Source organism: Mixophyes fleayi, chromosome 1 (genome assembly GCF_038048845.1).
Source record: "Mixophyes fleayi isolate aMixFle1 chromosome 1, aMixFle1.hap1, whole genome shotgun sequence".
Classification (NCBI taxonomy): Eukaryota; Metazoa; Chordata; class Amphibia; order Anura; family Limnodynastidae; genus Mixophyes; species Mixophyes fleayi.
Genome location: NC_134402.1, coordinates 62,617,402 through 62,761,580, shown reverse-complemented (window position 1 = coordinate 62,761,580; position 144,179 = coordinate 62,617,402). Strand labels below are relative to the sequence as shown.

Below are 144,179 nucleotides of genomic sequence, written 5' to 3'. Positions count from 1 at the left end.
TAATGACTGTAGCTGTGCCTCAGTTACCATACCATAATGATTGACAATTCTAGCTGCTCTCTTGTCAGCTGTGCTTCTTACAGGCTAACCGAGTGGCAGGAATACATTAGTAGTTCATAGTAGAGTATTCTTCTCCCACCCATATACTGTGGATTGGATTCAAAATGGTAGCATCACCAGCAATCGCCATGAGCATCCCAGAAAGTGTCAATTTCAGCATTCAGTTAGCTCACATTTGTATTTTAAAGGAATTAGCCATTTTTGAATAGCATTGTTGAATAACCCCATAACATGTCCCTCATGAGGGAGGTCCCTTTAGCAATTTCCTCTATTACCCAAAGCAGAGAGCTGGATTGTAGCTAATTTTCTTTGCAGCTCACACCAAAGTGTTATAGCCGGTCCCTGACTGGCTCAGTTCCCTGGTCTGTCAGCCTATGGCAGGATGCCTAGGCTGACTGACAAAGTGCACAGCCAGTTTGGAAAAGGGGGCTGATCTGCTCCTCCACTCTGATAGTTTAGCTTGCTCAGCTCCTGTTCAACTCTTCCCTCCCCACTGTGTGGACCAACTTCCCATCCATCCTTCAGCACACATGGGACTTGTGCAGGCTCTCTACATGTGCAGAGACCACTCAGGAGACTGCCTCCCACAGCAATTGTCTGCAGAGCAACCTAGTAGGTAAGTGTGCTAATGGGGTATTAATTTAATGTGGGAGGGGGTTATTACTATAATGTTGTGGAGCTATTCATGTAATGTTGGGGGTAATTAAGTAATGTGGGAGTTGGGCTAATAATGTTATGAGGGGGTATTAATTTAATGGAGTAATGAGCAGGGGTGGAACAGAGCATGGCCAGGCTACATATCAAAATTTGGGGGAGAGCCCAGGGATTTCTTTCCACTCCTCAGGAGGCCCCTACTCTGCTTCTCTGAGTATGCGCATGTGAGCATGTAATAACTTCAGCTTCATTGGTTGGTATCAAATGCATTTTATGATTCATTACTTCAGTCCATATTGTTGCAGTTAAAATATCAATTGGGAAACATAGAAATACAACACTATCACAGTTAAAATGTTGCCAGGTCCAACATTGTATTTTCCAAATCAGGAAAGTAAATATAGTATTTTAGAATTTTTGCCTCTCTAACTTGTTATTTACATAGCATTTAGTTTTGACAACTGACATCTCAAGCCAATGTCAACCAATGCTGTTTATAAAAGACATGTCAAATATTTATTTTGGACACTTTAAAATTCATAATGTAAATACAGTATCTTCCCAGTTCTCTTAATACATGTTTATCACGCTTTAATATAAAAATTATTTGATATTCATACACATATACCGTTTGACCATGAATATACCGGATTTCATAGATTCTAAGACACCATGGATTGTAAGACGCACATTACTTTCAGTACCATCAACAGAAAAAAAAGCTTTGATTATATGGAATTGCGATCATTTCTCCAATAATGAACATTTACCTCACTAATTTCAAAATGTCGACTTGCAGCTCTATTTCCATGTTCTCCTGCATACACAATAACTTTTCGCTTCAATGTGGCTTCGTAGTGCAATCTTTTTGACAACATTTTGATTACAGTAAGGGATCAAAATGAAAGAAATACAGCTCCACTACAATGAAATAACGGTGGCTCCACACTTGCAGAGAACGCCATTGTATTCAGGGGGCAGGGTAAAGCGTCAACGGTCAAACTTCCACCTGCTATTCTAAGACCCACCCGCGATTCTAAGACCCACCCGCGATTCTAAGACCCACCCGCGATTCTAAGATGCACCCCGGTTTTAGAGATGTTTATATGGGAAAAAAGGTGTGTCTTAGAATCGAAGCAATACGGTATTAACCTTGCAGTTTAAAAGAATACCTTATACATTTTTTTTAGTATACACTTAATATATTTAAAATATTTGTTATCATTTGGTAGCACAGCTTTCCATTGATAGCGCTCTTCACAGGTGTCGCTGGCTTTACAAATCACTATTATACTATTGTTCCTTCTGTTATATTCCAGCAGAGCACTGAATAATCTTAGATCAGCCAGACTTGTGTTACTTGGATAATGTCAAGTATAACAAACACCTTTCAGGATATCTTTTCTCTGATGTCATATCATATCAGAGGATTTTCTATACTGATAAGAACCGCAAATTGTTTCAAATCTAAATATAGTTTTACCATTACTATTCAATGTTAATACAAACTGCTGTATAAAGGGTTAATTCTACCAGATTATAGAAATATTTAATGTAGGACACCAACATCACTAGATTGTCAGCTCTTCGTACAGGGTCCTCCCTACTCTTAGTTTTCACTTACTTTCATCTACCTTATACGTTCCTGTTTATATGCTCTGTTGTCCCCACTGTCTGGAGCCATGTGGAGCACTGTAACGCCTTACAATCAGCAACAATAATAATCTCTCAGCCAAATGCTCCATCTTGTGGTAACAGAATCTGCTTGTAAAGTTTCTTGACCCTGTCATCATTTCCCCTTCACAATGTCACTTGTTCAGTAGGGCCTAGTCACATGGGAACATTGTTGCAGCTGTCTCAGTCAAATAAAGTTATTCAGCTGTTCAATGTCAGGAACTTTCTCAATGGTAACAGACCCCATACATCTGGTGCAAAGTGCTCTGTTCCTAATCTTCCCACTTCATTTGTTACTCCAGAAATCAATGTTCAATTAATTAATTGAAGAGAGAAACTTTAATGAATCAATTAATTAATTAAGCACATGTAACAGCAATAGAGATGGTTGAGAAACTCTGTATAACATAATTGGTGAGCTTCCCCATATTAAACTACTGTATACTGTACCATAATGGGCAAATAAAAGTCACAAATCTTTGTTTTTATGTAAGCAATTATGGATTAATATCAATGCTTAAAATGCTAATTCCAAATTTATATAGAGAAAAATGTAAAAGTAACCCCACTCCTTGCTCCCCTTAACCTGAATTGTGGGGGTTCTGTCCAAGACTCATCCATGTTTATATCTGCCCTTACAATGCAGGGTCCAACATTCTCAGCTTCAGGCCATTGATGTTCCATAGCTATTGGTGCTGGGACCTTGAACTGTATTGGCCTGAAACTGGCTCTGTCATTCATAGCTCAGCTCTTTTTTCCTCCATATGGGTATTTATTTTACCCTTTAGGTTTCTAAGCTGGAAAAAAGTAAACCCACTCTGAATCTAGGTGAGCAATAAAGGGGTTAAAGTGGTATGTGTCTTGAAATGTTTATATAAATAAAGGATTTTATCATGTTGAGGCTGTCTTAAAGTGTATTTCTTACAGGTACACTACAGGTCCCAGTGGGCCCTCAATGCCAGGATATGCTGGGACTTGTAGTTCTACAATCAATAGCATACCAAAGCAACTTAGGGCTGCAGGGCTTGTTGGGACCTGTATTGCAATAGCACAAAAATTACATTCTTATCAGTGAACTCTTTATTTCCACACACCCACAAACTTCTGGTGTGTGGGGATTTCAATACAATTCTATCTCAATCAATAGATACTTCTGTCAACTAACCCCCCATCTGCATACCCCACTGTCTCTTCCTCAGGCTCCAAATCCCTCATTAAGCATGTTGATCTACTGTATGATGTGTCTGTGAATCTAAATAGGCTTTTTTCGTGCACATGCGTAGTAGGGAAATTTCATATTTTACTCTAATGAAATGGACTTGTGTCCAACCGTATGTAAGGTCCTAGGTAATTACATTTTGCAAAAGATGGAGATGCCGGGGATTGAACCTGGGGCCTCATACATGCAAAGCATGCGCTCTACCACTGAGCTACATCCCCTTACATATGAGTTCTATAAATGCTACATACTGGACTCAGGTTAGCTGTTAAAAACTCTACTTTACTATAGTACAGGATATTACTTAGTTAATGTTAACACTCCTTGTTTTAGGTATTGATTATAGTTTGAGATAGGTCAGGGAGAGACTACTGGCTTCCTGTTAGAGTTCCTCTCTTGAAATAAACCTTAGTGGTGGCAGAATTTTGGAATTAATAGTGAGTATGTGATAGAAAATGTTAGTGATTGCTAGACAGACCAGATGGGTTTGCTGTGATTAACTCTTTGTCACACACATGGCACGCAGGCTCAGGTGAGTGCTGTTTATGACAAATTGATCACCAAAGCCTACCAGTCTGCTGCCTAACCCCTCCCTACCACCCCCCTACTTCTTCCCATCTACGTGTCACCCCCCCATTCTTTCACTCCAACTCCTATCTTTAGAGTGTAAGGTTCCACGAGCAAGGCCCTCTTTCCTCTTCTCTACTGGCTCCCCCCACCCCGTCACCTTTGGCTATCATTTAGATCCTTATAATGGACCGGGAAGAGTGCCTTGTAATATGACTTGGTTTATGTAGCCCTTCTTGTATTACTGCTAGTTTTTGTTACCTGCGTTCTTCTGTTCAAGTTTTGCTCTGTACATTTTTGTTTTATGTGAACCATGTTTTCCATGTTTGCACTACTGCCATCAAAAGAAAAAAAATGTGATCTAGGTAATGTACATTATTTTAATATAGTATTCTTATTAAAAATCAAGTATTATATTTATTTTTATTTGTTACTATTAAAAAATAAACTTTCAAACCTGCTAAATGCTAGAAACCCCTGAACCCCCCCCCCCCCCCCTCATATATTGATGAACTGAGGGCTCCAACACTGTACTCTCATGTAACTAGGGCCATGTGAGAGGGGAAGCCGCAAAGCAGAAGGAATATTTTAGGTTGGTGTCATTGTAATTTAGGGCTAGGGACGTCATTTTAACTTTCTAGCCTCAGGTGCTTTAATTTCTAGTTACGGCTCTGACTTACCTGTCACCTTTCAGTCCTTGCTCAGTCCTGGCATTTCTGGGGCTTTCTGTGTCCTTTATCCAGGGAACCAGTGTAGAGGCGATTCCAGTTGTCCCTACACAAAAGAGGACAGTTCCACAATCAGCACTAAACACTGCACCATTTATATTAACTTACAAATACTTTTGAGTGACTGCACTGCCATCTAGAGGTCACCTGCTGCATTCTGTCAGACGATCTGTACTGTACTTTTCCCAGACACTCCAGGCTTTAAAGTCCCTACTATCTATGAGAAGCACGTAGCTTTTTGCACTTGCAGCACACAAACTATAACAGCGCCAACTTCTGTTTGGTAGTTGGATCCAAACACCAAGACTATAATGGTGTTATCCATTTACTACCCTGCGGTACTGGATATACATTTCTTGAATTTCTATTATTTTTGACCCAACCTTCACCCCTATGGTCATACTAACTACCCATAATAACACCAAATGGTCCGTATTCCCAAGAACCAATACCTACAATGTAAATGTATTAACTTAACTTCCTCTATACGAATGTAGAACTTCCATATCAACCCACACTAAATTTGCAAAAAGTTTTGTGTAAAAATAAAAGGGACAACCCAGCAGAGATAAAATGTAATTTTACGAGGCAAGACAAAAAAGGAACCTCCAATCTTGCACCAACCTATCCTCACCATGCACATTTATTCTGGATCTAAAGACATCATTTAATGATCAATTAAAAAAACTGTGTGTGGAGGGGGGGAGGGGAACTAAAAAAAAAAGACTTTGCTAACCTTTATAAATAACACTGTTGGAGCAGACATCTTCCCAGCAATGTAGCTTTCAAGTAAAAAAGGCAGAGATCTAGACTATTTGAACAGGTAATTACAATTCCACAAAGAAAGCGAGGTTCTAGAAAACAGAGAACGTAGTAGTGATCTATGGATTAGAAATATCCCTGAATCTATCAATGCTACTGAACCCTACTTGGTGCGTTTCTTTATGGCACTGGTTCCATCTCTATAAACACAACATATTGCACTAGAAAGAGCACACAGGGCTCTCAGCCCGGACCCAAGGATCCGGATCCCCCCAGAGTTGTCATTTTGACATTTCTGTCCTTTAAAATCATAGAAAAGAATATTTCTACAAGTCGTTTTCCTTGATCTACTTTGTTCAAAGGTTCCATGCTTCAAGTCTCCCAAGTAGCGGCTTCCTGGGTGTCCTAAGTCCTCAGCTACTTTACCCCTTTCACTTGTTCCCCAAATTTTTCCTTGCCTACGCTCCCATCCCCCACTGTCTCTTTCTCAGGCTCCAAATCCCTCATTAAACATGTTGATCTACTGTATGATGTGTCTTTGAGTCTAAATAGGCTTTTTTTCAGGCACATGTGTAGTAGGGAATTTGCATATTTTACTCTAATGAAATGGACTTGTGTCCATCCGTATCTGAAGAAATTCCATTTTGCAAAAGATGGAGATGCCGGGGATTGAACCCAGGGCCTCATACATGCAAAGCATGCGCTCTACCACTGAGCTACATCCCCTTGTTTAACTTATTCATTATTATATACTGGACTCAGCTTGGCTGTTAAAACCTCTATTTTACTATAATACAGGGTATTACTTGGTTAATGTTAACACTCCTTGTTTTAGGTATTGATTATAGTTTGAGATAGGTCAGGGAGAGGCTGCTGGCTTCCTGTTAGAGTTCCTCTCTTTAAATAAACCTTAGTGGTGGCAGAAATTTGGAACTAATAGTGAGTATGTGATATAAAATGTTAGTGATTGGTAGACAGACCAGATGGGTTTGCTGTGATTAACCCTTTGTCACACACATGGCACGCAGCCTTAGGTGAGTGCTGTTTATGACAAATTGATCACCAAAGTCTACCAGTCTGTTGCCTCACACACCCTCCTTCTTCCCCTCTATGTGTCACCCCCCCTATTCTTTCACTCCAATCCTATCTTTAGATTGTAAGCTTCCACGAGCAAGGCCCTCTTTCCTCTTCTCTACTTGCTTCCCCCCTCCCCCGTCACCTTTGGCTACCGTTGAGATCCTTGTAACTGACCGAGAAGTGTCCCTTGTAATATGACTTGGTTTATGTAGCCCTTCTTGCATTACTACTAGTATTTCTTACCTGCGTTCTTCAGTTCAAGTTTTGCTCTGTACATTTTTGTGGATTTTTGTTTTATGTGAACTATTCCTTGTGTGTGCTACTGCCATCGAAAGAAAGACATTTTGATCTAGGTAATGTACATTATTTTAATATATTATTCTTATTAAAAATCAAGTATTATCCCGTGGCGAAGGATCCTTGGGTTTTTCTCTTTGTTATGCTCCCCCAGACCTTGACAAATTTTCTAGAAAACTAACAGCTCACATCCTCACAGCCGCCAAATGCCTTATAGCCCTTAATTGGAAACGCAGCTCTCCTCCATCTCTATCTACTCTCAAAAAGCAAATATGGCATGTGGCAGCCATGGAAGAGATTACTTATTATTTACACGATAGAGGTTGCACTTTCAATTAAGTGTGGGCTCCTTGGCAGTTCGCAGAGCGTTCTTTCCCCTCTGGTCCTTAACGACTTTGTCTTGACCCATGTGCGGCGATCAGGACTCTGCTCCTGTTATGTCATCTTCTGATCCTCTAACATTTACCTTTTACCTTCTTCTCGACCACACCCCTGCTTTAGTCTTTGTGGTCTCCCCCCCCTTTCCCTTCTAATTCTCCTTCACCCCTCCTCCCCATTCTACCTTTTGCATTATTTGTTCCTATACGTAAACATAAGCAAATAAAAAAATAATGATGTAAATATGGTCAATTTATGTTTCCAGTTCTCTAAGGGCGCCTTCGCTGGATACTTCTACCATATTAATATCCTATTGTGTATACATTGTAATTATTTTACCTCATATTGTACATGTTTTTTATTGATTGACCATCCAAAATAAAGAATTAAAAAAAACAAACATGTATTATGCTTATTTTTATTTCTTACTATTAAAAAATACACTTTCAAACCTGCTACATGCTACAACCCCCCCCCCCCCCCCCCCCCCCCTCCCCATATATTGATGAACTGAGGGCTCCAACACTGTACTCCCATGTAACTAGGGCCATGCGAGAGGGGAAGGCGCAGAGCAGAAGGATTATTTTAGGTTGGTGTTATTGTAATTTAGGGCTAGGGGCATCATTTTAACTTTCTTGCCTGATGTGCTAGAATTTCTAGTTACGGCTCTGACTTACCTGTCACCTTTCAGTCCTTGCTCAGTCCTGGCATTTCTGAGGCTTTCTGTGTCCTTTATCCAGGGAACCAGTGTAGAGGCGATTCCAGTTGTCCCTACACAAAAGAGGACAGTTCCACAATGAACACTAAACACTGCACCATTTATATTAACTTACAAATACTTTTGGGTGACTGCACTGCCATCTAGAGGTCACCTGCTGGATTCTGTCAGACGATCTGTACTGTACTTTTCCCAGACACTCCAGGTTTTAAAGTCCCTACTACCGATGAGAAGCACGTAGCATTTTGCACTTGCAGCACACAAACTATAACAGCGCCAACTTCTGTTTGGTATTTGGATCCAAACACCAAGACTATAATGGTGTTATCCATTTACTACCCTACGGTACTGGATATACATTTCTTGACTTTCTACTATTTTTGACCCGACCTTCACCCATATGGTCATACTATCTGCCCATAACAACTCCAAATGGTCCGTATTCCCAAGAAGTAATACCTACGATCTAAATGTATTAACTTAACTTCCTCTATACGAATATACAACTTCCATATCAACCCACACTAAACTTGCAAAAAGTTTTATCTAAAAGTAAAAGGGGCAACCCAGCAGAGATAAAATATAATTTTACAAGACAAGACAAAAAATAAACCCCAATCTTGCACCAACCTCTCCTCATCATGTACACTTATTCTGGATCTCAAGACATCAATTACTATTGAATTTCAAAAAACTATTTGTGTGTGGGGGGGCGACTGAAAAAACTCCTTTGCTGACCTTTATAAATAACACTGTTGGAGCAGACATCTTCCCAGCAATGAGGCTTTCAAGACACAAAAGGCAGATATCTATACTATTTGAACAGGTAATTACAATTCCACAAAGAAAACAGAGAACGTAGTAGTAATCTTTGGATTAGAAATATCCCTGAATCTATCAATTCTAATGAACCCTACTTAGTGCTTTATGGCACTGGTTCCATCTCTATAAACACAACATATTGCAGTAGAAAGAGCACACAGGGCTCTCAGCCACAGACATAAGGATCCGGATCCCCCCAGAGTTGTCATTTTGACATTTCTGTCCTTTAAAATCAAAGAACAAATTATTTCTACAAGTCATTTTCTTTTATCTACTATGTTGAAAGGCTCCAGGCTTCAAGTCTTCCAATTTAGCGGTTTCCTGGGTGCCCTCAACCCTCAGCTACTTTACCCCTTTCACTTGTTCCCCAAACTTTTCCTTGAATACGCCAATTTTCTAAGGATGAGCGGACTCGGATTCCTGGAATCCGAGCCCCCCCGAACAGTGCGGATCCGAGTCAGATCCGAGCACTGTCCGGGTATTCCCGCCGATTCCGAAACTTAAAACGAGCCTCTGAGTCATAATCCCGCTGTCGGATCTCGCGATACTCGGAACCTTTAAATTCCCGCTTGCCGCCGCCATCTTCACTCGGGCATTGATCAGGGAAGAGGGAGGGTGTGTTAGGTGGTCCTCTGTCCTGCTATTTCTCGTGCTGTGCTGTGCTCTGTCCTGCTGAGTCCAGTGGTGCTTTTGCCAGTGCTCTGTCCTGCTGAGTCCAGTGGTGCATCAGTCCAGTGCTCTGTCCTTGCTGAGTCCAGTGGTGCGTTTTGTCCTATGGTTTGTTCTGCTAAGTGCATATTTATTTCAAAAGTATTAAAAATTCTTCCATAAAAAGAAAAAAAAAAGACAAATTCTACAAAAATCCTCTTAAAATAATATAAAAAAAAAAAAATCAAAAAAGTCCTTGCTGAGTCCAGTGGTGCATCAGTCCAGTGCTCTGTCCTTGCTGAGTCCAGTGGTGCATCAGTCCAGTGCTCTGTCCTTGCTGAGTCCAGTGGTGCATCAGTCCAGTGCTCTGTCCTTGCTGAGTCCAGTGGTGCATCAGTCCAGTGCTCTGTCCTTGCTGAGTCCAGCGGTGCTTTTGTCCTGTGCTTTGTTGTGCTAAGTCCATACAAATTTTAAAATTAATAAAATCTCTTAAAAATTAGTAAAGAAATTAATTTTAAAAATTATAAAAAATTTATAAAAAAAAAAATATTTAAGCAGTGTAAGAGAATAGGTACTGCAATCTATATTACATTTACTACGTTCATTCTTTAAGCAGTTCCAGAGAATAGGTACTGCAATCTATATTACATTTACTACGTTCATTCTTTAAGCAGTTCCAGAGAATAGGTACTGCAATCTATATTACATTTACTACGTTCATTCTTTAAGCAGTTCCAGAGAATAGGTACTGCAATCTATATTACATTTCATACGTTCAATTTTTAAGCAGTGCCAACAGCTCCACCTTCATATTCTTCCACACCTGTGGCTGCGAGGAAAAAACTCAGTTTTCCTAAAAGACCCGCTAGCGGGGATGCAGACAACATCTGGTCCGGACTGAAGGACCTGCCAACCATTGCAGACATGTCTACTGTCGCTGCATTGGATGCTGTCACAATAGAAAAAATGGTGGAGGATTATTTTGCTGACACCATCCAAATAGACATGTCAGACAGTCCATATTGTTACTGGCAGGAAAAAAAAGGCAGTTTGGAAGCCCCTGTACAAACTGGCTCTATTTTACCTGAGTTGTCCCCCCTCCAGTGTGTAATCGGAAAGAGTTTTTAGTGCAGCGGGGAACCTGGTCAGTGAGCGGCGAAGGAGGTTGCTTCCGCAAAACGTTGAAAAAATGATGTTCATAAAAATGAATTATCAATTCCTCAATCAAGTACAGCACTGGCCTCCAGATACTACAGAGGGACCTGTGGTTGTGGAGTCCAGCGGGGACGAATTGATAATGTGTGAGGATGAGGAAGTACACACTGAAGGGGGAGAGGAATCAGAGGATGAGGATGACATCTTGCCTCAGTAGAGCCTGTTTAGTTTGTACAGGGAGAAATGAATAGCTTTTTTGGTGTGGTGGCCCAAACAAACCAATCATTTCAGCCACAGTTGTTTGGTAGGCCCTGTCGCTGAAATAATTGGTTTGTTAAAGTGCGCATGTCCTATTTCAACAACATAAGGGTGGGTGGGAGGGCCCAAGGACAATTCCATCTTGCAACTCTTTTTTTGGCATTATGTGACCGTTCAACAGTCGTTTGCCATGAGCACAAAGTAAAACAAAATTAAAACAAATTAAACAAATTAAACCAAAAGTATAATATAACTTATAAACACTACACTTGAAAGCTTGAGCCTTTAAATGAAAAAGTCACTCTTCATTGCACGAAGATTTGCAACAGGGACAGTTTTTTTGTTCACAAAGTCAACAAATAACACTTCGACCCTGTCTGTCTTTTACATCCTTGATGGGATCTCAATGATGAATGCTCTGTACCATGGTTGGAGGAGGTATTGTGGCCCCGGTACCAAATTGGGTACCGGGCCCACTCCACTACGCAGTCCAGAAAGCTACCTCGGTGCAACGTTTTGGACTAAAAACAATATTGTGAGGTGTTCAGAATAGACTGGAAATTAGTGGAAATGATTGTTATTGAATGTTATTGAGGTTAATAATAGCGTAGGAGTGGAAAAAAAAACAAAAAACCTGGATTTTAGTGCTTTTTATGCTTTTTTAAATATAAATCAGAACCCAAAACCCGAAATCAGAACCTACTGAAAAAAAAACTTTGCTGACCTTTATAAATAACACTGTTGGAGCAGACATCTTCCCAGCAATGAGGCTTTCAAGAAACAAAAGGCAGAGATCTAGACTATTTGAACAGGTAATTACAATTCCACAAAGAAAACAGAGAACGTAGTAGTAATCTTTGGATTAGAAATATCCTTGAATCTATCAATGCTAATGAACCCTACTTGGTGCTTTATGGCACTGGTTCCATCTCTATAAACACAACATATTGCACTAGAAAGAGCACACAGGGTCCTCAGCCCCAGACCTAAGGATCCGGATCCCCCCAGAGTTGTCATTTTGACATTTCTGTCCTTTAAAATCAAAGAACAAATTATTTCAACAAGTCATTTTCCTTTATCTACTATGTTGAAAGGTTCCAGGCTTCAAGTCTTCCAAGTAGCGGCTTCCTGGGTGCCCTCAACCCTCAGCTACTTTACCCCTTTCACTTGTTCCCAAAACGTTTCCTTGCCTACGCTTATTTTCCCTGCTTTCCACACTATTTTAATCAACTGACAAATTTGCTGGTTAGCCCTCCATATCCTCCTTCTTCCAGTATCCCAAATACACACCTCTCACTCACGTTCTTTACCTCCTTATATTCAACTTTATCGTTGTCCTCCAAAAGATTACCTACCTAGAAGACCAGTGTTCTACTCCAACCACAGGTCCAAGCGCAATACTTATCCGTAGCTCCGTTTCACTCAGCGTTTCAGACTCTGTGAGGGACTCCGACGGGCAATTCCTCATGTTCAAGTGTAAGGCAGGCTCCCAATACTTCATTTTGCCAACCTCTATGCACCCAACCTTTCTTCACTCCTTCCAGGACTTACATAAATTCCAGTCGGGCAAACTTCTGGTGTGTGGGGATTTCAATACAATTCTATCTCAATCAATAGATACTTCTGTCAACTAACCCCCCATCTGCATACCCCACTGTCTCTTCCTCAGGCTCCAAATCCCTTATTAAGCATGTTGATCTACTGTATGATGTGTCTTTGAATCTAAATAGGCTTTTTTCGGGCGCATGCGTAGTAGGGAAATTTCATATTTTACTGTAATGAAATGGACTTGTGTCCAACCATATATATGAGGTCCTAGGTAAATTACATTTTGCAAAAGATGGAGATGCCGGGGATTGAACCCGGGGCCTCATACATGCAAAGCATGCGCTCTACCACTGAGCTACATCCCCTCATTTAATTTTTACTTAAATTATTAATTACTGGATTAAGCTTTTCTGTTAAAACCTCTATTTTACTATAATACAGGGAATTACTTGGTTAATGTTAACTCTCCTTGTTTTAGATATTGATTACAGTTTGAGATAGGTCAGGGAGAGACTGTTCGCTTTCTGTTAGAGTTCCTCTCTTGAAATAAACCATAGTGGTGGCAGAATTTTGGAAGTTAGAGTGAGTATGTGATATAAAATATTAGTGATTGCAAGACAGACCAGATGGGATTGCTGTGATTAACCCTTTGTCCCACACATGGCACGCAGGCTCAGGTAAGTGCTGTTTATGACAAATTGATCACCAACGCCTACCAGTCTGATGCCTAACCCCTCCCTACCACCCCCCTCCTTCTTCCCATCTACGTGACACCCCCCTCCCCATTCTTTCACTCCAACTCCTCTCTTTAGAGTGTAAGGTTCCTCGGGCAAGGCCCTCTTTCCTCTTCTCTACCTGCTACCCCCCCCCCCCTTCACCTTTGGCTACCATTGAGATCCTTGTAATTGACCGAGAAGTGTCCCTTGTAATATGACTTGGTTTATGTAGCCCTCCTTGTATTACTACTGGTATTTTTTACCTGCGTTCTTCAGTTCAAATTTTCCTAAGTACATTTTTTGTGCACTTTTGTTTTATGTGAACTATGTTTTCCTTGTGTGTACTACTGCCACCGAAAGAAAGACAGTTTGATCTAGGTAATGTACATTATTTTAATATATTATTCTAATTAAAAATTAAGTATTATATTTATTTTTATTTGTTACTATTAAAAAATACACTTTTAAACCTGCTACAGGCTACAACCCCCTCCCATATATTGATGAACTGAGGGCTCGAACACTGTACTCTCTTGTAACTAGGGCCATGCGAGAGGGGCGGCCGCAGAGCAGAAGGAATATTTTAGATTGGTGTTATTGTAATTTAGGGCTAGGGGCGCCATTTTAACTTTTTTGCCTCAGGTGCTAAAATTTCTAGTTACGGCTCTGACTTACCTGTCACCTTTCAGTCCTTGCTCAGTCTGGCATTTCTGGGGCTTTCTGTGTGCTTTATCCAGGGAACCAGTGTAGAGGCGATTCCAGTTGTCCCTACACAAAAGAGGACAGTTCCACAATCAGCACTAAACACTGCACCATTTATATTAACTTACAAATACTTTTGGGTGACTGCACTGCCATCTAGAGGTCACCTGCTGCATTCTGTCAGACGATCTGTACTGTACTTTTCCCAGACACTCCAGGCTTTAAAGTCCCTACTATCTATGAGAAGCACGTAGCTTTTTGCACTTGCAGCACACAAACTATAACAGCGTCAACTTTTGTTTTGTAATTGAATCCAAGCACCAAGACCAAAATGGTGTTATCCATTTACTACCCTGCGGTACAGGATATATATTTCTTGAATTTCTATTATTTTTGACCCAACCTTTCACCCTTATGGTCATACTAACTACCCATAATAATAACAACACCAAGTGGTCCGTATTCCCAAGAAGCAATACCTACAATGTAAATGTATTAACTTAACTTCCTCTGTACGAATATAGAACTTCCATATCAAAACACACTAAATTTGCAAAAAGTTTTGTGTAAAAATAAAAGGGACAACCCAGCAGAGATAAAATGTAATTTTACAAGGCAAGACAAAAAGGGAACCCCCAATCTTGCACCAACCTTTCCTCACCATGCACACTTATTCTGGATCTCAAGACATCATTTACTAATCAATTCAAAAAAACTGTGTGTGTGTGTGTGTGTGGGAGGGGGGATGGGGGGGGGGGGGACGACTAAAAAAAAAGACTTTGCTAACCTTTATAAATAACACTGTTGGAGCAGACATCTTCCCAACAATGTAACTTTCAAGAAAAAACAGGCCAAGATTTAGACTATTTGAACAGGTAATTACAATTCAACAAAGAAAACGAGGTTTGAGAAAACAGAGAACATGGTAGTAATCTTTGGATTAGAAATATCCCTGAATCTATCAATGCTAATGAACCCTACTTGGTGCGTTTATTTATGGTACTGGTTCCATCTCTATAAACACAACATATTGCAGTAGAAAGAGCACACAGGGCTCTCAGCCCCAGACCTAAGGATCTGGATCCCCCCAGAGTTGTCATTTTGACATTTCTGTCCTTTAAAATCAAAGAACAAATTATTTCTACAAGTCATTTTCCTTTATCTACTATGTTGAAAGGCTCCAGGCTTCAAGTCTTCCAAGTAGCGGCTTCCTGGGTGTCCTCAGTCCTCAGCTACTTTACCCCTTTCACTTGTTCCCCAAACTTTTCCTTGCCTATGCTTATTTTCTCTGCCTTACACACTATTTTAATCGACTGACAAATTTGCTGGTTAGCCCTCCATATCCTCCTTCTTCCAGTACCCTAAATACACACCTCTCACTCACGTTCTTTACCTCCTTATATTCAACTATATCGTTGTCCTCCAAAAGATTCCCTATGCTGTTCTACTCCAACCACAGGTCCAAGCAGAATACTTATCCGTAGCTCCGTTCCACTCATTGTCTGATGGGCAATTCCTCATGTTTAAGTGTAAGGCAGGCTCTCAATACTTCACTTTTGTCAACATCTACACGTCCCTTCCTCATACTCTAAATCCCTCATTAAGCATGTTGATCTACTGTATGATGTGTCTCTGAATCTCTACAGCAGGTATGGCTAACTTGTGGCAATCCAAGTGTTGTGTTCCAGCATACCCTTCCAGCAATAAGCAGCTATATATTGTCAAAGCATGCTGGGGCTTGTAGTTTCACAACACCTGGAGTGCCACAGGTAAGCCAAGCCTGCATTTTTTGGGCACATGCATAGTAGGGAAATTGCATATTTTACTCTAATTAAATGGACTTGTTTCAACCGTATATAAGGTCTTTTTGCAAAAGATGGAGATGCCGGGGATTGAACCCGGGGCCTCATACATGCAAAGCATGCGCTCTACCACTGAGCTACATCCCCTTACATGTCTTTGCTAAATGCTACATACTGGACTCATGTCATATTAAAACCTCTACTTTACTATAGTACAGGGTATTACTTGGTTTATTAGTACATAGTATTACATTAGTACATAGTATTAGTATTACTAGTATTAGCAAAGCAAAATCCTCATAGTTCAGAGGAATCCTGTCTGATTTGTAATTGTATCAAAGAATTAAAAGCCTTGACACGCTTCTGTGCCACTTCATACTTTCTTTAGAAATTAATTACACTTTCTTGCATCCGATATTTAAGAATTGAATAGTCAATCCTTGGTAGCCAGGGCAAGATTAAGGGTCACATGGGCCAGGGGCTGAAAATGATAAAGGGCCTATTGTGAGAAGTGCCATCCCACTGGAGGTGTGGCCAGTGGTGTGCGGGTGTGGCCCGCTGTGTGTGGGCATGGCCACCACCAAGGAGGGCATATCTTGCATTTTCCTCCAACCACCTACATCTCCCTCACATCTTCCCTTATATACAGAGTGCACCACTAACTGGATCACACAGCATGTATGTAAAGTGAGGAGTGGAAATACGTCCCAGCTGTCCCTCATGCCGGGACAAGCTCCTGGCTGATCAGGATAGTCCCTTAAAATCAGGACTATCCTGATGGAATCTGGACAGTTGAGAGATAAAGGTATGTCATTTTATTGTCCATTGAAGATAAAGATACAAACAATGTTTATTTTTATTTATAAAGTACTTTAACAGAAACATTGAACAAAGTACAGGGTGCTGAAAGATGTAAAAAAAATAAAGCTTGAATCTACGTATAAATATATATAAATACACTGTCTATTATATGTATCTATATTGATCCTAATATATAAACATTCACTGTCTGCTTTATTAGTTATATCTGAACACTTGCTAGTTAATGCAAATATCTAATCAGCTAATCATGTGGCAGAAACTCAATGCATAAAAGCATGCAGACATCAGCGGCAGCTGGGCTGGAGGGCAGGGGGGCACCTGCTCCCCAGGCTGGTCTCATAGTGGACTAACTTGGGCTGGGTCACTGGGCCATCTGCATTTTTTTCCTTTAAAATGTTCCCAATAGGATGCTGAGTCGAGTCTTGCCCACCCCCCAGGCTAAAATTTGCCAGCACTTTCCTGGCAGACATGGTCACAAATTCCAATTGTAGTTCAGACACCACCAGAATGGAGAAGAAATGTGCTTGAAGTGACTTTTACTGTGGAATGATTGTTGGTTCCACACGAGTTGTTTCAGTACCTCAGGAACTGCTGATTTCTTGGAATTTTTACACACAACATTCTCTTAAGTTTACATGGAACTCAATTAACCATGGCTGGTATGCAGAAGAGCATCTCTGAATGCACAGCACATCCAACCTTGAAGTGGATGTGCTACAGCAGCAGAAGACCACACAGCACCCTTGTGACTGCCACACAATACACAGCACCCTTGTGACTGCCACACAATACACAGCACCCTTGTGACCACCACACACTACATAGCACCCTTGTGACCACCACACACTACATAGCACCCTTGTCACCACCACACAATACAGAGAGCAACCTTGTGACTACCATACAACACATAGCACCCTTGTCACCGCCACACAATACAGAGGGCAACCTTGTGACCATCATACAACACATTGCATCCTTACAGATAGCAAAATACAATTTTTATTGATACAAACTGTACAGTTAATGTGTGAGAATGTGATTATCAGCTTTTGGTCATTTTCATACCTTCTAACACCTCAAATGGCCAAAATGGAATGTATAAGATTTGTTATATATGACTATTCTTTCTTCAAGTGTTCATACATCTGAGCAGACTTAATACAAAATTCAATAGTCAAACACAGTGAACTGTCAGTGGCACCAGGGTATAATCTTCATCGAAAAAGTTGGTAATTTTGTTGTAAGAAATGGAACGGATCCTTATGCTTTAATACACATGGGCCATTCACACATGCATATTATTTTTTCACATATCCCTTGTTGGGTCTGTTGTCACATATTTGTTGTTGGGCCAGTTGTCACATGTCCCCTGTTGTCACCTATCCCGTTTAAAATGAATTGTTTTTACCTGTTGTAATGAGCGCCGCTGACCTCCATCTGGGACTGGGTGAAAGTTGGTACAGCATGAGTCACACACAGCAACTTTAGGCGCAGCCCCCACCCCAATCAGCAACAGGCAGCCTTGCGATTGGCTGCGTTACTCTCTAAAGACGGGACCACCCCGCACCGCTCATCACACTGAACCCCACCCCTCCCTGCGCCAGGTGCCCTTACAAAAAAATGTTTTTGGTTTTTTTCTCCTGGCTAGCCTGGACTTATTTCTGTGGAGAGGCCTTGGGCTGCAGCCCCATCAGACCCATTGTTAATCCGGCCCTGTCGGTAGCGATTAATTATCCACACACTGTGGATTCAGAAACCTAAATTCTTTACCTGTATTCTACCAATACATAATTAGCAGACAGTGATTCTCTGATAGACCAACATTATAGCATTTAGCTTGTAAAAGGGATCTGATACATTGCAATATTAATGGTGTATAAGTTGCCACATTAGTTTGGTGTTCTAGGCAACAGTCAATGGTATTTGTTTCATGCAAATGACCTCATATAACATGCCTTCAATAAAGGTAATAAGTGAAAATATGAATAATAAGTACAAAAGTAAATATAAATTAATTAAAATCAGAAGAGAATAAAAAATCATAAGAATAAGAGTAAATAATAATGTAAAAATCATTAAAGGATATAATAAAATATGCAATTTGTTTAACATATATACTTTACATTTGTCTGGGTAAGTTATATCAATATAACAAAATAAAATGAAAATAAAAATAACAATATAAATTAAAATGATAAAGAGGGCAAATTTTCTCTAATAGCTGTGTCTTAGTGAAATTCAAATCCCAGAGTGGTTACTCAACATAGCGAAGTACTGATTCACACATAAATTACAAATCTTTTTTTCCACATATATTATGATTCAGTGAAAATATAACTTCAAGGATTCATTAAGGCCTTCTGTATCTAATGTTCTCAATTGTTGAATGCAAAAAGGTTTCCCTTAACAAAATCTACTAAATCTATCTCTTCTCATTGCTGCAGATGCAATATGTTCTATACCTACTAGGGATGTGCACCGGCGACTTTTGAGGTCTCGTGTTTTGTGTTTTGGATCCGGATTTTCGCGATGTTTTGGGTTCGGATTTGTTTCGCAAAACACCTGCCGAAAGGTTTTGGTTCGGATTTAAGGTTTTGGATTCGGATTTTTTTTGAAAAAAAATTAAAAAGTGTAAAAATCAAGTTTTTGGGCTTATTTTCACTCCTACGCTATTATTAACCTCAATAACATTCAATAACAATAATTTCTACTAATTTAAAGGTTATTCTGAACACCTAACACCTCACAATATTTTTTTTTTTTTAGCACAAAATGTTGCAACGAGGTATCTTTCTGGACTGTGTAGAGGAGTGTTCCCCACAATATAATTAAAAACTAGGGATGAGCGCGCTCGGATTTCTGAAATCCGAGCCCACCCGAACGTTGCGGATCCGAGTCGGATCCGAGACAGATCCGGGTATTGGCGCCAAATTCAAAAGTGAAACTGAGGCTCTGACTCATAATCCCGTTGTCGGATCTCGCGATACTCGGATCCTATAAATTCCCCGCTAGTCGCCGCCATCTTCACTCGGGCATTGATCAGGGTAGAGGGAGGGTGTGTTAGGTGGTCCTCTGTGCTGTTTAGTTCTGTGCTGTTTAGTTCTGTGCTGTTTAGTTCTGTGCTGTTTAGTTCTGTGCTGTTTAGTTCTGTGCTGTTTAGTTCTGTGCTGTTTAGTTCTGTGCTGTTTAGTTCTGTGCTGTGCTGTGCTGTGCTGTGCTGTGCTGTGTTCTGCAGTATCAGTCCAGTGGTGCTGTGTGCTGTGCTCTGTCCTTCTGAGGTCAGTGGTGCTGCTGGGTCCTGTGCTGTGTCCTGTTCAGTCCAGTGGTGCTGTGTCCTGTGCTCTGTGCTTCTAAGGGCATAGTTATTTCCCCAATATTCCCCTGTGTTTCAAAAAATAAAAAAATTTTTTTTTTATAAAATACCAAAAACTACTTTAATATTTTTTAATTACCACAAAATTTTCACAACCAATCCTGCAGTATAAGCCCATTGGTACTGCAATATTACCAAGTTCACACATTCAGCAGTAAAAGTCCAGTGGTACTGCAATATTACAAAGTTTACACATTCTGCAGTATCAGTCCAGTGGTGCTGTGTCCTGTGCTCTGTCCTGCTGAGTTCCGTAGTGCTGCTGGGTCCTGTGCCGTGTCCTGTTCAGTCCAGTGGTGCTGTGTCCTGTGCTCTGTGCTTCTAAGGGCATAGTTATTTCCCCATTATTCCCAAGTTTGTAAAAAATAAAAAAAAAGTAAAAAAAAATAAAAAATTTAAAAAAAAAAAAAAAATATAATAATTATAACCAAATTTGCAAAACCAATCCAGCATTATAAGTCCATTGGTACTGCAATATTACCAAGTTCACACATTCAGCAGTAAAAGTCCAGTGGTACTGCAATATTACAAAGTTTACACATTCTGCAGTATCAGTCCAGTGGTGCTGTGTCCTGTGCTCTGTCCTGCTGAGTTCCGTAGTGCTGCTGGGTCCTGTGCCGTGTCCTGTTCAGTCCAGTGGTGCTGTGTCCTGTGCTCTGTGCTTCTAAGGGCATAGTTATTTCCCCATTATTCCCAAGTTTGTAAAAAATAAAAAAAAAGTAAAAAAAAATAAAAAATTAAAAAAAAAATAAAAAATAAAATAATTATAACCAAATTTGCAAAACCAATCCAGCATTATAAGTCCATTGGTACTGCAATATTACCAAGTTCACACATTCAGCAGTAAAAGTCCAGTGGTACTGCAATATTACAAAGTTTACACATTCAGCAGTATCAGTCCAGTGGTGCTGTGTCCTGTGCTCTGTCCTGCTGAGTTCCGTAGTGCTGCTGGGTCCTGTGCCGTGTCCTGTTCAGTCCAGTGGTGCTGTGTCCTGTGCTCTGTGCTTCTAAGGGCATAGTTATTTCCCCATTATTCCCAAGTTTGTAAAAAATAAAAAAAAAGTAAAAAAAAATAAAAAATTAAAAAAATAAAATAAAATATAATAATTATAACCAAATTTGCAAAACCAATCCAGCATTATAAGTCCATTGGTACTGCAATATTACCAAGTTCACACATTCAGCAGTAAAAGTCCAGTGGTACTGCAATATTACAAAGTTTACACATTCTGCAGTATCAGTCCAGTGGTGCTGTGTCCTGTGCTCTGTCCTGCTGAGTTCCGTAGTGCTGCTGGGTCCTGTGCCGTGTCCTGTTCAGTCCAGTGGTGCTGTGTCCTGTGCTCTGTGCTTCTAAGGGCATAGTTATTTCCCCATTATTCCCAAGTTTGTAAAAAATAAAAAAAAAGTAAAAAAAAATAAAAAATTAAAAAAAAAAAAAAATATATAATAATTATAACCAAATTTGCAAAACCAATCCAGCATTATAAGTCCATTGGTACTGCAATATTACCAAGTTCACACATTCTGCAGTATCTTGTGCTACATATAATGGAGAGCAAAAATTTGGAGGATAAAGTAGGGAAAGATCAAGACCCACTTCCTCCTAATGCTGAAGCTGCTGCCACTAGTCATGACATAGACGATGAAATGCCATCAACGTCGTCTGGCAAGCACGATGCCCAATCTCCTAGTACAGGGCATGTAAAATCCAAAAAGCCCAAGTTCTCAAAAAACAGCAAAAAAAGAAACTTAAAATCATCTGAGGAGAAACGTAAAGTTGGCAATATGCCAATTACGACAAGTAGTGGCAAGGAACGGCTTAGGCCCTGTCCCGTGTTCATGACTAGTGGTCCAACTTCACCCAAGGATCAAAGCCCTCCTCCCCCCCCCTACAAAAAATTTAAGAGAGTTATGCTGTCAGCAACAACAACAAAACAGCAAAGAACTCTGCCTTCTAAACAGATGACATCACAAATCCCCAAGGCGAGTCCAAGGGTGTTGTTGGTTGTGAACCCTGACCTTCCCATCACTGTACGGGAAGAGGTGACTCCATCCAGCATTTGCAGCACGCCCTCTGCATATGCTGGAAGGATCACCCACAGTCCAGTTACAGATTTGGCTAATGAAGGTGTGAATGTTGTGCACTGGGAGGAGGATATTGATGTAGCTGGCGCTGAGGAGGATGTTGATGATTATGATGCAGACAGATACCAAATTGCATTTCTCAATTTCTATTTATATTCTAGATTATATAACGGCTGAAAAGTTTTCTGTTTTACTCCTAGTGGAGAGGGGATCTGATGCAGACAGATACCAAACTGCCTTTGTCCATTTCTTTGTATATTTGAATTGCTAGTTCTACAGTCTATGCAGGCTGCTTTATTTATATTCAACTACAAGTGTAGGGCGGGGGGGGGGGGGGCATAGATAGCCACCAAAGTAACGTGGTCCATTTAATTTCACTTTCTAGCTCCACAGTCTGTGCAGCCTGCTTTTTTTTATCTTCAAAGTATTTATATTTACAAGCCTTGCAATCTAAATTAACTAGAGGTAGTGACGTGGTAGAACTCCAAAAGGCAGTTTGGAAGCCCCTGTACAAACTGGCTCTATTTTTTAACTGAGTTGTCCCCCCTCCAGTGTGTACTCGGAAAGAGTTTTTAGTGCAGCGGGGAACCTGGTCAGTGAGCGGCGAAGGAGGTTGCTTCCTCACAACGTTGAAAAAATGATGTTTATAAAAATGAATAATCAATTCCTCAATGAAGTACAGCACTGCCCTCCAGACAGTACAGAGGGACTGTGGTTGTGGAGTCCAGCGGGGACGAATTGATAATGTGTGAGGAGGAGGAAGTACACACTGTAGGGGGAGAGGAATCAGAGGTTGAGGATAAGGACGACATCTTTCCTCAGTAGAGCCTGTTTAGTTTGTACAGGGAGAGATGAATTGTTTTATTGGTGTGGGGGCCCAAACAAACCAATCATTTCAGCCACAGTTGTTTGGTAGGCCCTGTCGCTGAAATGATTGGTTTGTTAAAGTGTGCATGTCCTATTTCAACAACATAAGGGTGGGTGGGAGGGCCCAAGGACAATTCCATCTTGCACCTTTTTTTTTGGCATTATGTGACCATTCAACAGTCGTTTGCCATGTTCAAAAAGTAAAAGAAAATGCCAACAAATTCAATAAATTAAATCAAAAGTTAAATGCCCTGTCATTATTTAAAACAAGAGGTTTTGACGTGCTAGAATTAGTGTAGTGTTAAGATGTTATAAACACTACACTTGGAAATTGGAGGAGGTAATGTGGCCCCGGTATCAAATTGGGTACCGGGGCCACCCCACTATGCAGTCCAGATACTTGTTTGGTGGAATTCCGACACGTGGAGGGTTTTTAAATTATATTGTGGCCTCGGTACCAAATTGTGTACCGGGGCCACCACACTACGCAGTCAAGATACTTGTTTGGTGGAATTCAGACCAGTTGAGGGTTTTATTATTATATTGTGTGGACCACTCTATCTATACCACACTACAACTCTATACCACTCTATTTCCTACTTTAATTCTATTTAATTCTATTTCCTACTTTAATTCTATTACTAATTAATTACCATAAAGAGGAACAAAAAAAACCAATTTTACCAAAAGTATAATATGACTTAGACTTACAAACACTACACTTGAAAGATCGTGCCTTTAAATGAAAAAGTCAGTCTTCATTGCACGACTATGTGCAAGTGCAACAGGGACATTTTTTTGGGTTTACAAAGTCAAACAATAACACTACGACCCTGTCTGTCTGGGGTCTGTCAATGACGAATTGTCTGGAGCATGTTTTGAGGAGGTATTGTGGCCCCGGTATCAAATTGGGTACCGGGGCCACCCCACTATGCAGTCCAGATACTTGTTTGGTGGAATTCCGACACGTGGAGGGTTTTTAAATTATATTGTGGCCTCGGTACCAAATTGTGTACCGGGGCCACCACACTACGCAGTCAAGATACTTGTTTGGTGGAATTCAGACCAGTTGAGGGTTTTATTATTATATTGTGTGGACCACTCTATCTATACCACACTACAACTCTATACCACACTATTTCCTACTTTAATTCTATTTAATTCTATTTCCTACTTTAATTCTATTACTAATTAATTAACATAAAGAGGAACAAAAAAAACCAATTTTACCAAAAGTATAATATGACTTAGACTTACAAACACTACACTTGAAAGATCGTGCCTTTAAATGAAAAAGTAAGTCTTCATTGCACGACTATGTGCAACAGGGACAGTTTTTTTCTTTACAAAGTCAACTAATAACACTTGGACCCTGTCTGTCTTTAACATACTTAATGGGATCTCAATGACGAATTGTCTGTAGCATGTTTGGAGGAGGTATTGTGGCCCCGGTATCAAGTTGGGTACCGGGGCCACCCCACTACGCAGTCCAGATACTTGTTTGGTGGAATTCTGACACGTGGAGGGTGTATTTATTTTATTGTGGCCCCGGTATCAAGTTGGGTACCGGGGCCACCCCACTACGCAGTCCAGATACTTGTTTGGTGGAATTCTGACACGTGGAGGGTGTATTTATTTTATTGTGGCCCCGGTATCAAGTTGGGTACCGGGGCCACCCCACTACGCAGTCCAGATACTTGTTTGGTGGAATTCTGACACGTGGAGGGTGTATTTATTTTATTGTGGCCCCGGTATCAAGTTGGGTACCGGGGCCACCCCACTACGCAGTCCAGATACTTGTTTGGTGGAATTCTGACACGTGGAGGGTGTATTTATTTTATTGTGGCCCCGGTACCAAATTGTGTACCGGGGCCACCACACTACGCAGTCAAGATAGATAGATGCGTATCATAGATAAAGTACATTCAGTGGTGTGGGGCAAATTGAAAAATATTCAAAATGCACTGACATTATCAAAAACAAGAGGTTGTCACACGCTAAAACTCCAACATGTATATGATGGAGAGGATGGAGGAGCAGCCGTATGTGTAGTGTAATGCAGACCTGTTGAAGGTTTTTTATATATTTTATTGTGGTGCCCAGTGCCCACTCCTCTACGCAGTCCAGGTACATTTATTGGTGCGATTCATAAAAGTTCAGGGTTTTTAATATATTGTGGTGACCCACTCCTCTACGCAGTCCAGGTACATTTATTGGTGCGAATCAAACAAGTTGATGGTTTTCTTATTATATATATTGTGGTGACCCACTCCTCTACGCAGTCCAGGTACATTTATTGGTGCGATTCATAAAAGTTCAGGGTTTTTAATATATTGTGGTGACCCACTCCTCTACGCAGTCCAGGTACATTTATTGGTGCGATTCATAAAAGTTCAGGGTTTTTAAGATATTGTGGTGACCCACTCCTCTACGCAGTCCAGGTACATTTATTGGTGCGATTCATAAAAGTTCAGGGTTTTTAATATATTGTGGTGACCCACTCCTCTACGCAGTCCAGGTACATTTATTGGTGCGATTCATAAAAGTTCAGGGTTTTTAAGATATTGTGGTGACCCACTCCTCTACGCAGTCCAGGTACATTTATTGGTGCGATTCATAAAAGTTCAGGGTTTTTAAGATATTGTGGTGACCCACTCCTCTACGCAGTCCAGGTACAATTATTGGTGCGAATCATAAAAGTTCAGGGTTTTTAATATATATTGTGGTGACCCACTCCTCTACGCAGTCCAGAAAGATACCTTGTTGCAACGTTTTGGACTAATAACTATATTGTGAGGTGTTCAGAATACACTGTAAATTAGTGGAAATGCTTGTTATTGAATGTTATTGAGGTTAATAATAGCCTAGGAGTGAAAATAAGCCCAAAAACTTGATTTTTAAACTTTTTATGTTTTTTTCAAAAAAAATCCGAATCCAATACCTTAAATCCGAACCGAGACCTTTCGTCAAGTGTTTTGCGAGACAAATCCGAACCTCAAAAATAACGAAAATCCGGATCCAAAACACAAAACACGAGACCTCAAAAGTCGCCGGTGCACATCCCTATTAAAAACCCATCAACTGGTCTGAATTACACCCAAAAATAGTATCTGGACTGCGTAGAGTAGTGGGCACTGGGCACCACAATAAAATATATAGAAAACCTTCAACAGGTCTGCATTACACCCAAAAATAGTATCTGGACTGCGTAGAGTAGTGGGCACTGGGCACCACAATAAAAAATATATAGAAAACCTTCAACAGGTCTGAATTACACCCAAAAATAGTATCTGGACTGCGTAGAGGGACTGGCCACTGGCCACCACAATATAATATATAGAAAACCTTCAACAGGTCTGCATTACACCCAAAAATAGTATCTGGACTGCATAGAGTAGTGGGCACTGGCCACCACAATAAAAAATATAGAGAAAACCTTCAACAGGTCTGCATTACACCTAAAAATAGTATCTGGACTGAGTAGAGTAGTGGGCACTGGGCACCACAATAAAAAATATATAGAAAACCTTCAACAGGTCTGAATTACACCCAAAAATAGTATCTGGACTGTGTAGAGGACTGGCCACTGGCCACCACAATATAATATATGGAAAACCTTCAACAGGTCTGCATTACACCCAAAAATAGTATCTGGACTGCATAGAGTAGTGGGCACTGGCCACCACAATAAAAAATATAGAGAAAACCTTCAACAGGTCTGCATTACACCTAAAAATAGTATCTGGACTGCGTAGAGTAGTGGGCACTGGCCACCACAATAAAAAATATAAAGAAAACCTTCTACCGGTCTGTTTTACAACCAAAAATAGTATCTGGACTGCGTAGAGTAGTGGGCACTGGGCACCACAATAAAAAATATATAGAAAACCTTCAACAGGTCTGAATTACACCCAAAAATAGTATCTGGACTGCGTAGAGGACTGGCCACTGGCCACCACAATATAATATATAGAAAACCTTCAACAGGTCTGCATTACATCCAAAAATAGTATCTGGACTGCATAGAGTAGTGGGCACTGGCCACCACAATAAAAAATATAGAGAAAACCTTCAACAGGTCTGAATTACACCCAAAAATAGTATCTGGACTGCGTAGAGTAGTGGGCACTGGGCACCACAATAAAAAATATAGAGAAAACCTTCAACAGGTCTGAATTACACCCAAAAATAGTATCTGGACTGCGTAGAGTAGTGGGCACTGGGCACCACAATAAAAAATATAGAGAAAACCTTCAACAGGTCTGAATTACACCCAAAAATAGTATCTGGACTGCGTAGAGTAGTGGGCACTGGCCACCACAATAAAAAATATAAAGAAAACCTTCTACAGGTCTGCTTTACACCCAAAAATAGTATCTGGACTGCGTAGAGTAGTGGGCACTGGGCACCACAATAAAAAATGTATAGAAAACCTTCAACAGGTCTGAATTACACCCAAAAATAGTATCTGGACTGCGTAGAGGACTGGCCACTGGCCACCACAATATAATATATAGAAAACCTTCAACAGGTCTGCATTACAACCAAAAATAGTATCTGGACTGCATAGAGTAGTGGGCACTGGCCACCACAATAAAAAATATAGAGAAAACCTTCAACAGGTCTGAATTACACCCAAAAATAGTATCTGGACTGCGTAGAGTAGTGGGCACTGGGCACCACAATAAAAAATATAGAGAAAACCTTCAACAGGTCTGAATTACACCCAAAAATAGTATCTGGACTGCGTAGAGTAGTGGGCACTGGCCACCACAATAAAAAATATAAAGAAAACCTTCTACAGGTCTGCTTTACACCCAAAAATAGTATCTGGACTGCGTAGAGTAGTGGGCACTGGGCACCACAATAAAAAATATATAGAAAACCTTCAACAGGTCTGAATTACACCCAAATATAGTATCTGGACTGCGTAGAGGACTGGCCACTGGCCACCACAATATAATATATAGAAAACCTTCAACAGGTCTGCATTACACCCAAAAATAGTATCTGGACTGCATAGAGTAGTGGGCACTGGCCACCACAATAAAAAATATAGAGGAAACCTTCAACAGGTCTGCATTACACCTAAAAATAGTATCTGGACTGCGTAGAGTAGTGGGCACTGGCCACCACAATAAAAAATATAAAGAAATCCTTCTACAGGTCTGCTTTACACCCAAAAATAGTATCTGGACTGCGTAGAGTAGTGGGCACTGGGCACCATAATAAAAAATATATAGAAAACCTTCAACAGGTCTGAATTACACCCAAAAATAGTATCTGGACTGCGTAGAGGACTGGCCACTGGCCACCACAATATAATATATAGAAAACCTTCAACAGGTCTGCATTACATCCAAAAATAGTATCTGGACTGCATAGAGTAGTGGGCACTGGCCACCACAATAAAAAATATAGAGAAAACCTTCAACAGGTCTGAATTACACCCAAAAATAGTATCTGGACTGCGTAGAGTAGTAGGCACTGGGCACCACAATAAAAAATATAGAGAAAACCTTCAACAGGTCTGAATTACACCCAAAAATAGTATCTGGACTGCGTAGAGTAGTGGGCACTGGGCACCACAATAAAAAATATAGAGAAAACCTTCAACAGGTCTGAATTACACCCAAAAATAGTATCTGGACTGCGTAGAGTAGTGGGCACTGGCCACCACAATAAAAAATATAGAGAAAACCTTCAACAGGTCTGAATTACACCCAAAAATAGTATCTGGACTGCGTAGAGTAGTGGGCACTGGGCACCACAATAAAAAATATAGAGAAAACCTTCAACAGGTCTGCATTACACCCAAAAATAGTATCTGGACTGCGTAGAGTAGTGGGCACTGGGCACCACAATAAAAAATATATAGAAAACCTTCAACAGGTCTGAATTACACCCAAAAATAGTATCTGGACTGCGTAAAGGACTGGCCACTGGCCACCACAATATAATATATAGAAAACCTTCAACAGGTCTGAATTACACCCAAAAATAGTATCTGGACTGCATAGAGTAGTGGGCACTGGCCACCACAATAAAAAATATAGAGAAAACCTTCAACAGGTCTGCATTACACCTAAAAATAGTATCTGGACTGCGTAGAGTAGTGGGCACTGGGCACCACAATAAAAAATATATAGAAAACCTTCAACAGGTCTGAATTACACCCAAAAATAGTATCTGGACTGCGTAGAGGACTGGCCACTGGCCACCACAATATAATATATAGAAAACCTTCAACAGGTCTGCATTACACCCAAAAATAGTATCTGGACTGCATAGAGTAGTGGGCACTGGCCACCACAATAAAAAATATAGAGAAAACCTTCAACAGGTCTGCATTACACCTAAAAATAGTATCTGGACTGCGTAGAGTAGTGGGCACTGGCCACCACAATAAAAAATATAAAGAAAACCTTCTACAGGTCTGCTTTACACCCAAAAATAGTATCTGGACTGCGTAGAGTAGTGGGCACTGGGCACCACAATAAAAAATATATAGAAAACCTTCAACAGGTCTGAATTACACCCAAAAATAGTATCTGGATTGCGTAGAGGACTGGCCACTGGCCACCACAATAAAAAATATAAAGAAAACCTTCTACAGGTCTGCTTTACACCCAAAAATAGTATCTGGACTGCGTAGAGTAGTGGGCACTGGGCACCACAATAAAAAATATATAGAAAACCTTCAACAGGTCTGAATTACACCCAAAAATAGTATCTGGACTGCGTAGAGGACTGGCCACTGGCCACCACAATATAATATATAGAAAACCTTCAACAGGTCTGCATTACATCCAAAAATAGTATCTGGACTGCATAGAGTAGTGGGCACTGGCCACCACAATAAAAAATATAGAGAAAACCTTCAACAGGTCTGAATTACACCCAAAAATAGTATCTGGACTGCGTAGAGTAGTGGGCACTGGGCACCACAATAAAAAATATAGAGAAAACCTTCAACAGGTCTGAATTACACCCAAAAATAGTATCTGGACTGCGTAGAGTAGTGGGCACTGGGCACCACAATAAAAAATATAGAGAAAACCTTCAACAGGTCTGAATTACACCCAAAAATAGTATCTGGACTGCGTAGAGTAGTGGGCACTGGCCACCACAATAAAAAATATAAAGAAAACCTTCTACAGGTCTGCTTTACACCCAAAAATAGTATCTGGACTGCGTAGAGTAGTGGGCACTGGCCACCACAATAAAAAATATAGAGAAAACCTTCAACAGGTCTGAATTACACCCAAAAATAGTATCTGGACTGCGTAGAGTAGTAGGCACTGGGCACCACAATAAAAAATATAGAGAAAACCTTCAACAGGTCTGAATTACACCCAAAAATAGTATCTGGACTGCGTAGAGTAGTGGGCACTGGGCACCACAATAAAAAATATAGAGAAAACCTTCAACAGGTCTGAATTACACCCAAAAATAGTATCTGGACTGCGTAGAGTAGTGGGCACTGGCCACCACAATAAAAAATATAGAGAAAACCTTCAACAGGTCTGAATTACACCCAAAAATAGTATCTGGACTGCGTAGAGTAGTGGGCACTGGGCACCACAATAAAAAATATAGAGAAAACCTTCAACAGGTCTGCATTACACCCAAAAATAGTATCTGGACTGCGTAGAGTAGTGGGCACTGGGCACCACAATAAAAAATATATAGAAAACCTTCAACAGGTCTGAATTACACCCAAAAATAGTATCTGGACTGCGTAAAGGACTGGCCACTGGCCACCACAATATAATATATAGAAAACCTTCAACAGGTCTGCATTACACCCAAAAATAGTATCTGGACTGCGTAGAGTAGTGGGCACTGGCCACCACAATAAAAAATATAGAGAAAACCTTCAACAGGTCTGCATTACACCTAAAAATAGTATCTGGACTGCGTAGAGTAGTGGGCACTGGGCACCACAATAAAAAATATATAGAAAACCTTCAACAGGTCTGAATTACACCCAAAAATAGTATCTGGACTGCGTAGAGGACTGGCCACTGGCCACCACAATATAATATATAGAAAACCTTCAACAGGTCTGCATTACATCCAAAAATAGTATCTGGACTGCATAGAGTAGTGGGCACTGGCCACCACAATAAAAAATATAGAGAAAACCTTCAACAGGTCTGCATTACACCTAAAAATAGTATCTGGACTGCGTAGAGTAGTGGGCACTGGCCACCACAATAAAAAATATAAAGAAAACCTTCTACAGGTCTGCTTTACACCCAAAAATAGTATCTGGACTGCGTAGAGTAGTGGGCACTGGGCACCACAATAAAAAATATATAGAAAACCTTCAACAGGTCTGAATTACACCCAAAAATAGTATCTGGATTGCGTAGAGGACTGGCCATTGGCCACTACAATATAATATATAGAAAACCTTCAACAGGTCTGCATTACATCCAAAAATAGTATCTGGACTGCATAGAGTAGTGGGCACTGGCCACCACAATAAAAAATATAGAGAAAACCTTCAACAGGTCTGCATTACACCTAAAAATAGTATCTGGACTGCGTAGAGTAGTGGGCACTGGGCACCACAATAAAAAATATAGAGAAAACCTTCAACAGGTCTGAATTACACCCAAAAATAGTATCTGGACTGCGTAGATTAGTGGGCACTGGGCACCACAATAAAAAATATAGAGAAAACCTTCAACGGGTCTGAATTACACCCAAAAATAGTATCTGGACTGCGTAGAGTAGTGGGCACTGGCCACCACAATAAAAAATATAGAGAAAACCTTCAACAGGTCTGAATTACACCCAAAAATAGTATCTGGACTGCGTTGAGTAGTGGGCACTGGGCACCACAATAAAAAATATAGAGAAAACCTTCAACAGGTCTGCATTACACCCAAAAATAGTATCTGGACTGCGTAGAGTAGTGGGCACTGGGCACCACAATAAAAAATATAGAGAAAACCTTCAACAGGTCTGCATTACACCCAAAAATAGTATCTGGACTGCGTAGAGTAGTGGGCACTGGGCACCACAATAAAAAATATAGAGAAAACCTTCAACAGGTCTGAATTACACCCAAAAATAGTATCTGGACTGCGTAGAGTAGTGGGCACTGGGCACCACAATAAAAAATATAGAGAAAACCTTCAACAGGTCTGCATTACACTGCACATACGGCTGCTCCTCCATCCTCTCCATCATATAAATGTTGGAGTTTCAGCGTGTCAAAACCTCTTGTTTTTGACAATGACAGTGCATTTTGAATATTTTTCGATTTGCCCCACAACACTGAATGTACTTTATCTATGATACACATCTATCTTTCTTGACTGCGTAGTGTGGTGGCCCCGGTACACAATTTGGTACCGAGGCCACAATATCATTAAAAAACCCTCCACGGGTCAGAATTCCACCAAAAAAGGGTATGGACTGCGCAGTGTTGTGTGCCTGGAACACAATTTTTTACAGCGCCAACAATATAATTTAAAAATTGGGCATCAACTGTCACCGTTGTTTAATATCTGATACACCTAAATATGGACTGCACAGTGGAGTGGCCCCGGTAGTAAATTTGGTGCCGGGCCACAATACCTCCTCCAACTTCCAAGTGTAGTGTTTATAAAGACAGACAGCGTCGAAGTGTTATTTGTTGACTTTCTTAACCCTAAAATTGTCCCTGTTGCAAATATTCGTGCAATGGAGAGTTACTTTTTCATTGAAAGACTCAAGCTTTCAAGTGTAGTGTTTATAAAATATAAACAACAATACAGTAGTTCTAGAGCACGACAATACCTCTTGTTTTAAATTATGACAGGGCATTTTACTTTTGGTTTAATTTCTTGAATTTGTTGCAATTTGGTTTTACTTTTTGAACATGGCAAACGACTGTTGATTGGTCATATAATGCAAAAAAAAAAGTTCCAAGATGGAATTGTCCTTGGGCCCTCCCACCCACATGTTGTTGAAATAGGACATGCACACTTTAACAAACCAATCATTTCAGCGACAGGGCCTACCAAACAACTTTGGCTGAAATGATTGGTTTGTTTGGGCCCCCACACCAAAAAAGCTATTCATCTCTCCCTGTACAGACTAAACAGGCTCTACTGAGGCAAGATGTCGTCCTCATCCTCAACCGCTGATTCCTCTCCCCCTACAGTGTGTACTTCCTCCTCATCACACATTATCAATTCGTCCCCGCTGGACTCCACAACCACAGGTCCCTCTGTACTATCTGGAGGGCAGTGCTGTACTTCATTGAGGAATTGATTATTCATTTTTATAAACATCATTTTTTCAAAGTTCTGAGGAAGCAACCTCCTTCGCCGCTCACTGACCAGGTTCCTCGCTGCACTAAAAACTCTTTCCGAGTACACACTGGAGGGGGTAAAATAGAGCCAGTTTGTACAGGGGCTTCCAAACTGCCTTTTTTTCCTGCCAGTAACAATATGGACTGTCTGACATGTCTACTTGGATGGTGTCAGCAAAGTAATCCTCCACCATTTTTTCAATTGTGACAGCATCCAATGCAGCGAGAGTAGACATGTCTGCAATGGTTGGCATGTCCTTCAGTCCGGACCAGATGTTATCAGCATCCCCGCCAGCGCCTCTTTTAGGAAAACTGAGCTTTTTCCTCGCAGCCATAGATGTGGAAGAAAATGAAGGTGGAGCTGTTGGCATGTCACGGTCCTCTTCAGAGGACAATCTCCTAACCAGCAGGTCTTTGCACCGCAGTAGACTTGTGTCCGCCGGAAACAGAGACACAACATACGCTTTAAACCGAGGATCGTGCACTGTGGCCAGAATGTATTCCTCTGACTTTAAAAGAGTGACCACCCTCGGATCCTGGCAAAGCGTACGAAGGGCTACATCCACAAGAGCTACATGCTTGGTGTAATCGCAATGGCTTACCAGCTCCTCCCTCACTTTCTCCAGCTGCTTCTGCAACAGCCTGATCAGAGGAATCACCTGACTCAAGCTGGCAGTGTCGGAACTGACTTCTCGTGTGGCAAGTTCAAATGGCTGCAGAACCTTGCACAACACGGAAATCAGTCTCCACTGCGCTTGACTCAGGCGCATCCCCACTCCTTTGCCTATGTCGTAGGTGGCTGTGTAGGCCTGAATGGCCTTTTGCTGCTCCTCCATCCTCTGCAGCATATAGAGGGTGAAGTTCCAGCGCGTCACAACCTCTTGTTTGAGGTGATGGCAGGGTAGGTTCATGGTTTTTTGATGTGCCTCTGGTCTGCGGTAGGCACTGGCTGAATGCCGAAAGTGTCCAGCAATTTTGTGCACAACCGCAAGCATCTCCTGCACACCCCTGTCACTCTTGAGGTAATGCTGCACCACCAAATTAATGGTGTGGGCAAAACATGGGACGTGCTGGAAATTGCCCATATTTAATGCCTGCACAATGTTACTGGCATTGTCTGACACCACAAATCCCCATGAGAGTCTAAGTGGGGTAAGCCACTGGGAGATAATTTCCCTCAGTTTCTCTAATATGTTGTCAGCATTGTGCCTCTTATTAAAGCCTGTAATACACAATGTTGCCTGCCTTTGCACGAGCAGCCATTTTGAAGATGCTGCTACTGATGCAGCTGTTGCTGTTGCTGCGGAAGGGGATGCATCTACCCAGTGGGCTGTCACAGTCATATAGTCCTTCGTTTGCACAGAACCACTTGTCCACATGTCCGTGGTTAAGTGGACAGTGGGTACAACCGCATTTTTTAGAGCACTGAGGACACTTGATCGTACTTCTCTGTACATTTTTGGTATCGCCTGCCTAGTGAAGTGGAATCTCGACGGGATTTGGTACCGGGGACTCAATACCTCCATCAACCCTCTAAATCCCACTCCACTGATGGCGGACACCGGGCGCACGTCTAACACCAACATTGCAGTTACAGCCGCAGTTATACGCTTTGCAATAGGGTGACTACTATCGTATTTTGGGGTCATGGCAAACGACTGTTGGACGGTCAATTGTTTTGTGAAAGACTTAGCGGTCTTACGACTTCCCCTCTGGGAAGATGACCGACTAACAGCAGCAACAGCAGCAGTGGCAGTAGTAGGCGTACCGCTGCAGGATTCCTCGGATGAATCCCGTATTGAGGAGGACTCAGTCTGGCTGCTGACTTGGGCTGCAGGACTGAATCTGATGGAGATCGTGGAGGAAGTTGACGAGGAGGGTGTTGCTGGTGTGTATCCAACTGGACCACGGGATTTAGGTGTCCCTGTACCGATGAGGGTCCTAGCCCCAGTTCCTGAACTAACCACTGAACTATGAAGGTTATTCAGGTGACGTATAAGGGAGGATGTTCCTAGGTGGGCAAGATCCTTACCCCTGCTTATTTGAGCTTTACATAAGCTACATATGGCCATACATTGGTTGTCCGGATTTGGATAAAAATAACTCCAGACCGAGGAGGTGCATTTTTTGGTCTTCTGACCAGGCATGACGATGGGCTTTTTCATCCCATGGACATCAGCTGTTTCCCCCCCTGGTGCCTCATTTACAATAACCACATCACCATCCTCATCATCAAGTTCCTCCACAGCGCCAGCTACATCATCAATAGGCTCCTCCCGAGCCACCTCTTCCCGTACAGTGATGGGAAGGTCAGGCTTGACAACCACCAACACCCTTGGACTCGCCTTGGGGATTTGTGATAATTTCTCTTTAGAAGGCAGAGTTGTTTGCTGTTTTGTTGCTGACAGCATAACTCTCTTCAATTTTTTGTAGGGGGGGGGAGGAGGAGGAGGGCTAAGATCCGTCGGTGAAGCTGAACCACTAGTCATGAACACGGGCCAGGGCCTAAGCCGTTCCTTGCCACTCCGTGTCGTAAATGGCATATTGGCAACTTTACGTTTTCCGCAGATGATTTTAAGTTTCTCTTTTTGCTACTTTTTCTTAACTTGGGCTTTTTGGATTTTACATGCCCTGTACTACGAGATTGGGCATCGGGCTTGGAAGACGACGTTGATGGCATTTCATGTCATGACTAGTGGCAGCAGCTTCAGCATTAGGAGGAAGTGGGTCTTGATCTTTCCCTACTTTATCCTCCAAATTTTTGGTCTCCATTATATAAAGCACAAGATACTGCAGAATGTGTGAACTTGGTAATATTGCAGTACCAATGGACTTATACTGCTGGATTGGTTTTGCAAATTTGGTTATAATTATTATTTTTTTTAATTTTTAATTTTTATTTTTTTTAAAACTTTTTTTTTATTTTTTAAAAACTTGGGAATTATGGGGAAATAACTATGGCCTTAGAAGCACAGAGCACAGGACACAGCACCACTGGACGGAACAGGACACAGCACAGGACCCAGCAGCACTACTGAACTCAGCAGGACAGAGCACAGGACACAGCACCACTGGACTGATACTGCAGAATGTGTGGACTTTGTAATATTGCAGTACCACTGCACTTTTACTGCTGAATGTGTGAACTTGGTAATATTGCAGTACCAATGGGCTTATACTGCAGGATTGGTTGTGCAAATTTTGTTGTAATTAAATAAAAATTAAATTAGTTTTTTATATTTTTTTAAATAACTTTTTTTTTTTTTTTTTTTTAAACACTTGGGAATATTTGGGAAATAACTATGCCCTTAGAAGCACAGAGCACAGGACACAGCACCACTGGACTGCACAGGACACAGCACAGGACCCAGCAGCACCACTGAACTCAGAAGGACAGAGCACAGGACACAGCACCACTGGACTGAGCACAGCACAGCACAGAACTGAACAGCACGAAACGCATAAGTCATAATTCGTAATTGACAACCTGGAAATGGAAAGACAGGTGATGATCTCTTAGAGCTCTGTCGGGGCCTTCATTTGAACCTCTCCAGTAAATCCCATATAAACCTCTTACCTGCAGGATTGCTTTTCATAGTAACCATAACATTTCCCAGAAAAGTTAACGAAATACAGATTCTGAAGTCTTCGGAACCATACCTTAGTTTTCCAGGATGAGTTCGTTCATTTTCATGGCAACTAATATACCTAATTATTTTTAGGTTGTTGTAGGCAATAGATATTAGGCAGTTGTGAACTAAATAGTAGATTTATTGAAGTAGTTCAATATGTATGGACAATCAATGCAGATGTCACGAAAGCAGGACAGGAACTAAGCAGTTAATATGATATAATCGGGCGCAATTCTAACAATGCTGTAGGATACAGGTTAGTAGTGTGTACCATGGAAAGCCACTGACACAAATAATAATGACCCAGTATAGATGAAGTCACTGCCACGGATGGTGAATGGCGTAGTATGGCATGAAACAATTTGCACAGATGAAGAATGCACAACAACTGGTATGCAAGTAAAATGATTGAAATTCAGTCTGTTGTGTAAGAGCTGAGTCCAACCAGCAGAGTTCAGCATTCACAGTACTATACAAGATAGTGGTCACTCCCGAGACAGGTCCGAAGCCTCTCAGTGTTAAGCAGGTGAGTCCAGACACCACTAGTTGCACACAATATAGGGGAGGTGACTGCCTCCTTGTCATTCCTGTCTAATGCTTCATGTTGCCATCTTTCCAAACATTGATTGATCATTAAATGATTGACATCCAGGTTCCATTCCAATCTCTCTTTCTACACAATGTGTTACAGACTTATTATGCTACTGCTTCACATGGGAGACACAGGAAACAAAAAAACATATTTCATTATAACCATAAGTTTTTGCTCTGAGTCATAGCACTGCATGTTTGAATCATTACCGCTGGGACTTTAGATTAGGGTGAAATCAGATGAGGTGTGGTCTTTATACTTAGAGGGATATATAGAAAGCATTTGGTTAATTTATTATTATAGAATCATTTCTTCTTTGATCAATTAATAGTCCCATCTTCATCTCTTAATTGTACATGGACTGTCACTGGCCTTGCAAAGCACTTAATACGTAAATGACCTGGTTTTACAGGGCATAGGGATGCTGGTGATTTAGTTGGGGGGCCGTCTGCATGTGCTCTGCCACTGAACTAATAATGGACCATGCATGTAAACCCTGAAAAGGTGGTCTGCAGTTATGTATACATGTGGTGGATAAATAGGCGTGCTATTTATTTATTTTCAATTTTATATATACTTTTTATGATGATTATGTCTCTTTTGGTCAGCTTCTGCTCTACAGGTTTTAATGGCTCTAAAGCCATTTTTGATTTAAAATGCATTTTGCACAGTTTCATCTTAATCTATCGGTTTGCTTCACATTCTGATATCTGTCAGAATGTAAATCAGCTAAAAGGTAAGTAACTAGTTTTTGTAAAACATGGAGATGCCGGGGATTGAACCCGGGGCCTCATACATGCGAAGCATGCGCTCTACCACTGAGCTACATCCCCTCTCACATTACAGTCCTATATGTAACTCCAGTGCCATTATAAATAAAACTATGCTGGTGACAAAAGACACCTTGATTCCCACAGCTGATCAGAATGACAGTTGAGACCTACTGTATATACTCGAGTATAAGTCGACCCGAATATAAGCCGAGGTACCTAATTTTACCACAAAAAAATGGTAAAACTTATTGACTCGAGTATAAGCCTAGGGTGGGATATGCAGCAGCTACTGGTAATTTTTTTAGATTTATTCATTATTATGTTTTTAATTTACATCTCTATATGCATTTTTATATCATGTGTGTTGTTTGCTTGTCGTCTAAGTAATGGATTGTTAACCAATTTATGACTTTCCAAAATGTATTTAGCGCACCTATACACTGTGGTGAAAAGGCTTTAACATGTTTAAATGGTTGAAAGATGTTACAATTACCTTGGTGGTGTAAGGGGGTTCAGGGTGCATTGAGTGGCGTTAGGCCATCGCTCCAGTATGTGGTGTGCCACGGAAATCCTCTATCCTTATGGTTCAGTCTGGATTCCGTGGGACTTGGGGGTGTTGCCTGCCTTCCATGCTCCAGAGTTCCACGAAAAAGGAAGGCAGCGATGGGAACAGCTACAGTAAATCTCAAGCAGGCACTGCGCTGCGCCCTAGAGTCTCTAGGGAGCAAAGCTCCACAGCCGAGTTTCTGGATACAGCCTTTTCCTTCCCCCGCAGTGGAACGCATGTGCGTTCCACCAACAGGAAGTTCGGCATTTGGAACGCGAGTTTGCGTTCCAAATGCCGAACTTCCTGTCGGTGGAACGCACATGCGTTCCACTGCGGAACTTAAGAACTGAGGGACGGGACACCAGGTAAGTTCACCCGTGTATAAGCCGAGGGGGCCTTTTTCAGCATACAAAAATGTGCTGAAAAACTCGGCTTATACACGGGTATATACGGTAATTCAAATTTTGAATATCACTGAACCTTTTTCAACAGCAGTTAGTTTATCCTATGTCTTCGCCAGAGGATCTGTAGAGTGTTGCTGTATTGTCATCATTCCATACATTCATTGATCATCATTCTCTTTTGTTCGCTCTCACCTATACTATTGCTTGTTCCTTTAGTGGCAACTAGCATGTGAGACACAGGGAAAAAAAATGTATTTGATGCTGTCATCTTTGTTGGAGCATGGCAGCAGACACAACATAATCTCTTTTGTTTGAACCCTTACTGCTCAAACTTTAGGTTGAAGGGGAGGTCTTTATAATGAGGGGCTATATGGATCTGGCACCATTTTTAGTAACTCATACCCTTATCGCTCTGTTGCCAACTTTGTTGCACCGCTTTGCACCTCCATATTACTTTTATGTCTGGAGGAGGAACTGGTGGCTGTGATGGAGGATGCCCCTTGCATCCACATCAGCTACTTGTCTCCCTTCATGTCTCCCCTATTTCACACACACACTGTGCCCTCCATTATGCTCCTGTTTGTTCCCCTTTACCATGCTTCTGGTCTCCCACTGTGCCCTCCAATATGCTCCTGTTGGCCCCCTTCATTACCCTTCTGGTCTCCCCCTGTATCAGACACTGTGCCCTCCATTATGCTCCTGTTTGTCCCCCTTTACCATGCTTCTGGTTTCCCAATGTGCCTTCCATTATGCTCCTGTTGGCCCCCTTCATTACGCTTCTGGTCTCCCACTGTATCCCCCTTGTATCAGACACTGTGCCCTCCATTATGCTCCTGCTTGTCCCCCTTCATCATGCTTCTGGTCTCCTACAGTATCAGACACTGTGCCCTTTATTATTCTCCTATTTGTCCCCCTTTACTCACCTTTCTATCACCTTCTTCTCTTTTTTCTTCTTTTCTGTTTTCTTTCCTCCACGCTTGCTTCTCCGTCGCGTTGTGGCTCCTCCATGCTGCGCTCCTCACTGAAAATGTCGGGCGTGATGTCATCCCATTCAGTGCGAGCGCAGCCTGGAGGAGGAGAACAGGGAGGGAGCCGGATCGCCACCACATGACCGCAAAAAGGTAAGTTTTGTCTTTATTACTTCAGAGCCCTGCCTGAGGGGCCCCCGGTCGGTTGCCCAGCGTGGGAAAGACAGCCCAGGGTCTAAGGAGCATGTTCATGAGAAGCAAGGTCTTCACATATAACAGACCATTTTTTCTCCCCCCTCCTATTCCCTTTTTACTCTTCTCTATCCTCTTTCACTCCCCCTCCATTTTCCTGATTAACCTAATTGCTGAATATTCAATGTGATTTTCTCTTTATACTGTAAAAATTTGGTAAAAATTCCTAATAAAATATGTTTAGAAAAAAACCAAAACAAAACAACAGCCCTCTTTTCTTTTAAAGCTTGATATTGATTTTCCCAGGACTTCTGCTTGAGTCCAAGGTGTTCACTAATAGTTTAATTTACGTGCCAAACAGCAGAGCAATGATCATAATAAATAGTCTAAGGTCAGTTAGAAGACAACAAGGTACAAAATTAAAATCCGAACAAGAGGTTAGGTTCAAAGCAAGGGTTATTTGCAGTCAGTCAGTTATAGACTCATAATAAAAAAAGGGTTGCCAAAACCGTAAACTAAAGGTTAGGGTGAGCTTCAAAAACACAACAGTGCTTGAAAATCTAAATATATACATGTAAAATCTATAAACCTATAAATTATAGATAAAATGCTTACACGGTCTAGTGGGACCTGGGAGGGTCTGGTGGAATTAACATGCCATTCCTGCTACCGACCAAACATCAAAAAGTGACAGTGCTCCAAAGAGTTTCTACTGAACCCAGTAGGAGCTTGGAGTCTGGGAGGATCTATCAATATTAGATGTGGACCAGAGAGCGGCAGTGCCATAAGGACCTCTAAGCAACTGTGGGAGGGTTCTAATCAACCTGGAAGCAGCGTGGCCTCTTGGAAGCTCCAACGAGTCAAATACCTCGGTGGAGCTCTTTTAGATATGGCTGCTGAGCTGCATCTGTGGGATCTGGCTCCAAATCCCCTGGAGCTGAATTTGGCTTTGAGGTAGCACTAATCTGTGGAGACAAAGCCTTGGAAGTAAGTTTAAAGTTAAAGCTCACACTAATCTCTTGGCTGGCCTGCATTGAGCCCAGCTTTCAATACAGCAACACTCTTCATGAGAAGGTGCTCTGCCAGCTATCTAGCAGTGTTGATACACCATAAGTAGCCATGAAGGATTCATCATCACCATTTATTTATATAGCACCACTAGCAGGCGCAGGCTGGCAGAATTCAGCCCGGTGGCGCACAGGCGGCCGCATCACATGACACACGATGTGGCCGTGTCATCGATGACGCGCCCGCATTGCGTGTCATGTGATGCGGCCGCCTGTGCGCTGATGCTGCCGGTAAAAACAGGCGATATTGCATCCGGGGGGCAGCTGGCCAGCCTCCCGCCCCGGCCCTAACAGCGGTAAGACTGAGCCCCCCGACCCAGCCCGCCCCTGACTCCACAACGCTGTACAGAGAACTCACTCACATCAGTCTCTTCCCCATTGGGACTTACAGTCTAAATTCCCTAACACACACACTAGGGTGAATTTGTTAGCAGCCAATTAACCTATCAGTATGTTTTTGGAGTGTGGGAGAAAACAGAAGCACCCAGAGGAGACTCACACAAAGATGGGGAGAACATACAAACTCTTCACAGATAAGGCCATGGTTGGGAAATGAACTCATTACCCCAGTGCTGTAAGACAGAAGTGCTAACCACTAAGCCACCATGCTGCCCTAGTGAAAGTGAACAGCAAATTAGTGCTACAGCAGACTCATATTGCCCGAGAAGCATTAGCAGTTCCAGCTTGATGGCGGAAAGGTTGAGTATTCTGTGACCACTAAGTGCTACAAACCAGCAAAACTCAGATATTAAACAAAGAACAATATGAGTGTCTGTGATCAGATAAATACTAATAACACTATGACCATCTGTGAAAAGGTAAGTATAGGGGGGCCCTTTACAATACTGGAGAGTGGACGTCTGTGCAATATTGGTATTTCTATGTAATCTCTGTAATAAGCTGTGAACTTTATGTGATAAAGGCGGATTTCTGTGCATTCATTGTGGTATCTCTGCAACAATGTGGGAGGATTTCTGTGGAACCCTGGAAGGATCTCTTTGCAATAATAGAGGAAGGGGGTCTGAGTTCAATGCAATATATTATATGATTACATTATATGAGGCTTGAATATATACTGGGCAATGTAGAGTGTGTAGGCAGCTTTGTCTGTTCCTGGCTCAAATTTGGCTTCAGTGACATTAACCTTTACTTTATTGGGTGTAATTGATTGCTATAAACCCATGTGATAGCAAAACAAGACTGAACATGTCTGGGGAGGAGGCTGAAGGGTACAGCCTTTGCTGTCTAGAGAGCCTGCCTTACCTCGAAACTAATGGCAACAAAGTATTTTAATTTTATTTTAATGCCACCCGCATTGCTTATTGTTTTATTATAAAAGATAAATGTTTAAGATGAGGATGGTACAGTGACAGCATGGGATATCCACTGCCCCTGATTACAGTCTATCTGGCCACCTTCAAATACTACTTAAATCTTCTACACCAGTTACAGGCTAATAACAATGGGATAATTTCCAGTTTCAAGCATTCCACTCCACTGATGCACTGAATTCATACGTAAGTGTGTCTACATGTTCACCAAGCCCACTTAAAGGTTCATCTTGGATCTTGGATCAATTTCTCATGATTAAGCCTGAAGGGCGAAACATACGTCAGGTTTACATGTCGTGTTGACGTCACAGTCTCGGAAGCATAGTTGCCGGTAGCGGCGCGTAGCTGCGTCCTACATATTATGACAGAAGAGATATAATGTAACTTGTACAAGAGGCAGTGTGACCATAAAGAGGTACAGTGTAATGTTGAAGGGATTGTGTGAGCATGAAGGGGCAGTGTAATGGTGAAGGGGCAGTGTGAGCATGAAGGGGCACAGTGTGATCATGAAGGGGCTCAGTGTGATAGTGAATGTGATAGTGAAGGGGCACAGTGTAATGGTGAAGGGGCACAATGTGAGCATGAAAGGACACAGTGTGATCATGAAGGGGCATAGTGTAATGGTGAAGGGGCAGTGTGAGCATGAAAGGTCACAGTCTGAGCATAAAGGGGCACAGTGTAATGGTGAAAGGGCAGTGTGATCATGAAGGGGCACAGTGTGATCGTGAAGGGGCACAGTGTGATAGTGAAGGAGCACAGTGTAATATTAAATGGGCACAGTGTGAGCATGAAAGGGCACAGTGTGATCTTGAAGGGGCACAGTGTGATAGTGAATGTGATAGTGAAGGGGCACAGTGTAAAGGTGAAGGGGCACAATGTAATGTGAAGGGGCACAGTGTAAGCATGAAAGGGCACAGTGTGAGCATGAAAGGGCACAGTATGATCATGAAGGGGCACAGTGTGAGCATGAAAGGGCACAGTATGATCATGAAGGGGCACAGTATGATCATGAAGGGGCACAGTGTGAGCATGAAGGAGCATAGTGTGATGGTGAATGAGCACAGTATGAGCATGAAAGGGCACAGTGTGATCATGAAGGGACACAGTGTGATAGTGAAGGGGCAGTGTGATCATGGAGGTGCACAATGTAATGGTGAAGGGACACAATGTGAGCATGAAGGGCACAGTGCGATCATGAAGGGCACAGTGTGATCGTGAAGGGGTAATGTGATCATGGAGGTGCACGGTGTAATGGTGAAGGAGCACGGTGTGAGCATGAAGGGCACAGTGCGATCATGAACGGGCACAGTGTAATGGTGAAGGGGCACAGTGTGATGATTTTTGTACATATTGTTTTTTGATTTTGTTTCATCTTATTCCTCTTAATGATAGCTATAAATTGTTCTTTGACAGAAATATAATTGAAAAAAATATATAAAAACATTATTTTCCCTTGTATTTATGTGTATTATTTTTGCGAACAACTTAATAAGTATTTCTGTCCTCACCTAAATACTTATTATGTTATTTTGACCCAACTACTTATAAAATGGGAATGCTCTGTCTTTATTTTGGAGGGGTGCCATGAAAAAATTATGGAGAAGCTAAGCAGTGGCGCACGCAGGGGGGGTTTCTGGTTCCCCAGAAACCCCTCCCCTCCGGGAACCAACGGTAGTCCACAGCAGCCGCGGCGCTGTCAAAGAAGTGTCCGCGACAGTGCTGTATTGTAGTATAATACAGCACTGCCGCGGATGCTTCTTGACAGCGCCGCGGCTGCTGTAGAATTCAGACTCGCTGAAATGGAGCTGCTGCGCTCTCTCTCGCTCTATTTTTTTTTTCCCTGGGGGGGGGGGGCGGAAACCCCCCCTTCTAAATCCTGCGTTCGCCTCTGGTAAGGGTGCCGCGAACTGAAAAATTTTGGGAATCACAGAAATCGATATGAGAGAGATAGAATAGAATAAATATTAGATAGATAGATAGATAGATAGATAGATAGATAGATAGATAGATAGATATGGGAAGAATAGAATAGATTCGATATGAGAGAGATATAATAGATTAGATATGAGAGCGATATGAGAGATAGATAGAATAGATTAGATATGAGATAGATAGATAAGAGAGATAGAATAGATTAGATACAAGAGAGATATGAGAAAGATAGAATAGATTAGATATGAGATAGATAGATAGATAGATAGATAGATAGATAGATAGATAGATATGGGAAGAATAGAATAGATTAGATATGAGATAGATGTGACAGATAGATAGAATAGATTAGATAGATAAGATTAGATATGAGATAGATAGATCGATATGAGATAGATTAGATTAATAGATTAGATGTGAGGTAGATATATTAGATAGATATGAGATAGATAAATAGATACCAGATAGACAAGATGGCTGGGTGGATAAGATATATAGCTGGATAGTTATGAGATATATAGATTTGCAGCTCAGAGACATGTTTAAACTCCAACACACTTGTACCGACCATATTACAGCAGTTTTGTTCAGGTTCCGAACTTGTAATACAAATAGGTGGCGCTGTTATGTGTCAGTCCTTTACTGCACTGAGGAACATTAGTTATTGATTTCTTTTTCCCACCTGTCACTGTAACCTCTGTGTGCGTTACATTACCCGCATATTTTTGCATAAAAGACATTCATGTGGGTAATAAAGGGGCACATTGCACAGAGTACCCGTCACCTCACAGAGCTGCTCTCTGCCGGTGGCATCGGTGTGCCAATGTATAGGAAGTCATGTGATATCCGCCAGCTGGAGGGAGGGAGATTTACACCTCCTGTACATTTATTTGCATCTATCTGTATATTCCCTGTCCCAGCAGGGCGGGTCTACAGTCTATCGTAATGCTGAAACTTTCCTCCTGTCTCTCTGCCGCAGGCACACACTTCCGTGACAATATAGACGTAGCAGCAGCAGGACGGTGCGACTGACTGACACGCAGCCCACTAACAGGCGCCCAGGAGCTAACAGCAAGGTACACAACTGCCAACCTGCACTTCTTTGTGTTTAGACCGGGGTGAGGGTGCCATGCCCTGTAGGATTGGTCTTGTAGGGAATGTGACAAGGACACTCATACCCTTCTAGTATGTGTGCTGACAATAGCAGAGAGACTAGAGAACTGCACTGCTAGCAACAGTCCGTAAAAATGTTACATCATGTCAGATAGGTCTATAAAACACTACAAGACATCTTCCTGATATTACTACAAACAGGAGGTATCTTCCTGACATTACTACAAACAGGAGGTACCAAGCCAAGGCTCTTTAAGGACAGTATCAGGCTTCAATGTGTCTTTTGTAATCTCTTGAATTGTCTTGGCCACTAAGTTCTGCTATACATTTTAGTAAAATACCAGGGTTAGCAAATGTTTAACCAAGATTTTATATAATAATGTTTTCATGGGGCTACTAATATAAAAAACAAAATTGTACTTAGAATATTGATAGCATGGAAGTGCTGTTCACCAAATTATTTGGGGTCCCTTATGGCTCTAACATTTCCACACTGCAATTTCCTGCCCTCTTACCCAGAGCCGTAACTAGGACTGTGTGATAGGGGCGACCGCCCAGGGCGCAACACTGAAGGGGGGTGCAATTTAGGAATGTTTTATGTTCATTTGGTTAAAATTGAGGGCTAGGGGGGTGTTGTTTGTCTTTCTCGCCCCAGGTGCTAGAATTCTAAGTTACGGCTCTGCTCTTACCACTCGGCTGTTTCAAGTAGGCATAACGGGAGACAGTGCTGCTTCCCCAAGAAATTCCAGGACCCATTATTGATGTTTGAAACAAGATGAGTGGTAGGGAAGAGAAGAGAGGAGCCCAGCGTGGGTCCCTGGAAGCTCCAGCGAATGGTGCATTTCATAAAACTTCCATTTTTTATATTAACTCATGGCACTTCACCTTAATATGTATATTTAAAGTTAAACTTTGCAAGATATTATTAAATGTATTCTACCAAGATATGCTTTATGATTATTGCATTTCTGGTCTTAGATATATATTTGCCTTTACATCTGTGAATTAGATGACTTACTTAGAAAGTATATTCCTGAGGAATGCTACATGTGGACAATGAGGCATTGTCCATATGTAGTAATCCAGATAATATTATAATAATGACCGTTAAAACTCAACAATCAGTTGACAGAAGGGACGTAGCTATATATAGAACATTTGTTATTCCATGTATGGAAAAAGCACTGAAAAACCTCTGTAAAAAAAATAGTATCCGTACAGTTTTATGGTAAATGCAATTTTCATTTCAGTGAACATTTGGGCAGGTAGCAGAATAAAGCCTGGTAAATTGTAGGGATTGAGGAGACGGTTGTCATACAGTTCTATAAAGCAGCTGTTGTTTTTTTAATACTTGCACTTATTGTAGTCAAAAGAATCCTTAGCTTAAACTTCATGCTAATGCCTTCTTTTGTTGTACGTTAAAAAATAGAATGGGCGCTCTTAGGTTGCACACAAGAGAATGACTTTGTTCTTGTCTCCCCATGCTGTTTCTCAAAGTATTATGAGGCTATGCTGTGGGTTCCTTCCTCTACTAAGTAATATTCCATAGATATGCTGACGGCGCTGTCATTGGTTGGAGAAAGGCTCCCTTAGGGCCTTCCACTGTTATGTAGAACTGAGATGTATAATGGATTGGAACTTTGACTATAAAAACATTACATTAGTAAAAATGTAGAACCTTTTGCTAAAAACAAAGCGAGAGCCAAAGTCTGTCTTCGATTTAAGATTTTATTTTATAGTAATAACCTGGTACTAGTTTGTACATGCAACGTTTCAGTTTTGAGACTGACACCATGTTGATATTTAATGACATAAATCCTGGCACTGAACATTTATCTCTAACTTGGGGCAACAAATAAGTAAAGGTCATATATTGATTAAAGATGATGCAGCATGGTGGTAGACTGGTTAGTGTTACCGCCTTGTGCCACACTGGAATTTTGGATTAGATTCTGACCAAGTTGCTATCTGCATGGAGTTTGTATGTTGTAGCTGCATGAGCTTCTGTTCATGGCCTCCAGGCAGGCAGGTAGATTAGCTGACTTGTGACCAAATTAGCCCCGGTATTTGTATGCCTGTGTTATATAAAGTAGATTGTAATCTGTACTGGAGAGGGACCGGTGTGCCTAAGTACAGTTATCTACCCAGTTGCAGAATATGTTGGTGTTATATAACTAAAGACCAATGACAGTAATGTTTTGATATATACTTTGATTTGACTTAAGAGTTGGGCCACATACTGATCTATGCTGCATCTTGGACATGTGATGTATTGAAGAAGTCGCACAAAAATGAGCCTAGAGAAGTATGCGTCTCAACTCTCAAGCCGAGTCAGGGAATTTACATACACTGCCTGCTGTTCTTCTGTGCAGTAGTCCAGTAATAGGAAGCATAGAAAGACTAATGGTTTTTGACATATACATAGTGCAAAAAGCACAATGTACAAATTATTTTAGTAAATATTGACAAGTTCTTTTTAAATGTTAAATAATTGTATGAAGGTATTTCTGTTAAGCAGGAACCAAAGCCTCCAGGGGGTAAATGTATCAAGCTGAGAGTTTTCCAGCGGGTTTGAAAAGTGCAGATGTTGCCTATAGCAACCAATCAGATTCTAGCTGTCATTTTGTAGAATGTACTAAATAAATGATAGCTAGAATCTGATTGGTTTTTCAAACCCGCCGAAAGACTCTCAGCTTGATACATTTACCCCCAAGTCTGGACACGTGTGAGTTTTATTGTCTAGATAAGTGATAATTTTCTCCATGCCAGCCATGTGCCAAATTTTGTCACGGAGTAGGGGCAAGTTGCTGCCTCAGGATGTTTCCAGTGACTTGCCACCAAACATTTAACCTCCTTTAGATGATACTTAATAAAAGAGGATCTTTATCCCAGGAAGTTCAATATTTAAATTCAATCAGTATATAACTCACTATGCAGTAAATATGCAGTAAAAATATCTTCCACTTTTGGAATATGATGATCTAGATAACATCCTCCCTACTGCCTTTAGCTGAGACAAAAGAATAATTACCATGAGCTTCTCTGTGTTCAGACTCTCTGACAAATACCAATAAAGTTTTTGTAGTTATGATACTAAACCTTCCCCTTGGTGCTGATAATAGGGGCACCTTTATATCTGTAACCCCCATCTGGCGGCATTTAAGACTATGCAAAAGCACAATTTTATTACATAGGTACATAGGTTTTACACTGTATTAATACATGCAATGTAATACAATACAGACAGCAGTAAACACAGTTTTGGATGGAAAGGGGTATCCAGCAGACTACACCCTTAGTTTCAATGTCCTGACCACCTCATCTCCTCACACAACCAACTGGCTAACATAGGAGGCTAGGTAATAATAGTATCTGATATTTAGAAATCCTCAGCCTTGGCATTCCACTAGGATAGAGAACATAATCTTTTTTTTTTCTTTTTTTTTATACTTTACGGTATGTTTCTTTTTTATTTTTTTTATTTTAATCAAATATTTTATTGAATATTTTCAAAACAAAACAGAAATAAAAATAGCAAAATAACAAACATAGTTCCATTCTATAGCGTATTCCACACTTAATAAATAAAACAAGTAAATCAATTCTAGATGTTAAACCTTGTATTAATATCAAAGTAGATTTGAAATGTGATGTGTTAAGAGTTACATGCATATCTATCCTGGGTACTTTCAGCCCTGGAGGAAAGATGTCAAAAATAATGTGTCTTAGTATAGCTTAGTCTTATAGAGCATGTATATAATTATGGATATAGTAATAGGGAGAGGGGGAGGATGAGGGAGGGGGGGGGGTGTTGGGAGCACTTAATCCAGATCAAAGTTAGCGGACAAAGATTGCACAGAATATTTAGAATTTTTCCATCTGGACCACTCTTCAAAGTATTTAGGCATGGTATTTTGTGAATGATACATGAATCGCTCATGCCCTACAGCCTTATTGAGCAGGGCTACCCAGCTAGTAAATTCATGTATGAGAATATAAATTGAGGACATAATCTTTATTTATTCATTATGTTAACATTCACAGTTTGTGTGAGATATTGGGCATCATTTATGAATTGACTTGGTTTGCATCAGTGGGCCTCAATGGACTGCACAGTACAAATCAAGGTGCATGCATACTCTCCACTCTCGTTCGGTGTCTCCACAAAGTAGACGTGCGCTGAGGCAGAATAGTCCAATCTCCTATCACTTTAGCACCACTTCTTTCATTAAATAAAACTTTTTTAATTATCCTAATGATTGCTCTGTTTAGCCTCTTTTATGACTTAAATTAATCACAAGCGTGAGGACAGTTTTTATTACATCTGGCACTTTGCATGCTTTTTATAACATTACATGGAGCGCTTTTAGATATATGTGTCTCAAGTGCAACTTGGATGTGCAAAATAGGTCCCATCAAAATTATAAGATAAGACACAAAGACCGCTGTTGTTTTTACATTTTTGTGATTGTCTGGACTTTAGTCGTTTGCTCTGGTGTTTTCAAGGAAAGCAGCTAGTTAACATAGGAGAACCATGCTAGTGACATGTTAATATTTAATCAAAGTAAGCTGCTCGTGTTCATAGTGTCATACACACAGAATGCAGTGATGTAGATACATAGCTGCTTGTCTAAGTTAAATGTAATGCAATATTATAATAATAATAATAATAATAATAATAATAATAACAATATTAACAGTTTACTATAAAGTATTGTCAATGACATTTCTACATTGGTGTTACATTGGTAAGAAGTGCAGAAGTCCAAAACTTAATCCAGGTAAGATAGGTTAAAGTGCTGGGCAACAAGCAGTCACGGAATCACCTCATGTCAAGAGCAATTACTGCTTCTCGTCCTTGTGTAATAATTCTGAGGTCATAGTGTGAGCACAGTGGATGCCCACAGATATGCAGCAGGTCTCCTTACCAGTTTGATTAGCCAACTACAGGTTAAACTACTTCTGGCAGAGGGCAAGAGCAGAGTATTGTTAAGAGGATTCCAACTTTGCCTTTCACTAAAATATTAATTTTCTACAGTGTATGTATATAAGTACAGGATGCATGTATGCATAGAAAATATATATTTTAGTGTTCAGCTGGCTGTTCCCTGTATGTTACTGCTGTGTTGGAGCCTCTCCCTCTGAAGAACTGTTCCCTGCATTCTTGCTTTTAATTAGTTCTGAGCTACAGTTCCCCTGAATAACTGATTGGAGAAGACCCTTCATGCCGTTGCCAGTGATAGAGTTGGATAGCATTGCATATGCATGCTTCTCCACTCCTGTACCTTGCTTCATTATAACTTCAAGAGATATTGTTTGTTTCAATATTACACAAGAGTTCTTGCAGTGATTACTGGATATTGTTTATTATCTTGCTGTGTCTAAGACTGAATAATTAGTGTGCTCCAGTATTACTCAAAGAGATACTGTTTAATTCAGTGATGCAACAAAAGACTGTTTAACTCCTGAATTTTATTGTGGCAATTCCGCATTCCTGCATTACTTCAGTGTTTATGCTTTTCCTGTGTGCTTTTGGTTCTGCAATAAGCTCCATAGCCTTTTTCACTACAGCACAACCTCGTTACTCCTGTGCATAACTAACAATATATGTCCCTTTCATCTGTGTTTATAAAAGAGGAAGCAATGTTAGGAAACATAGTCTGCAGTAATCCGTGCACACCATCTGATTTCTCATTTCTTTAACTCTAACTCAGGAGGAAGTATTTATAACTAAACAAGATTAACACTGATAACGTACTTTGGCCAGTTGGTATCCACCCACGTGTTCTGAAAGAGCCATGATCAGTTTTAGATAAACCATTAGTTCTTATATGTTTTGGACTCCTACATAATTGGAACAGTACGACAAGACTGGCCAACAGCAGATGTCCCAATATATAAAGGGAGTAAAGTCAAGCCCAGTATACCATCCAGAAATATATTCTTGAAAATAAACAAATAGCAGAGAATTTATAAGTCAGTTATTGCCAAACTAATCCGTTTCTATGAGAAAGTAAATTGTAAACTGGTTCTTTACAAGGTAGTTGATGGGATTTATTTGGATTTTTCTAAATCATTTGATAAAAGTTGAACACAACAGATTGATGCAAAATATAAAAGCACTGGGACTAGGGGGATAATTATGTACATGGAATGACTCAATGATAGGAAGCTGAAGATTGTTACATATTCAGAGGTCTAAAATAATTAGGGGCATATTCAATCAGCTTTTCCGTCCGCGATTACGTGCGGCTGCGCGTGTAAAGTGACATTACGGTATTGCAACATTGTGGATTTTCCTTCGCAACCCTGTGGAGTGCGCACGGAATCTTGCAATGTTGCGGTATCCGGACTCATGACTCAGACATCAGTGCTGGACCCTGTCGTTTTCATTGATATTATTAATGATCTTGTAGAAGTTCTAGGACAGTGATACACAACTAGTGTTGATCGCATGTTCCTCTTGGTGCCCAGTAGACCACTGGGTGAAGTGGTGAGTAGAGGAAGCACAGTGTCAGATGCTTGCTGGCAGGGCTACCCTAGGAGGAAGTGAAATATTTTATTGCTGAGGTTTTCATGACAATTTAGTTACTAGATGGTACTGTTGCTTTGATGACTGTGTATGATATGGGGAGGATAGAAGGCTTCAATAATGGGACAATATAGTGGAGAAGATTACAAGGAATGAAGGTGGCAATATAGGGATTAGGGCACAATGATGTTATTATTTGGTGTTTGCACTCTTGGAATATCTCTCTGTAGTATTTTCTAGATTGGAAATAAGCAACTTTATGGGGCATATTCAATTCTTTGAATTCCCCGCGGCGTTAAAACTATTACTGTTATTACGGTAATAGTAAGCTGGATTTCAGCTCGTGGCTCAGAGAGCTGCGATCTGAAATCCAGCGAGAAAACTACCGTAATAACGGTATTTACGCGCACTATTACCGTAATAACAGTAATAGTGCGCACGCCACTAGATTTTTGGCTATAACGCCAAGAATTGAATATGCCCCTATGTATGCAAAAACAAGTTGGTAGATAAACATACAAGGACTGTACAAAAATGTAGATCTCAAATCTTCCCATTTGAGGAAGTAAGATGTAAGTTGTTGATAATTGAAGACAACGCTTGTAAGCTTTCATGTGTATTTGCTGAGTAACAGCACCCAGTGTCAGACAGCTGCTGCAAAAGCTAATAAAGTTGTGAAATGCAGAAAACTGGGGATATATGCATGAGAAGCAAATTAACACGGTACGAATCACTTGCTAGACATCATATGGAATGCAGCATGGTGGCTTAGTGGTTAGCACTTCTGCCTCACAGGTCATGAGGTCGATTCCTAACCATGGCCTTATCTGTGTGGAGTTTATATGTTCTCCCTGTGTTTGCGTGGGTTTCCTCCCGGTGCTCTGGTTTCCTCTCACACTCCCAAAAAAATATACTGGTAGGATAATTGTCTGCTGTTAAATTGCCCTTAGTCTGTCTCGATCTGTGTGTATGTATGTTAGGGACTTAGACTGTAAGCTCCAATGGGGCAGGGACTGATGTGAATGAGTTCTCTGTACAGCGCTGTGGAATCAGTGGTGCTATATAAATAGATGAAGATGATGATGGGGTGCAGTTTTGGTGACTGGTATATACGAAAGACATTGAGGAACTTGAGAGGGTTCAGAGATGGGCTAATTTATTAGTCAAAGGAATAGAGGAGTTAAATAATAATTAAAGGGCCTGATTCATCTTGGAACGCAGTGGTAATACAAATTACGTTTAATAAAATTGGACGTTACTCCATCCCACCCCTCCTTCCCCACATTTTATTGTTTACTTTCTGTACCTTATAAAGGAAAACCTTAATAAAAATCATTGTTGGAAAACCCACCAGAAGAATGGCCGTTAGTTGCACACATGTCTGCCAGTATTCAAGTGCAAGCGGCTCTGAAGAAACATTTTCCGTTTGAATATGGGTATAAGTATGCTCTACTATATTACGTGCCCACGCAGATACAACAGCCTGCAGGATAGGCACATGCATTTGTGCAATATGAAGTACCATGAGAACGCATGCAAAAAAAAAAATCTATTAAATAAATAAACCGCCCTTAGGGATTAATTGTAAATATATTATTTTTGCAAATCTTCAATATTCGTTGACTTTGAAAACTAAATTTTAAAATGGCAATGTGTTTAAAGGCAAATCTTTTAAATTTAGTTGTTTAAGTCGAAGAATGTTGGTGATTGTCAAAAATTGTTCTTTACCCCTTGGTGTAATTGTATTATGCTGCGTTTTTTTCAAGTCTAAAATATTCAGTGATTTTGCAGGGCTCTGTACAGCGCTGCAAAATTAGTGGCGCTATATAAATAAATGGTGATGATGATGATACTGTACATAAAATGCATTTTTATCATTTTTCCTACTTACAAACACATGTTCTGGCACCCATACATGTCATTCAGCACTATCAGTCTGCACTTATACCTGCCTTGTAGCTTGTGCAAATGATACAGCGAAAAATACGTAGCTAAGAGATGCCCATTTGGTGCTACAGGGCTCCCTAGTCTAGGGATGGAGCTCTGTAGCACTGTCAGTACAGAAATGCCCAGCAGCTTTAATAACACCGACTACCCATCACATAAGCCCTTTCTCCACTGCACAACACACAGGAACATTAAGATACCCAGCAAGCCCGCCTGCACTGTGTGTCATGTGACTGCAGCAGTCACATGACCTGTTGATGTCACAGTGACCGGGATCTAGCTACTGCCTAATGGAGATGGATGCAGCCTGTGCAGTCCCTATATAGACTGCGCTGTGACAGTCTATGCAGGGGCAGCGTAGACTGCCTGTCCAACACCCCCATTCCCCCTCTTCCCAGGAAACAAAGACAGCAGAAAAAATAAAATTAGTGAAAGAAAAAAAAATCTTGCTAGACTGCAGTGCGGGCCCTGGTATGCCTGGGCCCTGGTAATCAGTACCCGCCCCCCCTCTCGGGGCCCATGTCTGCAGATAGGAGTTAGTGCAAATGTGCAACACTCGAAAAGAACAACAGATTATCTTACTATTTTAATCGCTACATCTGTTCTTAAGGGAGGAGCTGTGTGTTCCTGTAATCGGCCCTGCTTTTACTTGTGTCTTTGTTGTGTGATATTTCATGCTTGTGTTCTGATCTCATAATATGATAAGGACATGTGAAATCAAGGGTCACTTGAGAGGTCCCTGATAAAACAGTATGTTGACCACAACTGGATTAGAGTCCAAAGAGAGCAACAAGTGAGTAGCAGGAAGCTGCAACATACAGTGGAAGGATGAATGAGACACATGTATGTTTACCATAATGAAATATTAAGTTTACCTTCACATACTTCTGGTTTCATCTTATGCTGGTGCCAAAACTAATCCTCAATTAGATCAGTTTCACATTGGTTACAAGGAAGATAATGACCTGTCTAAGTCAGAGGAGCGGGAGGAGGAGTTGGTTAGATTATACAAGGCGATTTTTTACTTTATCAACAAACAGATGCATTAAAATTCAAATTAATTTCTGATTTTGACAATGAATGAAAAATGCAGTATGACTAATATGACCTTGTATACTTTTGAAATTACTTAGCAAAATTTTCTGAGATAAACTGACATTCTTAAATGTTAATATAGGTGTAATACACATTGATGGAGAATGTATATCAACATGGATGTACATAATGGGTCTGTTTCGTTAGGGAAAGTTAAGCAAAAGTAAGTAAGTAAGTAAGGCAAAACCATGTTGCATTGGAGGGGAGGTAAATTTAAAATGTGATGGCAGATTTATAGCTGGGGTAGGGCATGTCCTAGATCAACTTTAAATTTCAGTGTACAAATAAGCTATCAATTATGTTTGTGCTACAAGAAAAAACAGCCAGTATTTTCCTTATGTGCAAAATAATAAACTCATTTGCACCCTTAGCATTGCAATATGGATTTTTCCAGGAAACTTGAGTAAGAAAACTTACTCAATTTTTTGCTTAAATTTCCTTAATGAATTAGGCCTAATATCTTTATAAACGGTGTGTTCTGATGTCTGCTGGGCGTCTGTGCAGTTGGATTTTTGAACATCAGGTGATCATTTGGGCTTGCCAAATATGTTGAGCTCACACATGAGCTGATATGAGTCCAATCTGCTGAAGTGCGTACCAATATCAGTGCACATGTGGCCAGCTTAAGTTTATGTCCCTATCCTGATATCAGTGGAGAATTATAAGAAGATTAGATAAGTCAATCATACAACCATAGCTGGTGAGTAAGATTGATCTAGTAAACCAACATTTTGTTTTTGGTTGTTAAGTGACCAGTTGTTGTCTCAGGTCGAAATGCAGAATTAGGTCTGTAGTAGAAATGAATGGAAGAATAATTGTGCATAAATTGTGGTTGTTAGGCATGCCTAATACATTTTACTTACAAAAATTTCAGGGAGTTTTATACCTCGCAACCATCCCGATTCAGGCAGGCCAGTCCCGATTTGAGGGCTCTTTACCGCCATCCAGATCAGGACAGCTTTATCGCACCGGTGGGAAATTTGAGAGGTATGTCTCAATCCTTGGTCTGTACGGTAATGAATGGTGTTTGGAGGTGAGGAGAGAATGGGGCAGCCTAGCACTTCAAAAACACGCGGCACGCCCCGGGGGTGTGGCCACACACCAATCCTGATGTGGCCACACCCCCTGGCCAGATGCCGGGTACCCAAAACTAAGTAAAAATAAGTGCAGTTGCTGGATTAAGACTAGAGGCCTGATTCATTAAGGAACTTAAATTAAAAAAAATCTTATTTAAGTCTCCTGGACAAAACCATGTTACAATGCAAGGGGTGAAAATTAGTTTTCTGTTTTGCACATAAGTTAAATACTGACTGTTTTTTCATGTAGCACAGAAATATCAACTTTAAATTAAGCTATCAAGTATTTGTGTGCTACATGAAAAAACAGTCAATATTTAACTTATGTGCAAAACAGAATACTAATTTGCACCCCTTGCATTGTAACATGGTTTTGTCCAGGAGACTGAAATAAGAAGTTTCTCAAGTTAAGATCCTTAATGAATTAGGCCCGAGGTGTTCAATAGAACTCCCTCAGTCAAGATTGTGCATTTGAAAGAAAATGGTTTTCAGAAGACAATGCCTTCCATTCACTAGTAAGCAAAACACACTGTACAATTCTGTTATGTAAAATACAGATTGCCACTTTTATCTGACTGGTTGTCGGCTGAACTGGCAGTGCAGTAACTTGCATTTAAGTAATCCTCAAAAATCATATCCCCTGTTAATCAGTGACTTAAATATGTTTTACCTTACAGCTATTAAGAACCAGTTAATGATTGAATACATCAGCACATTTATGCCTTTGATGTAGTTATTAGAAGCTCTGATAGGCTGTATACTCCATCAGCTTGCTGTGCTGTGGGCAATTCTACAGCTGGAGCCACTTAATAAATTAAAAAATTTAATTACATTTGCTGAGCTCTTTACTTAACAGGTAAGAACAAATGGCAGTTTATTACAGCCATTACTAGTCAAATAGTCTCATTAGTACAGCACATGAATCGAATGTACTGATGCCTGTAATCATAATCACTGTGCAAATAGGCATAAGGTAATGTGGTTATGTAATTGTACATGTTAGAGGCAACTGGTTTCCTAAATACCATCTCATGGCATTTTTTTAGGCAACTTAAACCACAAAAAAAAAGTTGACTATTGCAATTGGGGAAGGTGGAGTGTCTGTGATACACTTTTGTGAGAAATTTCTACTGTAATCGATGGCAGTGTGAGCTGCATGATGACCACGCACAACATCGCCGACAATTGAAGTCCCACCTATTTTGTATTAAAATGGTGTTACTCTCACCTACCTGTTGTTGCAGCTTTCACAACCTGGTCCTGGATTCTTGTATGAATCCTGGAATGTTGGGAACTGTTTGGAAAATGTATAGGTACATGATATATGGAAAAGAATTAGTGAGCACAGTACACAGCACAGATCACACAGTATATAATTATATAACAAACAAAATACGTGTCTATTCTTTCTAAAGGGTTTTTGAGCGCCACTTAATTTTTAGCATCCTGTATATAGACATACATTCTAATAAAATATAACATTTAACACGCCAGCCCCACAGCCACATCACACCACCCCCACAGAAACATTACGCCACCTCCCAGACACATTGGGCCTGAGTCATTAAGGCAAAAAAGAAGTGAATGTTCTCTGGGACAAACCATGTTACAATGCACGGTGTTAGTTTATTATTTTGCACATAAGTTAAATACTGGCTGTTTTTTCACCTAGCACACAAATATTTGCTAGATTTATTATTACACTGAAATTTAAAGTTGATCTAGGACATGCCCTACCCAAACTATAAATCTGTCCCCACATTTTACATTTACTTCCCCCTCCAATGCAACATGGTTTTGCCCTGGTGCAAATGTTACTCCTTTTTTATGCTTCTCCTTAACGACTCAGGCCCATCATAACTGCCACCAAAAACATCATTAACCCCCCAAAAGACAAATCACAACCCCCAAAGCAAATCACAACCCCCCCAAGAAACATCATAAGCCCCACCAAAATACACATCATAACAACCCCCCCCCAACCCCAGCACACTTCCCTAAGCTGAGCTGGAACTCCTCCTCCTTGCTCTCCAGGCTGCTGGGACAGTGTGAGTCCAGGGTCTGGAATCTGCTGACAGCTGGCTACTCGCTCCCTCACCCTTAACAACCCCAACACCCCCAATTCTCGGGTACGCGTGCGCCACCCACAGGTAGCAAAAATATTTTATTTATTTATTTTTAAAAAAAATTATTTCTGGACAGCAGGGCCCGAGCCCCCAAGCAGGCCGGTCACCGGTAATTTGTACCTGCTCCCCCTCGCTTTCGGTGCCCCTATCTAAACTACCGGAATTTTGAAGCCTCTCAAATTAGAGGGCAGCCCCCAGCATCCTGGGAGATCAGGTAATTCTCTCAGAGAGCTTAGGGGTTGCAAGGAGGGTGGGGACATAATGCAGATTGCACCATCAAGATTCGCCCATCTTTTTTCCTACCTCTTGCTCCCATCTCCTGGAACTCAAAATGACAAATTGTTTAATGGAATTCTCCATCCTTTTTTTACTCATATGCCCCAATGAAAAATAAGTTGATTTGGATAATGTTACCAGTCATTCAGCTAATACCTTTAAAACATTTAGGGGTCTATTTAGCGAAACCTGACAATATGGAAGATTTTCTATTACTGCTTATTGCAGCATTGGAAAATCTTCTCTTGCGTCTATTTACAATTTAGACTGCGCTGGGATGACTGAGTGATTCTCAGCTTCCCGGGGATACTGGTTGGTAGCTGTAAGGCTTCGCCAGGGTAGTGTGTAAGCTTATATGTATGCCTGGACCTGCTTACCATTTCACGTATATGCAGTTTATTGGGAAGCCAGGACCTGGTATTTTGGTTCCACTTTTGATAAAAAATAATTTTAAAAAAGTAGTAAAAAATATTATTTTTCCTCATATATTTAATTTATGAAAAAAGCTTTATCTTAATAAGACATTGAGCTTCTCATGGGTATGTTAAGATAACTGTGTTCAAGACTGCTATGAAGTTCAGACAGCACTGAGTGATAAAACTTATGTGCTTGCTAAGGTCTGTTGTAAGAAATTAATCAGAACTGAGTAGGAAAGCTATGAAATCCCCAACGTTTCTTCACATGATCGATGGATCCTGCTTAAGACAAGCAAGAATATATATTATCCATACAGCAGAAGCAATGAATAACGCATTGGGCGATATACATTTTATTTTTTTCCCAAGAAAAATGGCTTCCCCCCCTGCCTCTCTGCACTCTTATCTTTCCCGTGCCTTTCTCGAGAAGAATTTCACAGTGCACGCTAGTCATGAAAAGTGGTGATTGGACAGTCTTTAGATAGTTGTGGGCACGGATGACAGACTTTAACATCCTGTTACAGTGTCACACCCTGCATCTGCCACAGCGACTTTCCAGATGCTTCATTCATGCAAGGAAAAGTAATTTTTCTTATGAGGTGATCTTCATATATGTGTTCTACTCTTTGTGAAATATTTCCAAATGCGTGTTGTTGCATTCATAAAGGTGTGGTCTATTTATTTAGTACATACAAAAGACTGACAGGCAAGCACAAAATGGGCAAGAACACTCATTTGCACCCCTCGCATTTAACATGGTTTTGTCCAGGAGACTGAGATAAGGATCCTCTTCATTTAAGATCCTTAATGAATCAGGCCCTTCATCTCTAAGCAGCTGAGGAGCTGTAGAAGAAACAAAGGAGGGCAGAAGCAGGGCAGGAGGACCGGCTGACCCAGTTTGTTTAAAATATTTAAAAACAAAGTCCAAAATGAGAACAGTAGCAGATAGAAGGTGAAAGTCTATTGAATTGTCTTAAATCTGCGCTGTTTAAGGAAGTTGTTTCTAACAAAACATTTTCCTCAGACAAGAGAATATACATAATATGCAAAATAGGGACATAAACAAATATGCTGGTGTTTTTGATTCACTCGTTGAAGAGTACAATGAGAGATTTAAAGAGATTAGAATGCATTATTTTAAGCCACATCTGATGGACTTATCACATACACCTGAACTTACAAATGGAGCTGATCAAACTTTCGGACTACAACATTACAAAGTCACTTTTTAATAACAAAGTAGATCCTGTAGAAATATGGAAGAATGCAATACAATATCCTTGATTACGCCATTATCAACGTTTACTCTCTTGCTTTGACCCAAGTTATTGCTGTGAGTCTACTTTTTCGCACATGAGAAAAACCAGAGGGTATATTTACTAAACACTGAAAAAGTGGAGATGTTGTCTATAGCAACCAATCAGATTCTAAGTGGGGTATTCAGTTAGGTTTCCGGTCCACGATAACGCGTCAGAAAGGGCAGCAAAGGCAATCCACGGTACCGCAATAACGTGGATTCTCGTGCGCACCCCATAGGGTTGCAAAGGAAAATCTGCGTTATTGCGGTACCGTTTTAACGTCAATACTGCGCACTTTTCAAGGTTAATGCACGTGACCGCGGACCGGAAACCTAATTGAATAGCCCCCACACTGTCATTCTGTAGAAGGTATTAAATAAATGATAACTAGAATCTGATTGGTTGCTATAGGCAACATCTTCACTTTTTCAAACCCGCAGTTTAGTAAATATACCCCCAAGAGTTGTCTAAAGTCACAGATAACAGACTAGACCAGCTCGTGGAAGATCAACTGATGCTGAAGATATCAAAGCTGGATCCAAACTTTAAATCCTTAGCACAAAGCAAACAGGAATAAAAGAGTATTTAAAGTTTTTATATGTTTACTATTAAAAAAAGTAATTTTATATGTAAACATTTTTATTTCCTTTTTCATCTGAATAAGAGAATTTAAAATAATTTAGTAACTTAGTCTGTTTCTCAAAGTTAAATTTTGTGTTATAAAAGTATGTTCACTATTCTATTTTTCAATATAGACATCTATCCAAATATATTCATATATTTTTGTGCATAAATGCTGATTGTATACATTTAAGCAACCTGCAATACAACATGCTCATGAGATGCTTCGGAAATGGGATATGGGCTTCCGACTAAAAAAGGTTCCTCATTTTAGGATATGCTGGCAAGATCTCTCTTTTTATGAGTAATTTTTGAGCAAAATATATCAAATACCATTTCATAACATGTTCAAGCATTTGTTAAGAATTGTTGAATTGAAATGTTTTTCTTTACTTTGGAGGACATCATTTTTATTGGAGAGTGTACTTTTCCTGTCAATTTTCTTGACATCTGAATACACTTTATGACTATGTTTAGATCATAATTACATTCACAACATTTTTATAGGGGTTTATAGATCTTTGTATGGACATGTTTACCTAGGGAATAGTTGATATCTGTTTTTTGGAGTTTGTACCTATTTTGGGGAATAATGTTGTCTCTATGGGAGTTTTTTTTTTGTTTTTTTTAAAAGTTTTATTTTTGAAAGGTCAAAAATAAGCATCAGTCCAATACAGTATCCGTAACAGTCAAGTCAAACAAGTTCAAGAACCTATACATTCAGTGTATATCATACAGAACAGAAACATAATATTGACCAAATTTTAACTGTAGGGAGAGAAGAGAGAGGAAACAGAGAAAAGAGAAGTTGGTCAGAGAGAGATGAACCAGATAGACTAGGGGGGCGGTGTGGCTAAACCGCCAATAGAAAAAAAGAGGGGCAAAGCAGGAGAAAGGAAGAAAGAAAGAAGGGGAAGGCAAGGGAGGGGAGGCGGTAAAGGGTCGAGGAAGGATATCAAGTGGAGTGTTGTAGGGGAGTCATATGGCAAAAGGAGTTTGAACTTGAAAAAATGACATCCACGGTGCCCAAATTTTGTTAAATGATTTAGAAGTATTACGCAGTATGCATGTCATAAACTCCATTTTGTATGAGTGCCAGACTCTATTGATAATTGCCTGCAGAGTAGGCACGGTGGACTGTTTCCAATTAGTGGCAATTTGACACAGCGCTGCAGAAACTATATGGCGGAACATTTTTGTTTGATGTGTAGTAGCGGATGGAAATCCAAGTGTGAGAAGGAAAAATCTGGGAGAGAATGGGATGTCAACCTACAGAATCTGAGACGCGAAGTCCCTTAGTTCCAACCAGAATGGGGCAAGCTTGGGGCACTGCCACCAAATATAGAGGAAGGACCCTTCCGACGAACATCCCCTCCAACATGAGCTGGATGTGTCCGGAAAGATTTTTTGCAGTTTGGTTGGGACCGGGTACCATCGATAAAGAAGCTTATAGGCGTTTTCTTTCAGCTTCACACAGATTGAGCTAGAGGCCGTGTTAGACTTTATTTCATCCCAGTCCTCTCTATCCAAGGGGCCTTCCAAAGCCTCCTCCCAGGCTCGCTCATGGGAGTCTTGGATGTCTAAGTTAGGGACTCTCAGTTCCCAATATAATCGAGATATAAGGCCATTTGTAGAGGATCGCCGGAGAAAAAGTGATTCGAATGAGGTCAACGGCCTGATTCTCAAAGTTAATTTAGTGGTAGAGTGAAAATTTCTAAGTTGTAGGTATTGAAAAAAGAAGGTGTTGGGAATATTAAATTTGTTTTTTATGTCTGCGAATGAGGGAAAAGAAGCGTCTTTAGTGATATCATTAAGATAATAAACATCATTCCTTTTCCAAAATTCAAAGGATGAAGCTATACGACCTGGTGGAAAATCTGGGTTGTCAAAGAGAGGGATGATTGGACTAGGAGCCGGGGCGAGATTAAACTTTGTGTTTGCTCGGTCCCAGATCGAAAGCGAATGCGATACAATTGGGTGATAAATAGCGGACCGAGGACGCTTAGTGCGAGGGAGCCACAGGAGAGAGAAGGCGGAAGAAATACCCAGGCTCTCAGCTTCAATCGAGACCCAGACTCTGGAGGAGCCTGAGGAATTCCACAAAATACACTGGGCAAGTTGCGCTGCCAAAAAATAGTTCGTAAAGTTGGGGACCCCCAAGCCACCTTCCCGTGTCGATCTTTGTAGAACAAGAAGCCGTACTCTCGGGTGCTTCCTATCCCAAATAAATTGTGAAGTGTAGTGTTGTAAGAATTTGAATAAATACGGGGGGATTTATATGGGAAGGGCTTGAAAAAGATATAGTAACCTGGGTAAAATGTTCATTTTGACTGAATTGATGCGTCCAATCCAGGAAATGAGATTTTTACTCCAGGTTTCTAAGTCAGATTAAATTTGGGATAATAGTTTTGGGTAATTAGCTTGAAAAAGCTGATTATATTGTTTAGTTATATATATACCCAAGTATTTTATCTTTTTTTGGTGCCATTTAAAGGGAAATTTTTGAGTAAGAGAAGATCTCATACTATCTGTGAGATAGAAATCAAGAGTTTCTGTTTTTTGTGGATTGATTTTGTATCCCGAAATATAACTGTAGGTTTTGATGTCTGCGAGAAGGGGGGGGAGAGAAATAGCGGGATCCGAGAGAGTCAAAAGCACGTCGTCTGCATATAATGATATTTTATGTTCGGATTTCCCTGTTTTAACTCCATGTATCGCCCCGTTAGATCGGATCTTTGCCGCTAATGGTTCAATTAACAGGGCAAAGATTAAAGGCGAGAGTAGGCATCCCTGCCGCGTCCCATAGAAATTGAAAATGGGGGGGAAGCGACTCCGTTGGCCACTACCGTTGCTCTAGGGGACTGATACAAAGCTAATAGGCCGTCTAAAAACTGACCAGAAAAACCCATCGACCTCAGAACCCTAGACATAAAGGTCCAAGAGATGCGATCAAACGCTTTTTCTGCCTCTATGGGCGTTTTTACAGTTAAGTTTATGTTGTCATTTCATGAGCTGCTGATATGTGAAATTTACAGCTGCGATTTGTTTCTGTTTTAAGGATAAATCTTTATTGTTATTTCATGATGTACTGCCATTCCGTTCCTTTGATTTTGTAGTCCAGAATGTCTCTCTGGAGCTTGGTTTGTTTCCTACTTATTGTTCAGTCTCAATTCTATACACTTTGTTTTTGTTAAGTTCTTGCAAATTGATTTTCCTAAAGAAAGAACAATTAAACACCATGTACAAGAGAATCTACATTCCTTGTATATAGTCCCTGCCGCATTGGCACCTACAGTCTAAATTTCCTAACATACAAACACACAGACTGAGAGAGACTAAGGTCAATTTAATAACAGCCAATTAACCTACTAGTATGTTTTTCGAGTCTGGGAGGAAACTGGAGCACCCCCCACACAAACATGGGGAGAATATATAAATTCCACACAGATGAGTTCATGGTTCGGAATTGATCCCAGTGCTTTTAGGCAGAAGTGCTAACCACTAAGCCACCATGCTACCCATCTATTGGGCACACTGTTAAAAATCAGAATTGCTGAGGATATGAACCACATTGCAAATGGAGTTAGCATGTCCAATCACTTCCTCACAACACACAACCAGGATTTATCTTAGCTGTCATTCAACTTTAATGCAAAAATAACAAATTAAGAAAGAAGTTGTATACCCAGTACCGGCAATACACTGTAAGCCCGATAAGCATGGCAGGAGGCCGCTATGCTTACTAGGGCTTCCTGCCAGCCCACCCACCTGCACCGGAATTTTTTTTTCCCACCGCCGGTGACCCTGACTTTCGAGTTCCTGCTCTGTGGATAACAGAGCAGGTATCGGAACAAGTGCGTAGGTATGGGGAGCGGCGCATGGACGGTGAAGCCACATCCGCTCATGCACCTTAGAGTGTTAAAGGGTCTTCATGGCACAAACGCCAATCCCAGACAGGGAGACGCTGTCCCTGTGAATACCTAAAATGCAGACACATTGGGATTTTTACTGCAACCTTTATAAGACTATTTATTTTTTATTTTTATGATATTCAATCTCTTTAATTGATTATGTTTAGTCCAGATATATAGTGCATTGCCGTTTATTAATGGGCATATATAGTATAATACAGAGAGGAGGACTCCTTGTACTCATACATCAACTTCAATTTATCTGGGTTTACCTGCACCTATATGACACATAAGACTGTATACTAAGGGGCTCAGTTAAAGGTGTATGCTTATATGGACGGAGGAAAGAACGCAAGAAAATGCATACTTGGGTCCGCTCGTAGAATACGGAGCGCAAAAAGCGCTCCCTAATGAATCAGGCCCATAGGGCATTTTGAGCACATCTCACCCTCCATATTCTACACACGTATCCATGAGTTCAAGACTCCCTAATTCATCAAGGAACGGATCTCAAGATACGCGCGCTGTTGAATTTCCGGTGTAGGTCTGCACAAGACACTTCATGATACGTCCAATCCCTATGTGGATTATAAATTCTTAAATGACCGCACAGGAAATTAAAAAAATATATAGAATTAATGTCACCTGGTAATAATAAAGGCATTAATGATAAAACCGTAAGTGTAAAAACGTTTTTTGTGTTTACATTTTTTCCCCCCCATGAAGAACATTTATTAGAACGTTGTTAATGTCTCCTGAACATACAAATACATTTTACAGTTGATTGTGATTGCAAAATCATGTTACAGGATGCATACGAGACTGTCATCATTACTTATCAGGACTTAGAGTAGCCCCAGAGCTGGTGCAAGAGATACAGCAGAAAAGCAAGTTTGTTTCATAGCCGTCCAGCTTGATCCGGCCAGGCTGTCTGCGCTTGGCTTCGGAACGCCCCTATTGTACATTCCCTGTCCACTTCACTCCCCAAAGTCAGAAGCTGTAGTAAGTGCTCCTTGCTCTCTTTATGCATGAACATCACTTCATACACGTTTGTGTCTCTCTGATCTCGCCCATATCAGTCTAATCTGGGCGTGCGCAGGGTGATTCTGTGTACTAAACGCTCAAAATCAGCAAATACCTGCCCCCATGAATCAGCCCTAAATGTCCAACTTACATACTCTTGAGTTTTACTTTGTAAGTAAATCATGCTGGGGATGACAAGGATTGTGAAGGGTGGGAGATGAAATATAACAGAGGGATAGGGGCCGATATTTTACATTTGAATGTAATGAACTTCTTTTATTCACTTGGGTGATTTCTCTATTTTATTTAACCCCTTTAGGATTTCCGTGCACCCTTCCATTAAGGACTATTAACCGCAAGGTCACCTACTCGATTCATCTTTAATTATCTTATATTTATCTACATTTATTCCCTTTCATATATTCCAAAGCCAGTTTACAATTTCTTGTATTTTCTACTACATATGTAGTGCTACCGCAACAGTCCACTAAGACACATCACCTTGATGTTTTGACTGACATTGCTAACTTCCTTCGCGTCTCATAGAGGTGCGAGGAAAATTCTATACTGTACTGGCCATCAATGTGCCCAGCCGGACGTCAAGGCAATGTTAAATCTCTCTGCACACACCCATATGTGCCTATGCAGGCTTGCTCTTATCTGGCACACCATGCCTGTGTCTGGCGATGTGGGTGTTCTAACATAGGGCAAGTACGATAAAGGCGTGTTTATGCAATGCAGGCCCGCCGAAACATGGATATATGCCTGTTAGGAGGCCTATGTTTTGCACCTGCTACAGGGTAGTTGCAAGTATGCATTGATGAGGATAACTTAATGTAAACCAGGTGCATCTGCTGCTGATGCACAGGTCAGACGTATCTTGAGATTTTCTGCACTTTTGCTCCCTGAATAATTTACTCCAGTATTGTTTCCAACTCTGCATCAGTCCCTTTATGTTCCCGGTCTACCAAGCATTTCAGTGTGCGCTGTAATTATGTTTACCAGAGGGATCAATGTTCCCTATGCTGACAGCCTTTCTGCCTCAATAGGTGTCTATTGTCATTAATTCAAATGTGTCGCTCATTTACTAAATCATTAATTTAACAAATTAGTTGTTATATTTAAATACATAATAACATGTGCAAACATTCTACAGGAAATAGGATACAGTCCTCTTGTTACAGGTAAGTATTGAGCAAAATGCATTGGGTGAGTGGGTTAATGTATGCATGAAACTCTTCACACTTCAATATGTACAGAGGTAAATGGTTTTCATATAGTATCTGTTGATTTAAATAACGATGACCTATAGGAAATGACTTTAAATAAATAATCTTGAAACTGACGACTGTACAAAACTTACAATGTGAAAAATGCAGTTACTACTGTTTTTTGAGCATATACCCTACGTGCAGTACAAGAGGCCTCTACCAGAACCGGCTCTTCCAGTCCGATAGTTCACAGAAATGTTTCTCTCTCTCTGTGTAGGGCTTTTAGAATACATACATGGTTTATTTGTGTCTCTTTTCTTCCTGCGTGTGACCTGAGCACATCTCTCCACTTTCGGAATAATTAATCATTTTATTTAACAACCTTGCGGACCATCTCAGGTGAAATGAATTTCATGAGCAGGTCAGAATGTTTGTGCAGTGCATGTAATAATGTATATGTTGTTATGTTTACTGCTGAGTATTCTATAGGCATATAGTATAGACAAGGGGGGCTCAGTATTCAAGGATATAACCATGTAAAGGACAGGTCAGGGAGGATTTGAATTAATGTTTTGAACATTATGTAGAGCAAGAGGGGGAAGTTTTCATTTTTAATTTCTTAAAACACTGTACTGTTCTTAAAAGCCAATTCGGTCACTAACAGATAGTGAATGATCTTCCTCTGTCTGAGAAAATGTTAGACCTGCGACGGGTTGAACTTTGCAGATTATTCTGTGATTTTTGTGTTGAAGTACTGGAAACAAATAGCTAGATTTATCAGTTTAGATGTTAACATGTATAATGCTGGAAAACCTGTACTACCGATTATTTCAATTACAACTTATTTTAATTTCAATAATTTGAATACATATACAGTATTGTAACCACAAAGTGTTTGCTATATACAAATTTTTAAGGATATATAATGCTTTGTGGTGTCGTTTTACTGATGTACAGTATTAGAGCTTATAGGGAGATTGATTGCACCACTATAGTGCTCTGTGATACCACTGATACTAATATCTATCTATCAATCAATCTATCTATCATATCTATATCATATATCTATATCAAGTCCATCACAGTTCACTGCGTATGAGGCTGTGTAGAGCCACCGACCAGCCAAGTGCCCATGCTGACCCCTGTCCACTGCCGGAAGTGCCTACAATGGGCACGTGAGCACTAGAACTGAACCATGCAGTAATGGAAGAAGGTGATCTGGTCTGGTTTCTTTTACATCATGTGGACGGCCAGGTGTGTGCGCTTCATTTACCTGGGGAAGAGATGGCACCAGGATGCTCTATGGGAAGGAGGCAAGGCGTCAGAGGCAGTGTGATGCTGGGAAACCTTGGGTCCTGGCATTCATGTGGAGGTTACTTTGACACGTACCACCTACCTAAACATTGTTGCAGACCAAGTTCACTCCTTCATGGCAACGGTATTCCCTGATGGCAATTCAGCAGGATAATGCGCCCTGCCACACTGCAAAAATGATTCATAAATGGCTTAAGGGACATGACAAAGGGTTCAAGGTGTTGACTTGGCCTCCAAATTCCCCAGATCTCAGTCCGATTGAGCATCTGTGGGATGTACTGTACAAACAAGTCTGAGCCATGGAGACCCCACCTCGAAACTTACAGGACTTAAGGATCTGCTGCTAACGTCTTGGTGCCAGATAGCACAGGACACCTTCAGAGGTCTTGTGGAGTCCACGCCTTGATGGGTTAGAGCTGTTTCGGTGGCATGAGGGGAACTTACACAATATTAGGCAGGTGGTTTTAATATTGTAGCTGATCGATGTCTTTGTGCTTCTGATTTTGGCAAGATGATACAGCAAAGGGGTCAGATGCAGACAGAAGACCTGCTACAGCCAACCTACCTTTAGGGTCTTTGAATGTATAACCCCTAAATTAAAAAAAATAAATAAACACCACAAAATGGCCCCATTAAAATTTTTAACTGAGTACAAAATTATAGTTTCACCCATTAGGATCAGCCGAAATCACGGCTGCAGACTCTCTGTAATTTCCAGGGACAATTCCATATTTAAAAGATTTGTCATAGAAACCTAGAATTTGACGGCAGATAAGAACCGCTTGGCCCATCTAGTCTGCCCATTTGTTTTTATTAACCTATGGTACCTTAAATCTTATTTGATCTTTTATTATTTATAAGGATATCCTTATGTCCATCCCAAGCATGTTTAAACTGCTCTACTGTATTAGCCTCCACCACATCTGATGGGAGGTTATCCCACTTATCCACTACCCTTTCTGTCTGTAATGTATTTATGTCCTTCTGGAGATATGGCCTCCAGAATTGAACACAGTATTCTAGATGAGGCCGTACCAATGACCTATACAGTGGTATTATTACTTCTTTCTTTCTGCTACTGATTCTTCTCCATATGCAACCAAGCATCTGACTTGCCTTCCTCATTGCTTTGTTACATTGCTTACATGCCTTTAAGTCACATGAAATAGTGACTACCAGATTCCTTTCCTCTTCAGTAGTATCCATTATTATGCCATTAATACTATATTTAGTCTTTGGGTTTTTGAGTTCCAAGTGCATGATTTTGCATTTTTTGGCATTAAACTGTATTTGCCACTCTCTTGACCATTCCTCTAGTCTACCTAAATCATCAATCTTTTGTTTTACCTCTCCTGGTGTGTCTACCCTGTTGCATATCTTTGTGTCATCTGCAAAAAGGCATACTTCCCTTGAATACGATTTGCAATGTCTCCAATAAAGATATTCAAAAGCATTGGACCAAGTACAGATCCTTGGAGTACCCCACTGGTATCCTTCCCCTCCTGTGAATGTACTCCATTTACTATAACTCTCTGTTTTCTATCCTGCAACCAAGATCTTATCCATTCAACCATCTTAGAATCCAGTCCCAAGCTTTCAAGTTTATTTAACAGTCTGATGTTGAACAGTGTCAAAAGTCTTACTAAAATCTAGATAAGCTATATCTACGGCCCCCCTTAATCTATTACTTTAGTCACCCAGTCAAAAAGTCAATAAGATTAGTTTGACATGATCTCCTCCAGTAAATCCATGCTGTTTGAAATCCTGTAAGTTTCTGGATTTGAGATATTCTACAACTCTTTCTTTTAAAAGTGTTTCCATCAATTTCACTACTACTGATGTAAGGCTCACTGGTCTGTAGTTCCTCGCCTCTTCCTTGCTTCCACTTTTGTGCAGTGGGACTACATTTGCTTTTTCTAGTCTTCTGGAATTACTTCTGTAGTTAGTGACTTGTTGAATAATTCTGTTAATGGTGTTACCAGCACCCCCTTAAGCTATGTTAGTATCCTTGGATGTATCCCATCTGGTCCCATTGATTTATCCGCTTTCAGTTTTGAGAGCTCTGTTAAGACCTTCTCCTCTGTAAATGTACTTGTATCTACCTCAGTTTTATGAGTATGTTTGCAACTTAATTAATTAATAATTATTAAGACGATCTGCTATTACCTTGTCTCCCTTCACAAGACCCTCACTTTCTGTCTTTAGTCTTATTATTCCTCCTTTTGTTTTTCTCCTTTCAATTATATACCTAAAATAAGTTTTGCCCCCCTTTACCTACTGACTGGGCCATTTTCTCTTCAGATTGTACATTTGTTCCTAGATAATAACTGCAAATAAAATTTCTCAGAGATAGATGCAATTCTTCCCACCTATTTTATTTTCTTGGCTTTATAAGTTAATATTTATTGGAATCCACAATGAGGATTTATTGTGGTGCTCTAAGATCTGCCAATAGGAGTATTCTTAGATGAATCAGCTCCCCGGCTGGTTACTACCTGAAAACTATTTTGAGATGTTGCCAACTATGCTTAATGTCAGTATCTGTAAGTGACTGAGTAGCGATCTTAATTTGTTATTTGCTTTGTGAAGTGCTAACAATGCTTTACTAATTTACTACACAGAAACGCGTAATTGATTGTGTGTTGAACTGATATTCACAAGAATATTAGTTGTATATGAAAGCACTGTGAAGCAGTGACATCACGGAGTCCTGGTGAATTGATAGGCTGGATATCTGTTCAGACCACACAATGACTTTGTGTAGGCGAAGTGTACACTTTAAATGTCACACAGACTGCTTTGTAGAGGGTCCCTTACACTGAGTGTAGATCAGGCAGCGCTTTATTGTTTACTTCTGCTTATCGTAGACAAAATATGAAGAGGAAATCCGTTCACTTATCACAGTTTACAGTTTGCCTTCTGGGTGCCAATTCATCGTTACATTAATTCTGAACAATTGTGAGCAACGTTAATTTATTCTAGGCACGAGAACTGAGAACTTTAACAAAGAAGTTTTCCACTTCCACAGTTACTAATACACTTGTAAAAATAATATGAATAAAATGTTCACAGTGTATTATTAACTGTGCATGTGGGAGATAATATAATTCTCAGTTCTTGTGCCTGGAATATATGATATTGTTGTAACAATAGTGACGTTTTAGCAGTTTGTAGACCAGTTCCCAACAGTATTTAAAGCTGTGGTTCTCAAACCTGTTCTCAGGCCTTAACAACAGTCTACATGTCATGGATCTTCGTGCAGGAGAATGTATGATAATGTTGGGACACCATTTGTTTTCAGCCTTTCTTTTTAAACAAAATAGTTGCAGGACTATCCAACTCTGGAATATTGGGTCACCAGTACTGTTAACAGATAAATATTAATGTGGATTGGTGGTCTTAGAGTATTAGTGCAGTTTTTCTTCCTAGTTTGAACATGGAGGAGATCCAGAAGGTCTGCACTGTTGGTGAAAACTGTTAAAAGAATGTTCTCTCTATAGGGAATCAGTGGCGCACGCAGGGGGGTTTATGAGTCTCCAGAAACCCCCCCCCCCGCGCTAACTAAATGGCCACTATAGCGGCACTGTCTTATACAGCAGCCGCGGCGCTGTCAAAGAAGCGTACGCGGCGGTGCTGTAGTGTATACAGCACCGCCGCGGACGCTTCTTTGACAGCACCACGGCTGCTGTATAGGACAGCGCTGCCTAAACGGAGCTGCTGCTGCGTGCGCCCCTGGGAATTGGGAGGATGAAAACAATTTTCTTCTTTTTTTCAGATATGCATGCTTTCTTTAATATGTTCAGGTTTCACAAATTCATAAAACATAAAGGGCCTGATTCATTAAGGAAAGTAAAACAAAAAAAAAATGAGTAACTTTTCACCTTTGCAAAACCATATTGCATTGGAGGGGGAGGTAAATTTAAAATGTGGGGACAGATTTATAATTGGGGCAGAGCATGTCCTAGATCAACGTCAAATGTCAGTGTAAAAATAAAGCTATCAAGTATTTGTATGCTACATGAAAAAACAGCCAGTATTTAACTTATGTGCAAAATAATAAACTAATTTGCACCCCTTGCAATGTAACATGGTTTTGTCCTGGAGAAAACTTACTAATTTTTTTGCCTTACTTAATGAATTAGGTCCAAAATGTTTTTAAAGGATTCAGAGGTGAGGTTAGGCATGACCTTGCCTGATTAGTACCCTAAAGTGTCCTGGTGTTTTCTGATGGAATGCTTGGAAATATCTAACTGTCATGACTTCCCTTCCTTCTTTTTAATTTATACAGTATACAAACAAAGAACAGGCTGGTTTACTTTACTAATACTTCACCAGGGCAGTATATGGTTTATATATATTTGTTCAGTTACTTACACTTGCACTAGCTCTATTGTTACTCGATCTGATTGGAGCAATGGAGATGAAAGTGGATTCCATAAGTTGAAGTAAAGTGACTCCTTTAGTATATCAGCCTGTCAGACTGAGAAGTCCATCCAACATTAAATGTAGCAGCGAGAATCAGCTCTCCCAGTAGTCTAATGACGTCTGACATATTTATTAACATGGTAAATGTAGCCAAGCACTAATTTGTACATTTTGATTGAAATATACCACTGTTTTTATTCAGTTTACAGGACTTTGTATTCAATGGCAGGGAAACCAGTGAACAGGAAGCTGAAATGAGTTCAGAAATAATACTTGAAGAAACTTTCATTAAAAGGTCACAGCAGAAAAAGAGGACATCTCCATTAAACTACAAAGAAAGAATATTTGTGCTTACAAAGTCCAGACTAACCTATTATGAAGGACGCTCTGAGGTAAGGACACTCTGAACAGTCTCTCTGTGGTCCCTAAACACTCTGTCTAAATTATGTTTTTGGACATCAATATATACCAAGGTATTTTTTTTTACTTAATTGATCAAATATTTTACCAGAAAGAAATACACAGAGCGTCATGTCTTTTGTCAAATATGTCCTAAATCAGTCGCGAACTGGAAATTTAGAAGTGGCGGTGTGAAAAATGTAATGGGAATGTAAATTAATGGAATTTGATAGATTTACAATGAAGGCAGTAGGAGAAGTGACAGTATGGCATTCATTTGTATACATCCCTACTTCTACCACTGTCCTGGATACATTAAATACAATTGTGACCTGGATATGGAGAAAATGTATAAAGTATTTAAATTACAAACATGCTTATATTGCAAGTGCCAGTAGTTTTGTAGTATATCAGAAATAAGTGAATTTTTTGCACTTGACTAAATCTGTGCATCTAATGTGGAAAATTATGTGGACATATGAAAAACGGAGATTTTTTGGGGGGGAATTATTATTGGGACACGCTGAGAATGGAGATTGAGCATATTGAGGCATTCCTAATTAAGTGGCTATACACACATTTTAAACCACTTTAGAAGCAGTCATTAATTTAGATGGAACATCTTTTCTTCTCAATCTAGATGCGTTAAACACAGTAAGGACATTAATATGCACAGGTAAACCAATGTACATATTAAGTAAACACGTAGAATCATGATACTTCAATTAAAGTCCCCTTACATTAATGAGTTATATTAGACCTAAATGCTCCTCAAGCAAGCAGTATTTTACACAGGGTAAAACCTTTTCATTAATGAAGGCTGTGGTCCAAACATGAGTAGTCAGTAAGTATATTGAGAATTCAAGGTGGGGCCCCCCTACAGAGAGAATAAATCACCATTAATCATCATACACTTTATTACAGTACAATTAAGCATCAAAGGACTGATTCATTAAGGATCTTAACTTGAGAAACTTCTTATTTCAGTCTCCTGGACAAAACCATGTTACAATGTAAGGGGTGCAAATTAGTATTCTGTTTTGCACATAAGTTGAATACTGACTGTTTTTTCATGTAGCACACAAATACTTGATAGCTTATTTGTACACTGAAATTTAAAGTTGATATTTGTGTGCTACATGAAAAAACAGTCAGTATTTAACTTATGTGCAAAACAGAATACTAATTTGCACCCCTTGCATTGTAACATGGTTTTGTCCAGGAGACTTAAATAAGAAGTATCTCAAGTTAAGATCCTTAATGAATCAGGCAACAAAGTTTTTAAAGGAAATACATTGTTGTTCACAATTTAAAATACAAAATAGCAATCCCTCAATATCTCACGCATACTTAGTGCAGTACTTACAGCACAGGCTGGTTCTGAGACCATAATTTATACAGCTACCAGCAGTACTTCATCGTTCATGGATGACAGACCGTTCCTGATAGGCTGGCTGTCTGTTGAGTAGGCGGGATTACTGCACATTAACCCATTTCGCTTTATGAGCAATCCGCTGCATCTCTGTGGGATTTCTGTTTCTCCCTATGAATTGCATCATATCAAGAGCAAAAGAAGGTTGAAAGTAAGTATTTATTATTACCACTGCATTACAGACAAAAATAGGAGGATCATATTATACAAAATAATAATGCAGGCAATATAATTATATCTTATGTAATATTAGGGCACACAATAAATTATTATTTATTAGAAGGGGGTACAATAAATTGTTGTTTAATAGAAAAGGGCACAGTCATGTATTATTTAATAGAAGGTGGTACAAGATTTATTTTATTTCCCTGGTACCTACCTTCCAGGGTTACCAGGAGGGGTCTAGTGCTACATAGAATTGGGCCGGGCTTAGGTATAGGGGCTTGAAAGTTTGTTTACCCCCTTCTAGAGTACCAGGCCCAATACTGAGTAGCACTGGGCCCCTCCTTGTTTCCCTTTCACAAAGCTCCCATTTTAAGTTAAAGGGGCTGTCCACCTTCATATTACTTTAACTTAATGGCTTATACTCCTGCGACTTTTATTGATTATTTTACGTTTTTTTTTTATAGCCCCTTTTTACTTTTCAGGTGTGTGTTTATATCATCTGGGAAATGACACAAAGCTGCAGTCTGGTTACAAATGTAAGAGAGCAGAGCTGTAACCCATGCCAACACAAATAAACAACTTTTCCTGGTGATATAAACACATGGTTGTAAAGCATAGAAAGATAAAGCAGTGTCTTTAATTGTAGGCAGGCGTAGAGAAACATAGCCCAGGGCAATAAGAACAAACAACTGTGCCTAGTGGCAAACATATGTGTGGCTGGAAAGTACGATAACAAGGAGGAAGACGAAAAGCTAAAGCTAAGATGTTGAGCCCTTTAATATAGGGACAAAATAATTAAGATGTCTTGTAAAACAAGTGTAACACATACTACTACCTCTCTGTTTCTTTAAAAGTTTAGTTAAGTATATTTTCTTGTTTACACTCATAATAAATGGAAAGTGTAGATAAAATGTCATTGTGACATTTCCCTTGCTAACAAATGAAAGTTGTGGGAAACTTGTGCAGGTATTGTGAACTGAAGGCAATAACTTGTGCGTTCATATCAACAAAGCATGCAAGATTGCTGTATTTATTTATTATTACCATTAATTTATATAGCGCCACTAATTCCACAGCGCTGTACAGAGCACTCACTCACATCAGTCCCTGCCCCATTGGGGCTTATAGTCTAAATTCCCTAACATACACACACACAGACAGACTCGGGTTGTTGGAGTGTGGGAGGAAACCGGAACACCCAGAGGAAACCAACGCAAACACAGGGAGAACATACAAACTCCTCACAGATAAGGCCCTGGTCGGGAATTGAACTCATGACCCCAGTGCTGTAAGGCAGAAGTGCTAACCACTAAGCCACCGTGCTGTATCTGTGGTGTGTGTTTTGCAATTAACATTACATTATAATAAATGTGTTACCTTTTCATACTATGTTCACTTGTCTGAGAAAGACGCAAAGAAAATCACCTGTAGTGAGAAGTGGTACAGTATTTTCCTGTCCATTAGCGGAACCAGGGCCTGATCTAATAGGCTGACTAGGCTACAGCTTACTGTGCAAGGCTTTTGGGGAGTGCAAAATTTTGGGGTGTGAAAAATTGTGAAAGGGAGAGGAATAAACTGAAATTAATTTTGAGATGTAAGAGAATAGTGGTTCTCCAAAGTATCAAGAAAACATGAAAAAAAAAAAAGTCTAAGGGGTAAATGTATTAATCTCCGGATTCTTGAACTCCCAGGAGTTCGGCGTCTTCAGCGCTTAAATTTAAAGCGGCGCTGCCTTATAAAGGGACACTTCCCTTTATAAGGCAGCGCCGCTTTAAATTTAAGCGCTGAAGACGCCGAACTCCCGGGAGTTCAAGAATCCGGAGATTAATACATTTACCCCTAAATGTCATAATCTTTTAATCTTGACATATTTTCATTGTAAAGGCTGCAGACAATAAGTCATCCTTGGTGCAGGCGCATGAGGATAAGCTAGTAGGAGGGACTAGGATGGCGACAGGCGCAGGCGTGGCCCCCAGCTTCACATCTTCCTCCTCCGTGGTGCTTGTTCATGTCCCCGTTCCACTACACAGTCCTGATTTTATTGAAAATGAAATGTGGGACAAAGATTGCCATGACTCTTTTAAAAAACCAAGTGGTGCTGAATTTCAAAACCACAGGAGCATAAACATTGGTGAGGGTTTGAAGGAAGACAGATTTTAAATTAAGGACAGGTTCATTTGTACCTACAGTGTATTAGCTTGGTGTGGAAGGTGAGGGGGCGCTACGAGCGTACTAGTCTCGGGGGGCCTGAACCCTTAATCAGGCCTTGGTTGATCCTAATCCAGAAAGCTGACACATTTTTCTTTAGGTATTCTAATAATAGAGAAAATTTTTTAGGGTTAATGAATAACTACTGAAACTTTCACATGGCCAAAGAAAACCCATTGGACATTTATGTGAAGCAAAGCTCTGTTTTTGTTCATTCATTTGAGGAAATAAGGCATGTTTATACTGAGCAGGTGAGGACAGATCATCTATGGAATGAATAAGGGGTGAAGATGCTGGTTGTATCTGGAAGATAGCATAAAATGAGTTTACATCATCATCGTCAGCATTAACATTTATTTATATAGCGCAAGCAAAATTCCGCATACTTGCCAACTTCTTGTATTTGGCTTGCGGGAGCTACCAGTTGGAGGTGGGCGTGTGGGGGACGGGGACCCGAAAATTGCGTCATTGCCAAATGCCGCAATTCCCGGAGAATCGCTGCATTTTGGACCAAAATCTGCCCACTTCACTAGGAAGTGGACAGATGCGGGAGATTGCCATAGACGTCCAGGAGACCCATCCCGAATCTGGGAGTCTCCCGGATATTGCGGGAGAGTTGGCAAGTATGAAATTCCGTAGCACTTTACAATTGGGATAAAACTAGTTCTAATCTTCTGTGCTTTCAGGGAAGTGGAGGCGATGTTATTATAACTTCCTGCTACCATCTAATTTGCATTTTGAAGGTTGGGGCACCATACAGTATGGAACTTGGAAAAGAAAGACATGATTAATATTATAAATGTACACATGGAGGGCCTGAGTCATTAAGGCAAAAAAGGAGTAAAGGTTCTCTGGGACAAACCATGTTACAATACAAGGGGTGCAAATAAGTTTATTATTTTGCACATAAGTTAAATACTAGCTGTTTTTTCATCTAACACACAGACACATTATAGCTTTATTGTCACACTGAAATTTAAAGTTGATCTAGGACATGCCCTACCCAAACTATAAATATGTCCCCACATTTGAAATTTACCTCCCCCTCCAATGCAACATGGTTTTGCCCAGGTGCAAATGTTACTCCTTTTTTATGCTTTGCTCTCCTTAATGACTCAGGCCCGGAGTATTTAGTTTACATTGAATTTACACTTCATTTATAAGTGTATTCTCATCACAGCAATGCAAACTTTAAAGTGCACCTTGTATATTAATAATTTTGATTCGTAAAAGCAGTTGTGTATTCTAATTCTGAAGCAGGTTGTCAGTCAGTACATGGTCAGTGTTGGCTGATCTAAACCGGTCCTGCAACAACTCAAGAAATCCTGGCATCCTTCAGTGTGCACTTTACAATGTGAATTATCTCTTCTTACTTACCTGAAACACATCACATCTTGCTTTCACTTTCAAAGTTCCTTAAATATGTCCAATGCACATTCTGTCTGCAACAACTCAACTTCATTCATGATTTCTTCCTCTAAAACAACCTCAACCGTCTGACAGTAGTAGAAACTTACATACGCCTGGGACAAATGCTATATTTTTACTAGCTCACGCAATCAGACACTGCCTGTAGCTCTTTCACACGATGGTCTCCCTCTTTTCATCCAAACCTCCAGGCCTGGAACTCTCTCCCCAAATCTACATTCCCCTGTCCTGATCTGGCACCTTTTCTTTATTTGGTCCCAAAAATGAAGATGAAATATCTATTATTTTCCTCCCACTCAACTACCTGTCCACTTGACCCTATCCCCTTACAAATCAGGTGAACGCTGTCTCCTGTGCTCATTGCAGCCTTAACTATCTTATGTAATCTCTCTTCACTGGTATATTACCATCAGTATTCAAGCCTGAAACTATTACTCCTTTTTATAAAAACTCCACCTGTGACCCACACTCTATCTCAGATTACCATCCAGTCTCTCAACTCCCTTCTCCAAGCTTCTTGAGACGCTCACCTATAATCTGAAAGCCATCTATTTACTTCTAATTCTCCTGGACCTCTCTGCTACATGTTATACTGGTGACCACTCACTTCTCACTAAAACACTGCATTTCCTATATTTTTTGGAAACTAATAAGCGTCATTGGATTTCAGTATCACCTCTATGTGGATGATACCCATCCTATCTGGATATTTAATATCTGGCCTGTGATACTGAATGCCTTCAGACATTTCATCTTGGAAGTCCTTTCACCACCTCAAACTTAAGGGTCTATTTATTAGGCTGTGATGTGCCAAAAATCAGGAGAAAACAGTTGATTTCTCCAGAGAATGGCCATCACAGCTCTTCTATCAAGGGGTTAAAGCAGGATAAATCAGAGATATCTCCCACCTTAAGTTGTCTAATGCTGGTCAATACAGCATACAATGATATTTCCCTTTGCATTCTGCTCCCCAAACCAAATCAGTCACTGGATCGTACGGCCCCCACTAAGCCATTTTTCCTTAGCAATCTGTCTGGACCAATATGCAATATGTTGCCATTAGCTGTATGTATATCGTGTACTCCTATATATTGTAAGCTTGCAAACAAGACCCTTTTACCTCTTTGTCTCTTTGTTAATACCCAGCCTTGTATTATTACCGTGCTTGTTCCTTATTGTAAAGCACTGTAGAGTATGTTTGCACTATATAATAAAATGTTGATTTATAGATTGTCTGAACTGCTTAATAGAACAACAGAGCAAGAGAGCAGGTTCTGAGTGCACAGTATGCAGTATGTCACTGTACGTCATTGTCACATTTTTATTATCAGGAAGTAGAATTGAATTTTGTAAATTCATCAGTTGTGAGCAGCGAAATCTTTTAAAATCACCCTGGAATGTACAATATGTTAATGTTGTGCACAAATACTAAAGATGACCCTAAGATGGACGTTTTATGAGCATAAAAGACATTCAATGTGTCCTGAATTTACTGGAACTTGGCTGTCACTGTCAGCTTCAGATTCCTGGTGGTAAATGTATCAAGCTGCGAGTTTTCAGCGGGTTTGAAAAAGTGGAGATGTTGCCTATAGCAACCAATCAGATTCTAGTTTTTATTTTGTAGAATGCACTAAATAAATAACCAGATTCTGATTGGTTGCCATATCATCATCATCATTTATTTATATAGCGCCACTAATTCCGCCACGCTGTACAGAGAACTCACCCACATCAGTCCCTGCCCCATTGGAGCTTACAGTCTAAATTCCCTAACATACAGAGAGAGAGAGAGACAGACTAGGTTCAATTTTTTAATAGCAGCCAATTAACCTACCAGTATGTTTTTGGAGTGTGGGAAAAAATTGGAGCACTAGAGGAAACCCACGCAAACACGGGGAGAACATACAACTCCACACAGATAAGGTCTTGGTTGAGAATCGAACTCATGACCCCACGGCTGTGAGGCAGAAGCGCTAACCACTAAGCCACCATGCTGCCCCATCTTCACTTTTCAAACCTGCCAGAAACTCGCAGCTTAATGCAGTTACCCCCTGTAGTGTAACTGGGAGCTGTTTGTTCCCCACTGCTGGTGACGTCATTATGATAATTTGTGCTGCACTGTAGTATTATACAGGAACCTGCAATATTGATCTATTTCTAGCTGGCATGCCATATTAGCATTAGATCACAATTACAAATGGTATTTAAATGCTGGGGTGAATGGGAGATTTGGACCAGGTATCTCTGCACCTTTGCCCTAAAATTATAAAAAATAGTCAGAAGAATACAGTTAGAAACTCATGTGTAGCAATCTCTGGCGTTGCAAGACGTAGCAGTGAGATGTCAGAGAGACAGATGGACTCTGAAGGCTTAATGTCAAGGAGAGAATAGCTGCAGCAGCAGACTGTGGTCAAATAATAATCAGAGGTCAGGATTCCAGAGTTCTGTGTGGTCTGTAAATAAGCCGTGGTCAGCAACAGGAGCTCAGTCATGGTATAGGCACATTCAGGATCAAAGTACAATCATTTGGCACTAACTGAATGCTAGAAGCTCAATATGCCCTGTTGGATGCAATAGGTCATTGCAGCTGAAGATAGACAGAGCAGTGACTCACTAAGCATGCACAAGATCTTTGTTTCTGAATATAGTTTGTTCTAGGATGCTCAGGGTGTTCCAAGAATTACTCAAAAATCCTGACATCCTCTCTTCCTCCAACTAGAATAATAATAAAACATTAAAGATAAATAAAATCACTTAGTGTCCAATAATCTGATATAAAATCTGACATTGATTTTTATTGGTACTATGGTTTTTCATGTTGACAACGAATTTGGTTATCTTGCAATCACCTAATACATACCTTTAATAACTTGAAAAACCTAAACATACATTACCTTGTTTTAAAAGAAATCAAACCCTATGTTTATTTTGCTTTTTTTCTAATGTGAAATATATGAATCATCATCATGTGTTTACTTACAAATGTATAAAGATGTTTTCTAATTCTATAAATGTGTTAATAAATAATATGATAATGCTACAATTTATACTCATCATGTCACCATAGCACCACATCATTCTACCATATAGCCTTATAATGCCACAATTTAGCCTCACAATGCCAAACTATTGCCTTAAAGCCTCATAGAACACATAGCATCATAGTGGCATCATATATACTAATATCTATATTATGGCGATATATGGCATCATAAAACCTCCATATGCATCATCCTAGCACCATATTACCTCACCAGGCTTTCCATATAACCTACACCATAATACCATATATATCTGCCATCATGCTTTTTATAATCACCATATGACTTTATACTCACCTTAAAGTTAATAAGGAACCAGCACCCACTACCCACATATTCCTGTGTTCTTAATTCTTATTTAAAATATTCCTCAAATTGTATTGCTCCATTTTGAATCACTTCTCTGCCTTTTGGCTAAGCTCTAGTGTAGATACCCATGTATGAAGTGGGTTTAAAGGCACCCACTGTACGCGATGGGCCATCACCTGCTCCTCTGGCCAAGAGGCTGGTCACTTGTAGCCCAAAGTGCTATGTGCCCCTCAGTGCTGTCCTAGGCAGGGGTGCCTGAATATGTACTTGGTGATAGAGCCACCTCTTGCACAGAGTAAGGCACTTTGCACTTTTGATTTTAAGCGGCACCACTTTTCCTTTGCCCTAGCCTCTTGGCGGGGGTAAGGGCAGTTTTGTATATGCGTGGCTGAGAGGGTGGGACCTTATTTAATTAGTACTATTTATTTAAAGATCACTTGCACCACACTGAACACCTTTTTGCACTTATTTTTTGTGTTTGTATGTGGCACATTTTGTTTTTTGGAGTTTGGGATTATGGGCGACCCTCCATCCTAGTCATTGGAGGCTCCCTCCTTCATCCTATCTCTGGAGAAAGAGGCTTAGCCTTGCAGTGGAAGTGGTCCTGAAATCCCCTGTCCCTTCAGAATCCTTTTGGCTCTTGTGGTCGGGGATGTCCAGGGACCCTACTTAGCTTCGGAAAAGGGGAGCCAAAAGACCCTTGTCCCTCTCTGTGGCCTTCTGGCTCCTGGGGAATGGAGAGGAATGGGGACCTTTCACTTTAGGGAACAATCCCAAAGTCCCAAACCCCCAGCACTGCCCATGGAGTTTTAAAATAATTATTTTCGGTTTCTCAGTTTAGCATGATTTTAATATTTTTCAATACTTCCTTTTTAACTTTGAAAACATCCTGTGAGCATCTATAAGTCTACAGTGTTCATTTGATCAGCATCTTTTACTGTGTACCAGGGTAGATAGATTACAAATACCTATTTGCTGGTTAGAAATGGTTTCATAATATGCATAATCAAGTAGAAAGCCTCAGTGTATCTCTACTGTACATACAGCAGAGAGAAGTTGACTGTTAAACAGAGAACAAATAGGGAGAAATGTAAGGTTCAGCTTGCGGAGGATGACAATACGTATGTGTTCTCTAGTCGGTATGAATGTAAAGGAAACATCAGATATACTGTCTGGTTTGTCAGCCACAAAAGCTCAGTCTTATCAAACTTAATCTCATAATCTTATAACCAGAAACATTTTGATAACATGGGATCCGTAATTTTGGTAACAGTGGAAATGAGGTCAGAGATAAAATTAAATTATCTTATAGATATTAAAGTTTAGCAAAATAGCTCCAAATACAGTGTCTACTTTTGGGGGAGGGTTATTGCAGATTTCGGGGGCAAAGAAGGCAACTGCCTGTGACCCAGACCATCTTGGGGACTTCAAACACATGACTGAACTGATTTTATTCAACAATTTATGTTTTTTTAGTTAAACTCCACTTTCCCAAGCATTCTGCTTACAGGACAGAATGCTCGGAAGCATCCATGAGTCCATGTCATTCAGATGGGTTATTCTGTAAACTGACAAGTAGTATGGTTTACTACTTGTAACTCAGTTACAAGAAGACAGTGTATTACAGGAATGCAGTATCTTTGTAACCCTCAAAGTGTACCTTATTTGTTTTTTGCTAATGATTTGCACATTATTAATTCACCAATTTTAACATAGTGTCACGACTGTTAGTGGGTGTATGACTGGTAGAAGGTACCTGCTGTTGTTGGCGCAACTCAGAGGAAGGCGCGGAGTCTAACGTGCCCCTGGTATTCACCAGGAACCCCCGCAAGGAAGTATGGACTCCGCTGCAGGGACACGCAGGTCGCGGTCCTTCCTAGAGTCCACAGCGAGATACAAGGGGGTGTCAGACAGGCCGGTTCAGCAACGTTCAGGTAGAGGAGGTACAAAAGGGAAATCCAGAAGAATGGTGAGGCAAGCCGAGTCGGTAATCTTCAGGGAGCGCAGTACAAAGGCAGAATCCAGATAGGGGTGGTCAAACGGTCCGGGTCAAAAGGGTCACAGGCAGCACGAGGAAGGTCAGGAACAATAGCAACTGGTACACAGAAACGCTGGAGGCAGGAAGACCTGATACTCTGGCACTGACTAGAGGACAGGAAGGGGTTTAAATAATGTGAGGATCCAATCAGCTTCAGCGCTGAGCGCTGTCATGCCTGCCGACGGGAATACATAGCGTCCCGTTGCCTAGCAACGGGGCGCGTCATACTGCGGGGGAAATGGATGGCAGGGGGAATCCGGAAATGACGCGTCTGGTTGCCTAGCAACCAGACGCGCGATCACGCAGTCAGGCGGCCGTGCGGACGGCGCCTGACACATAGATCTGCAAGCTGCCCTAATTCTACTTATTCAATAGATTTCTAACAATCTTATACTGTGATTTAGCATACATGGTTTGGGGGGGTGTGGATGTATTTTTCTTTCACAGCTAACAACAGCTGCCAGGGTTTGGCTGCAAGTGAGACTGATCAAACAGAGCCCCTAAAGAGACCTCCTCTATAAGTACCAGGTCACCTGTCAGTCAAGCTGGGGGGAGAAGGGCACTTAAAGTATTTAAACCTGTTGTGTTGTTTTGTGCAGTGCGACCGATGCCAAGCTTGTTGATGTCTTGCCAGAGCTAGGGTTTCCTGGTGTCATCCTGACAAAAGTGTGCTGTGTTATTGCTGATGTGTACAATAAGAAGCAGCGTTTATTCACGGAAGTTGTTGTGTCTATCATCTGTCGGGTGTTAGTGTGGCAATATATACACCGATCAGCCACAATGGTAAAACCACCTACCTAATATTATATAGGTCACCCTCGTGCTGCCAAAACAGCTCTGACCCGTCGAGGCATGGACTCCACAAGACCTCTGAAGGTCTCCTGCCATATCTGGCACCAAGACGTTTTTTCCGCAGATCCTTTAAGACCTGTAAGTTGTGACGTGGGGCCTCCATGGCTCGGACTTCAAAACCTTGAACTCTTTGTCATATTTCTCAAACTATTCCTGAACAAGTTACAACAATACATAAGTATACAACAACAATAAATAAGTATTGTGGAATAGACATATCATTTTTTTCTATTTTAAAACTTAAAATAGTAGGAGAATGAACTTAAAAAGTATAACAAGTGGACAAAAGGGATGGGAAGAAGGGGACAATAGGGAGAGGTGTCCTGTACTCTTGAAAAGTCAGTAAAATAAGTAGATAAAAGCAAGGAATATCCATAGGCCGCACTAAGAAATGTTAGAGATGATTAGAGCTATATAAAGTAACCTCTGTATGTGTCTGATTCTTTAAAAGTTAGCCAGATAAGCCAGGAAGTGGTAAATTCAGCATTTCTGCCAGTTGATGTTTTCCATTGACATATAGAAGTCTAGTCTATGGACCTGATCCTTAACCGATGGGGAGATAGAGTAGTTCCGTTTAAACGGGATAACCGCCTTTGACACGTTATTGAAATACTTTAGGAGACATTTCTTATCTGAAGAAATTGAAGTGTTAATCATATTTAAAATCCAGAAATCTGAAGCCTTTGGCACCTTCTCTCCCAGTATCTCTTTAGAAATTTTAATCACCTCCCTCCATGGTTGGAGCTTGAGCATCTTCACCACATATGCCAGGGATCTCCTATTGAACTTTCACAGCGCCAACATTTATCTGAGAATCTAGGAAACATCTTACTAGGTACATTGGGATATCTATACTATCTAGTAATCACCTTATACTGAGTCTCCAAAATTGACACAATACTTGATGAGGCTTGGCTGAGCTGGAATGATTTTCCTCATAGTTGAGCTACTAGTTGTATCTACAAGTCTCACTCCCATGCCTGAATGAATCTGGGAGAATTCTTAAGCATGTGAGGTGTTAGACATGGAGGAAAATCCTTGTTATGTATGAGAGAAATCAGGGGAGATACTGGTGAAGAAATGTGTTCAAAGCGTCTCAACTTTTCCCATTAAGCCAGAGTCGGTCAATAGTGGTGTCTGTTTTAGTAGGCAGAGATGGGCAGCAATTTATTTCGGCCTAGTGAGATATTGGTCTTCCACAGCGGCCCACTGCTTAGTACACCAGGGAGCGTCTACTCCATAACGCTGTAAAGATGAACAGCCTGGTAATAAGCTGAGAAATTTGGCAACTGTTGTCCCCTGAATGTTTACACCTATAAAGTATATCATGTCAGAAACGGGGCTTTCGCCTATTCCAGACAAAATCCCTGACGACAGCGTGAATATCTTTAAACAATTTATTAGGGATGTGGATTGACAGGATCTGGATAAGGTAAAGTATTTTTGGTAAATATTAATTTGAATTTTGTTGACCCTTCCTATTATGGTGAGATTAGTTGCTCGCTATTTCGTACGATCCAGTTGTACGCCCACCAATTTGGTGGAGGAGATAGTGTTGGTTATTTGTATCTCTGGTTAGATGGGCAGACAAGTATTTAATTTGGGAACCATTACTAGGATTGTACTTTCAGCTATATTGATATTGAGCATGGCGGATTTAGTGTAATTGATTTTAAATTCAATAGCTTCCCCTCTTTGTTTTAATAATCAGCCAACCCTTCACTAAGCTGGCACCACTGCAATGTATTTAGAATGCAACTTCTAGACCAATCATTTTACTATTATTAATGCTTTACAAGTCACTGCACTGGCTGCCTGATTTCTCCAGAGTTTAATTCTGGATTTCACCGTTTAGGTCCATAACCCCAACCCATCTCTCCACTTGCATCTCTAGATCTTCCTACCCAAAGGTTGCAGTTGTCATCATTATTTATAGCAACTTCCTAATTGCGTCTTCAATACTTCTCCTATGCTTCTTGTATAGTCTAGAAGGTTCTTCCTTTTTCTATCAGACTGTCTCCAAACATTCAGTTCCCACTGCAATGTGTCACCCTCAGAGGACTACGTCTCCTCCTCAAACAGACTAGAGGACTTGCTGTAACTGCTGCAACACCTTTATCACAATTTTGTGTGCTGAGCTCACATCTGCAATCATGAGATACGCAAGTCATTGGTATAAGGTGCCTGAATAAGATAGTTATTGAGGTGCTAAGTTGAATAAACTGTTACTATTCACTTTCCTCGGTGAATATTTATTCTTTGCTCTGAAATAGTTTTCCGTTTTATCAGACTCCCTCTACTCCACAGTGGCACAGTGGTTAACATTACTGCCTCGCAGCACTGGGGTCATGAGTTTGATTGGAACCAAGGCCCTATCTGTATGGAGGTTGTATGTTTTCCCTTTGTTTGCGTGGGTTTCTTCCAGGTACTCAGGATTTCTCCCACAGTCCAAAAATGTTCTGTTAGGTTAATTGGCTTCTGACAAAGTGGACCCTAGTTTGTGTGTGTGTGTGTGTGTGTGTGTGTGTGAAACAGTCTGCAGACAGTGTCGGTGCAAGTGAGATTCTGCTGTTCAATTACAATGTTAAGAGCTTATCTTTATTATTTGATTGTATGGCATCACAGATTCCATAGAGCCTGATATAGTTGGTGTGAGTGACCTACATAAGCACAGGAAGCATAATAACTGGTATGTGGGTACAAATGATCATGGATGCAATTAACAGAACAAATCACATGGCATACAGAAAAATTGACAGGGGACATACGAGGTAGACAGACAGATGAGAGAGGACCCGGCCTGTGAAAACTTACATTCTAGAAGACAGTGAAGAAACTCAGTAGGGATAGTTTAGTTTTGGGTATGGTATACGTGATGAGGCGCTTTGGAGAGTAATGAGCGTAGTAGAAGTACATAGTGGTGGAGTGGCTTACTAAGGTAACAAGCATAGTGGTGGCAGGCAGATCTGGAGGAGTCAGACAGAGAGAAGGTAGTGAACTCATTTAGTGGAGTGGAGTCCTATTGCATTGCATTGGTTCACTGTATGTTCTTGTAGGGCTCCCGGGGGTTAGATGTTCCTGTAGGGCTCCTGGGGACTGGATGTTCCTGTAGGGCTCCCAGGGGTTGGATGTTCTTGTAGGGCTCCCAGTGGCTGTATTTTCCTGTAGGGCTCCCGGGAGCTGTATGTTCCTGTAGGGCTCCCAGGGGTTGGATGTTCCTGTAGGGCTCCCAGGGGCTGGATGATTCTGTAGGGCTCCCAGGGGCTGGATGTCCCTGTAGGGCTCCCGGTGGTTGGATGTTCTTGTAGGGCTCCCAGGGGTTGGATGTTCCTGTAGGGCTCCCAGGGGCTGGATGTTCCTGTAGGGCTCCCGGTGGTTGGATGTTCCTGTAGGGCTCCCAGGGGTTGGATGTTCCTGTAGGGCTCTCGGGAGCTGTATGTTCCTGTAGGGCTCCCAGGGGTTGGATGTTCCTGTAGGGCACCTGGTGGTTGGATGTCCCTGTAGGGCTCCCAGGGGTTGGATGTTCCTGTAGGGCTCCCGGTGGTTGGATGTTCCTGTAGGGCTCCCGGTGGTTGGATGTTCCTGTAGGGCTCCCAGGGGTTGGATGTTCCTGTAGGGCTCCCAGGGGCTGGATGTTCTTGTAGGTCTCCCAGTGGCTGTATTTTCCTGTAGGGCTCCCAGGGGCTGTATTTTCCCGTAGGGCTCCCAGGGGCTGGATGTTCCTGTAGGGCAACCAGGGGCTGGATGTTCCTGTAGGGCTCCCGGTGGTTGGATGTTCTTGTAGGGGTCCCAGGGGTTGGATGTTCCTGTAGGGCTCCCGGGAGCTGTATGTTCCTGTAGGGCTCCCGGGGGCTGTATGTTCCTGTAGGGTCCCGGGAGCTGGATGTTCTTGTAGGTCTCCCAGTGACTGTAGTTTCCTGTAGGGCTCCCAGGGGCTGGATGTTTCTCTAGGGCTCCCGGGAGTTGGATGTTCCTGTAGGGCTGCCGGGAGGCCGGATGTTGTGTTCCATTTTGAAGCAGTACATTGATGGGCTCTTGTAATTTTAGTATTGTTCTGCTGTTCTTAGCAATTCAGGGCAGAGGAATCACAACATTTTTGAAGCCTGTTTTTGGCTTTAAACATAGCCATAGTCTTATTGAGAATTACTTTTCAGAAGTAGAATTTGTTATAGACAGATGCCCTGTATATTGTAACTCATCCTGGGCTATGAAAAGTGAACCTCTGGTTATGTAACCAAAAAAAGGATTCTAAATACAAAAAGTGATGACTACAAGAACCATGAACAGTATCTCTATGATGAGTGAAGTTCCACTTAGATCAAAGGAGTCTGACTAAGAAAATCATATCATTATTCAATGCATACACTACTAAATTACTTTAGCAATAAAAGTAATTGAAATGTACATGCAAAAAAGCAATATTTGCATGTTCATTACCATATACATTGTAATCCTTGTGAAATGCAATATGAAATAGGAACTATGTATATCAGTCCATTCATCAAAGTTCTAATTCTAAGAATGGTTTTATACATTATTTTCAGAAATTGTATTTTACGCAACCTTTGTAAATACCCATGTATTCCTAAATAATAGCTTGCAGGGAAATATTTAAAAACATATATGGTGAAAAGTGCAAAAAGAAGAAACTGTTTTAAAATGGTAGATACACTACATGCCTCGCTATGTAGTGTAATATCTTATCAAATGTAATATCACAATTCTTTATTGTTGTTTGAATCTTTATTATTTGTACTCAATAAAAATTTATGTCCAACCACCTTGAGTGTCTTATATAAGTGAGCGCTAACCGTGTCTTGTAATGTGCAGAAATATATATTTTGTATAGTAAAGATATACTGCTGGCTCACTGAAACGAGGCAGACTAGTGCCACCTAATTTGGTGATTGAGTCATGATAAACAATCAGTATTTAACTTATGTGCAAAACAGAATACTAATTTGCACCCCTTGCATTGTAACATGGTTTTGTCCAGGAGACTGAAATAAGACGTTTCTTGAGTTAAGATCCTTAATGAATCAAGCCCATGATTCTTATCTATGTAGAAGTACAGATTGGCCAATAGGATCATTATCTTTGGTTTATTATATTTAAACAAATATTTTGCTGTTAATGGCTTGAGGATTTGTTATGCCCATTAAACACTATGGTTATAAATACAGTAATTATTATCAGCTACTGTTATTACTGCTATTTCAGTGATCATTTAACATATCTATAAGAATTATCTGTAGTTATCAAATGCAGCCAGTGATAACAGCTGTTTTTAAGATAACGCTGAGAAACTGCTGTCGAATCGGCAATAAAACCTTAGATCTGGAATGAGAGTAATCTATCCCCCTAGAGCTAGGTGGTTCCTCCACACTTACTATCTGACTAAATAAAAACTGCAACAACGATAAAGAATTGTAACATTACATTTGATAAGATATTACACTACATAGCGAGGCATGGCGGTGTATCTACCATTTTAAAACGCAGTTTGTTCTTTTTGCACTTTTTCAGCATATATGTTTTTAAATTATTCCCTACAAGCTATAATTTAGGAATACATGGGAATTTTGTTTTAAAAACGCTACTAAAGGATTAAGTTTTAGTGGCATTATTTACTAATTCACAGAGTGCCCCATAATGAATATATTCTCTCTTCTTCTGAGTTCTAGTATATGTATTCTCAAATGTTCCGGGTACCCCACCCGATTGCTAGCATTGTTCCTGTTTTCCGTCATATTTCTGAATATTTTTTTAGGTTTTGGCACACTTATTGTTGCAGGTATTGCTTTTATATAGGGATTGGCACCCCTAAGATAAGTAGTGACAGTAGGTCCTTATATTATATAGTGTGAGCGCCTGAGAGATTTTTTTTATTGTTCTTATGTGAGATTAATGAAATAGAGATTATGGGGTATATTTACTAAACTGCGAGTTTAGAAAAGTGGAAATGTTGCCTATAGCAACCAATCAGAATGTAGCTATCATTTATTTAGTACACTGTACAAAATGACAGCTAGAAACTGATTGGTTGCTATAGGCAACCAATCAGGTTTTCAAACCCGCAGTTTAGTAAATATACCCCTTTTCGTCGATGGATGTGATGACCTTTTGCGGTGATATTTTGCTTGTGTAAATACATACCTTCTTTATAAATTCGTTTTTTTGTGACACACCTATATTAAAATATTGTGAAAATAAAAATAGAAGCATAGAAGCAAATGTTAGATGTTAAGATACTTGTTTGCTACTTCTTTTAGCCGTCCCCATCACCACATTTATCTTATTCTTTTAACACTTGTTTCACCGATCAACCTAAATTCTTGTGACACATCCACCCACAAATACCTATTTGAGGCATTGTTATAAGCCTGAATTCTCTTTTATTCATCTTTGCAGAAAAAAAACAAGAAAGGATCTGTCGACATTACTAAAGTCAAGTGTGTGGAAGTTGTAAAGAATGGAACAGACCTGGTTCCTTGTCCAAATAAATATGCATTTCAGGTATGTTTTAACTATTTCATTGCAATGTCAGTGCACCGCTAATCCTGATCCAAAGTGTCCAGTAAGTAGAAGCAAAAATGAAGTGCAAGAGTTCTGGCCAGAACAATTAAACAGCATTATTGAAGCACAACTCATAAACTGGTAGTCAATGGTATTATCAATGGTCAAATAGCTGACCATTGATAATACCACTTTATGCCAATAAACATCACCAGCTCTTGCAATTGTTACATTTGCACTTCGATTAACGCACATCATTCATGCGCCCAGAACCTATACCTTCTATTCTACAGTTATCCTTGGAGGGTGGGGACTCCTCTCTTCTGCTATATAGGCTCTATAACGTGGCTGCACATACACTTATAAGGAAGCGCGGCATCACCCATCTCTAATTTCCATCCAGTTTTGACATTGATTTAGCATGCTTATATTGTAAGTAAGTGTAGTTGCTTGCCAACAAGTTTTGAATATATGTATCCAATATTTATTTTCACAAAGTGCCACCTTACATGTAAAGACTAAGATATCGCCTGCGGGAGTGTTGCTGTTTAGCAAGTTGAATCCATTGCGCCTGCATAGATTCCTCTGTAGGAACAACTAGAGGACTCTGGAAGTTTGATGGTAATTGGGAGGACTGCTGTTTTTGGGTGCCTTCTTGTGACCTGTCTCTTAAATGAATATCAATTTTGTTATAAGGTCGATGAGATCGTCAAATGATGCCCATATATCCTTAACCCCCAACTCGTCCTTTATGTTGCCTGTACTTACCAGAATGTGGCTGTCAATGCATTAATAATTCAGCTGAGCTCCAAAGCCAACGTATGAAGATGAATGGTGTACTGACTAACAGACGTGGTGCCCTATTTTAAGAGTAACAGACTTGCAGAGCTTATCAAACACTTTCTGAAAGGCTGCAATGAAAGCAAAATTGTCATATAGAAAGGAATACTCTTTTCCAGTAGGGGTGAGGGCCAGACAAGATTGTTGAAAGAAAAGAGGGATAGGACATATGGCACTTTGGCATGCTCTGAAACAAAGCTTCCAGGCTGAAGCTCAAACTGGATTGCATGTTGTTTGATGAAACCTCTACATGCCTGAGGATCCCAATGAATAAGGTGCCAAGTCAATGCAGAGGAAATAAACTGTCAAAGCAGCAGCTGACATGGAAGGTGCACAAACAGAAACACTAAAGATACCTGAATTGAATCCATGTGGGTCAACAATCCTGTTCGCCTACTGTTTCTCTACTTGCTCAAAAGTTCATAGCCGAAATTGGTCATCCGTATGGCTTGAGAGAACTGTTGGAGTGGGACCATTGTGTCATTTGTGGTTGCTGCTGGATCACCTGAGGTGCCAATCCTAAATGCGTGTCAGGTTTTCACCAGGAACCCCCACGAGGGGCTGATGGACGTAAAGCAAGTCATAGCTCACAGATTCACCCTGGGCAGCTGCTGACACAAGAAGGACCATCAGAGATGAGACACAAACACAGTTGGAGAGGTCATGCTGGGTAATACAGGTGGTTCAATGTCAGGATACATACTGAACTGTCAGGGATGGTCAGCTGGGTTGGAAACAGGAGCTCAAAGCAACAATTAGACAATAACCAAAAGAACCTTTTCCTCAGGCATATTACTATTTACTGAGCAATCGTTTAAATGTGATATCATTATTTTTATTTGAATACAATGCTAATGGCCGTCATGGGTTCCAGCAATGGACAATGTAGAGTAGGATAACAAGTTGGATGTATGAACTGTGCTTTACATAGAGGTCCACGGTACTCTGCTCCTTAGCTTGTATCGGCTTCTGAGTCTGTATTCTCCCGCTTACCTCCTTTGTCCTCCTCATATCATGATTCTGCCCCTGTCACATGTAGCATGCTCTTCTTCTCAAACACTTTGTGAGCAGGTTGTTCTATACCTGTCACAGGAGCTAAAGGATCAGAACCAAATGATGCTCACACTATAGCACAACATGGAAAGTAAGCTTGTCTGGAGCACATGGCTAGGGTGCTATAGAAGAATTTTTTTTGCATTCTGTTGAAATGACTGATTCACTTTAAAAGTATATATTGGGAAAATGTGTAGTACATACAGTGACAGGGGAGTCAGTGGTAGTATAGGAAAGCTATATTGACAGTTTTCCTTTAGTTAAAAAAATGTGACCTACTTTGTGTGTGCACGTTAATGTGTACTGTATGTTGGCCACCGAGGTGCCTGCCACATATACAGTATAGACACAAACAGGTTTTCATTCAATAAATATATATGTTGTCAATATTCAGTCTGACCTGCTAAGCCACACTCAGTTCAGGAATCCTAGAAGTAGCATGTGGCAAATATGTTCACAATCCTCTTACTAATTGCCTGTTTTATTCTGGTCACGCGCCTGCTGATACTGATGCTAAGGGCGGTGGCCAGGCAATAGGAACAATGTCCAATTTGGTCACTTGTCATTTCCGCCATGATTGGGGCACGTTATTGCAGTAGATAGATAACTGCACACGCAGGACAATAGCGGTGATCTGAGTTCATCTTCCTATAGCGTTCAGCAGTGTAGCCGATAATGATTCTATCAATTTCTGTTGGATTGTAATAACCCATTGTGGTGGTTTTCAAGTCATACACTGCAGTTATTGGCTGCAATATCGCAGTGCACAATTTTTTACGTTAAACAAACATAGAGTGTAAACATGGGTTTGTGGCCTTAAATGTCCTCTTGTACAATCTCACTAAATGGCAGCAAAACGCGTGGTCTCCGAGTCACCATATTTCCTTCCTTACATCCACAGGTTGTGTACGATACGAGCACACTGTACATTTTTGCACCAACCGCTGACAGTCGCTACCAGTGGGTGAAGTGTCTAAAAGACGGTGATTATCACACTTTTCTGTATATTGCAAGTATGTCATTAAAATGGTTTAGCAGTGCACTGGGTGTGTATGTATTTATTATTTAGGGCTCATTGGTGGGGTTCAGGTATTTTATGGATACATTGTGCAAGCTTTATTTAATTAGACACAAAAGGCCTGAGTCATTAAGGAGAGCAAAGCATCAAAAAGAAATACATTTGCACCTGGGCAAAACCATGTTGCATTGGAGGGGGAGGTAAATTTAAAGGGTGGGGGACAGATTTGGAGTTGGGATAGGACATGTCCTAGATCATCTTTAAATTTCAGTGTAAAAATAAAACTATCAAGTATTTGTGTGCTACATGAAAAATCAGCCAGTATTTAACATATGTGCAAAAAAGTAAACTAATTTGCACCCCTTGCACTGTAACATGGTTTGTCCCGGAGAACATTCACTCCCTTTTTTTTTCCCTTACTTTCCTTAATGACTCTGGACCATTATATACAGTAAAGAGAGACTTAAATGTTGAGTCCTTATATGTGTTGTTCTTAATCAGTAGCTTAAGGACATTGAGTTATTGATGGCACATGTAGTGTTAGCAGCCTATGTAAGATCTAGAGGTGAAGTTCTCATTCATGGACATTTTGGTACTCACTTTAGCTACATTTTCTGCCTTGTGTTCCTTTCTAGAAATAAAAAACAACAACTACATATTGTCCAAATACCATCCCCAGCTTTGGTCAGACGGTGTGTATCAGTGCTGCAGACAAACAGACAAATTGGCTCCAGGCTGTGAAGAATATAATCTCTTTGGGGATAGTAAGTCGTTTTCATTGAAGCATCTTAAACACAAACATGTACTATTTGTATGTTCATAACATCTTTCAGAAAATCCATGTACCTGCATTTAAAGAACCATCAGAACCTAAAATACAAGCTGCCTTAAATAATAAAATTCATAAATATATATGAAAAATGTCCTATACTGTGACAGAACTTGATATTTTGGACATTCTGGGCCTGATTCATTAAGGAACGTAATTGCGATACATGCCATGTTTTGCATAAAATCGCACAGCGCATACCCAGAAACAGACTATACCCAGTGAACGATGCAACATCAAATTCATCATACGTAACCGATACTTCCGACAGCCTACAATTTAAAGGGCAGAATGGGGAAGGGCCAGTGGCGTATACACGTAGTATATGTACAGTAAGGGCGTGCCAAGGTCACGCGCATGCAGCAGCGTCTGAGTCAAGCTCGGGGCATCTCTCAGGTACGTGTTTTTCTGTCGTATCCCTTGCACAAGCTACAGGTCAGTGCCGAGTGATAGTGATAGCGGACGTGTATACATGCTAGAACATGTGCTTGTAATCAAGAGCAATTGTTAAAATGCATTGTATGTACAGTATACATTAATAACATCATGATCAATTTATGTGAATAAAAAGTTTTTGTTAATGATATTTCATTAATGACTATATTATTAACAGGTGCCATAATTTTTTTTGTTCTGTTGGAACTTTATATTGAACATATGTATTGTATGTATCCTGCAGTGTGTCCGTCACAATACGACAAGTGCAGAGCGTACCTAGACCCATTTCAACAAGAGACGTTTCTTCAGATCTGCTTGTACTTGAACACGGACGTGCGGATGCCCAAATTATGTGCATTCTTAAAAAACGCACAATGTGTTCGTTTTGTGTGCCTTAATGAATCAGGCCTTCTATTTTCATTTGTTATGTAGCTATTGGTCTCTGCTATTAGCTATTTTCTGCACAAGGAGACTTAAAGCTGCCTGTAGTGTTCTTTAGTGGGAAGTCTGCTGTGTGCAGGAAATATCTCCCCTACGATAAATACATTATCTCAAATATCTTCACTTCTTATAGGCTTCTGAGACTTTGAGATTATGAGCCTGATGTAGAGCTGGACGTATTTTTCTATAAAAAAAGGAGACGTAAAATGTATTTTCGTGTGTATGCAGAGCTGCATGTATCTTACGTTACATGTGCCTCAGCATACTACCTTAAATGCATTCAGTCAGTGTCAGACTGGGACATGAATTGCCCACCGGGGGACTGCAACGTTAGGGGGTGTGGCCAGCCATAATAGAGGCAAGACCAGACACTAGAGGGGAAGGGGTCAGCCCATGAAGGACAGCTAGCACCATAGTGTAGTATATAAAGAGTACACAGTCTTGACCTGCCTCTTAGATTGGGCAGAACAGTCACTAAAAATCTGGATTGTCCCACTAGAATCAGAACATTTGACAGACCTACCTATTCCTGTCACTTTCACCACCTGTGGCTGTTAGTTTCTTTAGATGCAGCTTGTCTGGATCTTTGAATGTTGGGTGCCCTGTTTGGTAAAAAAATGGGCACATTTAGAAAATTACAACCAGCCCCAGCGTTAAATCAATAGGACCCACAATTAATACTTAGGCCTTCCTACATCCCCAACATTAAAATAATCGTATTCCCATTTAATAAATAAACCTATTTCCCTCCCTCCAAACAGCCCCAGCAATAAATTAATCGCATTTACGTATAGTAAATATACCTATTTTCCCGCAACCGTCACTGCCATTAAATAATTCATATTCACATTTAATAAATAGACCTCATGCTCACCTCCACATTCAATTAATAGCCCCCAAACCACCCCATCTTAAATTAGTCCCCACTATAAAATTAAATATCCCCACCATCACCCCACAAACAAAATATACACCCATTAGTTAGCCACCACCTACCACACACACATTACATTGCCACAAGCCCGCTGTGCCATCACACACACATTACTGTGCCTCTTCATCACCATGCTGTGCCTCCTTATGATAACACTGCGCCGTCCATGCTGCTTTTGCTCCCCCCTTCTCCTGGCCCCCCTTCATCACCCTGTGCCATTCTGCTTTCGCCCCCCTTCACACTCTGCCATGCTGCTTTGGCTGCCTTTACACTCATCCCATATTCCTCATTCACCCCTCATGCCTCATTACATATCCCTCATTCATCCCTCATGCCTCATTATATATCCCATATTCATCCCTCATGCCTCATCACATATCCCTCATTCATCCCTCATGCCTCATTATATATCCCATATTCATCCCTCATGCCTCATCACATATTCCTCATTCATCCCTCATGCCTAATCCCATATCCCTCATCCCTATTTCATCCCTCATGCCTCACCCCATGATATCCCTCATTCTTCTCTCCTCATCCTTCTCTGTTAAAATGACAGTCTGGGTGGCTGGATATCCGTAACTCCTCCTCCATGGGCGTCTCTTCTCATCTCCCCTGATCAAACTGCAAAACACACTACTGCGCAGGTGCAGAGAGCCGCAGCCGCGTCTGGGCTCTCTGCATTTAACAGAAGTGTTGGGGACTCGGGAGTGAGCTGTATTGTTAGCTCCACCCTAACAACTGAGGGGGCGGGGGCATAACGCGTCAGTTCCTACCGGGGGATACCCCGGCTCCCCGGCAGACCAGTCCGACGCAGCATTCAGTGCATGAAAATATGTCTAAAAAGTCTCATACACTAAAGTGTATAGTATGCTGCCAGTCATCATCATCATCAATTTGATGATGATGTCTGCCGTTTTAATGTTTTTAGAAAATGTAGATTTTTTTTTTTATTTAATTATTTTAAAAAGCATAACCCCCCACCCCAAAACTACTACCAGCACTGGGACTCATAGCCTAGGCTGGTATTAGCAATACAGGGACAACCAGCATGGGGTTCCCCTGAAAAAGCTGTTATTAATACTAGGCTAGGGCATGGTTGTGGGGTAATAAAATGGTTGAAAAATAATTTAAAGTGTTTTATTGCTGGTGAACTACATTTCCTAGCAAGCCTTGTCATTACTAAAGTGTTCTAAAGTTCTAGCACACCCATGGCTGCCAGAGCATGCTGATACTTGTAGAACTACAAGCGCCAGCATGCCTTGGCATCCAAGGCCTGCTGGGATAACAGTAAAAAAATAAAAATATTGTAAAATAAAGACACCTTGAGAAAAGTCCTTTATTACAAATAAAAAGCATCCACCACACTCTCCACTTTATTTATCACCTAGGCCCAGAGGAGGGTCCTCTTTCTGCTTGCAGGCTTGAAATACAGAGGGTTAGAAAAACCTTGCCAACAAGAGGACCGCTGATTAGTCAGAGCCTGGGAAAGCCGCTTTGTTGTGATCTCACCACTAAATGAAGTTATTATGATTATTATTACTATTATTATTATTATTATTATTATTATTATTATTATTAACTTTTATTTATAAGGCACCACCAAAAGTCAGCAGCGCCGTACTTGACATTTACAATAGTATATAATAAACAGACAGTAAGGATCCATAGCAAATGAGAGAATACATGAAAAACAAAATGATGCAAAGACCGGAGTAAACAAATTACACACAGATAACTTCAAAACATTCCCACATTTCACAGAATTTCCCTTTTGAAAAAAAAGATAATTTCATTATTACAAAGTTAGTTCCTCATGCCCAGCTGATCCCTACAGTCAAGTTTACCAGGCCTGATTCTTTTGGGCAAACCATGTTACAATGCAAGGTGAAAGGTGAAAATTAGTTTATTATTTTGTATATAAGGTAAATACTTATATTTTTCATGTAGGACACAAATACTTGATGGCTTTAGTTTTACACTGAAATTTAACGTTGATCTAGGACATGCTCTACCCCAACTATAAATCTGCCATCATATTTTAAATTTACCTCCCCCTCCAATGCAACATGGTTTTGCCAAGATTCAAAGTTACTCTTTTTTTTTTTTGCTTCACTTTCCTTAATGAATCAGGTCCACTGAGTTCAGAGTTACTCTCTGGCCAGTACCAGCTAACCTGTTCTGATTGGCTGATTGTGATTTCACCTCTGTAGCTGCTGGGTGCTTTCTTCAGTAATCATATTTTTAGGATTTTGTGTGTGCGTGTATTTAAAAACAAATAATATTTTGTTAATTTCATTCATAGAGGAGAAAGCAGGTTATGTTTGCTGTATTACACGAAACCGTAAACCGGATGCATATGCTATATATGCAGAGCAGGACGTAGTTTGAGATGCGTTGAGATTGTTGAGCCATAAATAACCCCAAGTTGCATTCAACTGTGAGTTGGGCCCAAATTGTTTTACTTTTTTTGTTTTTGTGAAAATCACTTTTAGCAAAGGGTTTCCTAAGCTTATTATTTCATTCAGGAGTTTTCAATCAGGCTGAACTAATCAATTTTGATTGAGAAGATTAAACCTCAGCAATTGTAAGGGCCTTAAAAATTAAAAAATGATAATGGTGTTAAAATAATTAAGCCTTTGTGTATTGTAACATGAATAAGCCTTTGTATATTGCCCGGGTGTGCTGGAATATTTCTGGTGTGCAACATATCTCTTGTTTTAACCAGTCCTGTATGTATTGGTTTTTTCTTTATCCAGTCACCAGGAAGCCTCTACCTCCTACACCAGATGTTATCCGGGTGAGAACAATAGGATTATGGGGTTCTATGTACTGTTGTTTGTGTAATGGTATCAAGGGGCATATTTATCAAAGGGTGAAAAGTGGTATCACTTATTTCTGCTTTGCCCATTATAAGGGTTAACCCTGTCTGAGATATGAAGAAGCCTAGTGATCAAGTATTGCAGAAGTGCTTGTACTACCATGATACATGTTGTGTCCTGTTTTCCTCATCTCAGGATGGTGATAACAGAAAAAAAAGTGAAACAATGCTTTAATCTTTGCATAAAACATGTTTTCTTGACTAAATTATTTACAATATTTTTTTCATTTTTAAAATGAATTGTAGCTATTTTAAAACTGTATGTTTTTTAGTAAGTGGGAAAATAAGTCCAAATCTGTGCTTTTATTTCCACTGTGCATACATACCCATGCACGAATTGGGCCAACATAAAGCTTCTTACCACTCCGGGCAGTGCTGGTCAGCAGCCTAGGCCATAGTTGTTGGATAAATCACATAAAGAGGTTGAACATAATCAGGTACCTAGTGATAATACCAAGTACCATACTTCTTACCTTAGTGGAAGGGAGCTGGTGGTACATAGTGCTTCCATCAGACATCATAGCCCAGTGCCACAATCCCCACCTGCCACCATTATGGAGGAGCAGCAGCCAGCAGCTTCACAAATAAGAAGCCTCACTCATTCAGTTTTAGGTGCCCCCTAAACCTTAGCACCCTAGGCAACTGCCTAGGTTCACCAAAAGGTAGCGCCTGCCCTGCTTGGCCGAGCATGCACTACCACAACTTACTGAGAGTTTTATCAAATGCAAATTAACATAAAACTGTGATATAAACATGATACATTGATTAATTTGAATTTATGTTCACCCCAGAAAAACTGCATTTTTATTTATATTGCAATAAATGGCTTTTCTTTTCCTAGTCAAGGCCTCCACCTCCACAGCCTCCAGATGAAGAGCCAGTAAAGAGCAATGAAGACAAAGAAGACATAGTAATTGCAATGTTTGACTTCCATCCTGCGGAGACACATGACCTCAGTCTGGTTAAAGGGGAAGAATATGTGGTGTTGGAAAGGAAGGATGTGCACTGGTGGAAGGCAAGAAATAAGTATGGGTAAGGAAGATTACCTTGGATCTAGTTCATTACTAGCCCCCGAGCTTATGGCACAGTGCAAGAGCTAGTGTAGGATTTTTCTGGGAATCTCCTGTCATTGTGTTACTGGTAACACAATCATAGGAAAATGTATGTGTACTAAAAGTACAGTATGTACACATAGATCCACCCTCATCAAAAAGTTACCAAAACATTCTGTATTTTCCAGATTATTTCAATGTACGCCTTGGCATGTTCAAGGTATGAGATAACAGACACCAGTAGCAAAGTTTTATCTAGAATGACAATCTAGAACGTCAAAAATAGATTTGTGAGAAATAATCCATATTGTCCCTAAATAACCCCCCTTTTCCTCCAGAAGAGTACAAGGATGCACATGGTCAGCAGCAATACTCAGATACGCTTTGGCATTTAATGCTCACTTAGTGTTGTCTGGTGTGTGCCAAGAATACACTCCCCACACCATTACACCACCACCAGCCTGCACTATTGTCACAAGGCTGGATGGATCCATGGATGCATGTTGTGTATGTCAAATCCTGACTCTACCATCTGCAAGTCGCAGCAGAAAACGAGAGATGTCAAACCAGGCAACAAATTTTTAATGTTCAACTGTCTAGTTTGGTGAGCTATACCTACTGTAGCCTCAGTTTCCTGTTCTTAGCTTAAATGAATGGAACCCGGTGTGGACTTCTGCTGCTTCTGTATCCCATTCACTTCAAGGGTCAAAGTGCTATGCAGAGATACCACTGTTGTAACGCATGATTATTTGAATTACTGTCGCCTTCCTCTCAACTGGAACCAGTCTGGCCATTCTCATCTGACATCACTCATTATTGAGACATTTTTGCTCCCAGAACTGCCGCTCAGTGGATGTTTTTTGTTTTGCACAACATTCTCTGTAAAGAGAGTTATGTTATCAACCATGAGGGAGATATTGGGAGGGACAGTAACATTGGCAGGAGAAAAGATGATAAGCTTGAATTTAAAGATGTCGAGTTTGAGGTAGCTCTGTGACATGCAGGTAGTTACAGCCGAGAGACAGCTAGATACTTGGGTTAGGAAGTCGGGAGAGAGGTCAGGGGAGAAAAATAGATTTGCGTGTCATCAGCAGAGGTGGTAATGGAGGGCAAATGATTGAATAAGTTCACTGGGAGAGGTAGTGTAGAGAGAGAAGAGTGAGAGCCAATGACAGAGCCTTATGGGACTCCAATAGAAAGAGGAAGAGGGAGGGAGGAAGAGTCGGACGCAGAGACGCTAAAAGAGCGGCCAGAGAGTTAAGCGGTAAGCTAGGAGAGAGCTGTTTTGTGACAACCCAGGGAGTGAATGAAAAGAATGATCGACGGTGTCAAAAGCAGCAGAGAGGTCGAGAAGGGAGAGGTGACCTTTGGACTTAGCTGAAAGTAAATCATTAGTTACTGTAACAAGGGGAGTTTCACATGAGTAAAGGGGAAGGAAACCAGACTGGAGAGGGTCAAGAAGAGAGTGGGAGGAAAGAAAGTTAGTCAGATGAAGACAAGTCATTTAAGAATTTTAGAAGCAAAGGGAAGCAGAGATAAGGGCGATAGTTGGAGAGAGAGGATGGGTCAAGAGAGGGTTTCTTGAGAATAGGGGAGATGAGAGCATGCTTGAAGGCCAGGGAAGATACCAGTGGAGAGAGAGAGGTTAAAGGGATTAGCAAGGTGACGACAGGCATTGGGAGAGAAGGAGCGGAGGAACTCGGAGGGGACAGGATAATGAGGACAGGTTGTAGAAGAAGAGGAGGAGAGAGAAGAGAGGACCTCAGACACAGTTACAGGAGAGTAGAAGTCAAGGCTGGCTGAGTGAGTGATAGAGAGGACCGGTGGGGGGAGGTGAGTCTGGCGAGAACAGATATCATTGTGGATAGAGTCATTATTGTCTTTGAAGTAGGTGGCAAAGTCAAGAGCAGCGATGGGCGAGTAGGGGGAGGACACAGCAAATAATTAAAGGTGGCGAAGAGGAGATGAGGGATGTCAAATAGGTTTGTTTGGCACGAGACAGGGCAGAGTAGTAAGAGGAAAGGATGAATTTAAAGTGGATGAAGTCAGAGATGGAGCAGGATTTCCCTCATTGGCGTTCAGAGGAGCTGGAAAAGTTTTTGAGACGAGTAAGAGGAGAGTGCCAGGGTTGGGGATAAACTGCAATAATATAAACCCTATAATATAACTTTTAAAATAAACGAGGTTCTTAGTGCATATTTAGAGCAAACTGTGGATGCACATCTATCATGTCAAATTGACCTACACTAACAATTTATAATATTATAATAGGACCTAACTCATTTAGTGCTGCTAAACTATAAGTAGTATTGGAAGAAACCAGACTGTTTTGATTATAAACTCCTATGGCTATATGTTTGGGGTGAGGGTTGGGGGTCTGTTGGCCTACACACCCTAATTTACAAATATATTAAAAGGTGCTACTCTGCTGTGACTGAACTTTAGATTGTGTATTGTATTATCAGTCACAGCAGTGTAGCACCTATTGTTGTTCTGTGATAGCTACTGGCATGCATACGTGTCATTTTTAAATCAAAGATTATACTATGTCAGTCATCACTATTAGTCTGCTCCTTCTTTCCCTCCCCTGTTCCTTATTTCAGGTCGTAGACAGTAGTGTCATTGGCGTAATGTCCGTTTCTGGGCCTGCTCAGAGCTATTTCGCACAAGATGCACTGTGCAAGTGGATGTACATTAGACCATGAATCAGACCCTATGTGTGACTATTACAGGAGTATTTTGAATTATTGATATTGACATTTCATACATTTATTGGTCTATTCATTGTTGTTATGTTTAATGAAGAGACATTAAAGGTCTCTTACATGTTTTAAAATTGACTGAGAAAGGCAATTGTTGGTCTTCATAACGGGCACTACTAGGCAACCAGATTGCATCAACAGATGCAGTGAAAACAAAACATATATATATATATATATATATATATATATATATATATATATATATATATATATATATATATATTATATATGTTTTATTTCAGCATAATACAGCATAACACAAACAGTAAAGATTCCACAGCTTCTTGATACAGCAGTTTTGCCCCCACTATTGGCCGGCTGCTAGTCAGCGTTGGAAGCCCCGCCCATCAGATCCCACAATCCTTTTATACACACACACCACAGCAATAACACCCATGTGGTGCACCTGTGTGTTAACTCCTTTCTCAAGGTAACAGCAGGATCATTAACCCTGACTGTAACTTTCCCTGCTGGGCAGGTCCAATTTTGGTTACCTTTTCCCCAATATAAATATGTATATATATATAGACCAACAATATATTAAAGTATATGTCTACTGCTGCTTGTTTCATTTTACAGTAGCGTAAGGGCAGTCGTCACAATTTTTAGCATAAGCTCTGCTATTTCCACCATAGTTGGTTTTAGATGGGGAAACAGGTGCTTGTAACCCCCCTCCCCTGATAATAAAATACTGACTCGGCAGCTGGAGACTAAAATATGACACCATATGACTAGTATTTCAGTTCCTCATTGTCACATGCAATATTATATAATGGAACTTCTGTGCTTGGTTTGGCTGAATAATTCCTGGTAGTCATATAAACAAGTATAACTAGATGCATTTGCACCCACAGTCAATTTAACTCATTATAATTTAATACAGAGGGCCATTTAATAAAACATAATTGTAATAATTTCCTTTTGATTATGCTGATTAGTAGTAAACCTCTTGCCTTGTGTGCTATTTGAAGAACTGGAAATTATGCAAATAATTACTACGTGTACTAATCTTTTATAGTAACGGTATGATTTTGCTTATTTTAGAAAAGAAGGCTATATTCCCAGCAACTACGTGACCGAGAAAAAATTAGACAACTTAGACCAATATGAGTAAGTGATATGTTTTGCTTTGGTTAATTAGCTAAATGTTAATCTTTTTAAATCAAGTCACATCCTTCAGGGTAACATTACTGAGACCAGTTGCAGTAGTCAGTGATTGTGCTGACATAGGGCTAGATTTACTAAGCTGCGGGTTTGAAAAAGTGGGGATGTTGACTATAGCAACCAATCAGATTCTAGCTGTCATTTTGTAGAAGGTACTAAATAAATGAAAGCTAGAATCTGATTGGTTGCTATAGGCAACATCCCCACTTTTTCAAACCCGCAGCTTAGTAAATCTAGCCCATAGAGTATGGAAGTGTGACATTTTTGTTATAATGATTATATTACTCAGGGTTCCTTAGCTGGCAGTGTGTGCTTGGACTTGGGCGGGGGTCACTTATTTGATATGGAATATCTTCAGCTCTCCATCCATCCAGTACTCTATATGATTTCAAGTTTCTCTATAAATTAGGCAGAATTGATAATGTTTTTAGTTGGAGCGCACAGTTGGTTTTATTTGTTGCATTGTTTGATTGCCTTTAAGAGTGTTGTGTTAGGTACTAGGTTGTTTTATGTGTTTCCTAGATCTCTTATGTTTATAGAAGACGTCTATTACTGATGGAACGGTGATTCCTTTAGTACTGTGCTTAGTTAGTGCACTCCTCAAGGCACAGTCGCTGTACAGAGAGTAGCTGTATAGCTGTTTACATGGCTTCACTAGCCCATTCTAGCAGCCATATAGCAGATTTCTGCAGGATTACATAGCTTCTAGCTCATAATAAATTGCTACAGTATCTCTACATGTCCCTATATTAGCCTGTTTATTGTAAATACAATGGTGCTGTAAAACCACCAGAAACTTGCTCCTACTTTCCCCTCAAGGCCAAATGTTCCCAGCCCTCCCCTGATTCAAAATTGACTAACATATAATCTTTTTGTTTGCTGCAGATGGTATAGCAGCAATATGAACCGTGGTATAGCAGAACAACTTCTTAGGAATGAAGTAAGTGTTAATAATGCACAATGGCACGAGATAATAATTATCAACCACACATAAAACTCACTTTGTATTTAATAACACTAGAAGAGAACCTGTCACCCATGGGAACAATGGTCTTTTTATTGCATTGTATCCTACGCTGGCATAAATGTAAATCTGGACTCCCTCTGCGCCTCCTTTGTGTGGGAGAGAGCACAAAAAAACAGAACTAATGAAATAGAATATCTCGACCCACTGCCTGGAAGGCTTCCCTCATGCAGTTTGTCTGCATTGCATATCAATCATATAATGCAGTATACAACTTGCCCTGGGCAAGGGAACACAGAGATTCCATTTTTTATGTATATGCATACTGCAAAATGTAAAAAGTTCATTTTCCAACAGGCCACAGAGTCACAGGGGCTGATCCAATTACAATCAATGTGCCGCAGAGAATTGTCACGAACGCACTCTGCGGCTATGCAACATCGCAGATTTTTCCTTGCACCCTTTAGAGATGCTTGGGAAAAGCTGCGGTTTTGGAGAACCGTGGCACCCGGAAATGTGGACAGCCAAACATCGTGGTGATATGCCGCAGCACATCTCCTTGAATTGAATCGGCTTCACAGGGAACCATGTAAAACCAGTTACCTGTTTATACTTTTCATTGCTTCCACCATAACTAATATTCTAACAAGTGTGATATTTTCTGTGTCGCTAGAATGTGTGAATGACATTGGGCAGAGGATACAAACACAAAGGTTCACACTGACAAAAAGGAGTTCATGGGCCAAGAAGCATCAGATGACATGTGCACTTTATAGTACTTTAACTAGCACATATTGTTGTCATTTCAATATAGCTAATAATAATAAATGGAATTGATGTAAATTGATGCTTTGTGGATAATATTCATAAATGACTCTGATAAGACCAGCAATAAAGCTATTTACAGTTGGTGATATAAAGAGTGGCCTTATCAGTTATGTCCATATTTGTTTTTGTCTGGTTAATGAAAATTAAATGCTGTTCAATAGTAAGAATTGACACTTTTAACTGGATTTAGCAGACACAGGCTTGTATAATATATTATATACACTATATGGACAAAAGTATTTTCCACACCTGTTAATTATTGAATTGAGGTGATTCAAGCACTCCTGTTGCCATAGGTGTATAAAATCAAGCACCTAACCATGCAATCTCCATCTGCAAACATTTGTGATACAAAATGGGTCGTTCTGAAGAGCTTAGTCACTTCAAGCGTGGTACTGTGATAGAATGCCACCTCTGCAACAAGACGGTTCGTGAAATTTCATCCCTAAATATAAATAAATGGTGAAGATGATGATGATTATCCCTACTGGATATTCCACGGTCAACTGTAAGTGATATTATTAGAAAGTGGAAGCATTTAGGAACAACAGCAACTCAGCCACAGAGCGGAAGACCACATAAAATCACAGAGCAGGATCAACGACTGCTAAGGTGCATGGAGCGTAAAAGATGCTAACGCTCTGCTAATTCCGTAGCTGAAGAATTTCAAACTTCCACTGGCAGTAATGTAAGCACAAAAACTGTGCAGCTGGAGCTTAATGGAATGGGTTTCCATGGCCGAGCAGCTGCATGCAAGCCTCACATCACCAAGACCAATGCCAAGCGTCGGATGGAGTGGTGTAAAGCACACACACACACACACTGGACTGTGGAGCAGTGGAAACGTGTTCCGTGGAGTGACGAATCACGCTTCTCTGTTCTGGCAGTCAGATGGGCGAGTCTGGGTTTGGCGGATGCCTGGAGAATGTTACCTGCCTGACTGCATTATGCCTACTGTGAGGTTTGGTGGAGGAGGGATAATGGTATGGGGCTGTTTTTCAGGGTTTGGGTAGACCCCTTATCTCCAGTGAAGGGCAATCTTCATGCTTCAGCATACCAAGTCATTTTGGACAATGCTATGCGTCCAAGTTTGTGGCAACAGTTTGGGGAAGGCCCTTTTTTATTCCAACATGACTGTGCCCCAGTGCACAAAGCAAGGACTACAAAGAGATGGTTTGAGGAGTTCGGTATGGAAGAACTTGACTGGCCTGCACAGATCCCTGACCTCAACTCCATCGAATACCTTTGGGATGAACTGGAATGGAGATTACAAGCCAGGCCTTCTCATCTAACATCAGTCCTGACCTCATAAATGCTCTACAGAATCAATAGGCACAAATTAACACAGAAACACTCCAACATCTTGTGGAAAGCCTTCCAAGAAGAGTGGAAGCTGTTATCACTTCAAAAGTGGGACCAACTCCATTTTAAATTATATGTTTTTGAATACAATGTCATTACAGTCCCTGTTGGTGTAATGATTAAGCGTCCAAATACTTTTGTGCATATAGTGTATTATATAATTATATAATAATAATATATTGTCTTATGGTTTATTACTTTGCAAAATTGTTCTAGTTAAATGAATAAAAGGAAATATATATAGATTTGATAGGAAATATAGATTTGGATTCTAGAATGTGAGATGGAAATTGCACAGACCTGGGTTATCTTTATGTCGATCATAGAATGTCACTAGTGGCTGCTACAAACACACTGCTAGTATCACAATGTAATTGGTCGAACACAGTGCATATTTAAATAGCAGGCCTAATCTCTCTTCCATTGTGTCGTAACAGGATAAAGAAGGAGGGTTCATCGTAAGGAATTCCAGTCAAGCTGGCCTGTATACTGTATCACTTTATACAAAATATGGAGGGTAAGTTAGAAACCCTTGTTAGACAGATTATCCATTATACAAACAGAAAGCTACATTATTTCTCTTATCCATAGTCATTTATTGAATGGCCATAGTAAATTTCACCTATTGCAGTACGTTTTCAGCTGAGAAATTGCTTGTCATTTCTACTCCATTTACATTTATAATCCATATAATCGTCATATTAATACACAGAGAAAATGTTTTCGTTGACTGGTCAATTTTAAGCCTTTGAATTAACAAAACTCTACTTTACAGACACAATGGGGCCTTAGTTCTTTTTATGTAACGGTGTAAATAATTTCCTGTTACTCAATCCTTCTATAGATACTAGATTCATTTAGTTGGCTGGATAATTATGTTTCTGGTTGGCTCGGCATGATGGGAAACATCAGGAGATGTCAGGAGAGCCATAATAGTCTGTTCCTGAATTACACCTCTCAGCTGGTGCTTCTTCGGTACTTGTATTAAGCACAGTGCTGGTAGCCAGATGCATATCTAGAGATTTGTGGGTCCCTCAATAGAATTCTGAAAGTTTTTAGGGAGGGACATCTTGGGCCTGAGTCATTAAGGCAAGCAAAGGAGTAAATGTTCTCTGGGACAAACCATGTTACAATGTAAGGGGTGCAAATCAGTTTATTATTTTGTACATAAGTTAAATACTGGCTGTTTTTTCATCTAGCACACAAATACTTGCTAGCTTTATTATTACATTGAAATATAAAGTTGATCTAGGACATGCCCTACCCAAACTATAAATCTGCCTCACATTTTAAATTTACCTCCCCCTCCAATACAACATGGTTTTGCCCAGGTGCAAATGTTACTCCTTTTTTATGCTTTACTCTCCTTAATGACTCAGGCCCCTTGTGTTACAGCTATAGCTCAGCCCCCACCAGAGGGGCTGTCTAGCTCCATCAAGGGAATCTGCCTAGTCCTCAGTCATCATTTTCATGTCATCAATCCTCCCATATAATCAGTAATTCCACATATCATGTACCCAACAAATCTACCATATCATTATCAATGCCCAATATAATCTCCTTCATCATTCCCCAATATTATTATGTCTCCATCAAACCTCATTATCATCCACTGCACCATCAATTCCCCATATCATCTTTCCCATTAATCCCATCATATATAATGTCCCCCCATAAATCCTCAATATCATCATGTTCCCCATCAATTTTCCATATTGCCACTGTCCCAACAAGCCCCCATATCTCCATGTACCCAGAAATTTACAGTATTACCCTATCCTCCCATCAATCTCTTATCCAACCTCACTTAGCTCTCCAGGGCAGCTGTCCGTCTCCTCTTGCTGCCTGCTGCTTCCACTCTGCATTTCCTGTTCAGAGAGGAAGGAAGCATCAGCAGAACCTCTCAATACAATTTAGTTTTGGAGCCGATGGTCACCCAGTAGTAGGTACATTAAGCTCCTTGCTGACAGCGGATACAATACGCTTTTCTCCTCTGAGCACTCTAGTTCCAACAAGTGAAACTAATTGGATGAGCTCTAGTGCTGTTATATAATATTATGCATTACAATTATGTAAGAACAATATATATTTAAATTGTAATACATCTCTCTTTCCAGGGAAGGCTCCTCAGCAATACGTCATTACCACATTAAAGAAACAGGGTTTCCTAAGCAATATTACCTAGCAGAGAAACACGTATTTAACTCTATTCCAGATATGATTGAATATCACAAGCACAACGCTGCAGGTAAATATAAAAAGCATCATTTGTAACAATTATATAAAAGGGTAAAATCAATGTGTTGTTTAGGGCTAATCACAGACTTATAATGATTTAGTACACAATAGTAACAAACACAATGTATTGCTTCTCCATACAGTAGACGACTACACTGATAATGGTAGTCCATATTACATGGGCTGTCTACTTGTGACTAGCAGTACATGGATGGGAAACCTGGTCTTGTAGTTTGATTTTCCAATTTGGCAGCTTCAACTTAAAAGCACAGCAAGTCCCTTTTCTCTGGTTTTCCCATCTAGATAACACTGTTATAGGCAGACATTGCCGGCAATCTTCATCCTGCAGTCTGTACTAACTAGCCTAATTTAGAGCAACTCCCACTCTACACTAACTGGTGTACAGCCCTTAGGATTTGGGGTCTTGTGCTTTCCCAGTTCATTGGACAAGGTCCAACCTACAGTTCTACTTGGACAAAAAGCTGACTACTCATCGATCTCTTAAGCGTTACTAAAGCATTAGACTATGTATGCATGTATGACTATGTATAACTTCTGCATTTCATGAGCTATGTATTCTGTGTTTCACCGGGGGATTTACTCAATCCACCCTTAGTGTAACAGTGGCAATTAAGCCAGTGCCGTAACGAGGGCGGTGCCGTCGCCCAGGGCGCAAAGCCAAGGGGGCGCAGCAGCCGCCCGTTACCTGCCTTCAGCCCTTAAGTTCCGCTTAAGGGCTGAAGAGAGAGAGAGATTTTAACTTAACTTTGCGTTTCAAATGCCGAACTTCCTGTCAGTGGAACGCACATGCGGATCTTAACGGCTGAAGCATCAAACTCTGGTAAGTTAAAATCTCTCTCTCTTTCTGTCCTCCTACCCCCCCTTCCTCCTTAGATGGGGGGCGCCGGTGCCCTATCTCGTCCAGGGCACCAAAATGTATAGTTACGGCACTGAATTAAACATTATCATATGTATTTTGACATCATCTCTTGTGTTCTCCAGGTCTAGTTACCAGACTACGATACCCTGTGTGTCAAAAAAATAAGACCGCACCTACAACTGCTGGATTTAGCTATGGTAGGCTCAATTATGCTGAATGAAAATGTATAAATGAAGCTTATTCACTTGTTTTTTTAAAAATGTTTTAGTAATATGTAAAGACATATGTCAGTCTGCAGAAAGAGTTGTGTTCCTATATTTCAGAGAGCTGGGCTACCTTCTAATAGCCATGGAGTTAGGTTGGGTATTAGATGTCTACAATCAAAATGTCTACACCATAATGTCTGCATTGTTATAATGTTGTCAGTCATAATGTAATGTCTATATGTTCATAATGTCTACAATGTTATGTTGTCAGTCATAATGTCTACATGTTCATAACATCTACACTTTTAAAATGTCAACATACATAATATATACACATTTAAAATGTCGACATGTAAAATCTGTTCACACTGTCATAAGGTCTACAGGGTTGTGATGATGCCATTCAAAATGACGACATAAATAAATAGATGTAACCAAAAAATGGCTATAAATGTAAAGAAATTAAAACGACGCTCCCCAAACTCCCCGTCCAAACATCTTAAACAACTCTGGTGCTTCCAGCCTAGGCTGGCACTAGCACGATTGGGGGGACAAAAAGTGTGGTGCCCCCCTGGATTTACTACTACCAGCACTAGGCTTTGCCAGCCTGGGCTGGTGGCACTATAGCAGGGAAACCTGCAACGTGGGGTACCCCTGCCATAATGCCAAACCAACCCCAGGCTGGTCAGCACGGACTGGACTCCCTGAATTTTTTAAACACATTTTTTATTAATGATTATAGTATTATGATTTGTTAATTTTATTTTATAATTTTTTTTTTGCTTATCATGCACTCTGTTGTGTCTGTCTACATACAGGAAGTAGCGTTTATACAGAGTGTACTTCTACCCAGATTAAATTTGAAATGTGTATTGAGATCTGCTTGGATTTGAATACGGCCGGAATTACACTCAAGTTCCATGCTCTTTTTTTAAATGCAGGTTGTGTGCTGGTTTCGTCCAGACATGAGTCAGGCCCGTGATGTTCTTAAGAGCCTCATGTTAGCCCTTGGTCACTCATGGTGGATGTACGTTGCATTTACAGAGAAATGTTTCTTAAGCCTGGACCTCAGGACCCCTAACAGTGCATGTTTTCCATATCTCCTTGCTGTAGCACAGGGGTATTCATTACTGACTGACACGTTGTAACAGATCCACAGGTGGTATAATTATTTCCCTTGTCATCTGGAAAACCTGCACTGTTAGGGGTCCTGAGGATTGGATTTGAGAAACACTGGTCTATAGCATCACATTATCAGAGAATCAGATTCACGCGCGCTGAGAAGAAGGATAATGTAGGGTTGACTGGTAATACTGGTCAGGGAGAAAGAACTGGCTGTGTGAATGCTCCGTGCTACCACTTTTATGGGGTTCAGTTGCCTACAACTTGGTATGTTATGTGTACTTTAAATCCCCATCTTAATTAGGATTAATACAATGTATTTTAATGTTATTAATATTGTTTTTAGACTGTAAGCTCCACTGGGGCAGGAACTAATGTGAATGATTATAATATTCTCTACTATGTTGGTGTGATATAAATCAAGATTAAAAAAAAATAATATATATATAAAGATATAAAATAATGATGATAATAATGGCTGAGAAGTACTGCATATATAGTAAATGTTTGCTAATGACATTTATTCTGTTTATTTTCAGATAAATGGGAAATAAACCCTTGTGAGCTCACATTCATGAAGGAACTGGGAAGCGGCCTGTTTGGGGTGGTACGCCTTGGGAAATGGCGCGCACAGTACAAAGTAGCAATCAAAGCCATTCGAGAGGGCGCCATGTCTGAAGAGGACTTCATAGAGGAAGCTAAAGTTATGATGTATGTTTGTTGCTGTGGTCATAAAATATTAAGTTTGCCTGATGAAAATCATGGAGCAAGTATAAAATTGTTATATATAAACCTTGCTGTAGAGAAGTAGAGACTTTTCTTCTCTTCTTTTTGATATCTATGAGTAATCAATTCAGGATATGTGTTCAATTTTAATATGAGTCCTCTGTAGTGACTTAAGGGTAAATTTATCAAACCTTCTAATAAGGAAAAGTGGAGATTGCCCATAGCAACCAATCAGATTTACTGAATTGCAGGTTTGAAAAAGTGGAGATGTTGCCTATAGCAACCAGATTCTAGCTGTCATTATATAGAAAGTACTAAATAAATGATAACTAGAATCTGATTGGTTGCTATAGGCAACATCTCCACTTTTTCAAACCCGCAGTTTAGTAAATATACCCCCTAGAATCTGATAGGTTGCTATGGGCAACATCTTCACTTTTCCTTTTTAGAAGGCTTGATAAATTTACCCCTTAGGCTTATTATAATACCTTAGACACTGTGTGATGTAGCTATAAAGGCTTTCTCCAATCAAAAGTTAAAAATTAACTATGTACTGTTCATGGGCAGTGCTAATAAAATAATAATACACCCAACCTGACACTTTAAAACACTGGTGCTGTTCAGCTTCTCGGTTCTAATGTGTTCCTATAGCACACACAGTAAAGTGCCATATAAGGTACACAATAGCCCAGGCTGTGGTTCAAGTAGAAGCTTGCTGCACATTACCTAAGGGAAGTGGGACAGAGAGCACAGGCATCGGGAGGCCTTAAAGACATGGGTATTTGATCTAGCTTCAGGAGTATCCGGAGGTCAGTACTGCTATTTTGCTATGCACTATCCACGAGCACTACAGTGTTTTTATTTTTGTTATGTGGGGAAATCCTTTTGGCTATCAGTGTAAAATACATGTAGGAGACTGACCATACACAAAATCTCATCATTGTTATTTTGTTTCTAGGAAACTGACTCATCCCAAACTAGTCCAGCTGTATGGTGTTTGTACAGAGCAGAGGCCAATCTACATAGTGACAGAGTTCATGGAGCATGGCTGCCTTCTCAATTACCTCCGCCAAAAACATGGACAGTTTAATCCAGACATCCTGCTCAGCATGTGCTACGATGTGTGTGAAGGAATGAGCTACTTGGAACAGAGCAATTTCTTACATCGTGACCTGGTAATACATCTTCCCTGATACCACATTGGTTGTGACGAACTGTACTATTCATGTCACTGTCGACCTGATGTGGTCTGATAGTAGAGCCTTACATAACTTCTGTTATCCATTGTAAAATAATTGCTTGCATAAAACACTGCAAGAGGTACATGGACAGTGAACTTCCATGTGCAGCTGGCAGTAGGCCTTGGTATAAGATATATCCAACCCAATGGTAGGAAGGAATCTTTTCCCACGATCAAAGATTTAGCTGAAATATCTTTAGTTTTGATAACATTCACATATAAAAATAAAACTACCTGTATATAGTTTCCAGGTACACTTTTCTGTTATGTCACCCCATACTGTCTTAGTGACCCTTGAAGCACTTACACGCCCGTATTAAAGTTTACTGAATTTAATAATTCCAGCTTTTATTTCTGCATTCTAAACGCTTCTATATCTCTAGTAGAACAGCATTAATTGTGTATTTGGTGAGTGCAGAACATTTCAATCAGCACACAATTAATACTGTTCTAAATACTTTAGCGAAGACTTTGGCATGAGTTGGTCAGCTTAACCTATATTGCAATATGTGAAACTAACATTCCCTGTTCTTACTATAGAAACGTCATTAGAACAAGTCATTAGAACAGTTCATCAATTAATAAGTGGCACAATGATTCTTTAACCTGACTTTTAAATGAAACACTTTTTATCTGATCACTTTCCTCACAAACTTCTGAGGTTCCCCTAATGATTTACACTTCAATAGTAAGAAAAGGTTTCTTGTGGATAATCATCATTACTATTTATTTATATAGCGCCACTGATTCCGCAGCGCTGTACATAGAAATCACTCACATCAGTCCCTGCCCCATACTCACATACAAAGAGAGAGCAGGGTCAATTTTTGATAGCAGCCAATTAACCTACTAGTATGTTTTTGGAGTGTGGGAGGAAACCGGAGCACCCCGAGGTAACCAACGCAAACACAGGGAGAACATAACAAATATCACTTTTATTTTTGTATACAAGGGATCACTATTAGCATAAGCACGTTAGGAAATCATATAATTATTCTGCAGTAGGGGAGGGTACTTTTTATTTCTTTATTTTATGATCATTCTAACTTGTATAGATAACAAAACTTATTTTGTTTCACTTTAGAGAAAATATTGATTCTATATCACACAATAAGTGCTCTTTAAAACTTACTGTTTTGTATATAGTTCTGGTGCATTTGGGAGTGCAGCCCCTTCATGCACAAGCACATATTTAAAATAAAAGAATGATGCCACTCAGACTCCCCCTCCCAAATAAGGGAGGGGGATTCAAGTCCACTAATTATAGAAAGGAGCAGTAGTTCCCAGATTGCAAGGTAATAGGGAAGAATAGGTGTGTGGGGGACAAGGACGTGGTCTGTAGTGTGTTTACAAGCACAGTGCAAGCTGTATATTATTTAGTACTTCAGTCATTTTAAAAGTGTTCATTTAAAGGTATAATATAAATCAAAGTATAATCACAGTGATGTTCATCATAGCACATACATGTAACAAAAACATTTACAAGTTGTACAGGGTTGGGTTTAAGGATCACTGTAGAGTCAATGATGCCAATTTCTTTGACAGTTATATTTCTGAGAAAGGATGAGCTTTTCTCAGGACTTGCCCCATTCCCGGCCGGGAGTTTAGGTTTGGCCCTTTCTGGATCAGGCTATGCATTTAAAGTCACAAAACAGAATAAAATTAAGGCAGTTGAGAAATTTAAGTCCATCACTGGAGAGGAATACACAAACAAAGGGCGAATGTCCAGTGACACAACTATCTTCTTGAATGCCTCTGTGCTGAAAACACTGTGTAGGTCGTACTATCAGGAAGTTGCATGTGAGGATCTCTGAACACCAGAGAAATATCAGGAGGGAGTTGGAAGCCTGTAGCCTAGAACACTATTCAGAATGCTACTATCATGATCCAACCTCCCTAGAACAGACTTTGTATAGCTTTAGAGAGAGAGAGCAGGGATTTATAATAATTTATCAACATGTTTGATTTCAGCCTCCCCTTGTATTGTGTTTTCGTTATAGGCTGCCAGAAACTGTTTAGTAAATGACCTTGGAGTAGTGAAAGTATCTGATTTTGGGATGACAAGGTAAGAATTTAATAACATACTGTCTTAAAAATATTATATTTGTAGAACTAGAAAAGAAGGATATTTTGCAACAGTGCTTTTATGAAATCAGGTTCCAATAGTTTAATATGTTAAGTCAAAGACAAGACACAGTGTTTTATCCAATTGCTCAACCCCATAAAATATCTGCAAAATGTAATTATGTAGTTCTCTATAGCATTGAAATAACATTGTGGACTTTTCTCCAGATCAGAATCAGGTATAGGATCAGAACGGTAAAGGGCAACTTTCATTCTTCACTTTTCACAATTTTACGGTCTTTTGATACCATTGGGTACTCTAAATGGAACTATAAAGTGTAAAATAAAACAGGTGTAAGATGCCAAATTATTCTAACTACTGTGTTGGTTATGATGATCATATCTAAGGAGACAGAAATCTGTTTGGAGGGAGGATCACATTGCTGTACATGGGTACATAGTGATGTACGCGGGTTTTCAGGATCAGCAAGCTGCAGGAATTTATTACTGCTATTCTATAAAACCACTCCAGTGGAGAAAAGAACAATGAGGAATCTCCCCTGGTTTTTGTTGAGGGATATTGTTACATTAATTAATGTACACATACAGGCCCACTTATAAACATGCAAGCGTGCAGTGCAATGCTATTTGGCTTACTTTTGTACACTGTTCTTACAGTTAAGCATATGAACTGGTGGGCTAAGATGGTCATGTCTGCAGGGCGCAAAGGCTTGAACCCTCTTTTAGTGAGATGGGATTATTTAAAGGGATATAGAAGGCACATTTAGGGGGGAGTTCCCTGCTTTGCAGGAGGACGCACAGGTCTTTTTACCCTGTAAAAATACATGTCTTTTCAACCACCCTCGAGGTGGTGAAGATTAGGCATCATCCTATACTGTCAATTGGATACATTTTTGTAGGCGCACTTTGACCAAAGTAAAAGAAACTTGTCATCATGGCTCCGTCCCCCCTGCACATTGAGGTGATTTGTTGCACATCATATAGTCCCCGGCCACATCACTAGTGAAGTGGTCAGAAACCAGAGGGTGCTCTCCCAAGTTTCTCCATGTTAGTAGTAATGTTTTTACTCTTTTGACCATGAACATTTTCAGGTGGACCCTGAAAAACTAGCTGCCCATTGATTTTCAGAAGGCACTTCCAAACACAGGGAAGAGGGTGCGGACCTTGAAATAGTCTTAGTGGACACATAGGCACATTTGTGCAATGCCGGTGGCTGTGTAGGTTTTCAGAACTTATCTTTTTAACTTCAATCACTGGGTGCTTTCCATCATCTGAGGCCTGTGGCCATTTCCACGCTGGCCTTAACCTACAGCCGGCCCTGCATCGCATCACGTCTCATTTTCTTTTAAAAAGGTATTATTCCGCTTTAGTTGTACAAACTAGCTAAATGTGAAAATAAAAATTCCAGTGTAAAAACAAAGGTATTTAGCCACACACCATACAGGTATTTCTGATGGCTGCTCATAAAGTGAATTACATCCTTGCCAGTTACCAGGAACCTTGGTTGCCTTCCCCCGTCACTTTCATTATAACATATGCTTTGGGGCTGCCTTCCAAGAATTCTTCAGGAGAACATGGCATTTTACAAGAGGAAAGAAATATGACTTAACCCTAACCAGAGCCACCAACCACAGCTGTAACCATTGTCTTCAATTGCCAGTCCTGAAAGGGAAGTTATGAATGCAAATGAAAAGCTTTGTACTTCTGTATTTAATAGCATGCTAGCAACTATCCTCCTAACAACAGTGAAAATAGAAATAATCCTTGCCTCACCCTTTACCCTCCTACTTATCTGCATCTGCTTTACAGGGTATGACAAGGTCAAGTCCTGTTCAACCTTATGAGTCAAGGGCATCAAAATAGTGAGCAGCTTTCCCACCCATGCTAAAAATAGATGATTGAGCAAACACAAGATCCTACCACACCAGATCTGTATATACACGTGTAATAGTTTAGGTTAACTCCCTATCATCAAAAACCTATAGTACACATGCTGTATCATATGTGAGGTGCTACCACTTAAACACTGTAAACTCACAAGGAATGAGAAAATAAGTGTTGTATTGTGGTGCACAAACACCAAACAATATTATTTGTATTGCATATAGCTAGTAATAATACAACACAACCTTATTAACTATTAAAATAATTGACTTACATTTTAAATGATAAAATGGTATTTCAGGGAAATAATAAAATTTGTAAGTGTAGTGTATTAAAAACTGTACGTTGGAAGTAGTCTTATAATGATGTTTATTTTCATCATCATCTATTTATTTATATAGCGCCACTAATTCCATACAGCTGTATAGAGAGCTCATTCAAATTAGTCCCTGCCCCATTGGAGCTTACAATCTAAATCCCCTAACAGACCGAGAGAGACTAAGAGCAGCCAATGAACCTATCCGTATGTTAGGAAACCGGAGCACCCAGAGGAAACCCACGCAAACATGGGGGGAGAACACACAAACTCTTCACAGATAAGGCCATGGTCGGGAATCAAACTCATGACCCCAGTGCTGTGAGGCAGAAGTGCTAACCACTACGCCACCGTGCTGACCATTATTTTAATTATATATATTAGTATGTCGTCAAAATAAGGATCAGTGTAGGATAGTGATAGCGCTAATTAAATCCTTAGTAATTACCACTTTAGTAACAAGTAATTGTGTTTTTAAATCATAAGAGACCTGATTCATCAAGGCACATATTTGTCATTTTTGTACATATAACACGCAAAATTACTCTGTGCATGCCCTGAACCCGGGCCATATGCAACTAAACACAGCAGTCTTCACTATGTCTAAGTATGCAAAAGACACTTTTTACAGCCTACTATTTTGGGGAGTGAATGCCTCAGGAAAGAGGCGTTTTCCCTTAGTCAATGTACAGTAAGGTTGTGCCAAACTCGAGCACACGTAGCCACAGCTGATTCAAGCTTTGGGCATCTCGAAGTTGCTTGTTTTCTACCGTATCTCTTGCTCCAGCTACAGGGCTAGTCTACGTCCTGAGCACTAGTGATAACAGTCTTGTATGCATGCTATAACATGTGTTTGCAATCAGGAGCAACTGTAAAAATGTATGCTATGCCCAGTAAACAATAAGTTCATACTAATAAATGTATATCATGGGGAACCTTTTTCTTTTTTTGTTTTGCCATTAATGCTTATATTATTAACAGATAACTTTAATTCAATTGTTGTTTTGTTTTTTTCTATGTATTCTTTTGCTAATGTATATTCCACATAGGCATCGGACGTATCCTGCAGTAGCTTGTGTAGTAGAACACAGCAGACCTACACCCGAATTCATCAGTGAACGTATCTACACATCCATTACTTGTTGAATTTGGGAGTACGCAGAGCCAATTTACGTGTGTTTTTAATCAAACGCACGTTGCGCGATAATGATCACAGTTTACTCACATAATAGAGCCTCTACTATCCTCAAAAACAGAAGAACTACAGCCATGGCTCACCTCCACAAATAAACAAAATCACAACTATAGTAATAATCTCATCATCTAACGTGTATAGGAAGTCAGAGCACACGCCACTACATACACATAAAGGTGTTAATCACTAAGTTGTAGCTCAAACATTCTTCTAAAAAGTGTATACAAGTCCTTACATATCTCTTGAAAAGCACTTGCTAAATAAAAGACCTTATACTTTGCTCTTGTTTGACACAGGTTTGGAATAATGTTCATTAACATGTCTCAAAGATTCCCCTACAGTATAGTGTACAATGTACTTAATTAGGGTTTGTAGGTAGAGCTCCATTGTATTTTATCAAGCAATAAAGCTTCTAAACTAGGTTGGCAACATAAAAAATGACGCAAAGAAAAATAAAAAGTGTTACAACCGCTTGTCAGAGTGTGTGTAAAGGTCTACTCCCATTTTTTTCCTTGTTATTAGGATTTAAGAACACACATTAAAACTAACCCTGTGTGTACAGTAAGGCCTTAAAATACATTTTTATGCATACAGTCACATATCGAACTATAATTGATATGTTAGTTTTGTATAAATAAAAATACTTTAGTTGGATCTCTGGTCTAGAAAACAATTTATTTAGATAATTTGGAAGAACTAACAGACTCAGCAAATGCTGGCCTTGTGTGAACTTACTGGCAGGATTAGCACATATTAATATTGCACTCATTACCTAACTATTTACCTTCTGCTGTCTCCCAGTATTAGACACATTGCATGCTTTGTGGGGTATGCCATGATTTATAAATACATTTTTGGCCTTTTCCACTTATTTTAACTTTTTATGTAGGTCTGCAGTGAACTTTTTGTCGCTCTAAGGATGGAAAAAATTTAAATATACAAATATACTTATGAATTTATCCTAAACTAACTATATTTGTGTTTAATAGTTTTCAGCAAGATGCATATTTTCTAACATGTTTTTTCACCACTATTTGCCTAATCATAAATTCATCTACATAGAATTCAAGTTTAACAGTCTCCTTACTGAATTATTTTTATTTTTTTACATATCCCAATTATTACACATCATGTCCCTCCCAATTTAAATAAGACACATTGGTCAACAATACACATGTACACGCACCTCTAACCACATTAACATCTCTAATTAATATCTTACCAATATAAGACTATCCACCATCTGCCATTTCTATTTCGCTTGAATATTGCTAGCAGAGTAACATCACTTCCCCTAGAGAGGGACCACCCATGCCGAGCTGAGTGCTAACTGAATCCCGCATAAGGGTTAACGTCACAGAGTTCCAGACACGAGAGAAGCTATGTTTAAGATCTCAAAAAAATCAAGTGGCCCGGTCAGTCGCTCCTCCCCACCAACAAAAAAGGGCAGAGCTATTAGGCTCTGGGGCCCATCGGGGAATACCCCAGACCCCGGCAGGCCAGTCTGTCACTGCTCATGCATTTTTAATGATATTGTGCACTGTACCCCCAAGTGCATAGATCGACTGTCTCTTGCATAGCCAATCCAGGCAATTCTCCCACATCCTGCCTGTCGGGAGCCTACACGATAGTTTTGTCGCGGGGCAGGGCCAAAAAAAACACTATTCGCCATGCCCCACCCTCCCACCACACACCCCCATCTGGGATCTACTGGAGGGTAACAATAGAAAGATGGCAAATATGATTTTGTGATATTTATCAAGAGAGAAAAGGAGTTGTGATGGCAGATAAAGACATAATTGATCTAGCCTACTCAAAATGACACTCCTGTTACATCAATTCTAAAAATAAATAATGTTTTCAGAGACAGAAGTTTTAATTGTAAGAGATAGTTATATGTAGCTGCATAGAATAAAATGTTCTATCTCAGAAATTCTTGGGTACCGATTCAATACTCTGCGCTGTGCCAGGAAGGCCGTGGGTGCCTCCGGAGCAGTCGGGAAGGCACTGCAGGGCAATGCAACATTGGGGATTTTTCTTCGCACCTCAAAGAGGTGGAAAGAAAAATCCACATTGTTAGGGTGGAAATGAGTGCAGCCAAACGTTACAGTGATTTATGGAGGCTCATTTCTGAGAATTGAATCAGCCCATTATAATGAAAGAAACATTCTACAGCATTTTTATAGCCAGAGTTACAAATTATGTGCCCATGTCTAACACAATATACTTTATACATAGCTTTGAGACACTGATAAATAATTTAGGATGACTGAGCTGTTTGCAAAAAATGTGATAATCGGATTGCCAGCAACAGCTCCCCCTACTTAGGGCCTGACGTAGACATAGAAACCAGCTTTGTTTTACTGTGCATGCCCAAGCAGTCAGTGGCTCTCAGGGCTTGCTGGGACATGTAGTTTCACAAACTTATTTATTGTAACCATTATTCAGCACAGGGCTAGTCTGCCCTGAAGGGAAGGGGTGCACTTCTTGTCTGGTACATTCTGCCCACTGCTGATCGGACTGGTATCCCATTATGACAGGTGTACCCCACTGTGCGGGGGTCCATTATACAGTGTGACCAGCCCAGCATGGCATGGCCTGGCACCTGTCGCCACCTCTGCAGGGTGACCGCTCATTGTCCGTCATTACCAGTAACCAGTCCAGCTAACAGCACTGGCGCCCGCTGATTATTTCAGGCTTTTTATTTATTTACTTACTCATCTTTTTTTTTTATGGAAGCCATCATCATGTTGATGATATCTGCCATATCTCTACTCCAGTCGCATCAGTACGCAGTCAGTCAATCAGAAACAGCTAGACCGTGCTACTGATAGTCATCATCATCATGTATCATAGAAGATACGCCTTGTCATGGGTGTATAAGTGTCTATGTCCAGGTCACCCGTACTGTACTCTGCCTACGTCTCTCCAGGAGTCAAAACTTAGGCCAAAATCTAGATATCTAGATATGGATATTTACATACTTTTTGTGGTGCACATGTGCAATATGAAATGCACGTGTACGTCCAACTCTACATGAAGCCCTTGGAGCGTCTCTTCATGTTGCCGCATATTTACACAGTATTTTGATACGTGGAACTCAAAATACACAAGATAAGCTGCAGTTTTGGAGCTGTAATTTTACTCTTGCTGTAATTGAGGTCCTACGTGTTTAAGGATTACAGTAAAATAAGCTTTCATCTTACCAATATGCGTGATAGATCATTTTATTAGTATAATATTGATTTTGACACATTACAGAAATATGTATCAAACCTGGATACATTTTCCTCTGTGTTAAATTACAATTTTTGGTCTGTTCTATGTAAGTAGATCATTGTTATGTGTAAAGCAGATGCTTGTGATTTTTTTTACACTTTACATTGTTGTTTTCTTGCTATAACTAGGTACGTCCTTGATGACCAGTATACAAGTTCCTGTGGAGCCAAGTTTCCAGTAAAGTGGTCACCGCCAGAGGTGTTCAACTACAGCAAGTTCAGCAGCAAATCTGATGTCTGGTCTTTTGGTGAGAGATATGTAGAAATGTGTTGTAAATAATACATGTTAAGAAACAGAGAAATTAATCGATTGGTGGTAAGCAGTTATAGCATTGTAATGACTCAGGTGACCAAGATACCATTGTAATAAATAATGAATTATCCTTTCCTCTCTATATCACAACTTCTACAAAGTGGAGCTCTTTTCTCTGACATATTGTCACACCATGTACAATTATCAATGCCTTAGCTATGTCAGAGACAGCAACCAGATGTGATTGAAATTAGGGATTAGGTTGCAGTGTGTGAAACCCCAATGATAAAATAGGCATGGTCAAAACAATGTGGTTGTGATGTCTAATTTGGCATGGTTTTATACTGCCAATGAAATCTATGGAAGATTGTGTATTCAAAGAGCTATAATCAAGTTTAACACAGCTCTATCTGACCCATATTCAATGCAGAACCTATTTAATGACCAATTTACCCCTACCTCCATCTGAATATTGATATTCCTGAGTACTCTCCAGCATTCAAATTTTGCTTGTTCTTCCAGCTGTGTTGTCCTGACTTCTGGAAAGTTGGGGTCCTGTTTTGAAAATGCAAAAGTTGTATTATAATGCAAAGTGTTAACAAACCCTGAATGAATTTGCCCTTAAGTTAAAACAAAACACTCTATTATGTCCATTTAAAATTACCCCATTTTACTGACATATATAAGCAATATCTGAACATTTGTGGTGAATCAAATGCAAACCTTTACCAGCCCCATCTCACTAGTATTTAATATTCTAGTGATCGCTGAGACCACAGAGAGCGTTCATAGATCACCACACAATAAAGAGATCATGCCCTCCCAAAGCTGCTCTGTTTTTTAAATACAGGTACCCCCTCAGCCATTTTCAGTACCCTCCCGCTGCCATTTTCATTACCTCACCCCGTCCTGTAGCCATTTTCATTACCTCCCACCCTGCAGCCATTTTCTTTACCCTCCTGCAGCCATTTTCCTGAACCGCAGCCATTAAACCTCCTGCAGCAATCTTCCTTACCTGCCACCCTGCATCCATCCCCCCGCAGCTATTTTTCTCACCTCTTCCCCTGCAGCTGTTTTCCTCATCTTCTCCCTTGCCATACACCCCTCTCCCCCAAACCCATTCACTCACTTACCTCATCACAGCAGTATTCTGTCCTCTTCTATGACAGGCAGCCTGCAGGAAGTCCGGGGGCAGAGAGTGCATAGTGAAGTCTCGTGAGATGTGGAAATCTCGCGACACTTGACTAGGAGCTGCGTGGCTGCAGTGACAGGCAGCTAACAGCCTGGGATTTACTGTTGGGCTGCCTGTCTGCATAGTGACAGTCCGGTCAGCCCCCATTGGACCAGGGGCGGCCTGAGAACCTGACAGAGAGTAATCGTCTTCAGCAATGAAGATACATTGTACTGTATAAGAATCCAAAGCTTGTCCAGTTGTTACTATACACTGAAAGGAAATTACCCTCTTGGCTACTGTGTACTGAGCAGGGTCGTCAACAGGAACTTCGGGCCCCAGTACAGCAACTTCTTGGGGCCCCTTCCATTGCAGCTGAAGGGATGGCTACTCCCACTATACAGACAGACCTGGGCCTTGGTACTTTGTACCTGCTTCCTCCTCTTTTGGTGCCCCTTGTACTGAGTAGTATAGACAGTAGCCGAGCAGTGACCAAATAACATGGGAGAGCAGAGAAAGTTGTGAGAGAATGCATTGTTTGTGCCTGAGATAAGTGCCATAATAGAGATCTAGCTCTTTTCCGGTCCATTCTAGCCCTGGATATCACAAGCATTATCGTGTTATAAGTCTTACAGTGAAAACCAGATGGCAGGGTGGTCCCTCTGGTGTACTTTATATACCTGAAATTGTAAGAGCTGGATGGGCAGCTACTGAGTTTCTGATCACTTTCTATGTTGGTTCATGGTATTGTGGTATGACTGTGACTTGCTGAATCCTCATTACTGGTGAGACCAGTTTTTCTTCATTTCTCCATTGTACCCAAGTGACGTTAACTGACAGCCTGCTTACTCAGCATTCCCCGTCGCCATAGCAACATAAACCTTCTCAATGAGTATATGACTGTCGCTTTTATTTTGTCACACTCCCTTCTCTCACACTTGCTTTATACCATGCGTTATGCGTGCTTACACAGTGCAGTTGTTACATACAGAGGGCCTGTGCCATTAAGGAAAGTAAGGCAAAATAAGGAGTAAATGTACTCCGGGACAAACCATGTTACAATTCAAGGGGTGCAAATTAGTTTATTATTTTGCACATAAGTTAAATACTGACTGTTTTTTTCATATCACAATATGAAAAAAATACTTGATAGCTTATTTTTACCCTGAAATGTAAAGGTGATCTAGGACATGCCCTATCCCAACTATAAATCTGTCCCCACGTTTTACATTTACCTCCCCCTCCAATGCAATATGGTTTTTCCCAGGTGTAACGTAACTCCTTTTTATGCTTTGCTCTGCTTATTACTCAGGGCCATACACTCTGTATTTATATACTGGTCAGATCACTTTGGATTAGCAGAGGCTAGTGTTAGGGTAATTTTACTTCTCCTTTATCAAGTCCCTTCAGATATCAGTGAGATAAGATGCTGGTTAACCAGGAGATCAGTAATCAAGACACAGACATGCCAATGTCAAGATAGAACTGAGCTGTGCTCATTTATTAGTGGGCTACATTTATACATAAAAAAGCGTTTGATCTGGTTATAGGATAGAAACACATGATTGATATTTTCCTGACTAAATATAAATCTTCTGACAAAGCTAGTTAGTTCTCTTCATGTCACTTTTATGGGTTCTTCTTATCAATTTTCACTGGAGCCAGTACTCCCAATGTCATTCATCCATTATCCCCTGTCCTAGGGGTCTTTGAGATAGTTCAAGGCTGGAGCTGGTGATTATGCTGAATGTATTTTTAAGGCAATACCAACATTTTTAACTCCTTCACATATCATGATTACCATTATCGCTGAGGACCCTAGAGGTCCTTTCACACTAGTGTTGTAGCATATTCTGTTAAATTCCACACAGCACAAATCCTTGCAGTAAAATAATTCTGGATTCTGTATGTATACTTGTATTACTTGGGAGGAAGCAGTTCTGTGGCTGTTACTGCTTTGAAGTCTTAGCCATCCTTATTCTAGTTTGTCTGCTTTTCTTTTCAGGGGTATTAATGTGGGAGGTATTCACCGAAGGTAAGATGCCCTTCGAGAGCTATTCAAATGTTGAAGTGGTGGATATAGTGACGAGAGGAAACAGACTCTATCGACCAAGGCTGGCTTCAAAACAGATACACACTATAATGATGGCATGCTGGCATGAGGTAAGATTACAGGTTATTTGCATCCAGTACCCTCCAATTCTCACCAGTGGAAATTGATGTATGTTAGTTGGGATTACTTTTCTATTTCATACAGTGAATACTAATCCCAGGTCCACAAGTTGGTGGATTATCTGTTTTGTATCATCTGAGTTTTGTGGAATTTTCACAATCTTTGGTACATTTTGTGTTCTCTTCCTAGTTGCCAGGATCAGGTTGTCACATTGTTTTGTGTTCCTGGTAGCCTCCTGTCCCAACAATAAAATATCTATCAGTAATATGATGTAATCTCAGTATGGGAGAGGATTTCTCATACACAAAGCGCCGCAAGATGAACTCCAGTATTGCCCAATATAATCAGATCTTGCAGACGCTCTGAATCTTAAGACATACAATAAGGCAAGAGAAATCAGATTCATTGCTAAGCTCCACAGGGAGAGGCAGTGGAAATGTCTCTGGTGCCTAATCCCATTTGCTGTAACCATTGTTCCAGAGACATATTTTAAGTTGTATGTTGCTTTTGTAAGCTGTATATTTAAAGAAATAGTAGAATTGTTTAAACTTGGAAATTAAGCTTAATTCAATAACATGGATTTGGAGTTGGATTTGCTGGAATGTTTGATTACCACTGAATGATACAATATATATATTGTCATGGCAGTACTGAAAAAGTAGTAAGTGGCAGGTATAAGTCCTGAATTTTTGTCATCTGTGTTTTAAAAACCCTAGGGAGATTGTCTCTTTGTGGGAGAAAGCTTCCATAAGAGCGTGTTCGGCTGTAGGAATAGCCGGTATAAGGATCCCCAGGATATGAATGGAGAGAGAAGGTCGGGCTCCATTTAGAAGGCCCATTTCAGGTTTTCCAACCAGCTAGCAAGGTGCTAGTAATTAGGACTTGCATCTGATGAGGGGCTGTCATAAGGCTGCTAGGCAGTTCATTTACTCCAAAACCTGGGGAGGAGGTCAGATAGCTTCTGAGAGAATTGCGTTTTGTGATCTCTGTAAGTTCTATTGTTTTTGTATGTGTGCGGGACACTAGGTCCCTCACTTTAGAGAGGAAGTTCCCATGTATTAGAAGCCAGACAGGTAAGGATTTTGTTTATGTTCTGTGTATTATCATGCTAGCGAATAAAACTAACTGAGGCTAATTAAAATTAAAGCACTGGACTAGTGTGAAATATTTGGCTGATTGTATGTAAAGTGCAACTGTCTGCTCCAGGAGACGGTAAACCTAATCTCATCTTATGACAATATCTTTATACATCTTTTTGATGTTATATATAACATTTTATTTTTGCATCTCAAATTATTTGCTTTGATATTTTTTAGAAACCAGAAGGACGCCCCAAATTTTATGACCTGTTGCTGGCAATCGGACAAATACTGGAAGGAGAGTTCTGAAGAGTTAAATTTGAACATTAAAAAATTGGACAATTTTTATATTATCAGGATGTTAATGCCGAGCATCTAAATTTGGACATATTTTGCATTTCTTTGGTTCTTACATGATTTCTTTTGTTAGGTAATGTCAGACTTTTTGGCACACTACGGGTATTACTGAATATAGGTTAGCCCAACTCACAAATGTTTGATGAGCCTGCTATTTCGGAATTGTTCCTTGTCATTTTTCTGGAGGAAAGTTCACATTGCCAACACGTGTAACAAGCTGTAAATAGCATATGTATATAAATATATTTATATTAAAGTTTGCATTTTGTTTTTTTATTTTTTTACACTAAAAAAGGATGCATCGTTCCATCATAAAATACACTTTGAAATTCCTTTGGTTTAATTGCATCTTCTTATCTTTTTGCCATGGCAATATCCCTTCCTCTGGTTGATAGTGGTTGGATACAAACCTTATCTCACTGCTCTTAATATAGATGGTATATATCTAGATTACTAAAGTACATTCAAGTGGTGGAGTTCCCCTCAGGTGTTGAAATCTTCTTTTAAGTAGTTTAAAATATAAGCAAAGTTTAAAACTTTGGTTGGTGGCTATACTGCAAGACATTACTGGTTCCTCTCGATTCTTTCCAGATTGTTTCATTTAGAATAATAAATTAAACACTTTGTATAGTTTGTCTTCAGTAATCAGACTACTGTTTTTTGCTTTTGTTTCAACAATGTTGCACCTCCTTGCCAAACAGTTATATCCTTATAGCAAGGTCTTTCAGACCATTTTTTTCAAGTGGCGATGGGTATGGTACAGCCACATGTACTTTTCTGGTTCTATACTTAGCACAACGTAAGACAATGTACTCCAAGAGCCCTTAGAGCTCCAGAAGGGCTGATAAGTTTAAATTATTTATTTTTTTAACCATAATCAACATAACATTTTTTTAGCGGATTTAGGGCCCCCAACAAGGCAATTACTGCTAATCCAGAGTAAAATAAACAAACTTTAAGGCTTCCTTGTACACAGAAAGAGATGGCACCTGTGATGCAGACATTTCTGACAAGGTGTTGAACCCTACAAGACAGTGTTTCTTAACGCCAGTCTTCATGCACCCCAAATGCAGCTGTTTCCACAGGGAAACACATGGATTTGGGGGCCAATATGGCTGTGTTAAAAACAAGTTTAACAGCCATTATGTCCACCATCTTTTCAGATGTAGTTTGTACAAGAGGGCACTTCAAACAATGTAATAAAAAGATTCAAATGTGCTTTATTTACATATGAAATGAGGACAGTCACAAAGTCACCTAGCTGACAAAAATGAGCAGTGTTTTAGAAGCAAAACAGTTAGGCTTAAATAAATAAGCAGATGGCCCTAAAGTGGTAGCAGGACGGACTGTAGAGAGGGTTTTACTATTTCACCATACTCCTGCCTCACCTCATTACCATCCGGGTCTACAAACCCACAAAACATTGAAAGAGCACCATTACAGGGGCAGTTGTAAAATCTGGACTGAAAGTGTCTTCTGCAAATAAACCTAGCAGACATTACAGTGATACCAAAACTGGCCTAAATATTACAGACATATTTCTCTAATTAATATAGACATAAAACTAATAGACCCAATCCTGTCTCCATATTAAAATCCATAATATTCTTCTTCTTCTTATTATAATTATTTATTATTAATAACTTTTATTTACATAGCAACAATATGTAATGGTTATAGAGAATGTTCAATCATTTACATCCGCTCAGACGGAGCATGCAGTCTAAATTCTCTATCACATAAACACCCACTAACAGTAACCTACCAGTATCTTTTTGGAATGACGGAGGAAACCCACTCAAACCCAGGGAGAACATACAAGCTCCACAGTGCATTATTAAAGACCAAAGTATCCATGTGTGTCTGCTAGCATTATATATGCCAGAACTGGCAGTGTCTCTTCTTAGTTTTGAAGAAAATTCTTATACACTTTAAAGAACACTGTAATTGTCCAATCCACCCTTAAAAAGTCAAGGATGAGCATCCCCGCCATTTGTGATTGAGTGCGATGCCTTCCAGGGGCGCCCCTGTTCCTGTCCTGTATGACTTAGGAATTCAGCCTCTTGCTATAACAATCGGGAAAAAAAATGTATTTTGGATCTTAGAATTGGAACAGAGGGTATAAAGGGCTCTGTTTGCAAATTACCTGCTTCTCCCCTTTACAAAGCCTCAGAATACTTCCTGAATTTTATTTTTTAGATTGTAACTTGTCTGGACTAAATACGCATTAAGCCAAGTACTTGCATATAATATCCTTAAATGTACATAGAACTTAATTAACCTGAATTTATATTTCATATACCAGGAGAACTGTCTTCATTATTAAATAATGGCTAACATAGAAGGATAGTCCTAACCAATAGGAATGCCTAGATTGAAGAGGGTAGATTATTAGTTGATGAGAAATCCTATGAGATGATTAGTCAGGACCCTAAGCAAGGTTTTCTTAATTAGCCGAAACTCTTTTTTTCATGAACATTTGCATAAAGGTATTTTAAACAAAGAGGAGTATGATCGAGATTCCCATTTTTCACTCTCCACTGAAGATGCGAAAATCACAGAATAAACCTCCTGGAAGGATTATCATTTCAGATATTCTCGCACTTTGTCTGACTCAAAGTCCATAGACGTTTTTCTCAAGAAATAAGTTGTCATACTGAAATCCTATCTCAAGGACACCACAACCATATTTTAATGTTTAGAGAATTTTAGTTGGAATGATGATTTGTTTTGGGTCACAATAAATGGACAATCTTTATATATTACCACTGAACATAAGAAGGGAATAATTACCTATCAAATAATTAACTAAACAGAAGATTCCGAACTAAGGTTCACAAAAACTTGTTATTATACACAATGCTGCATAATATGGTGGTGCTATATAAATAAATTATAATAATAAATATAGATTTTACATTGACACATAATTATTTTACATTTCTGGATATAATTTATATCCAACAGTGAGGAACCGCAATGGGAACAGTTTTCTCACCTATTTATGAAAACCTTATGGTCATTAGAGAACAGACAGATATATGCAATGACAATTTATCCAACGATAAGCTATAAACAGTTCTGACCTAAATATTATCTAAATATTTTAATCTTCAGTTTACATATAATATTAGTGGAGAATGCATCTAAATTCTAGTATTGGAAAAGGCCAAGTGCACCAATGGTAATATCACAACAGATAATTTTATTAAAAATGTAGATGCTAATAGTTATCCACATTTTGAAAGTTGTCATAAAAAGAAATATTCATTTTTACGCTTCATGCATATTAGGAGTAACTGCAGCAACCCTGATATATTGGAAGAGCACTTACTGATACATACTAATAAATTCAGAGATAGAGAATACCTTGATCAGGTTATTCAAACAGATATAAACAAAACAAGAATGATAGAGAGATTGGGTATAGTTACTAAACTGCAGGTTTGAAAAAGTGAGATATTGCCTATAGCAACCAATCAGATTCTAGTTATAATTTATTTAGTACATTCTACAAAATGACAGCTAGAATCTGATTGGTTGCTAAAGGCAACATCTCCACTTTTTCAAACCCTCTGTTTAGTAAATATACCCCTAAGTCTTTTCAGTTATAAACAGTATAATGCTAACAACAATGATCAAGAAATGTTTATTATTAAAATTGTAATTTAATACAGAAGAGAATATTAACAGTCAGTATTAAATCTTGCTAATTGATCCAATATTCGCTCTTTTGTGCTCTGATACAACACTGTCTGTAATAAAACTAGGACAGTGAAGGATATTCTAGTCTCCAGCCTCCTTCGCCGTGTACAGAAAAATTGGAAGGTGGTCTAGACCTCAAGACCCCTGGGTTTTATAAATGAACTCAGTGTAAATACAGCAGCAGAAACGACAGATGGTTCACTGCTTCTTCCTCTCAAACTATTTCTAATATTTATTTTATTAATTGTGCAACCACACCAGTAATATATCTTTTAAAATGCACTTGTGGCCTTAAATATGTGGGTAGACACTTGTTAAAAATGAGGATCCAGGAGCATATATTGAGCATTAAAATATAGTAGTTTACCGTTCAGTCTCATAACACTATTTCCTTATTCATGATGTTAACCCCAGCCATCTCTCATTCAGGGCAATATGTCAAACTAGGAGACTGAGGGGTATATTTACTAAACTGCGGGTTTGAAAAAGTGGAGATGTTGCCTATAGCAACCAGTCAGATTCTAGTTATCATTTATTTAGTACATTCTATAAAATAACAGCTAGAATCTGATTGTTTGCTATAGGCAACATCTCCACTTTTTTAAACCCGCAGTTTAGTAAATAGACCCCCTGAGAGTGATTTACAAATTAAATTAGCATAACAAGAGATGTTTTGAATATTTAAACTACAAATCCACAAGGTGAATGAATATGATAATGGTAATGAAAATGATTAGATTGTTCCCTTTATTGATATTACTTTTATTGATTGTTGTTCACTATATCCCCCAGGGTAGACAATTTTATATGTTTATATTTTTATGGTTTTGTTATGTTTTTTAAATATTTTTATGTATACTGTTTATCTATTACCTAGACTTAAAACATTTGCTATATACAATGCTTTTTCTATGCATTTGAATTCAATTAAAATTTTAGCTTATATAGGCAAAACACCTCTTACACGCCCTAGTCCCAAATACTTATTTTATTATTAGCAATAACTTTTTTATTTTACTCATTTCCTATGCCTACTAATCGTTATTATCATTTAATTTTACAGTTTTTATTCTCTTGAAACTCAGGGTTGTTTCTTTTCTTCAGAGTCATTATTTCCCATGGAACCTTTGAATAACTGTAATACTCTATGCACTATACTAACATGCACACGCTCCATCTGCCATTTTAGGGACATTTTGGGCCTGAGTCATTACGGGACGCAAAATGAGCGCAGCGTACGTACGTGCACTAATGTACGTACTTTGTGGCTGCGAACGACCGAAGTCATTAAGCTGCGTATTCTCACATACGCAGCTTCATGACTTGCGGCGCAAGTCTTCCTAATCTACCCGTTCACGTCCGTGCAAGCCGGCACATACTTGCATTACGTGCATAAGCGAACGCTACGCTGTTTAGTGCATAGTAACATCATTGGTGTTTCTCTCAATTGTTGAATCATGGTGCTGGTTGCAAATAACCGTAAAAATATATATTCTCCTTGTTATGCTACTTTGTTTACCCTGTCAAGATGTTTTACTTTTGATGATTAAAATTTTGTAATATTGAAATATTTACAGTGTTTTATCGTATATCATATATCAGTATATCATGTATATTTGATGTGTTTTTATAATGTCATATGTATTATATTATTATTATATTATATAAGCCTTTGGTGTCAGCTGGAAGGAAAGGAATATTAACAGAAATGAAGTAGTTATTCAAAGAACCTATGTTTTCAATCCAGAGATTTTCAACAAAGACTTGCACAGACTTCTTCGACTTGTCCATTGCATCCAGGAGACTCAAAAGGATCAGGATACGCCTAAATACTTTCTCATCCAATTGTTATATGATAGATGTAAATTATAGTATAACCTTCTTTTGTTGAAACACAAAGTACATCTCTGGTCTGTTTAAGATCAGAGTTTTCAGCATAGAAAAAGAGTGGAAGCTTATTATTTTGTAAAGAAACAATGATCCAATTTTATTCGTTAAGTGTCTTTTGCTAAAGGAATTTTTTTATGACTTTATTAACCTATATAACACCAATGAGGTTATGCCGCTAGCCCTGTTTTCCCTGTGTATCAGGTTGTGTCTTGGTTCTGTTTTCAGTATATGTTTTAGAAAGAGGTTATGTCGTACCAAACTGTTATTTCTTTGGGCCTTATCACATTATATCCCGGATGTGAGGTGTGACCCTATTGGTTGGCCTCTTCTCTATTGGCTTTTAAACAACAGCTTTACTTAAGTGTATAATGCTAATACGTAAATTAGTTCAATGAAATCACACATATACCAGTTTTTCTTGTAACAAAAATATTTTAATTTATATACTAAAACTATTAACAAATGTTAAGTAAGAAACAGGAAAAAAAAAAATCAATAAAAGGTATTTAACATTTTTTTGAGATATTTTATTTTTTTTTTTACATTTTTTTGCTTTTTCTTCATGCTTTTTATATTTTTTTTCTTGTTTTTTTAATTCATCCAGAAGCCTCTGGCTGTGCCTTGGAGGACCCATCAACTCCTCATCAGCTGCAAAAAATGAAAGACAACAATTTAGTAAATGCACTCTTAATACATTTCAATGTGGTGAAATGCTAGCTGTCGGTTCTTGTACCTTTGCATTTTGTAAGCTCGGTATATTGCATAAATGAATGTTAACCAAACACTGGCCCCATTCATTAAATTTTGATAAATGTAGAAGTACATAAAATATACTGAAAACAGAACCAAGACACAACATGATACAAAGACAGGTGACAGGGTAAACCAAATCAGATTATCTCTGACAGATAGTGATGGTAGAAATCAGCAAGAAGAAGGCCTAAGCTTAAGAAAACAGGGAAAACAGGCCTATCGAAAAAGGACAAGAGGGTGAAGGTACTGTAGAAGGAGCACACAACAAAAGAGGGCCATGCGCATGAGAGCTTACAACCTAAAGGGAAGGGGGAAACACAAGTAATAAAAAGTATTATATTACTATTATATTGTTTTGTTGTATACATTAACTTTCTGCAAAATTTTGCCAAGGAGAATCTCACCCTCTAGGGTGCATTTTTAAAGCCTGCCAGCTGAGTTGGCCTGCACACAAGACAAGAATTGCTGGGAGGACATTTTTCCCATTGTAGGAACTTAGGATGCCTTGTACTGTGAATGGCCAGTGAAAACTGTTTGTCATGTTCTACCCAAAAAATCCAAACATCATATATTGAAAAAAAAAAAAAACACAACTAAAGTATACGAAAATTACCATGTAATGTACTTACTTTCCTCAACCAGCACTTGTGGTTGCTGAGAGGTGGATTCTGGTTGGCTCTGGAATATCAGAGGTGATGCTGCCAGGTCAACGGACTGCGGCGAATCCTCCACCACCGCTGACTGCACCTGTTGCTGTTGGCTACCACCTGGCGCCTCCGGTGTGACCACCTGTTGATGTTGGTGGTGGTGTTCGGAGCTGCGTTGGCGTCCTGTTGGAGACCATTATGTGTTATCTTATGTGTATTTTTGTAATGTATTCACCATACACAGCGAATACATACATACATACATGCAGCGAATGGTAGCTTGGAATGCTAAAATGGTACTCATGTCAATAACATTAAATTTGTAAATAAATGTACACTTAAATTTTTAACATATATATATAATAGGACATAATCAGAATAATCGCAAATAAGACTAACATTCATACGTTTAGTATGAGAATGGTCAGAAAATAGGCCTTTTCTGTCCATATTTCCTGTGAGAAGAAAAAATTTCATTGCCATATTATTTAGTGTTTGAGCACGACTTACTAGCAATAATTTCAGCCCTCAAATGTGCAAGGAGGTCGGGCTGCCGTCTCCGCAGATGACTCCATCGGCGTTGCAACTGCACGATGGAGCGGCGGGTACCAACCTGCATACGCAGACGCCTGCGCACGGCTCTGTATGCCTGCAGTTTGTCATCATTTCCCACATACCTCCTTGCGGGCTCAAAACAACGGTCCATCGTTGCTGTCAGCACCCGCAGTCTGCCATCTCTGCCCCATCTGCCATATCTGCCCCATCTGCCATATCTGCCCCATCTGCCATCTCTGCCCCATCTGCCATATCTGCCCCATCTGCCATCTCTGCCCCATCTGCCATATCTGCCCCATCTGCCATCTCTGCCCCATCTGCCATATCTGCCCCATCTGCCATCTCTGCCCCATCTGCCATCTCTGCCACATCTGCCACCCGTGCACCCCGTGCCCCCCGTGCACCACGTGCCACACAATCGTCGGCTGCTGCACAGTCACTTACTGCTGCTCCACTGGCCTCTGCTTCCTCACCACTGTTGCCTTCTATGTCACGGGTTACCAGAAGCCAGACTCATCCTCGATGTGATGCAACCATTATACCAGCAAAGAGGGCCCGTAAAAAAAATAAATTGTTTGTTTGATGTGTTTTTGCTATTGTGTAAATAAATTGTATAATTATAAACTTATTAGCTATGTATGTTGTATTTTTAAAAAACATTACAAAAACACTTACAAGAGAAGTAGGTGTCCAGGACATATTGCTTGAAAGACACAGCATCAACTGATTCTGGAGGGCTGGGGTCAGCATCTAACACCTCCTGGACAGCAACCTCAGCCTCCTCCACCCAAGGAACCCCACTCCTAATGGCGATGTTATGGAACACCACGCACAGAGCTATGATATCACACACAGTGGATGGAGCATACATTAGAGCACCACCAGACCGATCTAGGCACCGGAATCTGGCCTTTAAAAGACCAAATGCCCGCTCCACAACCGATCTAGTGGCTGTATGTGCGGAGTTGTATGCCATCTCCTGCTCTGTACGTGGGTTTAATAGAGGAGTGAGGAGCCAAGGGCAAAAAGGGTATGTGTTATCTCCTACAAGGGGTGACAAGAATGAAAAAGTTTAAAAATATGAGCGAGTGTCATAATTGTAGACACAAATAACTATATCTATGCCAACAAGACAGGCAACATGGATGAAAAATAATGGCAAAAGAAGCAATCAGACACATAACATATTCAATGTATTTGTAACCAAGGTTTAAGTTTTTGAACAACTTTTCATATGGGCAGCTATCCATGTTGGATTTTAAGGTAAACATCACAATTAAATGTACTTTTGAATGATATTGCAATGTGCATTTGTAATATATCTACTTAGCTACCAAACTTAAGACATTACTATTTCCACTTTATACTACTACATACATGACATGTTTGTTAAATAATAAAAATACCTAATAGCCACGCATCACCATTCGGCCTTGCACCACCTTGCCTCAGTTGCAATCTTTCCCACATCCCTGATTGCCGGAAGGCAAAGGAGTCATGTGTACTCCCTGGCCACATAGCTACCAGGTTACGAATCTGGAGAGAGGCGTCACATATAGCTTGGACATTTATAGAATGGAAATGCTTGCGATTTAAAAAATTAGCAGCATTCCCACCGGAGGGGACCAAGGCTACATGAGTCCCATCGACTGCCCCTATGACATGCGGGAAACCGGCTATGTGGGAAAACTGCCGTTTTATCGGCACCAGGGACTCCTCATCGAGTGGCAGATGTATGAATTGCCTTAGACGCGACACAAACGCCCCCAGAACAACCTTTAGCACACGACTGAAGGACTTCTGGGACATCCCTGAAGCGACTCCCACAGTGGTCTGAAATGACCCTGTCGCGCAAAAGTGCAATACCGCCAACAGTTTAGTCAATGGCGGTATTGCTGTTGGGCTGTTGCGCTTGGGCTCCAGGTCAATCTGCACTACGCGCAGGGTGTCCAGGATGACACGAGGCGGGAGCCCATAACGCCGCACCACCTCAGCATCAGACATGCCAAAGAGGCTGACACGTGGCCTGAACACACGCTCCCTTGGTCGGCGACGATGGGTTACTTGCTGATTTTGGGGGTGGCGATGCTGGTTGCCCTCCTGTGCTGCCACACGTGCCTCGGCCATTTCTAAGAAACGCTATATTTGAAAAGAGAAGGATGTGAAAAAAATACAATTAACTCATAGTTTGGAAAATGTCACTCCTATTTGCACAGGAAACATTGACAATATACTTACAACAACAAGTGGGTTGGCCAAACTCATAATGTGGCTAAAAAAACAAAACAAAAATTGTCAGAGGGTGAATAAGAAGTTATGGCATCTGCTTCTATGCTATGTCAGGTTGCAGACCTAGACCCATGTTACTTACCTCAAAATGGAGCAGGATTATCCTGTTCACTTGCAAACAATTGTGAATGGGAAACTAAAAAAGAAAAAATAAAGTAAACAAAAGATAAAAATAATCTACAAAGTACTACACAGCCCAATACAAGCAAACTATTATCTGTAACTATTATCTGAAACAAAGTATAACACCCAAAATAACAAAAAAGTCCAAGACAATTCAAACAATAAAATGTTAAAACAAATCAACCAAAGAAACCATAGTAATATCTTAAAATATATCATGCAAACATACCAGTAAATGAATCAGCAGTGAACAGGGCACATCATCTACGCCGAGCTTTATAGCAGTGGTTAATTAGCAGAGAGTATGCAGGTGAGGGTCTGCATGCGTCCTGATCAAATGGGCGTTCCTTCGGATAAGTTGTGTGTGCTCGTGGTTTAGATCTGAGAGATAAACTAGACCCTTGGCAGGCGCACAGCGTATGCCACCACAAACGCGATCACCTGCGTTCGCACCACTATGACTTGGACGTAGTTAGACGGGAACGCCCCTATGAGAAATTGACTACGTCACCACACCCCTCAACCTCCCTGTTCCCGCCCAGAACTCGTAGCTCGTCGCAAATGGGTTTTGCGATCGCGGCCGTACAGTTTTTGCGTTCGCGAAAGTAAACTGACCCGGCAACCGAGCATGCGCACTAAACTTTGGCGTTCGCTACGCGCTGAAAAGGGACATACGTCCCTTGATGACTCAGGCCCTTTGTGTCTTAAAGTCGCTTTCCCTAGTGTTCGTCATCCTTGCTTATATGGTGTGCTCTTTACTTGAGCTAAATTTAGTTACGGGACTGTAAAATTATCATTTTGTGCAGGGATGGCAGTGGCAGACCCGGGGGGGGGGGGCATCAGGGCAATCGCCCCCCTATCAGCACTAAGTTGCTAATAGGGGGTGCTATTTGGGTCCAAGACACCGATCAAAAGGTGAAGGGGGCGAGTCCAATCGCGGACGGTGGGCGGGGTTATCCATGCCTAGTCAATCAGAATGAAGGAGGGGCGTGATTATGCAAAATCGTCCCCCTTAAAAATTAAGTCTGGGTCCGCCCCTGAGGGCTGGTGTAATGCACATGTACAATGACCATTTTAAAGTTCCGATATTTAACTTAATACAAATTCCACAATCTATTTAAATGTTATCATTATTTGAATGCAATTTTTCTTCATATTTTATTGGCTCATTACAGAATTCTTCCTGAGGCATGTATCTATTGTTCGTGAAACAAATAATTCTATTACAATGGTAGGCGCTTTTGGTGCTATCCATAGCATTGTGATTATTGAGCTGAAGTATTGTGCTTAGGCTTTGTGAAGACAGTGGAGGCCATTTACAAAGGGGCAAAATGGACAAACCATAGCTGTGGACCAGCTGTGTGCCTCAAAATGCTCAATTGTGCCTAGATATCTGACGGGGAACATAGGTGTTTAGAATAAACAGAGAGGGCCTGAGTCATTAAGGAGAGCAAAGCATAAAAAAGGAGTAACATTTGCACCTGGGCAAAACCATGTTGCATTGAAGGGGGAGGTAAATTTAAAATGTGGGAACACATTATAGTTGGGGTTGGGCATGTCCTAGATCAACTTTAAATTTCAGTGTAGTAATAAAGCTATTAAGTATTTGTGTGCTAGATGAAAAAACAGCCAGTATTTAACTTATGTGCAAAATAATAAACTAATTTGCACCCCTTGCATTCTAACATGGTTTGTCCCAGAGAACATTTACTCATTTTTTGCCTTAATGACTCAGGCCCAGAGTTATTTTTTTCTTGGGTACATATTTATTTTTACATTTTGTCTATGGATTTATTGTATTTTGTATACAGGAATGTTTGCCTGTCAATATTACCATAGAACTAATTTTTTATATGTTTGTTTCAGATATATTTGCTAGACAGGTAATGCTATGTATGCTGTAGCTTTACGCTTGTGTATTTATCACAGGTGTTTCAGTGTTATATTATCAGTGTTATATTATGTGCAGCTGGTTTAATTAATCGTAATAGAAGTTACTATTTATTCTGTACTAAACATGGACATGAGAGTTACACAATGGGAAGAGGGTGCGTGTGAAGTACGGAGCATCTAGCATCGAGAGTAGTGCAGAACAGAGATTTTTGCCTGCTGATGAGATTATTGTAATGTAATGGACGGACACATAACTATAATAGGGCAGGATTCTTACAGAAGATCATAGCTGACAGAGATCAGATCTGGTCCTTTTTTCTTTGTAAAATCTCTTTTTATTAAAGTATTTTAAAACAAAAAACAACGTGTTGTGTTATAAATCTCTTTAGAAAAAGCAGTGCAGATCGTATAATCAACGTAAACCAAAGAAGGGAGGGTGGGGAGAGTAGAGGGTAAGGCAAAGTGGGGGACGAAAAGGGAAGATGATCCTATACTTTTAATCAGACAAAAAACGTCCCAGACACTGTTTATGAAAACATAAATAAAAAGGGCAGTGTAACCTCCTGAATTCTCAAATAGTCCTAGTGCTTGTCATGTTCCGTTATAAAAGGAAGAGTTTAAGGCCCCCCAGCTAGAGTGAAAATCAGCTGACCACTGGTCAGGGCTGGTGCTTGTAATGGGATGGCACAAAAAAGAATGACCTCCTCCCAGAGGCTATCAGCCTGCACTGAAAAACACTAGTAGACTTCCCAATCCCTCTAGGCTTTAGTGGCTAGGTTAATTAATATAACTGGGCATTCTGGAGTGGCGCCTTTGTGTCCTCCCCTCCCCAAACAGGCTCCTGTTTGGTGCTGACTTTCACTATAGCAGGGGGACCATGCGCTCGGGGTTTCCCTTTTATAGTGAAAACCAGCTCAGGCTATCTAGTGCTCTAGCTGGTTGAGGATTTGGAAGGGGGGGCGTGCTTGTAATTTTTCTTTTTTTCATGCAGAGTCCGGCATCTGTGGCCTGAGTGGAGGTAACTGTCAATCAATTGCAGTTCTCAGCTTTTCACCTGTGGAGTTTTTTCTGCAAGTGACAGGCAGTCACCTCCACTCAGATCACAGATGCTGGCGATTCACTAAATTAAAATGAAATGTATTCATTATTTAATATCGTCAGCAACTGTAATTCAGTTATCATATATTTACAATAATTCACCAACATACCGACGCAGAGAGGTAGGAACACCAACACAGAGGTAGAGAGAGATGAAGACCCTGACTCAGAATGAGACGAGGAGTCTTGTCCTAATCAAGATATATAATATATTAACATATAAATCACAATAACTTTTAATAAATCCCTTAGGTTAACACTTAGTATTATACAATTTTCATCACATTAACACCTACTCATAACAGTTTTCAATAAATTAGTCTCAGTGTGGGATTTATTACAATAAATGTATGTTTTATTTATTCTTTATTATAATGTACTTCTATAGCGCCGCCGTATTACGCAGCTTTGTACAGAGAGAATATGTGATAATTCACATCAGTCCCTGTCCCATGTCTCTACCACACATAAACTGACACACAGGTAGACAGAAGGACTCAACATTTAAATAGTAATGAAAGACTTTATGAATTATTAGTCTGACAAACAAGTTAAATGTGCGCTTTCATCACTATATCCGTTGCGCTGAGAAAGGGCCGGTCCAGTCACCAATACAAACAGTCCTCTGCCTGGTCCTATTTAATGCTGTCCAACTGCTGCTATAATCACAATGCACATTTCTTTCTTTTACATATAAACTACATGACCAAAAGTATGTATACACCCAAATATCGCATCCCTATGTGTGTGTTGAACCGTGGGCATAAATATGTGATGAGGTTTGTATGCAGCTGCTCGGCCATGGAAATCTAATCCATGAAGCTCCTGATGAACAATTCTTGCGCTGATGTTGCTTCCAGAAATATTTTGGAACTCAGAACTGAGTGTTGAATCCGAGGAAAGGTGAATTTTATATGCTACACACTTATCATCATCATCATTTATTTATATAGCACCAGCAAATTCTGTAGTGCTTTACAATTGGGAACACAATAATAAAACAATACTGGGTAATACAGACAGAGAGGTGAGAAAGTCCTGCCTGCAAGCTTACAATGGGAGTTTGATACATGAGGTTAACTCACTCATGAGGTTAAGATCACTCAGCAATCTTGTTCTGTGAGCTTATGTGGCCTATCACTCCACGACTTAGCTGAAGTGTTAGACAACAGTAGCTGGGCAGAAATTTCACAAACTGACTTGTTGAGAAGGTGTCATCCTATGACGGTGCCACGTTGACAGTCACTGAGCTCTTCAATACAACACATTCTACTGATAATGTCTGATTGTGGAGATTACATGACTATATGCTTTATACAGCTGTTAGCAATGGGTGTGGCTGAAAGGGCCAAACACACTATTTAGAAGGGGCATCCACATACCTTTGGCCATTTAGTGTATATATACTAGCTCACCATTTTATTCACTTTCTAAGAGTTTATAATCCAATTATACTAATTCTATTTACACTTATAATTAAACTACATAGTGGGACACTAAGACTGTTAAAATGGTACAATATACATATTAGTTTGTATACCAATTTTGTAGGACACCAATTATTACTATTATTAAAACTAAATTTGTAAAATATCAGCATTTCCCACAGTTCTGTACAAAACATTGGCATCCTGTTATTAAGAAATAATAGTATGTGAACACAGATTTAAATAAATGAAAATAGTTCGGTTTATTCGCTTGTTTTTAGTTTATTTAAGACTATTATTTTTTATTTAGGTAATCTGACAATGACATTTGAAAACACATTAAGTATGCCTGTTTAAACATATTTATGTAGTTATTTTTATTTCTGTAGCTATAAATTTAGTTGTATACTTACACACATACTGAAGTGGAATAATTTCAAAACAAAAGTACCACATCCTTCCTAGCCATAGTAGGAACTGCTATATGATAAGGTAGGCTCAAACATAGCAAGCGTGTTCTTCCGCACAATCACGAAATGACACAGGAACTTGATGCCCCAGGGAACAATAAAAGTAATTTGAGCCGTTCAATTTGTTGCAGAGCTGCCCACGTGCCTAAGTATAACAAAAAGAACAATCATTTCAGTACAGTAATATATATATATATATATATATATATATATATATATATATATATATATATCACTGTTTTTTTTTAACTGCCACTACACCTAAAATAAAATAAATATAAAGATGAAAAGTTGGATGCTCAGGAAAGTCTATGACTAGCAGCACTGGCAATATGGAGGTAGTAATACACGAGGAACTGTATGGACAAAAGACACGTGAAGGTAGTCAGTGGTCTGCGGTAGCAAGTTGTACCACTGCTATAGTGAGGAGGAATGTCCAACAGAAACGAGGGGGTGATGAGAGTCAGCGGTCTGCGGATAGCAAGTTGTACCGCTGTCTGAGTGAAGGAATGGAATCCAAGTGGAGGTATCCGGGGAGTCAGTGGTCTGCGTTAGCAAGTTGTACCACTGCTATGTGAGAGGATACTGGAACAGGTGAAACTGGAAACAGGGGTCAGTGGTCTGCCACTAGCAAGTTGTACCACTGAATATATATGTGAGGAGGTGCACGGGGAGAGACTGCAACAACAGATATACACGGGCACCTTGACTTTGATCCACAGTAATATGCACAATATAAATGTATAGATGACTGAACAACACTGCCAATATAGAAAGTCTCTTGAAGTAGTCCAGCACGAGATAACACAGTCAATGATGGCAATAGACTCAGCGGATAGCACACTCCAGAGGAGAACCAACACAGTCCAGCAAGGTATGCAATACACAGCACAGTCAATGAGAAGTATGCATACCGTGGTTCAGGAGAAGGCAGTCAGACAGGAGTGCAGAGATACCTGAACGGCAGGAGGCCGGCAGGATGCGAAGTCCCTGGATGGGTGAAGCGGTGGTCTAGTAGGTGCAGCGCACAGGTAGGTAGACCAGCAGGGAACACAGGAAAGCGTGGAGAGCGGATCAGCAGTAGATGGATGAGTAGCGCTGAGGAG

The 144,179-nt window shown here is 40.1% G+C and overlaps 1 protein-coding gene and 5 non-coding genes across 7 annotated transcripts; 1 reads left to right on the top strand and 5 right to left on the bottom strand.

Annotated features, from left to right (window-relative positions):
* Positions 1 to 3,756: 3,756 nt before the first annotated feature.
* Positions 3,757 to 3,828, bottom strand: TRNAA-UGC (transfer RNA alanine (anticodon UGC)). The gene has a single exon. It is a non-coding gene; the product is annotated as a tRNA-Ala (tRNA).
* Positions 3,829 to 6,318: 2,490 nt separating this feature from the next.
* TRNAA-UGC (transfer RNA alanine (anticodon UGC)) lies at positions 6,319 to 6,390 on the bottom strand. The gene has a single exon. It is a non-coding gene; the product is annotated as a tRNA-Ala (tRNA).
* Positions 6,391 to 12,858: 6,468 nt separating this feature from the next.
* TRNAA-UGC (transfer RNA alanine (anticodon UGC)) lies at positions 12,859 to 12,930 on the bottom strand. The gene has a single exon. It is a non-coding gene; the product is annotated as a tRNA-Ala (tRNA).
* A 2,930-nt stretch (positions 12,931 to 15,860) lies between these two features.
* Positions 15,861 to 15,932, bottom strand: TRNAA-UGC (transfer RNA alanine (anticodon UGC)). The gene has a single exon. It is a non-coding gene; the product is annotated as a tRNA-Ala (tRNA).
* A 22,297-nt stretch (positions 15,933 to 38,229) lies between these two features.
* On the bottom strand, positions 38,230 to 38,301 carry TRNAA-CGC (transfer RNA alanine (anticodon CGC)). The gene has a single exon. It is a non-coding gene; the product is annotated as a tRNA-Ala (tRNA).
* A 7,275-nt stretch (positions 38,302 to 45,576) lies between these two features.
* Positions 45,577 to 128,853, top strand: TEC (tec protein tyrosine kinase). Of its 2 annotated transcripts, XM_075195352.1 has the most exons (19): positions 45,679 to 45,758; positions 56,244 to 56,356; positions 73,269 to 73,458; positions 91,350 to 91,454; positions 94,249 to 94,330; positions 95,001 to 95,129; positions 99,767 to 99,807; positions 100,730 to 100,920; positions 104,747 to 104,812; positions 105,752 to 105,806; positions 108,458 to 108,537; positions 110,138 to 110,268; positions 111,261 to 111,335; positions 113,006 to 113,177; positions 114,151 to 114,367; positions 116,433 to 116,497; positions 123,320 to 123,438; positions 126,620 to 126,777; positions 128,104 to 128,853. In XM_075195352.1, the coding sequence occupies exons 3-19, from the start codon at positions 73,321 to 73,323 to the stop codon at positions 128,173 to 128,175; spliced, it is 1,896 nt and encodes a 631-aa protein (XP_075051453.1). In that variant the 5' UTR covers positions 45,679 to 45,758; positions 56,244 to 56,356; positions 73,269 to 73,320; the 3' UTR covers positions 128,176 to 128,853. The 2 variants fall into 2 exon arrangements, with proteins under 2 accessions (XP_075051447.1, XP_075051453.1); XM_075195346.1 differs by lacking the exon at positions 56,244 to 56,356 and having other exon boundaries at positions 45,577 to 45,758.
* Positions 128,854 to 144,179: the final 15,326 nt, after the last annotated feature.

Coding starts and splice junctions, on each gene's coding strand:
- TEC (XM_075195346.1), top strand. CDS start 73,321: ATGAGTTCAGAAATAATACTTGAAGAAACTTTCATTAAAAGGTCACAG. Junction 100,921..104,746: donor AAGGCAAGAAATAAGTATGG/GTAAGGAAGATT, acceptor TGCTTATTTTAG/AAAAGAAGGCTATATTCCCA. Junction 123,439..126,619: donor ATCTGATGTCTGGTCTTTTG/GTGAGAGATATG, acceptor TTTTCTTTTCAG/GGGTATTAATGTGGGAGGTA.